Source organism: Tetrao urogallus (assembly GCF_951394365.1).
Source record: "Tetrao urogallus genome assembly, chromosome: 2".
Classification (NCBI taxonomy): domain Eukaryota; kingdom Metazoa; phylum Chordata; class Aves; order Galliformes; family Phasianidae; genus Tetrao; species Tetrao urogallus.
The window spans coordinates 79,288,183-79,406,727 of NC_136814.1; the positions used below are offsets into that span (position 1 = coordinate 79,288,183).

Here is a 118,545-nt window from a genome sequence, read left to right on the forward strand (position 1 = left end):
ACACAAATGCAAAAAAAAGAGGAAGTTTTAATAGGAATGACAGATTGTTTAGAAAATATTGCTCAGTGCAATTTAAATTGTTAGAAGTGTACTGACACAGCTCTCCCCAAGATCTGGTCATGGAAATGAATTTAGTTGAGAAATGAGGCAACTACATGGAATGAACAAATAATTAGAAGCATTTGGCCATCTTTCACAAGTAAAGTTCAAAAGTGAGTATGCACATCAGAGGCTTTTGGTAAAATATGCTTTTAACAGCTGGGAAAAAGATGGCAGAGAAAGGGGAGGAAAAATAGATGTAGAACACAGCTTTTGTGAGCTGAAACTAAGAGCAACACTTCTATGTCACTTCCCAACTCCTTTGAGGACAGGATTTTAGAACAGAATGTGTTACTCCAATCAAATTTTCAGGGAGAGATGGATATCTAGAATTTTTAAGCCAAACTGAAAATGGCAATTTTATAATTTCGTTTTGCTTTGCATCGCAATGTGTAAGAAATACATTTCATGTCTCTGTGAAGAACTGGTTCATCCTTTTCTAAGCTCAGAAGAGAACAAATTCTTGCAAGCGGGTGACAATGACAGACAGCACTGTGCATGGTTAGCCTCTGGGAACGCTGCCTGTCTTGCTCAGCAAGCAGTCATGTGAAAAAGAAAAGAATTGTGAGTCAAAGCAGAATGCGACGAGCTAGAATGTATGCATTCCAGAGGATAGGCCCCTTCAGACTGAAACAGCAAACGTCCTGAGAAAGTGATCCTGCCATCTTGATTTCTCTGCTGCCTACCTCAGCGTGGCACGTGCTCCTCGTTCCTTAGAGATGAAAGTTGAAAACATGAGCTCATTCAAAATGCAAAATTTCTCTTGTGATATCTCCTGTCCCCATCAGGGATGCTGCTGGATCTTCTCTGTTCAGCCAAAAGGCTGCTGAAAAGTAAGATACTGCTTTCAGCTGGAAGAGTATTACCTCCAGCTGTCTGTAACATCTCTTATTTTGCAATTCATCTGTCAAATGCTATTCTATCAACGTGTCATTTATTTGTGCTCTTACACGCATTTGGGGTAAATAAGCTTCATTTTCAACGTGTTATCTGGCAAAATTCAGTAATGTATCTAACCCCAAGGACAAAAGAAAATATGATACTAAATCTAATTCGCATGGATACAGATGAGTTATTTTGATGCAGTGCAGATCAAGCTTAAAAGCCATTATAGATTTCCCCTCAGAAATATACAAAATGTCATTCTTTGCTTATCAAAACCAGTGACTATCATGCAGCATCACCCTCTGCAAGAGTCACTCTCAGCCACCAAGATGACTGAAATCATATTTGAGAAGAAAACAAAGGCTGCCATTTATTTTATTCTCATGTCAGTCACTTGGACAATCAAGCAAACAGTATTTTGGATTAAAATGATAAGACAGCACTGCAAGTTTGAGCTCCCCATCAATATCACAGGTCAGTGTTTCATTATCGCAACCACGAGACGACCTGAAGCACCACAGGGATGGATGAGCTGGCATTTTAGTTCACGAGTAACAGACATCAGGTTTCACAAACGTGTGAGTTTGCTCAGCAATGCTGCTGTTCTTACACCAAACTGAGGCTGAGAAACTAAACATTCCAAATTGTAATTTACTCCAAGCATGCTGTAATTGTGAATCCTAGGCCCTTTAGCTATGGCTTCTTTTGCAGCACTAAAAAATGCTCCAAGCACTGAAAAAATGCTCACAAGTATGCTCTTCAAATTACAATGATATAGTCAGTATTTGTTATTCACACAGAAACACAGCATTGTCACACCAGGGAGGAGAAATCATAATTCTTCTCAATGATTTAGTATGTAAAATAGCTTCAGGTGTAGGACCAACTTAATTCTCTTTAGAAGGAACTAGAGATGATCTCAAAAGATTTGAGTTCTTTGCTTTCAACAGTAGTTAAATTATGTATTTTGAAATTCAAAATGCTTCTAAATGTCTTATGAGAATTTCTTCTACAGGTATTCAAAATAAGGAGGTCTGCATTATTCAAGACTGGAGTTCAGGTGGACAATGCATAACAAAAAATTGGAGGATTCCTAAAGATGCATCACTTTCTCTTTAACATCAGTACACATTAAACACATCGTGTCATTACAGAAAAACAGCCTGACCTTATTGCTCAACTGTGTGACCATGTCTAAAACTTGACTGGTAAGAAGTAACCTGTGATAAGGCGCATGCATTAAGCATACAGTATGTATATATCTTAATGCTATTTGTAAGAGCCTAGTGCTAGCAACAGCTTTTGCTCAGAAATGACATTTTTTGCAATACTGTATCATTACAATCAGCCTGGAAGAACAGACAAAACTTTAAAGCAGACCTACACTATTTTATTAACCTTTCTTACACACAGTAAAGCAAAGCAAGTGGCAAACGTGGAAATAAGAGCTGTCACTAGTAACGTTCTTACCTCTTACCAAAGGCTACATTAAAAGCATTTGGGAACATTTTCATCCTCTCCCTGTAACACACAGACCAGAAACCACACAGAAGTTGTAGTTATTTTTAAGAGCTTCCCTGAATTTAAGATTCTTATGTCTCTGTCACTTGAAGAATAATGTATACATATACACTTCACTAGTTAATTCCTGGTGATGCAATCCCATCACAACTGAGGTTGACAGGGACCTTTGGTTCACCCGGCCCAAACCCCACACAAGCAGGGACACCCAGAGCAGGGTGCCCAGGGCCACATCCAGTCGGCTTCCAAAGAGCTCAGGCCAACTGTCTAATCCTAGGACTTCAAACTTTCTGAATAGGTGAAGTGCTTGTAGTTTTCTTCATCCTTTAAGAGCATGTGATTCACATTCCCAGCTACCTGGGGAATAAGTTACAGTCACGCACAAACACACTTTAAACACAGTACACACCAATCATATCGAGAGGTTACTCTTAGTTTCTCTAGAAGAAATCTTGGCAGACGATGAGAGGCCATTAATTATTTAATAGGCTTAACAATTCATGCTCTATGAATCCATAATCCTGACTCAAACAGGAGATTACTTTACCTTGAACACCTTTTTCTTGAGTATATGCAAATATACGTGCCCTGCCAGTGTTGTATTACATTCAGGCACTGTTTGGCACCTGGCACAAATCTGAAGTTGTATTTACAGCTCAAAGTGAGCTTCTAAAAAGTTCATGGCTATAGTGGATGACAGCTCCTCATTCAGATGTGAAACCTGCATGTATTCAGGATAGTAGCTGATTTCAGATGTAAATCTTTCTAGCTTTCAGTACCACACAGTTACCACAACAAAGAATGAATTTTACCTTCTTATACGCCCTTGACAGTGTTTATAAATCCCAAATAACTGCACAAACAGGTCTCCTTGCAAAACCAACAGAACTGATGATTATGTACAAATGAAAGCAATGCACCAAGGAAACCATTTTAGGATTCTACAGCTGAAATTGTATTTCTACTTTCTGTTTCACTAGGAAATACTTCAAAACAAAACAAATCACTAAAAATGCCGTTTTACACAGTACCTTCAGTATAAAGCTCACTTTAAAAATACTTCTTACATTGCATGGGACATCACCCATGCCAGCAGTGTTAGCTTTTTACAATTGCTCACATAAGTTAAGATGCATTAAGAATGCTGAAGGCATTCTTTCCTTTTTTTTTTCATTACAAATGTATTTTTGTATGTGTTTAGCATATCTCTCCCCCTACCCATTATCATTAGCTTAAAAAATAAGTAATTTTAAGTTGTGTACTTTAATAATCATTATTCATGTATGTATTTATCACTCTTAACTATTAATTACCAAATATATTTGCTGGATGTAAGCCTTTTGTATTTCAATAAATTATAATAAAACCATCTCCTTGAAAATTTTGCTGGGATTGAACTGGTATTTAATCTCACACTAAGGTGCATCACATCATTTTAAATGTGATGTTAAATTGTACTTTAACTGTAGTTCCAACCATAGCATAAAGATACTGACACAAAGTTATGCCTAAAAACGTTCAAAGCCTGAATTACCTCAACTGTATTCAACTGAAAAATAATACTCTGATTTGGCCCTTGAAAGAGGCAAGTTTGAAGCCTTTCCTTCTTTTTTCTTCAACTCCAAAACTCTCGCAGCATATAAACTCAGCACATCCTAAATAGTTCCACTAGTCACTGTTAAGAAAATAAAGCAGATGCAAATGGTAAATACCATAGAAAACAATATTTGCACTGATTACAATAAAGCTCTTGTGGTAAAGCAACAAAGGTTTGAAAAACAATTGCAATACAAGGATACAGGATTTAGCACAGAAGTCTTTCCATCTTTCTCATATCTTAATTTACCCTTACTTACTCCACTTAAATTTTTTAAAATAAGAGACATGCAAGTGAGGTTTCAACGTGGAATGTATTTTATTTTTTAGATTTTCAGTACAGTATTAGGAGGTCATTTAAATACTTTAAAAATATTTTTGGGGAAAAAAAAAAAACAACAGGAAAAAAAAACCAAAAAACAACCAAACAAGGGCTTCAGTGACAAAAAGAAAACCAATCTCAACAGTGGGTAATAGGCAAGTATGTAATGACCTTATGATCCTTGAGTAGCACTCTCTAGACTGGTACTTAGTCAGGAATGTAGCCCAGTGATTCTCTTCCCCTCCTTATTTTCTGGAGTGTTTCATGAAGTTCTCAACTATAATGGGCAGCTGCACTGACAGGGATGAGGAAATGTTTATATAAATGAGACACACAGAACGTCATTTTCCTTCAAAAACAACTTTTTTTTCTATTCCCTAGAGCTGTAGATCAGAAGGGCATTAGATAACAGCACAGTCCCTAAGACCAGAGACTGGTGCCAAACCATCCAACAGTATCACAATCTGACACAGTAGATGAGACAACAGAGAAAAGCTGGAGAAGTAGATGAATATTTCTCATTTGAAAAAAAAAAAAATAAATGAGAACAACAACAAGAAAATTTTGTTGCACAAAAAGATTGACAAAAACTAAAATTGTGTTGTTTTGATACAGAATGAACAGAGGTGTGCTACTGTGCAAACTAGAATACCCTGATTTATGGAATGTATCTTCTTGAGCACACTGCTCAACCGATGCAGACATGGGGAACGTCTAAACTGAAAACATCCAGCCACCAGTTCCTCTTCCACTATTTTATAGTCCAATACCTAATATTTGTTTATCGTATAACTAACACAAATTCCCATACACTCAAGTCAGGAAAATGAAGTTTCCTTCCAATACCAGTCTGTAGGTAACTTGCTGTCAAGAAACAGCCTCAGTCAAGGAGATACTGGCATAATGAAAGGAACAGACTGGAAAAATCAAGTTAACGATCTTATTTAGAGTTCCCCACAGTTATGTTTACAGATACGTATATATACATACACACATACATACTTAAGCTTTTAAGTATATATATGTGTATACACACAAACACACACACACACACACACTTTAAGTACTGAGGTTCTTTGCTTAGTGTTCAGTCTTGTTAAGATCTGCTCTATATATATAATCTGAGCCTGAACGGGAATTTAAATCCGGACAGAAATAAACGTAAGACAAGGCTTCTCAGCCCTATCAATTCACTGATTTTCTTTTCCTTGTGTCAAATATAACGTCAAACCTTTTGCAGTTTTAAGTTTTTGGAGACTGGAAGTTCTGAAACCTTCATTCCAATTCAATAATGCTTCATAAGAAGTGCCTTGAAAGTCATGTAACGTTGTACAGATCTGCACACAACTTGCTAGTCAATTCTCCTATCATCTTCCAGCCAAAAATTACTGCTTCAGCTTAGAGGGCATTTTCAGTAAAACGAAAACACATTTGCCAGTTTGTAATCATGTGATCAAAAAGCAGAATGATTATGCAATGGAAGTTGAAGTTCCCTGATGTGGCCAATTCATACAGAGTTAATGTATTCCTCAAATACCTTCACATGTATTACAGTAAGGAGTGCATTTGTAATAATAATTAGACATAGGCAGGCAAGCATAATTTACAATCAGCGAGGACACACGCATCACGAGCTTTCTCTGTCTGTGCTACAAAAATGTATCTCTTGGAAGTCATTAATGACTTTTATCTATTTATGTAATTATACACTAAAGTTTATAAACATTTTTCAAAAGGTTTCAAACACAGTAAACTGAAAGGAAATTATTTTGTACTGTGAGCAAGCTGTCAATTTGTAGAGCAAGATTTCATTTTTGTATCAGGTTGAATAAGTAATGGGACAACAAGTTATTTATATTTCCAATTCTTAACAGTGAAATAATATATAGCTACGCCTACTTTGTTGAAATAATGGCCAGCCTGGTGAAATAATCACATCAGTAGACGGGATCCATCTTGAAACTGAATGAAATTACTAATTCCTATCTACCAAATCTCTCACTGCTTAATTAAGCAACTGTTACAAACTAGGACACTGACAAAGGAGATCAAGATAAAGATCAGTGTCTGAATGACTGCAATAGTCTAGTATACTAAAAATTGTAGCTAATTCGTCAGCATGTAGATGATGCATTATGTTACTGGCCAAACTTTTACAATATCTAGCCAAAGGTACAGACTTTGTGCATCTCATTACAATTAAAATAAACAGGTCTCAGTGTTCAGTTAAGTTACATTACCATCCAGAAGCTGACCAGATTTCCCTTATGCTATCCTTATCTGCCTCCAGATACAAGTCTTGGACAGTTTTGCATGCTATATTTAAATTATACTACATGGATAAGTTAGTTGTCCAAGAATGGACATATTTTCTGAACAGAAATTTGGTCCAAAAAATGAGATTTGTATTTAAAGGAAAAAAAAAAAAAAAAAAAAGAAACAGAAATATGTGGTATAAGGTGTAATAAGCAGTACATTCTCTGTGTACAACATTACTCAATATTGAAACACATGAATTCTCAGAATGCACAGAAAAAAATAGAGAATAACAGTAAGAAACAAAACAGAGAATACAGTAGGAATAGTAACAGAACAGTAACAGAAACAGTAGGAAGTTATGAGTCTCAAGTATAGAAGGATTTCCCATCACTTTCAGAAAAAGTTAGTAAAAACAGACACTAACCACTTTTCAAATCAGGACATAAAATATCTCAGATTATATAAAAGTACACTCCAACTTCTTCAGAACAGAAGTCAAAGCTAAGGCCCCACAATTCCAGTTATGAGATACAGCATATACTCTTTACTAGTCCACCACTTAAAGCCCACTATTTAGTATTTTGAAGAGGGAATTTTATAAAACAATGGTTGCAATGCTGTTCTTTGTACTATGTACCCAACTACTGACAGATCATTTAAAGGTGTTAAGTGTTGTAACAGAAACTGCTAAGAAAAATGCAGTGTATAAACATAATGCTACAACCTACACTGACTGAAAATTCTTCAGGGTCCTCATACCTAGTATAGCTGACTACACAAATTAAACATAATAGAGTACAAATTAACAAACCACATGATTAATAAAATCTGTTCACTTTATATTAAACATCTCTAATATGATTAACGAACATTACGTCCTCTGTTGCACAGAGGAGCTCTTCCCTTTGTATCACGGGCAAGGGTTCTCATCATGAATGCTACTGTGCAAAATGAACATTTATTTCAACAGGTTCTGCAGCATAGCTGTAGCATACGTAGGACGAGCTTGTCTGCTTTCAATTGCATTTTGCAGGTACTGAATACCTCCACAGCGCTCCCAAATTTCCTCAAACTGTCTCGGCAAAATTTCAGCACCTCGCTTTCGAGTTAAGCCAGTCTCTTCAAGATTAAGCTCACACATATCCATATCATCCTTACCTGAAAACGTAGAGGAAGGAAGAAAAATCTTTAGAAAATTTTTACATCATTCCAAGGTCGCATTAGCAAAATTCATATCTTCATTAATTAGATTCCCTCTGTCAAACTCTGGTTTGTTAATAGACTTCATAGCTTATAAGGGAACCAGTCTTCAGACAGATTTCTACTCACAGGACAGAAAAGCAATATCAGAATAAACTACTTTCAGATGCTGAAACTGACAAAATTGTGATTAAAAAAAAAAAAAAAACAAGCAAAGAGGAACAAAAGCAAGACGCTGAGAAAGATCAGCATCTCAATATACTCTCCTGACATCCACTACAGGATGAATTTGTTTTGCACATACACACAGTTTTGCAGTCAACTGTTGTTATAGTTTTGTTTTTAAACAAAGTAAAGTGACTTGGAACTTAAGACTTGATCGAATTGCCTGTACCCTTAATCTGTCAGCCTCCCATGCTAAACAAACTGGAAGTACAGATGGTACTGCCCACATGGAATCCAATGAAGTGATGAGTGCAGTTCACCAGCTGTATTTTGATCTTATTTTTTCATAGGTGATCCATTGAATGTGGTATTCATGACAGCACTGCTACTTTTAGATAAGGGCTTTGAAACTGAACAGACAAAAGCTGGTATAATTATAATTATATTAAAAATAATTAGTAGAAAACCAAAAGGAAGTTTGGTTGCTACTAAAGCATCACTTTGTAAAACTAAACAAATGGATTATGGCCTTCTCATCAGTTCTGAAGTCAAAGACAAGAACTCAAAACACTGAACTGTAAACCAACATTTTTTGCCCTTTGCATTATCCACCAGAAAAAGAAGATGCAAGAAAGCCAACAGTATCACGGGCTGCATTAAAAAAGCGTAACTGGAAACTTCAAGGAGGTGATTCTCCCTTGCTTCTATGCTCTTATAAGGCTCCACCTTGAGTACTGCATCCAGCACTGGGGCCCCACTGTAAGAAAGACATGGACCTTCTAGAGCAGGTCCAGAGGAAAGCTGTGAGGATGACCAGAGGGCTGAAGCACTTCTCCTATGAAGATAGGATGATACTTTGGGTTGATTCAGCCAGGAGAAGGCCGTGGGGAAACCTATAGCAGCCTTCCAGTACCTAAAGGGACCTACAGGAAAGGTGGAGAGAGACTCTTTGTCAGGGAATGTAGCAATAGGACAAGGGTTAATGGATTTAAACCAGAAGAGGGTAGATTTAGATTAGATATAAGGAAAAATATGTTCACTATGAGGGCACTGGAATAGGTTGCTTAAGAGAAGCCATGGATGCCCCATCCCTAGAGGAGTTGAAGGCCAGGTTGGATGCAGCCCTAAGAACTGGATGGTCTTTAAGGTCACTTCCAACAGTTCTACAATTAACCATCCATTGCCACATCTAGCTTTTATTTCAAATATTTAAGATTAAATTCCAAATCTTTCATAGCAGGCAACACAAACATTGTAAAAGCACCAGCTACCACCTAAATAATATTCCATGACATTTGGCCACCATCAACAGAAGTCACAGATCTTCAAATTCTGCCCAGACATGAACTGCTGATGAGGTTGCAACTAGGAAAACTTTCATCATCTGACTTTTTTCTAAAATAAGTTGTCAACTCTGAACCTTCCCAACTGAACTCTGCTTTTGATACCAACCAGCTACAAGGAGAATGGGTGCCTTGTCAGGATGAAGTTCCATCTGTCGAGCAATCCACGGCCCATCAAAATGTGCATACCACCAACCCTTCTTCTTGTTTTGGGGATCTTTATATTGGTCCATGGGACGGATGAAGGGAATGCGGAAGTAACGCTGTTGTCTATTTATTTCAATCTCCTGCTGCCTCATTGGTAGCTGAGCTGTTGGGTTCTGTTGAGCTATTACACAAAACAAAAGCAAAAAATAAGCAAGAATAATCAAACGAACATTAATGACTTGCTAAATTAGTTAGCAAAACAAAACAAAACAAAAATGGGAAAGTCTCTCCGAATACAAGTCTCATCAAACCTAAAGCCTTGCCATCTCATATAACGTGCATTCTTCCAACTACTCTGACTACAGCACTAGTGAAGAAAGGTTCATTTTAACTATTATACCTACATGTAAAACAATTGATCAGTGGCCTCAGGTAATTTTAGACAAAAGTAAATAAAATACCATATTCTGCTTTAAATTAGTATTGAAAGTATAAATTTCTATGTAAAATTTCTTACCAACGAGAAACATAAATCAGTAGCTGTTCCAGATCAGTCTATTTCTTTGTTAAATAAGGTCACTGTGCAAAACAGCATTTTCAGTTACAAGAACACAAAGCACCACTCAAAGACTTTTGACAAACAAGGGTGCGTAACACTGTTAGAAATCACTAATTTGTTAACAGAATTTGATAAATAACCACTTAATACGCTAAATAGTCCTCAAAAACAACTGCCTAGACTGCTGCATACTGAACTCCAGATGCTTTCTTTTTCAAAGGAACTGGTTATATCTGTCCATTAAAGTCGACTGACTGAACTTCTCCAGGGAACAGGTTCTTGATAAACATTTGTCATGTGTGTTTTTGGAGTCACACACGCTTATATTTCAGACTCAGGAGAAAAACTTTCTTTTGAACAAAAGCAAATACTCTACATTAATGTACCAATGGATCAACCTTCTTAATGTTATGTATACATGTATATGTATATACATGTATATGTATAAATCGGTTTTAAATAGTAGATGCTCTTATAAATAAGATCATTTCCTTCAATAACTGCTCCTGCAAAACATTATTCATCACTTCTAATAATGCATTTTTATATTTAAGTACAGGACTGACAGACTACAAGTGTACCTCAAAATTAATTATATTACTTTTGCTTGAATCTGAGTATTTCTAAATGCGAAGAGTGGAATTTTGAACAGAAATGAATAATTATGCCCCCAATTTTCTTGCCCATACTTACATAAACAAGAGTACAAAAATATATTTAATATATTTAATAGAATAATGCTATATTTATATATTAAAACTGAAAAAGCACGTGTTTTATATGGGGATAGAGGCTATAGTACATAGCAAACTGTCTGAACATCTAACAATATCATTTGAACATCATACTAAAGATCAGTGCTTTAGTATTGTCAAACACTTTTTGTAATGTAACAGTAGCTGCTAAGACTTATTTCTAACCCTTTGCATACTTAAATTCAAGAGGAAATCTAGAAGCTGGAAATGCTAAACAGCCAGTAAAGACTAACTTTCAGCACTATGGAAAGTAGTTCTTTACTCAAACAAAACCACCACCTGACAGTTAGTGTGCTAGGAAAACAGCTGTTATAATTAATTTGATTCCAGAGTTTTGCTACCAAAAAAAAAAAAAAATGCAGACAGTAAAAAATGCTATTTTAAAAAAAAATTCACTTATTTTGGAAAAAAAAATTGTTATCTCCTCAAGTAGCATACATCACTCTCCCTTCTTATCATAGTTGAAATGGGAAAGGATCTCATAAAATAAACAGCAAAGTACATTAGTAACTTATTACAATACCACATAATAACCAACAGTTGAATATAATTGCAAAATAGTTAAATAGCATTTTACTTGAACAATTAAATTCCACGTAGATGTGTAGCAAAACACTGGATTAAACAATGTTAGTACAGAGCTCTTGAGTGTTCCTAATCTTTAAAGTTAGCTTAAGTAACCACCTCCCCACTTACTTGAGTTGTTCAAAAATGGTGCAAAATCTGTAAACAAATATTACATGTTGAACAAAATGCCGTATGCTGACCTTTTTAAGTTACAGTTTCATTACCTTATTTTTCACCAATGATGATATTAGATAAACAGAAATTCTAACTAAAAAGGTATACGTTGAGCTATTTCTATTTATTTTCTGCTTACTGACATAAATAACGTCTCCTCTGCTCAAGTTTCATAGATACTTAATTGCTTCTAGTTTCATCAAGATTTAATTTAGAAATTGATTACTTTGCCACACTGTATGAATACATCAATGCAGACTGCAACAAATGCCCTCAGAATTAACACAGTACTTGTAATTTTTTGTATTTCTGTTACAAAAAATAAAAAATAAAAATAAAAAAAAATTAAAAACAAATTAATTCCCAGACTCATCCCAGGGATGAGATGTGATGAGAATATAAATATTCCAAACTTTATCTGCAGAAGTCCTAAGATTTTCTGCTCTTTAAAATTTCCCATTAACAACATAACAGAAGAATACTTACTACCCATTCTGTTCCAAACAAATTTCCCGAGTTGAAATTCAAAGCAACTTGCAACCTCATATACGTACTGGAAATGCCTTTTCATAATGTTTTATTCATTAGCTTTCATAAGCACTTACAGCAGTATTACTACAAGAACCCAGCCTTTGATATGGTCTTTTCCAGAAGTTCAGATCTCCCCTCCTCTCTCTCCAGGGAACCAAAGTTCTCTGAAAAGCCCAGACTCTCATGAAATACTCAAGTAATGCCTAACTTACAAAATGAATCAAAAGAAAGGAAATATTATTGTATAATGACTGAACTGGGAATAAAGAGTGTACCTGGGATCTACATTCCCCATGTTCCAAGACCAAGCTCTGTACCAGGGCTAATGGGACTCAAAAAACATCATCATCTCATCTGCTATTTCCTCTTCTACTCCCACTGAAGCCAAGATCAAAGGATGTGAAGAAAGACCTGGCTGAATTATTCTATCAATTTGTTGTATTTCTGTTCATCTCTTAGGTTCCTATTATAACAGATGATTGTTGGAAAAACAAAACCAAATCACTACTACCAAATTTAAATCACTCCAGAAACTGGACATCTAATTTTCAGATTTGGCAGTTACACACATGTTAAATGCTACACATTCTCATTGAATTTAAAAACCAGTCACTGACTTTCATTAGCACTTTGCTTTGGCAAATAAGCACGTATCTATGAAAAAAGCAAAACAACAGTGTAATATAAAAGCAGAAGCCATGCAATATTTGTCAACCTATAATCAAAAAATGCAGTATTTGTAGAATTCATGAAAGGAAAATGTAATTTTAAATATGTAAGGTTTAGAACAACTTAGATGAGGAAATAATTTGCTCCTTCTAAAAACTTCCCTAAGTGCCTATTCACATCTTAAGAAATGATAAAAGCATGAGAAACCACCACGGTGTTTTGTTTTGTCTGGATCCTAAGTGTAATAGTACCATTACATAGAACAAGATTCCCTTCTATCTTGTTTTTTTTTTTTCCTAGCCCCAGTAAACTACTCAGACTATTGGACTACTTATGACACACAGGACAGTGTTTAGAATCTCTAATCTACCCTTAAAGATAGTTCAGAATTATACCTAACAGTACTCTCACTGAAAGCAGTATTTTATCTACAAGGGTCAGAATTAGTGAAAACAATCTTCAAAACAAAGTCTCAAAAATCTCAAAATGCAAACTGGAGCTTCATAAATAGAAAATCTACCTTTAGTCTTGCACAGCACAGCAATGAACGTTTCACAAAAATGCCAGTAAATGCACTACCAAATCAAGAATTGTTTTTGATTTTTAACAAATGCGAGTTGTTATTGAGTACATATCTATTTTCATTTTCAGAAAGTATTCCATCTTCTGCAAAGTATTTGCCAGTTTCAAACTTTTCAAAATATTCACCCTAATTCAATATGACAATACTCCTGGAAAACATCTCCTTCAACATAACAAAAGAAAATTATCCTAGAAACATTTCCTCTGGAATGCTTTCTCAAAAATTATTATAAACACAAAATTATCTCTTCTCACCATAGTCTGTGACTGATTTGGGAGCACGCTGTTCTGTTTCTGCATTGCGTTTCTTGTTCTTGGATTTCCAAGCATGATATACCTTTAGCCTTCTGTGAAACTCTTCTCTGCAAGCCGCCAGTAGTTCAATATCTGTTTCAGAAGCAAGAAAGGAAGAGAGGAGTAAGAAAAAAATCAGAGGAATGATTCATGAAATGCTTTTCTGTATTGATTGGTACATCAATTTTTAGATTCGGCTATAGCATTACTGTATTATAATAGCAAGAAACTGAAATTTTGTGAGCTCTAACTATAAACGTAGCTGAAAGCTACATTTTCCACAACTAAGGATAATTTCTTAAAATACTTTCTTGGAGAGCTTTTAATTAATGATATGGTATTAAACATATAGACCATGTTCTTTACAGGAACAGGGACCTAATCTTATGGCCTAGGAAGTCCCTTGCAGTGCTACATATCTTTTTGTCTTTAGAGATATGGCAGTGCTCAAAGTAGCTGTTTTACTGTGAGATTTGTAGCAGTGAAATGCTGCTGTTGTGATTTTTCATTTACTGAATTTGCCTGTTGACATTATTGCAAAAAAGTAGTAGAGAGGCAAAAAAAAAAAAAAAAAATTAATTCTTGAAATTCATTTCTGAAATTGAAAAAAATATCTTTTTAGATTAGATGTAGATGTCTCTTCTGCTTTGACACCTGAACTCTTTGCCTACTTTATTAATGATATTTTAATTTTATTGAATTTCATGATACTAGAGACCGAACGATCACAAGAGTTCTTCATTAGTCATCTAAGAGGATCTGGACTGCATTCATTAAAGATAAATATACATTAGCACCACGTTACTTTACTTCACATGTTACATTACTGAACCTGCCATTCAGTTGAAACACATTATTGCAATTCTGCATATGTAAATACAGAGACACAAAATTTGGAGCTAACTTTGCGAGTTCAAATACAAATATAGAGGATGGATTTCTTTCTACATCTAGGGATTAATTCTCAGTCATCTTAAATCTCAGAAATTAACCAACACTTCCTATCAGAAGTAAGAAAAACTTTAAAATTTAATAAAGAAATAGCTCGTATCTGTTTCTATCTTCATAAAATCGGAGAAAAGCTAATTAATGTTACAATCATGGGCTTCACAAATTGTTGCACCTTTTCAAAAACAAAGAATAATTTGAATATTCAAGCCAAAAAGTATTTTAAACTGTGCTTTATATATTCTTTTTGCTAACAGAAAGAAAACATAAAAAAGAGTTGTTAGAACCCACAAATTCTAGATAAAGCCTAGTAAATATTCCCTTTTCTGAATAACATAAAAGAGAAATTATAAGAAATTATGATATATTTTATGGCCCAAACAGCTTAATATACATAAAATCAGTAAAAAGGGTAACAAAGCAATTTCTGTTTCCACAGTATAGAGAGCAGCAAGCCAAATCTCTTTACAGAAACAAAATATTTTGAAATTAACTTGACATTCACACCTACATACCTTCATGACCAAGTTTTTATCTTTATTATTGGATGTAACACCTTTCATACAACTACAATCTGACTTCTTTTTCTCTCAAATGAAAAAACCTACCACAAGATGTGTTGATGGTATCACGAAGCTCTGCATATTTCCATTTACTCAGATCATGCTTCTTAGCACCAGCAGCAGCTTTTGTAGCTTGAACTGCAGGACCTCTACAATAATGAAAAAAATAAATTAAAAAACATGCAAGCATGTTTAAGTATAAATGTATTTTTTAAGGGACAGGTAAGTATAGAATAGGAATTGCTACAACAGTACGAACAGATCCTATGAGCAACACTACTGCATTCTTGCAGTAGCAGGACTGATTCAGAAGGAAATTAAGAAATTACTTTCATGATGCTTGAAGTATTAAGAAAAAAGAGGAAGCATTTTTTATGTACAAAATCTTTCTGTAAGAATAATCTGGTCAGCTGCCCAGAAATCAAGAGAAATGGCCATAATATCTAGTGTTTATGTATAAGAAGACACACTCTATGCATCTGTATGTATGCACATCCCCGCTCATGTTCCTTGGTACTAGGTCAAGATGCAGAACACAGCAACTATCCAAGAACAGCAATAGCTAGACTGCAGAGGGGAAAAAAAAACAACATTATTTGCAGAGACACTGAAGAATAAAAACCCCTCTTTGAAGAAACGCTGACCAGTATTAAAAGGCCCAACCAGAAACTGTGTTTCAAAGGCAAATGGTATCTGTCGCGTCAGTACTGCACAAGGAAGTCAACAGCATGTGAGAAACCATTACTAAAATTTCCAACTTCTTAGCAGTATGAATAAACCATCCATTGAACGAACAAACGTTACATGCATAGAAAAATAAACCTGAAATAGCCCATACCATTTTATCTTAAAAATGAGATAGGTAAGGAGCGGAACGACACTCCTGTAGGAACAGCCCTGTGGATTATAACAATACAAACCAAGATGGAAACACTACAGCTCTCAGTGAAGATCAGAACACTTGTCTGCTGTTGAATTCCTTGGTGTTTAACGTGATTTTACCAACCTCTACCAATGCCCATGAATAATAATATTAGGCAATTCCCTTTCAGGCTCTCAGAATACTCATTCAGAGCACATTATTAAATATTTAATGGAGCAGCAAAACCCCTGATGCAACATTTTAAGTTACAAATCTATAAGAAACAGTGGAAGCTACATCTCTTTAGTAAAATTCTGTTGGTGACACAGTATCTTTGTGGAGCTATTTTATTATTATAGCATTTACAAACCAATGAATATTATTTCAAGTTTATTTCTCTGTAAAATCTAAAGGCCTCTCATGAGAAACCACATTGGTCATGTGCTATATATTTATGCTGTATTTTTCCTTTTTAGTGAAGAGGATGTAAATATATTGCCTATGGAAGTTTTCTCTGTACAGATACAGCAGTTCTGAAAAATAAATTGCATTTAAGTTTTATAGAATAAAACATCTGTTTAGCCATATGTTCTTCTTAATAGCAACTGAACCATCTCTTGAAACGTAATTAAAACTACAGAATCTTCGTGTTCATTGCAGCATCAGTTTAATTATGCCTGCTCACACTATTAATCTGAGTTAACACGCAGCTCCCAGTTTACACAAGAAGTTTGACTGAAAATCTACCTCGTCTTTTTATCAGTACAGAGATAAGGGGCAATAACACTTCCTCATTCTCAGCACCATTCATGATTAATATAAAAAAAATCATTAAGCAGACAATTCCTTTCAAAAATATGTGTTTTAATATTTTGTTATGGCCAGTAGGCCAAAACATTAAAGCATTGCTACTAAATGCCATTTCCGCTACCTGGCGTCTAACCTTGATGAACAAAGGATTTGACAAATCCTGAGGATTTTCCTTTTTTAGCAACACTACCCACCACTCTAAGTGTTTGCAACACAATTTAGAGCAGCAGAACGAGGCCGTAAGATCTCTGGTTAAAGCAGCAATCTTTAAGAATGCTAATCCAATTGAGTGGCTTAGCTTCCCCATTACAGTACTACCCTGCACTCTGCAGATCAATGTGGTTTTCTGCATGACTTTACATGTAACAGTCTGTCAGTAAGAGGAAAATCATGCTTGACAGTCACTCTTCACCGCTCAATCTGACATTACGTATCATAAACAGCATTTGTAGATTTCATCATAGAATCTCAAGTCAAAAGTTTTGAGTACGTGAATAGAAAAAAAAACAAAAAAACAAACAAACAAAAAAAACCCACCATTTACCCAAATAAGCATGCAGAAAGCACTGCAATTTTAATTCAACCATAACACAATGCCTCTGATTTGGTCAAAGTTTTGAGATTGTTTTGCATATTAAGGTTTGGCCATCATCACTGGAACTGCGTCCATACATGCAATACAATCTCTCCCTCTAAATTTGCAGTCTAACAATTAAATGCAGCACTGTTTACACCCATACACCCACAAGAAATTAATTTAGATGACAGCTGCTTTCACAGTTATCAACATTATGGCTACACATTGTGTAAACCACTAATCATAGTGGTTGGTGACCCTGCGCATGGCAGGAGGGCTGAAACTAGATGATCATTATGGTCCTTTTCAGCCCAGGCCATTCTATGATTCTATGTCTAGTCAATCTTATCTTCAGACTATGCATACACAGCATTCTGCTTTGGTTTACAACTCTAAATATTTTTATTTCTGATGTAAGACATCAGGCAAGTAATGTCAGAAGATATTGTTTTTATCCCCACAATCCATCAAACACTTAATTGCCCTCTAATACAGAGGTCATTAAAACCATTCTAACACTTGCAACTATTAGACTGTTGCAGTACAAATGTATTTAGATCTAAACCTACATCCTTCCTTTACTCCTGCATTGTACATAAACCCTTGTACTATCATCCGAGAAATCTCAGAAGATTTTGTTTACATGTCTTAGGAGAGTTTTAATATACTTTCAACAACACAATTTTCTCATCTGGTTTTATTTGAATTAAAATATAGGTGGAATATTTTCAATTAAATTAAATTATATTAACTTTAAGTAATTTAACAATTTGCAGAAATTCTTCTTGTGAAGATGCAGAGCCTAGTATTTTATTATTACCATAAGAGCAGCGATAAGAGAGCTGAATGAACCTTTCAAAATTATACAAAATACAAGGGTACTGAAACTTTTTTTAAGTTGTTATTTATATAATCAAGTAAATTAGCATCTAAAAATTACTGAAAGATCAGGATTGTTAATAAAAAAGGTGTTGATAAAGGAAACTTATCTGAAACAACTTGTTTACTTATCTGCGTAACACTTAAAAACATATTCATTATTTTTTAACACATTTCACATATGATTTCTTTCCATTAGGTGATTTATTCATTCAATATTTTCTTCTCACCTACCTAGACAACATTTCTGACATTTCTTTGGCCATTTGTTCCCTATAAAAAAATTGACATATAAGCATAAACCAAATATATTAAAATAAAAAAGCCTTATTAACTGTGATAGTCTTTGCCAACCAAGCCAAAGTTGATTCAAACACAGAAAATAAACAGTAATTTATTTTATAATATCCATTCTAATGCATTACACACACACGATTCTTTGTTAAAAGCAAATTAATCATATAAGGCTGTGAAAAAATGGCTGTATGTGGAAAAAAATTACAGTAATTATGATCTTTAAATAGATGTTAGGTTATTAACATGTTTATTAGACAATTAGGGGATATGTTGATTTAAAGTTTACAGATGCATTCTAATGAAGATTATTACAAGGTATTAGTAAACAGGAAGACTAGATCAATTTCCTTTGAATTAATTACTGTTACTTTTGTTCTATTAAAGTATTCAAATGGAGAAAAAGTGCCATACGCAGTCATTTGCAGCTTTGTTCCATTGGCTCTGCAAACAGAAGACACTTTTGTTAGCCTTAGTTATCTTTCTAAGAATCTGAAGCAGGAAGAGGTGGGCCATGGTAGTCACTCCCATAATTTATCATCTTCTTTTTTTCTTTAGCATTGTTTTATGTTTTATTGTTTTATTTTAAAAAAAAATTGCGAGACATACTACTTATACATTTTATGTCTGGATAAACACATTACAAGAAATAACAACAATCCTTATTTAGCCGGAAAGAAGACAGTTTCTTCATGCAAGCTGTGAAAAGCACTGCACCTACCTGCCACGGTGAAGATGCCCTCCCACACTTATAGAAAAGTGATAGCATTAGATATGCTACAAATCAACAATTATTTGGATTGTTGGGACAATTCACACAGAATAGATATATTCATATGGTCTTCTGTGAAGCAAACTTTTTTTGGTGCTTTGTGTTATGCGTGTTTCACTAAGTGACATAAATCAAAATGTACTGCACAGATGAAATCAGGTCCCTAATTGATTTTTATCCAAATGCCAAACACTTAACGTAAGCTTCATTTATGTGCAGCAAACCTCTTGTAGACATATTTGCAAACTGTGGATGAATAATAAAAATGGGTGGAGCTAGGAGAAGTCCAGCACACTCAGTAAAGAATAAAAAGCTGAGTCTGCTGTCCTAACAAACAACAATTCTTTAAGAGGAATCAGTCAGTATATTTCTAAAAGAAACTACTAATACTTTTGAACTTGTAAATATCTATGAAAAAAAGTACCGAGAAGAAAAAAAGAAGGAAGGCAGAGACTACCCATTTTCAACCATGCCAACACATAAGTGTCACAGGTCCTTTAAAAAATGAGGAAAGTGCAGATGTACCTTCCAACTTGTACACAGATGTCACCTACCTCTTATTAATTTTACACTATCAGTAGCACAACACCAAAGGAAATAATCCTTTCCTCATGCCAATGTGTAAAGCTGGAATGACTATTTTATTTTTTACTTAAAAAATAGTGCGAAGCCACTGCAGAGCCTGTACACTGCATGAGTTCAGTATGCAATAATACACTCTGCACCTCACTCTCCTGAGATTTAAAAGGAAAAGGAAATGCACAAACATAAAAGTCACCATGACTTCAATGTATCCTGTAGTAGTACGTCTAATCCAGAAGATGCCTGAACGCAAGCCTCTTAGACTCTAGTAAAATGTTAAGTGATATCAGTTAAAATAAGTCCTGAGGATTTAAGTTTAAATGATTAAACTGTACGTTTGACTCAAACCAATGAAGAGATTTGATTTCAGAAAGGCATGCCCACACAGATAAAAAGAAAATTCACACGGGTAGAAAAGTGTCTAGTACTTTTTTTTTTTTAATAGATTTATGTCTTATCTTGTTCAAGAAAGGATTTACACTGCTAAGTTAATTTGCTCAGACCATTCTGTACTTTCTCATCATTTCAAAGTCTCAGACCATTACACAGTAGAGAGAAAGCAGCAGTTTCAGGTATCAATATGATTAGTCTACCAGCCATTCCTGGATTTCACAAGACAAATGGCTAGCACCACCTGTAAGCAGCAGGAAATACTATGGCAGATGAGGCTTCACTGACCTCAAAAAATTACTGAATTCTCTGAGCCCTTCTTAACCAATCCCTCCCTTCTTCCACCTTTGAGAGAAATTTGCCAAGTTGTAACACTGTATGATTTCAGGTTTACTTTCATGGGCAAAGCATGAAAATATCCAGAATGCTGTCTGTGAATCATTTAATCTGGATATTCAATTGAGCTTATTAAAGTCATGTCTGAGACAATATGATAGCAGCTGTAAAAAATCTGAGGACAAAACCACAGTAATTTGAGCCAAGGTGTCTACAAATTAACATCACACAGGACAAAAAAGCCCTATCTAGGTATGACACATAGGCATACAACTATTAAAAGTACACATCTAAATGAAATTTGATTAGCAAAGAGAACAAATCTAGGAGCCTGAAATTTCTTACACAACTTTCTTTCAACTACAACAAACCAACAAAGGTGGTCACATCACTAAGCGAGTGACATGATCACGTTGGTAGGTTCTACATACAATTTGACCAATCAGTATCGTTTTTATTGAATCTCTGCACCAAATTCTCACATACATTTGCTGGCTACAAAGCTTCTTCAGAAGGCAAGAGATATCTTGCTTTGTAGGCAGTGTGGATTTGTACATATGGATTCCTATGACACACCCAAAAATTCAAACAGAAGACATTTAATTTTCAAATCCACCCAAATTACATATATGCAATCTGCTTTAAAAAAAACAACCAACCAAAAAAAGCATTTACCAGACAAGACACAGAAATAACTATTATTTCTGCCTTCAAAGAGGGCTTCTTGTTAAAATAAATTTAAAAAAAGAAAATGAAGCAAAATAAAACACACAGATTCATAATATACTATTGGAACTAAACGTACTAAAAAGAGTACATTATTACTACTTACCACTGAAGAAATTCCATTCCCTCCTTTAAATGGCTCATAAAAATCATAACTTAAAATGATTGCCATTCTTGCCAAAAGTCAAGAAATAAGAGAAAACTGCATTTCTATTCAGAAACACCTATTAAATTACTGATATAGCAGTAAGCAAAACAGAGAAGCTCTTTAACTAGTACAAAAATACATAAAATAAGCAAGAGCTTAGTATTCTCCAAAGGATGAGGCCAGTGAGAAGAAAAGAAATTTAAGTACTGAATTCCATACCTGCACAATCCTACATCAAGCTTTGTCTCTTCAGTGCTGAGTTCTGCCCCAGTTTGGGCAATTCTCATTGCAAGTTCACGATCACGACGTTCCTGTTCAAGAATTGCCTGGTGCTGGGTTTCCTCTTCTCGTTCTCTAGCTAGCTGAGCCTCAATTTCAGCCTGTATTATGAAAACATATAAAAACATCCATTGAATCTCATCAAATCAAAACACTACATAAGCAAATGAATAGCAAAAATACACCTAGCATATTCACAGCTTTAATAGATACTAAATTTAGTGAATTAATGGTGTTAACAGTATTGGTATTTTTGCTTGACTCAAGAAAAACAACAGCTACAGACTGCTATCCAGATTCTCATAAAATTTATCAAATCATTAATGTATTATCTATTCAGATTGAAGTGCCAAAAAACATTCTTTATTTAGAAAAACATTACAGCCTTAAAAAAATATATTTTATTACAAAATATACTTAAAATTTGCCTATAATCATTAAAACTCTTATGATACAGAGTCCCATATTTATTCTTCACATCACTAATACCATAATCCCTTGATATCCTGCACTTAACACTGTATGACACTGCAACAGGTACTGCTTTGCACATAGGTCTGGGAAAGACCTATTTTGAAAAGAGATGAACATTGGAATCCTCTGTGGACTTGGTCTGGGTTTGAATTTAAATGAACTGCCAAATTTCTACTTACTGAGGTGGAAAAATAATTCAAATATAACACCTCTGCAGAACAAAGCTGCAATTCCAGCTTACCATCTTTATTTAACAAAGGGTCTTGCACACATAATAAGAAAATGTGACCATTCAATTCCAAGTTCTAAACGTCACCTATGCCAACTGTTAGTTGTGCCCTCGTTGGTGTACGTTAGTTTTGCCTTTCTTGGCGTAAAGTCAACACAGGACACAAAGTCACTTCCCCCTCAGCATCACAAATTTGCACCAGAAAAGGAGTACAGCAACACCAGTAACTTTTCGCTATGAAAAAACATTATCTGATAGTAACTACCACAAGAAGGAAAGATAATGAATAATTAACTATGTAGAAGAAAGAAATGCCCTACTGGATAGTATGTCTGCTTAATATCCAAATGCAACATTAAGTGTAAATTACATTTTGTAAATATCCACAACTCAGAAACAGAAACACAAATAAAGACTGTGACCAAAGTGCTGGCAGACCAGACTTTTAAACTTTCTGCCAGGAGTCCTGCCTTTGCTTCCTGAGTGGACACATCCTTTATGTTTCAAGACTAGCTAAATAGCAGCTGATTCCCTTTTTTACATTTAACTTCTAAAAGCCAGATTTGCTTGCCTACTATTCCAGTACTGGTGACAGACACAGCCACACAGCAAAGACCCATTTTTCATCAGTTAGACTGTAGTGCTGGTGGTAGTTCCAGACACAGTGACTTCTAGTTTAAAAATAAAAAATAAAAAAATTACTTGGCATGCAACATCTGCAAAAATTCATAACTCTAAACTACAGTTCTGTAGTGTTATGTATTTTTAACTTAAAAGGAAAATAATTTTTAAAGTAATTTAAAAACAAGTACACCTCCAGTCCAGTATAGCTGAACTTGCATGCGGACTAGAACCAGGTGTTTTTTCTCAGGATGTTCTAATCATGATTTTCTCTTATGTTTACTATCAAAGCAAATGACTAGATAGTGAAAGCTTTAACTGCTTACAGAATTTCCCTCATAAAGATAAAATGATAAGAACCATTAGGACAAGTTTTGTAACATGCTATTAAGTCCAAATTCCTGTTTTTTGCTGTTATATTATCATGCAAGAACTCTGGGCAGTTTTGGGCACTACTTTTGAGTACTATAAAGTAAATAATCCCAGTCATTTCTATGCATAACATTTTCTTTGATTTTCATTTTATTAGCTGTTTTCACTGATTTGGGCAGACATCTTGTCTTACTCCAGAACAGCAACCAGAATATGTTACTAGTTTCAACTCTAGAATACTTAGAGCTGGCCTAACATATATGGTAAATGTTCACCTTTCTTCTCTTTTCCTCTACCACAAGCACATTGCAGCTAAGGCCTAGCTGAAAGGTTATTTCTCTACAATAAGCACATGCTTCCTCTCTTGAAATGTCCGCACTAGAAACTGAGCAGTATTAAGCTGCTTGAAGGCTTTCAATTAAAAAAAAAATCCATATTCTTTAAGGAATTATGATGATTACTCATATTCCAAGTCACAAGAATGTAGCATATGATGTACCACAATCAATAGCTGAATGCATATCACTACGCAGTACTACTGAGAACAGAAAACATATGAGTAACAAATGATAAACAAAATGAATTCAATTTTAGCAACAACCACCACAAGAGAGACCAAAGAGTGACCTAAATGGTAAGGTTAAAGAACATTGCTAACACCTCTTCTTCCTCAACTCAACACCTTCCCCTGATTGCCATGACCTTTCAAAGATAATCAAAAGTAGCTTTGAAGTGACATTGGTCTGCTCCTTCAGCACTCACAGGCACATCCTATCAGGTCTTTTAGACATACACGAGTCCAGCTTAAATGTTCCCTGAAGACTAGTCTTATAAGTAAAAGCTCCTTTTTTAAAATTTTTTTAAGCTTTATTTTATTCTCCTCATTATTACAATTGTAAGATGCCAAACAAATTTTTCTCATCTCTCATTATGCTCTCTATTCCCATTCAACCATGTCAGCACACACTATCAAAAGAATTTTAGTAATAGTAAATTTTTAAATATTATCCTTCTGACCCTCTCTTATGTCTCAGAGAAAATATACGTGCTTAATACAAACATTTCCCAAGCAGAAGCTTCTTTATGGGTCTCATTCACATACATATTCTTTCTTATCTGAAAACTGAATTTAGATTATGTATTTTTCCTCTTGTAGCTATAATTCCGTTACTGCACTACTTCTAGACAGATTATATTCGGTGTATCAAATGCAACACTGCTGTATAATTTTGAGACCTATTTATAAATAATGCCATTAGACTCAGAGGAAATTGTATGCAGTGAAAAAGATTTAAAAACAAAAGAAACAAAAACTAATCAACAAAACCACAGCTAAAACATTACCTGAATACGCTTTTCTTCCTCTTCCCTCTTTTTCCTTTCTTCCTCTTCCTGTTTTCTCTTTGCCTCAATCTCAGATTTCCTATTAGAAAAGAGGAAGAGGAAATAAAAACTTTTAGTAAGTTACTAAAAAAATGCAAGCAAACAAAGTAGTATCAAAGCATCCCCCATAAATTTAAATGACAATCCAAAGACTGCATCATAAAATCTTCTAAATACTTTATTCTGACTACACTTAACTTAAAAAATTGCTGGGAGAGGAAATGCTTTAACAATGAATAGCACATCACACACACAATTCAAGCAACTCTCTTTAAGTAATAATAAAAATAACCTGAGCTTTTCCTATTCTTATTCTAAAAGCAGCAACTTATTCAGTACTCACAGACGCCTTTCTTCTTCTTCCTTCCTTCTCCTTTGCTCTTCCTCTTCACGTCTCTTTCTTTCTTTTTCCATTTCCTCCTGGATGCGTCGTAACCTCTCTGCTTCTTCCTCTTGCTGTTTTTTCTTTTGCAGTGCACTCAGAAGCTGCTCTGAGCTTCTAACTAAAGCATCATATTCTTTCATTATTTGCTCCCTAGTCATCATTGTGGTCTGCAAAATGATAATAACAAGAGGCGATAATATTCCTTTGCATTTGTAATTCACTTTAAAAAAAATGTGTATTTAAATATTACATTTGAGAAATGAAAAGTTTTGAGTTACACATGTACAATACAACCATTCCCTCTTGTCCTATCACAATCCACCCTCGTAAACAGCTGTTCCACCTCTTGTTCATATGCTCCCTTCAAGTACTGGAAGGCCGCAATGAGGTCTCCCCAGAGCCTTCTCTTCTCCAAGCTAAACAAGCCCAGTTCCCTCAACCCTTCTCCATAGGAGAGGTGCTCCAACCCTCTGATCATTTTGTCTGTGAGTTTTGCTGGTAAGAGAATATAGAAGCAAATTCAACAAACTAAATTCCATTTACAACCAAGTCTGAAAGAACTCGTAACTGAAATATAAACCTCCTGATTCTGTGATGTTTTTAGGTTTCCCTCCTGATTAATAATAAAAGCAATACATAAATTACTAACAACACCCATCTCACAAGATCAACATAAATTCATACTTTAAATTTTCCAGTGGAGATTTTGAAACAGATAACTGTGATAAAATCCACAATTACTTCAGTAACATTCATAAATAATTTAAACAGGATTTAGTAGTTTTTACTGTCCCTGAAAAAAAGATATTTCTACATTTAAATGCCTTTCCTGTAAAAAATTGAATACTTTGACCTTTTAAATTAAGTTCTCAGAAGATTTCTATTTTCCTGATAAATATCATACCTTAATTTTGGTCATTGAAGCATCAATTGAATACTCCAGCTCCTTGATCTGCTTGCTTGTCTCTGCCTTCCCCTCTTTCAGAGCACTTACTACTTCATTAAACTTATCAAGTCTCTTTTTCAGCGTACGGACCTTTATCAGACCATCAATGCTGTGAAAGTAAGGCAGCTTATTTGAGATGTTTTCACAAGTCTGTATTTCTAAAACTACCACTACCATTCAACATTAAAGAGGTAAACAGGAAGAAAAGTTATGCTTTCAGATAGAGCACACCACCTTGAAATGCAACATTATTAACATGAACTAACTGAACAGCAAAGGAGTTAGATAGTTTTACTAACTATCACCATTAATTCCAATTATCAGTGACCAGGTCTGTAAGCATATGGGAAAATTGATTTTTTTTTTTATTGCAAGAATCAGTGGTTGGGTTTTTTGTTTTTGTTTGTTTATTTGTTCCATTGTTGGGTTTCTTCTTCGTTTTTCTTTTTTTTTTCTTTTTTTTCTTTTTTTTTTTTCTTTTTTTTTTTTTTTTTCCAAATAAGAAACCATTAGAATCATCACCATTTGAAAATTTTCAGTGGAGTTAAAAAATGTGAGTTGTGCCATTTACAGAGCTATAGGGATTAGTCAAGATAAAAACAGGACCGAATCTGGTCAGGGAATCCAGGATATTTTGCAGCTTCTTAAAGAAGCAATACTAAAGACACTAGATACAAGTTACCACTCTGCAGACACAGTCTTCTTAGAAGTCACTGAAATCAGAAATGCCAAGGACCAAAATGAAACATAATTTTCAAAGGATGTAGAAAAAATATTTTATAGGAAATCCACTAATAAAGAACAGAGAGCCAGATCTCTATCAAAGAGAAAAAGGTGTCAGCAATGCTTAATGACTACTTTTTTTTTTCCCCCATCAATACTCCATGCAATCAGATTACAGCTAATGAAATTGTTTGATTTAAAGCAGAGGCAGAATAGAACACAATTATTATGATAAACATATATATGTTTATGGATATATATATATATATATATATATATATGCACACCTATACCTATGGATATACATATATATATACCTATAAAGGAAGGTATTTATGAGTAAAGGGCAAAAATTCATGAGTTTAAATTGCAGTTAGAGAGACTTAACTAAGTACTCCCAATAATTACACTTCCATGAAAGGATTTTATGAACAGAACCAAACAAATATCTCTTACGAAATCCTCAGATTTACAGAATCATACAGCCATAATATGGCTTGAGTTGGAAGGGTCCTCTAAACACCATCTAGTTCCAACCCCCTGTAATAGACAATGACAGCACCCACCAGGTCAGGCTGCCCAGGGCCACATCCAACCTGGCCTTGAGTGCCTCCAGAGATGGGGCACCCATCTGCTTCTCTGGGCAGCTGTGACAGGGCCTCATTACAAAAAAAATGAAGTCTTTCTCATTCCTGATTTTGGCTATGAAGTCACTTAGGCTATTCATCCTTGACAAAGACAGGTAGAACAGAGCATCTCTCAGAGTCTTCCGTCATACTTGGCGTCATTCTAGGGCTTCAGATACAGTTAGTCATGTATAGTACACCTCTGTACTCGTTTCAGTTGGGACACTGTTAATTTTCTTCACAGTGTCTGGTACGATGCTGTGTTTTGGTATAGGGAAAAAAGCAATGTTGGTAACACACCAGTGTGTTAATTGTTGCTGAGCAGTGCTGAAGAAAGCCAAGGTCACTTCAGTTTTTCAGCTTTTGGTAATGTCCTGCTAGTGCGGGGAACTTGGAGGCATAAGGAGCTGAGAGGGGACAGAACCAGGACAGTTGATCTAATCCGGCCAAAAGGATATTCTATATCATATAACATCATGAAAAAATAAATGTTTAAAAATTGAGGGGAATTGGCTTGGAGGACAGCTGCTGCTCAAGAGCTGGCTGGACATTAATCAGCAGGCGGTGAGCAATTGCATTGTGCATTCTACTTCGTAAAAAAAATATGTGTGTGTGTGTATACATACATATTACATATATATATATATATATATATACACATATTTTTATATATGAACTGTTATTTTTCCCTTCTTCATTTTCTGTCTCAGTAAATAGTTTTTATCTCAACTCATGAATCCCTCTTTGTTGTTTTCCCCAATTCTCTCCTCCATTCCACTGGGATTGTGGAGTGGGCAAATGAATGTGTGGTGCTTAGCTACTTGCTGGGTTAAACCACAACAATCTCTTTTTTACATTCATAAAAAAGTATTAAAGTATCCGTTTTCTTCAACCCAGGAATATCCTCTTACCGTGGTTTGTGTTTTCTCTTGCAAAGCCACATACGAATAGTCTTTTGTATTTTGATGCAGGCACTAGCTCGGTATTTTATCTTATTTTTCACTGTAAACACACAAGAGATACTGAGTCTCAATGGTTTAAATAATTTAACACAACTCCTATATTCCTCATATACTTGTAGCTACAGTATGTAGACTACGTGTACTTTGAGAGCCAGGTCAAATACATAAAACACGGCAGACAACAAAATTCACAATCCTGAATGAGGAGCCCCATAAGGGCTCCCACAGTAATAATTCAGCATAAAAGGAAAAAAAATCCCCAAATAAAATCACTACCACCACCACTCTTTATTTCTCACTGCTTTAGTTCTACTCCTCACCAGAAGCTGAGCAGGCCAAGCACTTACAAACTATCTATCAATAGTGCTGGGCACTTACTTGCTTTATTGACAGTATTTGCACAAGAGGAGATGTTTGCTCCATTATGCATGTCAGTGCTTCCAAGCCTGCAGCTTTTGTCTAGAGGTAACCTTTATGCAGGTGCCTTCCAGGTTGTCAGCTGGGAGTACAGCTATTGCTCTTTCCAGCTGATATAGAAGTCTCTTCCTCCACAAGTCCTGTGACTGCTAGCTACTTCTGAGCCAGGTGTTTGCCCATACATTAGTGAGCACCCAAGCATATCAGATACCAGATATTAGAGGATGCAACCCACCACTACTTTTACAAACCTTTGCTTGAAGCCCTTATATGTCCCCAGCACGTAGAATACAAAATCTCATCAGCCTTGAAAGCAAATTAGTCAGACCTCAGTACAGAAGCACCTGCCATACATGCTCTTGGCCACATTTAATGGAGGTTATAATTGCTTTGCTGTATTTTCAACAAATACTTTAGTTCAACATAAAATACATACGTTTAATCACTGAGAGAGAACACCATTGAACTTTTTTCCAGCGACTGCAGATGAGCCAGTGATTCACTCTTTTAACTAGCTCTGCTAAGTGATCCGGATCAGACTTCATTATCTGATCAAACTCTGCAAACTAAATACAAAACCAGTTTTACAAATGAGGAAAACAGAGAGTGTTACATATTATTACTAAAGAGCACGTTGAGTTCAAACGGTAACATATTTTTAACATCACCATTATATTAGCTATCAATTAATTCAAGAGTGTGCATGTCTGGCATCTTTAACGACAACAGGAATAAGTACTGCTTTGTTTTTAATTCATATGCTAAACTGCATTTTGCATAATGTATTAATTAATCATCATTAAAAATATTTATTGCTTAATTTTTAAAAAATAATTTGTTTATCCACTTCCTGAATACTTACTCTGACCTTCCACATCTACAAGACACCTGTAACTCTGTAATGTGGGGAAAGCACTTCCCAGTTTTTAATTTTTGTATGAGTCCAACTAAAGTCAATCTTTTCTGAAAGTCCTGCTCTTCTACTTTTTAACATTTATCAGACAATAAGGGCATTCTTCTAGGACTACAATAGTTTTTCCTTTCTATTTACAATAGCTTTCTACTTCTTTCTCTGCACAGAAACAGCAATGCTCAGAATATCTCATCTACAATGATTTTAGTAGAAAATATTATTCATTTGCTCTGATTTCCTCTTTAAATATTCAACAAAATAATCTTAAGTGACTGGTACAGCATCTGGGCAACGTGTGGCATATAATCATTGCTTCAGGAATACAGCAGCATTAGCAACGATACTATGAAATCAACTTCTAGTAACATTAGTGCTGATTTTTTTGAACAGATTTATGAATAGTATTTATGAACAACCCTCGGCAAACTTATTTCAGTTGGTCAAGCTTTCAGCAGGGCACTGAATAACACCACCTCTAGAAGTTCCTCTCTTCCAATCCAAATTATTCTACAATTCATATCCAAGTAGTACAAGAGAAACCTTACCTTGCCAGGTCTAAAAAACACCTTGGTTAACCCAAATTTGTAATCAATTTCATTCAGTCCCAAAGCTTTAAATAGTGCCTGAAAAACAGCAAACAGGTTGATATCTTGCCTCCTTCAAGATAACACAACAGTATATTTTCAATCTTAAGTAATAGCAAAGAAGAATTAATTTCTCTCTTACCTTGCAAAAGAGTCTGGGATCCAGTCGCGCCAATTTTTCAGGTAAATATTTCTTGTACATATTATATAGCTCATGAAATGAAGCTCGTGAAGGGAAACCACCTTGCATCAAATCCAGAACAGACACCATTCCTAAATGCATAGAAACACGTGCACAAAAGTGAGCATCAGTAAAACTGAGAGACTGTTCAGAGACACAAACAAAAATTTCAGCTGGGACTCAATTTAGCCTCTGACATACAATCATTCACAAGAAGTTAACACTGAACATGTGAGTAGGGTCTGAACAACCTCTCCCTATCTGAGATGTAAGCAACATCCTGTCATAGAGAGCATTATTTTTTTCCTGGTCATTCTTCCTTTTTAGCAGACTTGGTATTTTATAATTCATTTTTTAAGAAAGAAAGAAATGACGCCCAACCAGGCTTTTATTTTTAGCACACAAATGATATTTTTGAGATGTGGTACAGATACAGCGTAAAATGCAAATGCTGTGCAAGAACATTTTGTGCTCTTGCATTACTAGTTATCAGCTGGTAAGATGCAGTTTTAATGATCCAAATCCTGTTACTACATTTTAGCTGTACCTACCTAGAGCATCAGTAAAGCATAGACACAAAGTGAAAAAAAGCTCCAAATCACTTCAAGCAGCACAGGCTATACCAGGTTTTGTCCACTGCTTCATAATTCTAGCAATGGAATTTACATGAACACATACATGGAAAAATGGACTTGTAAGGCTGTTGTAAAAAACTGCAATTGTTATGGTAGGAGAAGAGAGTTTTTTGGTTTTTTTTTCTGACAAGTGTTATTAACCTGAATAAATCCACTGATGAATACTGTACGTGGAATGCTAACTGCTGAAAAATTGTTAAGCTTTTGTGCTGGTAACACATGGGCTAGTCAAAATACCAGTTGCAGAACCTGGAAACATCTCAACTTCAGAAAGACAAAAAAAAAATTGAACTCAAGCCACTATATATACAAAAATACAGAAAAGAGGAAAAATAAATATTGAAAGTACTTTTGTGAAAAACCACCCTACGGAGAACAGCAATACCAGCACTTTTAATTCCTAAATAATCCTTGGGAAAGCTAATTAAAATCAATGGAAAAAACAGTTGATGGACACTGGAGTGACTTTCCTTACAAAGATCAGACGTTACAGCTGCTAAGATCAATTTCTTCTGGATGTTATTGACAAAAAAAGAACAAATTGCAGCACATCTAAATATCTGTTCATGTGGTTATAAACAAGCTCCTTCTAGAAATCAACTATAAAGCGAGGAAATAGAGATTTCATCTCACATATTTCAAATTTTGGTCAATCTATAATGTCCAAATTAATAAACAGAGGGAAATGCTACCTGAACACTGAAGCTGGGAGAGGATCTGTCCTCCTTCAAAATGGTGACTTGTCATCTTTAAATTAGGTTTGATGCAGCGAATAAAGCTAGATCCCTGTTATCAAAACAACAAGTTAGCAAAATCTAACATTTTGAAACCTGAAATAAGTTAGCCATTTAAGAATTACTGGGGGGTGGTGGAAAGGAAAGAAATGAAATAATGGTCTTCTAAAAAGAAACTCTGACATTCTTTTACTCTCACATATCTTTTTGACTGTCTAGCCTTAGTCTTAACGTAACAGACTTTTGAGCTTTCAGTTGACTGCTTTTCTTACCACTAGTACAATTCAGGATGTAGCAGCCCAGATTCTGCTGCACTTCTTATCTTCTCCACAGCAATATCACCTAAACACCTCAGTTTTCCAGAGATCACAAGCTACCACTCTGCTGACGCTGGAATCATGCCAGGTGAACCTGATCCTCCTTTCTCGAAACTTTCAGTTCTTACAATTTCTTTAGGCTCATGCCTTTGCTCTCCCTTTCTGCACATTGTTCCCATCTGCTCTTACAACTACAAGTACCACCTCCATAATTTTGACCACTGCTTTCTCTGATCATTCACAGTCATTCTCTCTTTAAGGAAGAGTGAAATAAGGCATTCTAGTTATAATTGCTTTAATGCAGTCTGGAGACAGAAAGTAATAATTTATTGTCTATCTTCTAAACAAAAATCTCTAAATATTTTGCAAATTATTCATCAATGATTAAATGATTCATCAATGGAGGGAAATGAAACTGAGAAAAATGGGGACTGCAGCTCAGGTAGTTTCAATGTTTTATTTATTTATTTTTTTACCTATGTTGTATAATTTCCATTCTACATCTTTTTTTTTTTTTTTTTTTTTTTTTTTTAAATGATTTTTGGGTCTTTTTGCTTTTTCAAGAAAGCAAATTATATTGATGAAATAATATTCCTCACCTCCAGAGCAGGATACTTTAAAGGTGCCATGTAAATGCAAACTATATTTATCACTGGACAGCTACTACCTTATTTACATGAGGCAATGGGTAATTTGTTTCAGAAATTATAGACCTACATCTCTGTATATACTTACAGTACTGTGAAGCTTCTCAAGAAGCAAATTTAACTGAGTCTGTAAAAGAAAACAGGTATTTCAATTGTCTTGCCATGACAACCACAGAAACATATGCACAAAATAGTGATATGGCATTACTGCATGCATGTGTATTGTTAGTAAACCAAACAGAACTGATAAATCAAACATTCACATTTTTTAACAGACAAAATCATGCAAGAGTGCATGAATGGTTCTGAAGAAACTGCTTGTGTTTAATTGAACAACACCTCCATGTGTCACCAGTTATTTACTGTAATATAATTGTCATAAATAAGTGCAAGTTTTTGTTGGAAAATAAAGGAAATAATGTCTGTGTAATAAAGTTATAAAGGAAATGAGACTGACAGCAATAATTAAAAAAAATAAAATTTGTGAAAGCCCAGATTTCATCTTTAACGAGTACTTGTAGTTAAATAACACAAAAAACAGATATGAAATATGCTCTGCTTTTTTCTTCTTTTTTTCGAAGGTATATTGGCTTGAGAATCTAAGTCAAAAGTTATTTCAACACATGAATCTGCATAATGTATTTTAATTCCAAACTTACACATTTTTAATTCTGTATTGATGACAACAATGTAGTCGTCAATAGTTTTAACTACATTTACTGAAGCTGTATTGTGATTAACAGGAGGCAAGAGTACAGGACCACCAGATACTCAGGATACCAAGGGGAACAATCACTATTAAATATAAATTAGTAGGGACTTAAGTATTCCAGAACTACATCAGAAAAATGGTTACACTTTCATTATATGGGTATGTCTATTCTACTACATATATGACTGTTGTATCAGCCTTTCTAGCTTACTAGCAAACGTTAAGTACATAGGCTGAAGTAAAACAAAATTCTAACCGTCCCAACAGATTCCTCATTTTCCATGCTGGCACAAAAAAAAGGAAAGGAACTGATTTTTGACTGATTTTTTTTTTTTTTTAAAACCTGATGTTTCAATTACCTTGAGTCCAGGAAATCACATTTGTCTTAGCAATATGCATCACCTACAGCTGTTAGTCTTCCTTCCCGTGGATAAGACTTTTTATGTTTCATGGATATAGTTAGAAAGACAAGGAGTTTCACAAGAGGTATGACAAACACCAATAACCTCCTGCTCAGTGCTCACATACTCTTCGTATCTACTCTGGATACAATCTTTATGTTTTCTTAAGTTGGAAATTCTTGATTTTGGAGAGTAACATTTTTTTTCATTAAGAAGTACGGTTCTGTTTGAAGAAAAATACCCCTTCCTTATAGTCCATGACTTCACAAGAAATAAGCCACAGCCTCTTTCAGGCAAATTTCACTGATGATCACATGAATAAGGTATATTGCTAAAACTGCTCTTTGAATTATCACAATTTAATCCATCATTGATGCATTAAGATAAAATCATCCCAAAGATTGTACATGTCTTATGAACTAATTCATTATCATTTCCTCAACTAGTTTCTGTGAATTAAAATTGATTAGTTATAAGGAAGGGATGTTCAAAGTACTTTGTAAAAAACAAGTCCCTGTATCAGCTAAAAATTGTTGTATTTAGAAGAATTCAAGACTCGCTGACATACTGACAGGCTATGAATTCTCGTTCTTACAAATATGCAATTTCTATTCAGATAACAGAATTTATTTTGGCAACACCTAACGTGAAATTATCAAGGCTATTAGTGTTCATCAATAGTAAATGTTGTGTCTGGGAAGGTAACAGTAAATGAATTACTGAAATTAACACATACATTCAAAATGCCATGGAAGTTGGAAACACGGAAAGAACTATAGATTGATGGGCCAGATCCAAAAAGGACTTTTAGTCACGTTCTATGTGCAGAACTGAACGAGAAAATCCAAAATGCAATCCAAGAATTTCCTTCACAATTGTTGCCCAACTTATAAAATGCCTCTGTTTTATTTCAGCCTTTCTTGGACAACTGTATCTTTCACATTTCCACATTTACTGCAAGTGGGATGCTAAATCCAAGAGGAACTGAAAACTGAGGTGGAAGAAAGTGGAAATTATCTCAAAGATCCCAGTTGCTTTAATTTTGAAAATGCAATTACAAAAAAAGCAATGAATTCAGCTTCACATCAAAAGATATGCGGTTGCAGGGCTTGCTTAGCAGGCGGCATATCTGCAGGTAATTCTGTTTTCCATTCTGTCTTCTGCTCATGCATTTTACATTAAATCAATTGCTGTAGTTTAATTCTTCTAATCGCAATGTAATAAGAAGGAGAAGGACATAATAAAAGCAAAATTCAAGAGAGCAGGATGCCCAATATTAAAGTTTTAAACCAAAATGACTACCTTATAAACCAGCTCTCTCTCTTATACTTACTGGCTCCACCAGAATTTTATTTTTGTCTATGTAACAGCCCATCTCCAGAAGGATCTCAGGAGAATTCCCTCTGCTAGACTGACCAATAACTTGGTGAAAGAGAAGAAATGTATTGAGATAAAACACTGAATACAGATCTGAAGCAGAATATGGTTGCTATACAAAAAGTACGTGCTAGTACCATATCCTTCCTTTTATTCCAGCTTCTGCATTCTTCAAGAACAGTTCTAAAAACTAAGCCACAGGATACAATTATATAAAAAGGAATTTATCTCACAGTCCCAACTCAGTACATAACCTTAACATGGAACAGAAATGCAGAAACACTTTTTTGCTATTGGCAAGACCCCACTCTACTTGTAGGTTTCTGGACTAAGATACCTGCTTTCACCAGGAGGACTCTAGGAATGTGGTTTGGGGTTTTAAGTGCCTTAAGTTAGGTAGCATACAAAAAATGTTGCAACACTTTATTTGAAGGCATGTAAATCCTTCATTGGATCTGGCCCAGATATGTTGAGAAGAGCCCTTGCTGAAATTGCAGCAGCTCTGTCAACAGTAAAACCATGAGATTGAAGAAGTTACCTGCGGCCCATGGTTGTGCCTGCTTTTCCTCTCTTAATTCCCCTATAGTTCTCTTTCTAGACATCCTGAGCTGGAATAGTCCAGCTAAAATAAAATGCTGAATGAGAAAAGGATGCAGAAAACATTTGGAGAAGACAAGGTATGAAGGTCAGCTTTACAATGAGCAGAAGAAAGGAGAAAATGAGGAGAAGCATCAGATTCAGGTATCGAGAAAGGAAACATTCAGCACAATGAACATATTTCTGTGAAAACCATGACTACCAATATTTTAAGAGGAAAAACAGTGGTTAGGTTAGGCACTGAATTTTGAAGATAATAAACTGCAGCCAATTCATCTTACACAATTAAGACAGGATGGAGGAACATCTTCTGCCACATTTACTAGTCCTGGAAGTCCACTGAATTCAAATTTAGACCAAGATCTATGTGGCTTTGCAAAGTCTTGACTTCTGAATTACTGCAAAAGCTCTGTAAGAACTATTGTAAAAGATATTTTTTGACAGAAACTTGAATGTACTGTTCTCTTATATTTCAGTAGGGGGAAAAAAAAAAAAAGAGTATTCAACAAATTTTTTGCTGTATGAATCCCAGGTAACCACTAGTTCTCCCATCCTTAGGTTCTACTTGTTTCAGATAATTTAGAAATGGCATGCATTACAAGAAAACAGATTATATGCTATATTATATTACCTTGAACTTGTTTCCCACACTGATGAAACTAAGTTTCCCAGCTTTTTGTTTGGGATCTTTGTTGTTATTAGTGTTGGATTCAAACAGCTGCCGAACAAACTTGTCCTTGGATTCACATATAAGAGATTCAAGTGACATATGCAAAGCATCATTATTTTTTTCCACAAATTGTGTCTGAAAAGAAAAGCCAAGAAATAACAGCAATTAGTCTAGCTGCCCCAATGATTGAAGGAAAATTAACAAAAAACAAAGCTTCATTCAAAAGTCAAGAAGAATACTTCAGGTAAGTATTTTCATGTTATTTCAAACTTTTCAACTGCATACACAAAGTAATGAAACAGACAGAAAAGGATATTACTGGAATCATGAAACAAATCATTATCCTAACCCCTTATTTTTTCACACATTACATTTCAGAATTCAGTATTGAATGTTTCAATGTTTTTGTATGATGATTAATCATAAAAACATACAACCATCCAGATGGCATCTGAGGATTACAACTTCAGACATTTCATATTCTTACATGAATAATTCTATTGCCAGAAGAAATGGAAAAGTATGACACGTGACTTTTAGCATAGAATAAACAGGCATTGAATACAAGGACAAGTAATGTACTGAAAAGTTACACTTCAGTCAAGCACTTCTACATTACATAGCACATTCCCCCCTCCAGATGCAAAATTCTGTTCACATAAGATTTGTAGTAGATCAAAGATTAACATATTTAATTTTCATACTGTTACCTATAGATTTATAAGTAGCTCCTATACAAAATATGTCAACACAAGTCCTTCATTTGAGAAATTAAAATGTATGTTAAACAAACTACTTGTGAATTTCCTTCTGATGAAAAGAATGTCACTGTCTTGTCTTGTCTTTTTTTAACCAATAAACACCACAGAGTATTAGAAATCATAACAGAAATAATTGACTTCTTTTTGCTTAAGTAAAATTACCGTCTCGTAGCATACTGCTCCTGCAAAATGCCGGATAATAAAGCCTTCATCATCTCTAATATTTCTGTGAACAGCCAGTTTAGACTTCCTAGGGATCTGGAATTAAGAATTTGAATTATAAAGAAGAACCAAATTACACCAGAAAGTAAGAAAAATTTATGGCTAAGACATCATCATGATTTTGCCAGGAGCACTAAATGTTGAAAGTGATGCTTCTTGCAGCACAGTTGTGAGGGCCACTATTATTTCTATTCAAACAAAAACATTTGAAAAAAACCTGCTTTCATTCTCATTCACACAGTCAGAGACCTCAAATTCAAAACAGAAGTGATCAGGATTGCTAAGAGCACCTAGTCAAGTTTCTTTTTGCCTTTCCCCAACAATTTCTGTTTCAATTATTTTGCAGCTGGTGACAAGTTGATGAACAGCCTTGTCATATGAATAAGATTAGACTGAAGCTTAAAATGCTTTTAAAAGGTATATACACATACTGACAAGAACTTTTCATTACATGGGAATCTAAGTAAACAAGCTAAAGAAGGAAATTTAAGAAAAGTAAAGGGTTGGCAATTTTCTTTGGCTCCCTTTGCTTGCATATTTTTCAGCATGGATTTCCCCCCCTTCTTTTTTCTTTTTTTTTTTTTTCTTTTTTTTTTTTTTTTTTTTTTTTGGCATTTCAACAGAAGTTATGTACAAAGTTGCAAAGATTTTCATAAACCTTCCACAGAGTGCTGTACATTAAAGAATTAACAACAACAAATTTCACCTTGTGTGTTACTCACTTTCATGACTGAAGCGTGATAGATATTTCTTGCAAATCAAACATTCTCTAGAGCAAGCAAGCAATTTTGGAAAGGAACAACAAAACAGCTAATCTGATATTAAAAAAATCTAAATTAAAATGTATTTTTGTTTCTTTGTCATGCATTACACACTAACAAATCTGAAATATAAGTGAAGAATATGGCTTTACTTCCTACAGGATATTAGAATTCCTAGAAGACTTAACAAGCCTTTTATGAACTTTTCAACAAACACAATAACCAAACTTGTACTTAACAAAAGCACACAGATCTGCATGCAGTGTGGTATGGAATTTCTAAGGAAAGATTTTCATTAAATTGAGTGTTACTATCAACCGTTTCAAGAACTGTTTTATTAAAACACGACAGCCAGCACAAATAACCTACAGAGAGTCTGAAATGATCCTTGTGTTTTTGGTGCACAACTGAAGTGAAATGCTGGTCACTCGGTTGAGGAAGACGATTTTCTTCATCCAAAATATCCAGCACACCTATTAATTTTGCTTCAATCAAATCTGTTAATAAAACAGTGTTCAAAATTGAATATCACATACCAGAACTGAACATTGCAAATGTAAAATGCTACTGATCTTCTTCTTTATAACTACACTGGAAAAGCTGTTAACACAAAAATTCACTAATTTAATTCTATAAATTGGATTTGTTGATTTAATCAAGATTCTATAGCAAGTTCTAGTTATATCACAAGAAAGACAGGGCAAAGAGATAAGGCAAGGATTGTTTGATTTTTACTACAGGTCTCAAGCTCAATATAATCCTCTAACTCCCACAGGGTGTGAAAATGTGGTATGAGCATAGGTCTTTATCAGGTAATTGCTTGTAACAGATAACTGCTACCACTGGCCTGGACCAATACCTTAAACAAAGTCATATTTTTACAGAAACCAGGTGTATTTTTCTCACTCACTTCAAAAGGCAGTAGAAAATCCTTTTCTCCTGATTATACAGTAACAATAAAGCATAAGTGGTGTGGTTTAATCTGGTCATACTTTTATTAATTTACCTAAGAATAACTCATACAATGAAGAAACATAAAATTTGTGGTAGGGTGACATGGAATAGTAAAAGAGGTCACAACACGATAACAACATTTTTAGGAACAGGCTTACACATGCATTACTAAATCACTAGAAGAGATATGGTTTGCATTCATGAAAGCCACATATTTCCTGTTGCTATGTTTTTATTCTCTCCTCCAGACATTTCTCTATTTCTTTTTCACAGGATGGCTAAGAGGGTTTGCTTGACAAGAGCTATGTTTAGTTAAGTCAGCAGTACCATCTGTACGGTCCTACCCTACGAAGTGAAAACTTCTCCAGCAGAGCTACAGAAACTTAAGGAAGCCAACATTTTGCAACAGATCTTGAATTCTGCCACTAAATCCTCTGCTCAGTCAGGACCAACTAGTTACCACAAACTGCTGTAAATGCAAAAGCAAGATGAAATTCTCTTCAAAATACACCACTTTGGAGAACATACAGGAAAAAAAGGTAATTTCAAGTGCCCCTGGCATTTCAGTCTGTGCAAACCTAAGAGCAACAGTAACATCCGCAGCCTGTTGCCTCTACTTCATTTTGCTTCTTTGCTGATTGGCTCACCAAAAAAAGAAAAAGAACAAAACAAAACAAAACAAGGGTTTTTTGGGTTTTGTTTTTTAATTCCTTGAACTTTTTCTCCCAGACACCCTCACATCCTTCTTTATTTTATATTTTAGGCATTATGAATAGCTTTATAAGAAAATGCCCAAGAAACTAACTTGTTACTACAGTTACTACAGTTACTGCACACTGTAGGACAACATAGATCCATTACCATATGGAAATGCAACACCAGAAGAAGTTAAAAGAAATTACCACATTTCAACAGTGATTAAGAGCATGAAAATGCTAACCTTACCTTGTAGCCTAAAGCTGTTAGCTACTGTTAGCTTCTTTTCAAGATGATGCTAATGAATAGCTTGATATTTCAAGAAATACATACCTATACAGTCCTGATTATCTACATAGCGTACTTCATTAACCCCCAGGCCTTCTTTTTGGTAAAGTTCTTGTTCCTTTATGAAGAAAAAAAAAAGGAATAACAGTAAAAGAGGAAACATCACACGTGACATTTTTTACCCACAAAAACAGAGCATTCATGAACATGCATTTTAGCATTTCCTTGTACAGCTTAATATATTTCAACTTCACATTCTTAATGAAAGTCCCACTAAATACAGGACACTGTTCAGTATTTGTGTGCCCAATTTTAATGAAGGTAAGAAAAAGAACTCTTCAATGAATATCATTTCTTTTTTAAGAAAAAGAAGAAAGGAAGATGTTGCACTTAAGAAGCCACATTCTGTCCTAGCACAACTGCGTATAACACAGTAAGAAGACCATTTGTTGATTGACTTAGTTTAATTTGAACAAAATGAGCAATCTTATGAAAAACAACATTAGTTTAAGTATCTTCTTACTGAGAGGAAAAAAAAACCTCCCTAAATATAACAATATAACATACCTCTTTCAGAATCCTTTCGTTAAAAAATTGCTGCAGTTTTTCATTACAATAGTTGATACAAAATTGCTCAAAACTGTTGTGTTCGAAGTATTCTGAAAAACATAAGTTAAAACACTGTGATAAAACAGCCTTCCAATAATTTATGTTAAGAGTAAATAAGAAAAGTTCCATAGTGCTAATATTTAAAGATGTATTCTGATATGCACGTGCTTCCTTCAGTAAAGGAAAGCTCTTACAGATCTTCAAGTTACAAGCAAGACAGAGCAAAGAATGCTGTGACAGATCATACAAACCCCTGTTACTTGTATCTGGCAGCACACCAAAGCAATGTGCCTTACAGTGGCACTGTACCAATACAACTGCATGCATCTATGTCTGGCACATGACAGCATGACTCAGAAGACCCAAAAACAAAGGTGTCTTTTTACACTGTTCTGAGATAAACTTAGCAAAGCTTCTGCACTGGAGAAAATAAGCCCTGGTCTGAATCTCAGTGATTCAAAGATGGCAAAAGCTTTACAGGAAGCATCAATGCCCACCACTGGCAGGAAGCAACATGAGAGTCCACAGAATGGCTTTGGTTGGAAGGGACTTTAAGATCACTTCCCACTAGACCAGGTTGCTCAAAGCCCATCCAACCGAAGTCCAACTCTGCTCATCTTCCAAGAACACATAATCTTAATTCAAAGGCTTCATTTGCCTGTCTGTCAGGAGGCAGTGATCTCAAAACTCAATGGAAACACAGCATGCTTGTTCAGCATTTTCCCTATTTTTTTCTGGGCAGCCAAAGTTCAGTTCCATTTCAAATTTTCAGTCTTTCCAAATGTAGTGTATATATAGACACCACAAGAATCAGAAAGCATTAAAAAGCTGCCCAGTTTAGCAGCACTTGTTACCATTTCCATCAGGAGAAGCTCTACGTTCTTGTATATCAGGAAATCAAGACTTTATCTACTCTCTCAATACCCTCTTAAGACCTTGTAAACCATCCCATACACAACCACCAAAAACAAAACCATCAGACTCTCCATTACAGATCTTATCATTGAATCTTTGGTGGCAATATTAGACCACCACAATATTCATTTGTGCTTAACTTACCAAAACCAGCTATATCTAGAACTCCAATGAAGAAAGAAGAAGTCTCGAATGGAAAACACTGGTTCACTCTGTTCACCACATGGTCAAAGAGATGACTATATACCGTTTTAGCCAAGGCATCACGAGCATTGTTTGCTTGTTCCACCTTCAAGGGTACCCTATAAAATAAAAATAGAGATATTATATTCCAGAATTTCTCACTTCAAATTACTCAAATCAGGCCTTGAACCTTTCCTGTCTTTTTAAGTTAGGAAGCAAAAAGTCTGAGCCTAAATCCAAGTATCAGGACACAATCTTGCCAGGTAAGACTAAGTATATTGTATGTAAAAAGAATGAATAATGTTTCATTATTCCAGTAGCAATAAAATACAGATGATTTCATTCTCATTCACAAAGTAATCCGAGACTATATTGTTAGTAGCCAGAGAAAGACATCTAAAATACATACATTGCCATCAACTATTTATTTAGGAGTTACCTAATTACAATGAATGCTTTTGTTCAGTTCTACTCTGAAATCTTTGACTCCATGTTTTCCAAAAGTCAGTAACTGAAATTATAGCACTGTAAATGAACTGATAACAAAACAAACATCCACACAGATCTCATGGCGAAATTTAGATCCAATTCCAATGTAAGGAGGATTCTCTTCCAACACCAGAAAAACAACTTCCATCTCTTGTTATAAATTCATTTTATATTTCGACTATTAATTACAAGTTTATACTGTAATTAAGTACTTAATGTTTTCTGGAGTTCTGAAAGAAACTCCTAAGTTCATAGTCAATGAAACGTGTGACTATGTACCATGGGAATATCAGGTAAATACATATTCTAGCTATACATATAATGTATATCTCACTAAGTCAATATGACAGAGACATGCATGTTTTTAAAAGGACATTTAACTGCCTTACTTCTTGCAGAAATATATCCTACAAGACTTTTTTTCTTTTAAATAGGTTTCCAAGTAACAGACAGGAGTACCAAAACTAAATGCAGTTACACTCAGGAAATAACAAACTACAACTTTACAAACAAGCAAGAATCTACATTTAAGAAATAACTCATCTTAACTATTCAGTCAACGGTTCAAGGTTTGAGGCTTGAGATGTGATACCCACAGAACTGCTCTGTCGCCCTCTCCAGGCAGCATTCTTTACACAAGAATATAGAGAAGTAAATCAGAGAAGGAAAACACTATATAGCTTACCCCCATTGCAACATTTCCTTTACTTCCCAGGATTCATGAGCACTAACTCATAATCACTGTATTTTTGAAAGATGACACATCTGATGCAGAAACGTGGGACTGACGGAGATCACTTTCTTTTGTGACTGATAAGACAGGGAACCAGATACTCTGTTCACTAAGGACACCTGAAGCTAGATTACATTAGATAGTAATTAGCTTTAACACACAATCTTGTCTTCCACTAAGGATCTCCTGACTTATCTTAGGGTAACAAGTAGTGACAGAAATCTTACCCTATAAATAGAAGGAAGATACCTTTACATTCCATTCTGATACATTTAAGAGATCAGAATACTAATTCCCACGTGTCAGCAGCCACCTATTGCATAATACATACAACAGACTAAAAGCATTCACACTTCCAATTCTTTTAAAAATTTTTTCAAGTGTGTTAAACAACAAATAGTTGTTAGACTCTTAGAGCACGTGCTTAATAAAATGGCCCTATTCTTCAAAAATATCACGCTCTACCATCTTCAAGTACAATTCCAAAGACTGTACAAAAGCTATCTGAAATTATCATAGTATGCAGCAGAAACTTAAGGGGAAAAAAATGTAACCCTGTAATGTTTTTTTTTGCACAGTTGGAGAATGACTGAACCAAAAAATAATGCTGGAGTTTCACTGAATCTGTAAATACAGAAGAGCACTATAACATAACTGATGCTCAGAATGAATGACTTTCCTCTCGTGAACTTTCCTTCCTTGAGTCTCTCCTTTCCTCTGGTCTGCTCACTGGCAAAGCAGTCTCTTTTCTCCTATTTCTTGTCTGAACAAAAAAAGATGCATTTCCCTTCTTCCATTTCTCCTTCTCCCTCCTCCTCTACAGCTACTTGCAAAGAACATGGAAGGAATTATTCCAATTTTCTAGTCATCTGCAAAGTCTGTAAGAAAAAAACCTTGTTCAACCCTTGTTCAAACTGATTTACTTTATGAGGTTTCCAGAGATTCACAGAGTCTGAGGCCTAGGGGAAAGCTCTCTCATGGGCTAGATTTATTCTGTGGACAATTCCATGCAGCCTTCAAAGATTTTTCAGTATTTAATATGATTCAATTTACTTATCCAGACCAAATGATCTGCAATTAAATACACGTAATTTGACCACAGTAGTCAACAGCTGGGGAGAGAGAGTAGATGAAGCAATACCCAGGAGCCACTGCCATCCAATCAGATTACCGCTTCACAAACAGAATGAAATAAACCCTACCTAATAAAAAGTTTACTTAATTAAAAAATATTTAAGTACTATCACTACAGATGCACTGCGGTAGAAAATGTCCTACTCCAAAAGGGGTATAAAGACTTGAAACAATGTCAGTAAAACATTCCATACTGCAAATAATGCACTTTGTGATGATGGAGCTCTGCTAGAAAGCCTCCATGGAAAGGGTGAAGCTGAAGAACAGAGCAGCACACTGCATTTACAGCCAATGAGGTGCACTGGACTTTGAATACAAACACGTTATTTCTCTCTGTCAACATGCTTTATATGGATGGCAAAGATAACAGCCAACAAGGTGATTAGTATGCTTTTTGGGGGAGACTAAAAAGGACACAAACCTACTGCAGCTGTCAAAACTCCCTGGCAGGCCACTGCACAGTAGTATTTAATAAAATCCACGGAGACAGCATTTAGCATCACTCTCCTACTGTTCCTTGCTGGCTCCATTGTGCCCAGCAGAACAAAGCCTTTGTTATGCTCCAAGCTCAGCGATTTCAGCTGAGCCATTTATTCATTGTGACCTACAAGGACTCACATGATCTGCTCTCACACAAAAAGTCCCTAAGAAAGCAAGCAAGCAATGAGAAGCTCTTTGGGTGGCTGAACAAAATAAAACAATGCACTTGTCAACTTTCTAATACTGATAGCAATCAAATTGTTTCTAAATCACACTGCCATAGCAAAACCTGGTGGCTACTTAGTAAATATACGCAACAGTCCACTCTACTCTCCTTGAACACACAGTAAGTCATATGTGAAGAAGATACTATTGTGCATTTATTAGCATATACTTGCTTTCAGCTCCACAAGTTCAGAAAAGGCTAGAGACAGAGGCTTAGTGCATTCATCTTTTGAGATTGTTGAGGGAGACCTCTGAATCTTTCTTTGCCTTCCACAAAACAAAACACTGGGGAAAACTAAGATCTGCTAGCACAAAAACACAGCTACTTGTGCTTGCAGGCTTTTGAAACAGTATACTGCTAACTGTGCCTCAGGCTTATCAGAATAAATACAGTGAACAGAAAATCTTTACAGTCATAAATTCAAGGTGAATTGGAAGTGGTAGCAAAAACTATATATACGTATCAGAGTAAGTCAGAGTTATGTATAAGCACTTCAGATACAACCGGATAGTAAAAACATCAGTTTGACATGCCTTGATAAGAAACCTTGCTTGACGGTCACTTGAGAAGTGGTGAAAGAGAAGCAATATTTGTGATCCACTTTATTTTAGCGCTCGATACATCCCACCATTCTCAAAATTAAAAATAAAAGGCACAGTTTACCTATTTGCTATGTGTACAAAAGCCAAAAGCAATCAATTGTCAGAGACTGAGTCAATAGCTCACAAAAAGCACTTCCAATGAGGTGCCAACAGAATCCAACATGGATGCGTTTTGTTCAAATCCCTCTGCTTACAACTTCCACTAAACCAGAATGCCAAATTATGAGTATTTTCAAAAAAACATTCTGTTAATACTGAACTAAGGAAGAAAGCAGGAAATAAGATTAGAAAGAAAAATATTTTTTACCAACAGAAGACACGGTCTTAAATTCCACAAGACAGGTTTTGCTGAAGAAAAACATGTATACATGTAGTATACTCAAGAAAAATGAAAAATACAAATGTAAGATGGGGAATAACCAGATGAGCAGTGACTAAAAGAAATTTCAATAGTGGATCACAAGATGAATCAAGGAAAAAAGGTTAAAAATCTCATTCAATCATGCATTCACGAGTGACATCCATTGTGTATGATATATAATTATCTGCTATAACTTTATCAGAAATACTGACAAAGGTTCTGCTGTATTAATATATCAAAGACTGCTGTCAATGCAGGACTTGCATCTTTCTGGATGCTCAGGTTTATGAAAAGATAAAGATTTCTAAGGTTTCCATATCAGCTGGTAAGAAGACAAGATGATAGTGATGAGGTTCTCAAATTAATAATAATTGAGGGAGAAGAAAAAAAAGAAAAAACAACAAACAATCACTTTCCAGAATTGCACTACTGAAAGCATTATGAAGAAATCCAGATGTTGAGCTTCCACAATCCTTGCTTATTAATTGTCCCTGTACTACAACTTTTTCAGTGGTAACCTCTATTAGGTTTTACCTCTTGCATGTTCTTTCTTTCCAAGTGTAGAAATGAGAGATCACCAAGAACTACTTTTTTGCTCCACCTAGAAATAAACCTCAAAGATCAGTTATTTCATGAAAACATGTTATCAGGACAGCCAGCATCCATGCTGAACTGAAAATCCTTGACACTCCACAAGAGAGGTGGGCCACCAGGGACTAGGAGGTGATGGTTCCTCTCTACTCAGCCCTCTTGAGTCCTCATCCAGAGAACTGCATCCAGATCTGGGGCCCTTAATACAGGAAAGATGTGGAGTTGTTGGAGAGGATCCAGAGAAGGGCCGCTAAGATGATGAGAGGGCTGAGGCCTCTCCTAATAAGACATGCTGAAGGAGTGGGTTTTTTCAGCCTGGAGAAGACAAGGCTGCGAAGAGACCTCACTGCAGCCTTACAGTATTTAAAAGGGTTTTATAAAAATGAGAGGAATCAACTTTTTACAAGGGTAGACAGTGATAGGACAAGGGGGAATGGTTTTAAGCTCAAGGAGGGAAGGTTTAAATCGGATGTCTGGGTGATGTTCTTTACAGACAGAGTGGTGAGGTGCTGGAACAGGCTGCCCAGAGAGGTTGTGGATGCTCCATCCCTGGAGGTGTTCAAGGTGAGGTTGGATGGAACCCTGGGCAATCTGATCTAATACCAGATCTGGAGGTTGGTGGTCCTGCAGTGGCTGGAAGGCTGGAACTTTATGATCCTTTGAGTCCCTTCCAACCCAAGCCATTCTATGATTCTGTGATTCTACAAGGCACATTAACACAATAAATATGGCTTTCATAGATTAAACCTTCTGGTATGGCATGCATGAGGCTGTATTTCTGACTCAGTGAAAGCAAAGCAATCCGATTGTCCCCCTGAATCAATACAAAGCTCCTGTGCACTCTTCTGATGAGTGAATGTTAATTAGTTTCTTAATTAAAACATCAATGCATCCAGCTAAACATAGGGCAGCTTTCAATTTGCTCAAAACTGCTTAGCCCAGATTCAGGTTGACAGCTCTCTTCAACTGCAGAAAAAAAAAAAATGCAGCGCGTTCTGAGATGACACAGTCATAAAACCAAACGCAGAAGCACGCAATGCAGTTGCTCACAGCATCCATCCTAAACAGCCGCAGCGAGCTGCAGCTCGGTTCGCAGCTTGCAGCGCATTGCTTTCAGCCCCCCAGAGGCTCACGCGGGGCCCCAGCTGCCCGCCCGGCACTCACTTGATGACCGTTCCTTTGGCGCCCCCTGCCGTGGTGAGCATGACGCGCGTGGTCAGGCTGACGCGCAGGTCCTCCTCGTCCAGCCCCAGCAGCGCCGCGCAGCACTCCAGCGCCGGCTGGCTCCGCGCCTTCAGCGTGCAGCCCCCTGGCGGCAACCACCACAACTGTTAGCCAACCGCCTCTCACCTCACCTTTCTTGCTTCTTTCTTTCCTATTTTTTTCTCTTTTTTTTGATGGGGAAGGCTATTGAGGGCGTCGAGATGTTAAAATACATGGCGTCACAAGCAAGATTTTGCCACTCTGCAAGTATTTCTGTGCATCAGATTCTGTATTTTTAGAATTTTGTTCTAAACGTGCACTGTTCAGAATGAAAGAACTATCCCAAAATATTTACTTAAAGAACATTGCTCACACACGTAAGGTGAGAGAGGAACACAGTAGGAATTTGCAACAAACATTTTTAAATATAAGAATTTACTCCAGAAAATGTGAGCTTGAATTTCCACATGCAGAGAAAATAATTATTCTTGTGCCCTCCTTCCCTCTGACTTTCCGCGCCTTCCCTTCTCCTTCTTCGTTGGTTCCTGAAACTGCTTCTCCATTCACATTCTCATCTCTTTCACTCTGTCCCACCTTGCCTTATCCTTGTCAATCCCAAACTCCAATCTCACAGAAGGCCCACGTATGGAAGCCGGTGTACTAAAGAGCCCATGAGGCCACTGTCCTTCTCTACCCCCACATCCTCTCATCTTTACAAAGATGGCAAGATCATAAATAGAAACTGGGGAGGTTCTGATAAGACAGCCTCACTATGACAATCATGAAACAGTGGGAACAGGTTTCCTACAGCAGTTGTAGAACTTTCTCCTTAGAGGTTTTCACATCCCCATGAACAATCCTATGCTATGCAGTTTCAATTCCATGCTGGCCTCGATTTGACCAGCAAATGTTGGACAACAGACAATCTGTCATCCCTTCCCATCTGAAGGTTTCTGCAATTCTGTGGTGATTCTGCATTTGGATCAGGAGCCCCTGAATCTGCAAGGCTAAAATTTGTTTAACACACCTTTTCAAATGTTCTTTGCCATACCTTTACCAAAAACTTTGGACAAGCACAGTGATACATGGAGTAGGACTAAAAGGAACCAATCATGCTTTATCTTGCATTAGAAGATAAATACCTCTATGTTTTTGTTTATTTGTATTTTTAAACTATAGCCATCTTTGTAATAAGTCTAGGTCAGGAGTTTGTTCAAATCTTTAGAAAACTGTGAACAACAGTTCTCAAGTTACAAAAGCCAATTTCAGTAGTATGGCAAGAATGCCCATTCCCAAAATAGAATTTTCCCCTTCCTCAGCCTTCTTGTGCAGTTTGCTAGTAAGTACCACCAACACTCATAGCAACTTGTCTTCTGAGTTAACATCTTAAAATGATTAAGTTTACATTTACCAAAATTTTATTTCAACTTTTGCTTCATCTCTCAAAAAATATTGACCTAGCATTTTAGAAGCCAAACAATCTAACAACTTTCACTGAAGATGGAACAGTTAAAGGTTTTTCATGACATCAGCAAGAAGTTGAATTTATGTTATATATTATTATTAAAATTAAATAACAGTTTTGAGATACAAAATATCTCTTCTTCATACCAAACTTTGCACAAACAATTCTTTGAACGATTTCAGTGAGAGCATTTGAAGTCTAGCTATAAAACTTGACTTCAAAACGGGATGATTTAAGGCTGAATTACCCTTTAATAGAAGACAGCATTCTAAAGCAGTAATTCACACAAAAAGGAATCATCTATAATCAAGAGGTATTTTCACTACTTTTTACAGAAAACAGTTTGCGTTTCTTCTAACCTGAAGTGCTCCCAGCTTCCTCAAAATCAATATTTCCAAGGTGAAGGACACCAGCCACTACTCGAAAAAGGTCAAGTTTTTCTGCATCATCCAGTCCAATCTTCTTCATTGCTGTGCACATTCTGTTAAAGTCTCCATGGTCATCTAAGAGTGGATCCTTCAAGGAACCTGCCTTAAGATACTATAAAGCAACAAGATGGAACAACAAAAAAAAAAAAATCAGCATGAGATTTTAAAATATATGTAAACAATTATTTCCAGGCAAGAATAAACCATAACAAAAAGCATTAAAAAGCATGCAAAACCCAAACTAAATACAGATTAGAGCTCTTCATACACTACGTGATTTGGAAGAACCCTAATTTGTTTTCATTTTTTGATACTTCAGAGCATGAGCCTTAAAACTTTACTCTGTCTTCAGAAAGCAAATTCTGGAGAGTTTAATAAGGAAGGACAGGAAAATAGAGGATGGTCATTGGTGGAAAGGGAAATGTTTGACTAAAGGAGCTTTAAAAATATTTCTAAAAGTACCTAAACAGATTCATTAGAGAAATATATTGTTAATGTTTGCTGGTGAAAGAGAAACAGTGAAGTTGTTAGAAGTATCCTAGTGGCTAAAAGAATAGCAGACAGATTTTAAAATGTCAATTTCACATTATGCTGACAGTATTTCCTATTTTAAATACATCAGAACTAATTTTAATAATTGTTTTAAATAGTAGTGAAACATCCACATGCAATCAAGAAGCTAACTGAACATGCATTAGCTCATTTGAGTTTTCACAATTACTTGAAAATGTTTTCAACTAAAAAGAATTAATAATTTAAGTAGAAGCTTTGTTAATGCCAAATAAGCTAACAATTACGTCAAAAGAAAACACCACATGCATCTGAAAAATTCACTTCACACAACATTTAGACACATTGATAAAATTAATCTACATGTTTTAATTATGTAAAATGATCACCTCATCTTCCTGATAAGGAAAACACAAAAATAATTTAAGTATTAATCAACTATTTCAGCTATTTTTATTAAAATAAACAATATTTTTCATTAAATGACAGCAAGTATCAATACCTGATTTCAAAAACTAACTAAACAATACAATGTATTTCCTGTTTAAGTGGCTAGATTAAGTTTTTATATAACTGAAATTTGAACCTATATTGCTTCTTCAAATTGACATCACTGTAATATACAGGCATTATAGCATCACGTTCCACTATTTAATAGCCATTTTCAGAATTACTCTACAAGGTTGTTATAGTTTTAAACAAACATTTCTTCCAAATTAAGTACTTTAGAGACATATTTCATGACAGAACACTAAATTGTACATCTCATCTGGAACTGGAGCTGCACAAGTCCATCTTTGAGTAACAATGGTCGCTGAATGGTATTATTTTATGCCTCTGTAAATTGTCAGCTTCACAACAAATCTTCATTTAAGGCAAATTAGGCAAACTGCGGCAAAATCTCCCAACCACCTCTTAGACTACACACTTGAAAAGGTAAACATCTACCAGCTTTGTGCCCCACACTATTATCAAATCAATACTTCTGTATCTCACTCTCCATTATCCCTGATTACAGAAAATAGCCTGCATTGAAGAAAAAGAAATTGGCATTACGTGCACAACACTGCAACATATAAACACTAGAAACCCAGAAGCGGACTTCACAATGTCAACTTAAGCAAGGGAAGCATCTGTACTGCCTTTTTCACAGTTACACACAAGCTATGCTATGTACAAGCTGAAATCAAAGTTCTCAAAGGTAAAAGAGGCTGTATGATCACGTGGGGAGAGAAACTCTTGAGTCAGCTTCTACATGTAACTTCCTCTGCTACTGAATCACAAGTATGGGTATCTTTAAGCAAACTGTTATCTTCCAGCTATACAAATAAAAATTTATTATTTTAGTTATGAACAGATGAAAAGTTCATTAGAGTAAAATTATAACAGAGCATTTAAAGTACATCCAATTCACATATATGATTAAATGAGATTAATTTCTTTAAGTGTCCTCAGGCAAACAAGCTCAAAAGGATTGCTTGATTTTTAAAAATGTAAAAGGAGATGATAACACCTTCTTTCCTCCTGCTCCAAGTTCCACCCTCTCCTCCACGAAATGCCTCTTTTGCTATGTAACAGTCCACAGCAAGGGACAACAAATAAAGGCAGTGTACTAGGAAGGGGTATATACTTAAAAATCCAGACAGTAAAAATGGCTTCAGAAGACAAATACAATTTCTGAACCATTCCTAACAGTATCCAGATTTTGAAAGAAAATGAGAAAAAATCATGGTTCACTTTTTTTGTTTTCTATGGAAGACATGGTGTATCATTAACTGTTCTATCATTGTAAGAATGAGAAGCAAACGATTTTATGTAGTGTTCCATTTACAATTTTAAGATGCACATTCACATATGCTTTTAGGACTAAATTCCAAAAAACTTTAACAGTACCCATTTAGACCTATAAAGATGTGTAAAATGAACGTTTCATTCCACATTGTAAAACTGTGACAATTTTAAACTCTATCTAAATTAATTAACATAAACTCACTGAAGATACAAACATACCTCAGGACTCTTGCGATTTTGCAAAATCTGCTTGTCTGTTTCTTTGGTAGCAAAGTACCTTGTGCAGCCTCGATTTAGATACTGTGACAGTAAAAAAGAAGAAATGCATACTTAAACATACTTAAAGGAGTGAGGAAAACATGCTATTATTTATGGCTTGTTTTGCATAGTTTGTTTCTATCATATAGCAACAATGCTACAGCTATTCAAAAATGTTTTCAAGGAATGAACTCTATTTATTATACATACAAAATTAGAGAAGTGCAACAGTAACAAATTATTACTCTAATGCAATGGAGAGTGGTATAACATAAAAGACAACCAAAAATCAGGAACCAAGAAAATACATTTCCTGGCCTGTTTGTAATATCTAATTTTACCTCACCAAAAATCATATGCAACATCAGATAAGATTCATAATAATCTTTGTTTTCAGCCACATAGAAGTTTTACATAGTACAGTGAGGCGGTGAGAGAGGAAAGTTCAAAGAAGCTGTGATAGTATCTATAGCATACTTTTATGGTCATTGTTTCTCACCAGAGATATATTTCTATAGTTAGTCAGAGACATGGCATAATAAAAACCACAAATAGTGTTAATCCAGTATAAGCCTAGATCAGAATCTGGCTTCTGACATCCATCTCACATTGTACAGTAAAGGGAACAGGCATTCAGATGATTGGCACTTCCAGAAAAATGGAATCATCAGCTTTTTCCTTCTGATTGGTTCAATTGAAAATATGAACTCTGTCCAAAATCTTGGCAGGAGCTCTTTGTCTTAGGGAATTAAACTGATTTTCTTGGTCTGCCCACAAACAAATAAGTTTTCAACTGCGTGAACCCAGATAATTTTATGTTTTGATTAAAACTTATATACAGAAATCTAAAAAACAGCAAAAAAAACCTGAATGACAAATTTGATATTTAAAAAAAATTGACAAGAAACTGTTTGAAGTTAGCTTGCTGTTGAAATATTGGAACATTCTCTACATCAGCAAAGAAGAATGCAAAGCATGCTGTATTTTAAATACAATATATCCTTGTATTCAGTATTAGTAAAGAGATCCTAGAAAATGAGGGTGGAATGTAAAGAAAGGTCATGCTCAACAGACTGAAAAAATGAACCAGCATGGCATCCAATAATTACCTGTACTGGAGATATTTAATCACAAGATAGCAGCTTTCATTTGAAAGCTAAAAATTCATGTACATTTAAATCTGAGATAAATTATATTTTTAAGGCATGAAAACACATTTTCTGAGAATATAACATGTAAATATCATTTAGATTTATTTTTCTTAAAAAAAATAAAAATAAAAAAAACTGCCCACACCTCTGAAGTTTAACGCTCCACTATAACTTCAGTGACCCAAACATAATGCAACCTGAATTCTCTTTTAGCTATCAGGATCTGAAAAAAAAAATCAGCTTCTCATATTCACCAGCTATGCTCCCAGTGCAGATTTACTGCACAGCTTTACTTTCAAAGCCACGTTGTGCTGACAAAGCCACCTTGACCAACAACATTCAGCACCTAATGACTTTGAATCTCTGAAAACTTCTGCAAGGAAACCCAGAATATGAGCAAGAAGGATGGCATGCTTTTGTGCACATGCATTCAGTGAAGGGGCAGGTAAGAACAAAGACAATAACCTACTATTCTTTACTGTTCTTTGCCTAGTAAATTCAGGGGAAAGATGATCTAATGGAGAAGCATCCCCCATGAGCAATGCTGAAATCCAGTTAAATAGTTCAGGCTGGTAAGCCCAATGCAATTGTCTTGGATCATATCCCCAGAGCAAGCAAGCACTAGCACCAGGACAGCCAAATGATAGGAGATGACAACAGATCACTTAAGTCAAGGGGAAGCATGGTAGGTGAAGAAACAAAAGAGAACTGAATCATCCTTTGTCTTTTAATACTGCTTCACTTCTATGTAAAGTGGGAATCACCTTAGATTTGAGTTGGCCTTATTTTCAGGTTAATACAGTTAAGAGAAAGCAGGCATTGAGTAAAACATGCGTGTGTCGTAGGACCCTCACTGGTCCTAATTCAGACTTCAACTTGATAATCTACAAGCCACATGCAAAATAAAGCCAATGTAAAAGTATGTCTTTCAGGATGGCATTTTCTAAGCAATCTATTTAAGAATATAATCTCCTTATCTCCTTGAAGTTGCTTTTTCTTTTTTTTTTTTTTTGCCAAGCCTCCAAAAGATTAACATTAATATCCAAACATTAATCAAACACCAAATGCTGGTTAGTGTAATATCATTATCTATGAATAGAAGTTCGATAGATGATGTTTCCTCAGTAAATTGAAAAAGACAGATGTGCAGTCAGCAAAAAATGCAGTGAAAAAGTAACTCAGGCATTATTATTCAGTCACATTTTATGGCAAATATCTGGAAAAGTAAATAAGTGAAGAACATAGAAAAAATAATTCATACAAAAGTAATAGAGATTTAGGAAGAAATTTTACCTTTAATATTCTTTTCCTAAAAGCCTATAAAGTGTTATTTCATGAATACATAGTACAATATGACTAATAATTTTGAAGTATATTATAATATATTTACATTAATTTGCATACAAAGATGTGTAAATACTGAGAAAGTGATCACAAATTTCCTTTTGACTAAACGTAATCAACTTCAGAAGGTGAAAAAGAAATGTTGTATTTGTTAATATCTAACATGCAGAGCAGACCTTTCTCATGTAGCAAGGAGCACAGGACTCATATACTAACTTCTAGAGAGGTAACAAATATTCCCAAGAGAAATGAGAGTACCTGTCACAAATTTAGTAGAAGTCCAAAAAATAATATTCAAGTCTGATAAGACAGGTGTCACTGTAAGCTCTTTAGAGAGGAAACAAGCACAGTGAGTGCCTTCTGTACAGGCATCCATGTTGTTCAGTACTATACTGCACCAGCCTGATTTTAAGCAGGTTATAAGTGCGACCTTGATATCTACAATATCATGTAGTCTCATAAGCAGAGCTTTTGATTAAAACATTCCCAAGAGAGGGCACGTAGCATATCAGATACAGAATTAAAAATCTATTAACTACAAGAAATATGTATTAATGAAGAAGAGACTACTCACAGAATCACAGAATTGTAGGGGTTGGAAGGGACCTCTAGAGATCATCGAGTCCAACCCCCCTGCCAAAGCAGGTTCCCTACAGCAGGTCGCACAGGTAGGCGTCCAGGCGAGACTTGAACATCTCCAGAGAAGGAGACTCCACAGCCCCCCTGGGCAGCCTGTTCCAGTGCTCCGTCACCTCACTGTAAAGAAGCACTTGCGCACATTCGTGCAAAATACTTAAAAATATTCATTTAATAAGCTGCCAAAGGTTTTTGCATTAAAACATTTTAAAAAAATAGAATACAGAATATTGTATGTAACAATTGTACAATAAAGTTCTGGCTTTTAGGAATTAAGATTGTCTAATACAAAATGGAATATATGGAACTATCTTAGATCTCATTTACATAACTACTATTTGGTTCAAAAGTATCAGGAACTTTGCATCCTTAAGGCTTCTGGCTTCGTACTGAATTTTACAAAATACAGACGACACCAGGTAAAGTAACAGATAAGCACAATTCAACAACCTTTATTTAAAAAATCAAGTCATAGAAACAACAACAAAAAAAAACTATCAATGTAGTAGCATAATGCTTTGTTAGCAGTACTCCTCACCCCACTTAAGCCAATAAGTGGGTCAATTAATTTTTGTCCTTCCAATTCTACATGCTCTCCAGGTTTGAGTTACACAGACCTTACAAGCCCTATGCAGCAATTTGCTCTGGGTACTTTAGAAATGCTCAGTTCTGTTTCAGTGACATTCCAAGTCAAGCATACCCCAAGAAACAACACAAAGGTGAAGACAAGTGGCAGAACTCGAGCAAACTGATGCCTAACAGCATGATTTGCTTTGCCGATATTTTTCTTTTCAACACAAGGCAATAAAGCACATGATGATATTTGTATATATTACAGTCTATGTGTGATTGTCAAAAGGAAACAAACTAATATCTTTGTAAATCAATAACAAAATTGCAAGAATGAGTCACTGAAGTCTTCACCTTAGAAATAAAATCAGTGATAGCAGTCTAAAGTGAGGAAAGGCTTAGAAGTTCCCCGAAAGGGAAGACAACAGCTTGCTTTAATGGGAAACAAATGGGGGGGAGAAATCAAGAAAACAATGAGAAACAACTATATAGTTGCACTGGTTGCACACCAGGACAACATTATTAGTTCATCAAGAAAAGAAAAAAAACAGACTGCAATTATCAAAGAGTAAAACACTGAAAATCAAATGAGAATTTAAAAATAAAGGAAGTAGGGTTGGAATCACACAAATAGAATACAGCAGCAAAAATGTTTGACTGGGAAGAAGGAAAAGAAAGCAAAGGAAATCGCATAATTTGTCAATTGCTTTTGAAAATAATTCAGTGACATCTGCAGGAAGAGAAGCAAGAAGTAAGAAGGAAAGCTGGAACAAAAAATTAAACTGAGGTTGTAAAACTATTTAGTAAAAGATGGGAGGAAAACTATGCCAAAATGTAATGGTAGAACAGAAAACCAGCCTGCTTGTGGGATTTCTGATGGAAATGTAACATACAATCTGGGTTAGTCAGGCAAAACCACATGATCTCAGGAAAGGGAAAAAATGTCAAAAATAAAGCATGGGGAGAAGAAGCGAGGACAGTAAACAAATTAAAAGAACGGCCACAGTGGTTTGAATTAAAAGGTCAATGCATACTATCCAATATCTCATCTTCAACCATAACCTGTATTTCACCCAAAGATTTTACTATTCCTTTCTGAGCTGACAAAACAGCACACAATTTACAAACATGGCAACATAACACACCATTTCACTCTACTTTCCTAGTATTTCTTGAAATTCTACTCTTGCCATTTCTCTGACACCGAATATTAAGCTAACATTTTTAAAGAAGTACATAGAATTATTCCTTCCTGTTATTTTAAGTTCATTTTCATGTAGGTACTGTTAACAACACTATATTCAGCACTGACTGTATTTGTATTTTATTTTCCTGTTCTACAGCTGAGTGACTGAACCAGTAAATGTTGAAAAACAGCAAAAACCCAGAAAAAAATAAGTAGTCCTCGGGAAAGAATAAATTAGCAGATGAAAAACATAAGGAAAAGCATGCTTAATAACGAGAAGTAATCCTGGGCAGAAGAGGTGAGCACGAACTTCAGGTTAAATGGAGATAAAAGTGCAAGTTTTCAGCCTAACGGATAAGCGAGTCTTATCATACAACCTGGGGTGACCAAGAATGACAGATAGTTTGAGGAGAGAAACAGGGAAACTGGGGTAATGCTAATGACAAATCTAGACATTAGAGAAAGAGAAACAGGACACAACAACGTAGTAAAGACAAGGGATATGAAAGTACATAGATTTCAACAGAGAAGTACAATAACTTTATCACCATGACTTGATCCTTGGTATGAAGTGTGAGGTAATAATTTGAAGGACACAATCTCAGGACAGAAATATCAGGCCTTCCTTAATGCATGGTTGGAAGAGGAAGAAATAAAAGCAGTCTTTATAAGGATCCCACAGAACAGCTGGGTCACAATCAAAAAATTTGCACTTTCCACCTCAAGAAAAGCCAACAGCAAAATTATGAGCAACTGGGTATGCAGTGGTACCTTACTGGAAAAAGCAGATTCCTCAGTTTTAAAACACAGAGGAAAACTACAGGAAGCTTTCCAATAAGAACAAAATGGCTAACAGTCCTACGCCCAGATCAAACAGATTTTCATTTTCTGAATTTTGTAGCAGAAAAAAGTTTATCAAAGATAATAAACAGATAATTTAATAACATTTAAAAGAGACGTCCATGTATGGCAGCAACGTAAAGCTTTACAACTAGTGACTCCAATACTTACCCTGAAGCTGTCAGGAGAGCTTAGATACAGTTTTTCTCTAATGTCTTCTGGAGCACCGGCACAAAGCCTGTAAAAGATATGATAATTCCTCTCTTCTTTGCCTTGCACACAGATCCGAGATTTCTCCAGAAGATAATGTGATACAAATCCACCAACCACCGAGTTCTAGGAAGAAGAAATATTTTTCTAATTATTTGAATTTTTATTTAATATTTATTTTTAGATTATTTGTGTGAGAGTTTTTCAATTTACAATTGTCTGCTCAAGTCTATTTCAACTGACACTGCCCCAGAGCTTAAAATATATATTTTAACTAATGGGTATCAAGCTTAAGATGAGAAAGTTTCCTCTACCATAACTTCTCCTCAGTGCAAGCACTGTGCCATGTACATTTCTCTTACCAGAAGGCTCTACTTCATAACGACAAGCAGAAATCCTACATGCATATGCTTAAGCTATTCTAGCTAAAATACATTCGAAGAAATATCTTCATAGGCTACACAGCGAGTAGTACTTCTGACCAAAAAAAAATAAATCAATCAATCAATTTTAAGACTTTTTTCACATACATAACATTAATGTGAAGTCTTAAAATTTTATACAAATACATAACAATCAGAAATTCATATAAAATATTAAAGCATTAAAATAAATTTATAACAGCTGATATATATATACACAATTCACACCTGTTTGTGAATTAAAGGAATGCATAAATGCTTAAGAGCAATTAAGTTATTCTGCAGTTTGCCTCTTCCCTTTATGTGATGTTTGGATGGAAGCAATTTTCCCATTGATTTGACACACAGTTTTCCAGCAGTGACACAGTGCTGTGGCTTTCCTTTCATGGTGATAAATATAAATCAAATAGGAAAAGCAAGGACAGTGAGTATTTGGTGTAAGATAAGTCTATTTAACCTACTTCCAATCTAGCATTTCCATTCTATAGCAAAAATCGGTCGCTATTATCTGTATCAAAACTCCAGTACCTTCTCATTGAAGTGAATTTCCACGAATTTCCCAAAACGACTGCTATTGTTGTTACGAATAGTCTTTGCATTTCCAAAGGCTTCCAATAACGGATTTGCTGATTATAAAAAATTATAAAAAATATTTAAAGAAGTGTTAAAACATGATTGATGAAGTACCAGTAGGAAAGGGAAAAATAAATTCATACTAATTATTCAGTTAACTTATTGAGAATAAGGTGTGAAAATTAAAGGAAAAATATTACCTATTATAAATAACTCATTTTGCAAATTGTACTGGATATACAGTGGTGGAATTTACAATGAAGTGTTTAAATGTCATATAACACTGCAAAACAATTGAATTAATACTGTAAGAAATTCACAGACGATCACCAAAAATGATTCAGTGGTGTTCTTCTAACAGCAAGCAGATAAATAAATGATACACAAACTATAAGATACAATACACAATTTGACATTTCCCAATGAGTTGTTGGTCATAAAATCTAAACTGCCCATTTATCCCATCGACAAAAATGTCACTGAAATGTCATGCACATATTAGATTGATTAGGAAAAAAAAAAAATTATTAGAAAAGCTGTTTTCAAAACCACCTTAAAAGTGCCCTTTCAGATAAGCTGGATTAAACGAATGAGAGATTTTTTATTTTTTTTTTTACTGGCTGCAGTTTTCAAGCATCTTAAAGACAAATCCATACAGAAAGAGCTGCTGCAATCTAATGCTTGCTTTATATTATTCAAGTCATGCATGGTTTAAGCAGTTTGAAAATGCTTAGTAGTTTTGAAACACAAGGCTACTGACTGTACTTTGATAATTCTGAAGATAAAAGAAAATCAGTTTACTGAATTGCACTAACAACAAACCAAAGAAAATATCTGCGGGACGCTACAGGCTTGGGGCGGTGTGGCTGGAGGACTGTGTAGAGGAAACGGACCTGGGGGTATTGATTGATGCTCGGCTGAACATGAGCCGACAGTGTGCTCAGGTGGCCAAGAAGGCCAATGGCATCCTGGCTTGCATCAAAAACAGTGTTGCAAGCAGGAGCAGAGAGGTGATTGTTCCCCTATACTCAGCACTAGTGAGGCCGCACCTCGAGTACTGTGTCCAGTTTTGGGCCCCTCACCCCAAGAAAGATATTGAGGCCCTGGAACGTGTTCAAAGGAGGGCAACAAAGCTGGTGAGGGGTCTGGAACACAGGCCATATGAGGAGAGGCTGAAGGAGCTGGGAATGTTCAGCCTGGAGAAGAGGAGGCTCAGGGGAGACCTCATTGCTCTCTATAACTTCCTGAAGGGAGGTTGTAGTGAGCTGGGGGTCGGCCTCTTCTCTCGTGTCATTAGTGATAGGACGAGAGGGAATGGTTTCAAGCTACGGCAGGGGAGATTCAGGCTGGACATGAGGAAGTATTACTTTTCAGAAAGGGTGGTCAGGCACTGGAATGGACTGCCCAGGGAGGTGGTGGAGTCACCGACCCTGGGGGTGTTCAAGGAAAGGCTGGATGTTGTGTTGAGGGACATGGTTTAGTGGGAGCTATTGGGAATAGGTGAACGGTTGGACTGGATGATCTCTTAGGTCTTTTCCAACCTTGGTGATTCTATGATTCTATGATTCTATGATATTTGAAGGCTTTTAACTAAAAAAACATGCATTGGAAATTACGTGAGCAGAAACTCAGGCCTAAAACTGACATCCATCTACAAATCTATTCCTACAATTGAACTGTGAAGGAATAACTACAGTGGTCAGATAAATTAGGGATGATAATACATTATTTGGTAGGACACCAGCATTAACTTCTTTGGTTTGGGGTTTTTGCTTTGTTTTTAAAGCACAACTTTAAACATATGCAAGAAAATCCACGTCTCACTTTCACAACCGTCTCACTAAGAGGCCCTAGTAACTGTTCAGGTATCCAGATACTTTACCTATTAACTGATGTGAAGAATGGTTTATGAATTTAAAAAATTTGCAGGAGTTCTTTCAGTAGGATTAAGGTTCCTCTATTAATACAGATGCTTTAAGAGCACTCATTAAAACTGTGCTTCACAAAATTTAAAATTCATGCATCAGATGCTGATTAGAAACAACAAAAACACTAAACAAATCACTTCTCAAAATACCTGTAAGTACCAATTAATTATCCAACTCTTGGGCTACTTTCTAGGTTCCTTCAGCACACAATGAATTTCACTAAGGACTGGTTTAAATAAACCTACAGCAATAACAGACTAAAGACTGTAGTACATGTCTTGAATGATCCAGTGACTCAAACTATGTAAACGGAAATACATGAAGTTTAAGAAAAAGACACTAACAGTAATGAAATTCTGGAATAAATCTTCAAGAAAATATAGAAGACTGAAGCTTTTTCAGAGTGGTTGGTTTTTGAGATGCGTCTTTCTTCTCAAAGTTATTTCCAGGTTAATCAGGAATTCCACACAACACTGAAAAGGGCCAACCAAATAACCATAAAGAAAAAAAGTCTCTTTTGACCTTGTTTGGGAGTCTATTATAAAGACAGACACAATGAAGAAGAAAGTGTTAATCCAAATGATATGCCTTACAGCAAAAAGCACGAACAACTCTGAACTATATGATAAACCTCCCTCCTTTGAGAATTTCATGGTGAGAAGAAGGCATTACATCTTGCTAATACTAACAGGTATTAATGAGAATGCAATCTTAGCCTTGTGGATTAATAAAAGATAAAATCCAGCATTGGCTACACAACAACTCAAACTCCACATCAAGGACTGTGTGACCTTATATTAAATAAAAGTGAAGCAAATAAAAAATAAAAAACCTTTTTTAAGAACTTAAGATCAAAGTAAACTACCTAAATTACTCCACAGGAAGTCTGATAGTATTTTCATCCTAGCTGTTATTTTACTGACACTTCAAATTCAAAAAGAATTTTAAAAAATATTATAATTGAACCTTAAATGAAATTAGGCAAAATTCAGTACCTTCTACAATTCTGTCATCAATATCTTGGCCAGTACCGTAGGACTCGGTCAAATATCTGTAAAGCAAGATAAATACAAGTAAATTACTGAATTTTCCCATGTGTTTCCTAAATTAAACACAAGTTCCATGCATACAGCTTCAGCATTCACAGTCATCAACGTTAATAAAATGCTGAAGTGTAGATGGTGATATAGGAAATTGCAATGCATAAGTAACATAAGAGTCAATTTAGCAATTGAAGAAAGAATTGAAAACAAATCCAAAACTTTCTCTTAAGTTGCACCTCTTTTTCCGCCCCCCCACTCCCAGCTCTCACATACAGGGCATACCTCCTGGAAATTTACAACTAAATCTGGGACACATTTTAAGCTGTTCTTGAAATAGAACCTTCCAAAAAAGTTCAGGAACATTAACAGAGCTATATTACTACCTTTTGCCTCCTGATGAGTACACAAGGAAGAAGCCTTCCTGTTTTAAGAACTCATTAATAACATTTTGCACACATGTTATGTGGGGGCAGTTGGCAGAGAGATGCAGCAGTGTTGACATTTGCCTGCCACGTAATCAGAACTTCCTCTGTCGAGAAGCAGAAGAATAACATCCTTTGAGGATATTCCTCAGGGGATGTTCTCCCAGTACGTGCTGTGTTTTGTGGGTTTTTTAAGCAGGACCAAAGTTGTGAGCCATATTCTGTCAGGACCTTGCTGCAACTCGTACAGCTCTCCAGTAAAGGTTGCAAAGGGGCAGAGAACAGTGTGATGGACAGAATCAGAATCACAGAATTGTAGGGGTTGGAAGGGACCTCCAGAGATCATCGAGTCCAACCCCCCTGCCAAAGCAGGTAACAAACAAAGCAGGTAACAAACAAAGCAGGCTGACAGATGGCCAGCCACGATGATTCTTCCTGGGATATAGAAGATAATACCACTACCACGTATATGATGCCAGGGAAAAGGCAATTAAAGATTTACACAGGGAAATAAGGGAAGGAGAGGACAGAATGAATTCAAACTGCCTGCACTGTGCTTTCCTAGTCAGGTCACTTGTATTCTAGTTGAATTTAATGGAGCATTACTCTCCAGTTATAGTGTTCCAGAATGATATAAATCAGTTAAAGTATGACTCAAATATGGTCAAGATTATTTAAAACATGTAAGAGGAAAGCTGATCAGCAATATGACCTCCACATAGTTTAATGTGCTTGATTCAGTATCTTGCATACATGAACATCAATAAACAAATAAATGAATCCCATTATTCAGTATTTATTCAGTAAAGTAGGGTAGAAATATATTACAATTGCAATTGTCTCAGCAATTAAGAGTTAAAAACTATGGATTATCAAGCAAACTGAAGAAACAACGACAGGGAAAACAGATAATTGCACACATATGGCAGAAACGAGCGTGTCTCGCAAGACACAGTTAAAAAGCCTAGTTTCCATTTTACCAACGACAATACCAGACACACAATACCAAAACAACTGCATCATAGACCATAATAACTGCATAATAAACCATATATGATGCCACTACAAGTGAGTTAAGGCTTCTGTAAACGTACAGCCATTGCCATATGATCCATATGCTATCATGTCAGCATTTAACTCTATGAATCTCATGAACTAAAGTGTATGTAGAAGCATACACATAACCTTCTGAATCAAGACTTATTGCTGTGCTACTGAGTGCTCTCAGTATTATAACTGAGATTATAACTTTGATTATAACTTTGATTATAACTATATAATTAGCTCTGTCTGTACTTCAAACAAACACATCAAAACAAGAGATTCACTGAATTACTTTGTTTCAAAATTACAAACCTCAAAACAAATTTAGTGTTTTCTGTCTTGCCAGCTCCGGATTCTCCAGAAACTATGATGGACTGACTCATCTTGAGTACTTTCATATCACGGTATGCTTTATCAGCTTAAATGAAAGAATACATGAAACATGACAAATTATGCTTGCAACTCTCCTGAAAAATCAAATAAAAAACTAGCCACAATATAAACATGCAAACTCAGCATTTTCAAAAAAATCTTTACAATTGAATGTACTACATTTTATTGAAGTTTCTCTTTGAATTACATGATAGCTGTCCACCCACCAACACCAACACGTGATAGCTTGGAGTCTTTGACAGCAAAAATTTACCAAACTCAGGTAGGACAAAGTAAAACAAAAAACACCCACCTGGTATTGAGCATTTTCAGTTAAATGTGTTCACAAAACAGCTGAAAATCAATTTTACTTTAACATATTTTTCAATGCACAGTGTGACAAATCTTTCCTTAAACACAGTTACATTCAAAGTAATTTGTAATCAGGTTTATACCAATAATAATACTTAAATGTGCTTTCTGCCTATAAAATAATCATATAAAAAGAAGCAATGCATGTGATTTGGCAATGTAGTGAAAGACAAATGCAATCACTGTATTTTGCCAGTTTTGTGTACGTCATTCTTCATTTTTTAAAATGTGATTATTTTTATGATTGTAAATTATATTAAAACTGCTCAGACGTAAAACACTGGAGGAACAGAACAATCATAAATAGTTGCCCAAAATCTTCAAACTGTATATCAAAGTGGTGAAAATTTGCAATGTTAGCCACCATGTTTTATTTGTAGTAACTCACAGTAATTGAATCAAAGGTGCAATTTATATACATCTACAATTTAATGCTTGCTTTGTAAAAGACAAAATCAGACTCAGTACATACCAATAGCAAAGACATGTGGTGGCAGTGTCCCAAGTGATCTACCCTGGTACTTTTTAATAGCCTCCGAAGAATAGAACTTAGGTATATCAAAATATGGATTCACTGCAATAAGAATGTTGGCTACATATGTCTGTGAAGAAAAGAATTAAGAGCAAATTATTAGCTAGTATCCAACCAAAGTAGTTAACAGCAATTTTCTATTATTATTGAAGTGTAAAGTTGAACTACAACAATTAGATTTGCAATTTTCTCCAGCTAATGCAGATCAAAGAAGAGATATGCTTTCAGAGTTCTTCAAATCATCTTTCCAGGACTTCTGTGAAAAAGCACTTCTCAGGAGAATTTCCTAACCACTGAGCTGTGGAGCATGTCCCGAATTTGACCTCTGTCTCTCTCCTTTTAAATGATTTCCTACTGTATGTGTTTCTAGATCAGGGATAAGGCATCACTACTTCCTCTTCTAAAGCAAAAAAGTAAGCTCTTGGCTAGCATATTGCAGTCTCCTCCAATGAGGACAATAATTTTTCAATATCAAATGGAAGCAACTCAGCAGGAAGGACTGACAGAATAGTGCCTGGGAAATTGCTCAAGCCAGGCAATAAAAGCATTGAGCTGAGAGAAATCAGCTACGGCCGCTTCCGAAGTGAGAAATGCAGAATACAAATGCTTTGCAATTGACAAAGAATTTGGGGGAGGGGGAAGGCTGCTTTTTACTTTTCCATCTGAAAAATCTTTCATACTTTCATTTTAATGATCAGATCACATACAAATATGGCCTGATGTCTGAAGCACAGAAAAAAGCAGATTGGTGGGAAAAGGTATAAAGAATATCAGATAAACCCTCAGACTGAATAACTTATTCGGTTTATTGTTAATGAGTATATCCCAAGACTAAAAATCTCCAGACTGAATTTTAGGCGCTGTCATGAAATGCTGATAGAAGGCTGGATCACACATAACACAACATTTTTTTTCAGACGCTTCTATTTTCATCATTATTTCAATGATATAAGACAGAAGCACAGAGCTCTTCAAGAGCTGCAAGTATTAAAATTCATTTTCTTTTCAGTGACAATGCAAATACTGTCAATCGGAACTAAACAAAAAAAAATACAATAAATTCCAACTGTATCAAAAAGTTACAATGAAATGGTAATTAAGATAATTTGATATTTTTTCCAGAAAAATGTATGTACATGGGGCAACACATTAGTAGCACTTGTTCAAAGGGAAGAAAAAATTTATGAACCGAAATACTATCCTCCCTTATGATAAGATCAGTTTTAGAGTTTATTTCATTGTTTTTTTGTGTCTGTTTCATTATTATTTCTCCAGTACAACATTCAAATCACCATTTTAATTCATTTATCTTAAAGCTGGTGCTTTATCTTGAACCTATAAAAAATGTATAGCTCTGTAAAGTTAACTGCAACAAAGGAAAACAACTATACATTCTTTATGCCTATATAAGAGGATATCACTCTTAATCAATTCATTTTAGATCAGCAGACTAACAAAAAGGTTGATTTTTCTTTCTGAAACACTGACACTTAGAAATTGCGTAGACAATTTGCATTATCACAGACCAGCTTTCTATTAGAAAAAAAATAAGAAAGAAAATTCTTATCTTTCTTCTGTTTCACAGCTGTCAGTGTCAGGGCAGATGGCAGGGACAAAATGTAATTCAGTCAGAATTCATTAAGGACAATTAGGCAATCTGATAGCAATATAAAAGATTAAGATGGACATCTGAGCTAGGAGGTGTTAGAGACAGCACCTGTTTGCTTCGTTCAAAAATAATGAAGAAAGAACCATCTTTGTTAATAGCTAAGGCAATGGTGAAGTAAGTTCCCTACAGGAATTGACATCTGCGATACAACACTGTGCTACAGCTGCAACTGAGCTGTCAGGTTGAGAAAAATCTATTGCTCTGCCTGGTAAATTTAGCTAGCGTCAATCTGATACAGGTCTTAAGCAAGGTAGCAAAAAATGCCTGAAACCTCCTAAATTTATAATGGTACAATTTCTTTTAATGTTCTGTGATTGGAGGAAAATATTAATTTTTTTGTGGATTCAGTTTTTTTGAAAGGATACTTATCATTAGACTGGTTGACATGACAGGTAATACTTACGTAAATTCGGTCCTTACTGTATCGAACTTTGATATTGTGAAGGAGAGTGGCTTCATTTAAATACATAAGGGAACCTAAAAGTAAAAGAGTCATACAGCATTAAGAGAACAGGACTATCTTTGTGTACAGCCAAGCAACAAATCTTAGGATTAAGGATTTTACTTCCTCTTTCTTTGACTACAGTTTAATTCTATCATTCCTATCTCTATACTTTGTTGAGGCAGATCCTCTAACTCAATCAATATACACTTTAAAAATTGTAGACCTACTCTTCATTGTACAGCCTAAGTTAAAGAAAGTTGCTGAACCAAGAATTAGACTACAGGAGCCTCAACAGAGATCCTTCAAGTGTAAATTGTCCACTCCAAAGTCCCTTATAACATCCTCACACACAAACACTGTGCTTTTCCCTCCATGCTATTCTACAAGCACGGAAACCAGTGGCTATCAAAATCCATCGCACCAACTCTTTTATTCCTTCCACATCCTCTCTGATCTCTGCAACAGCATCCACAGGGCCACACCATGATGCTTTGAGTAAATGCTGGCCTCCTGGAGATTTTCAGCTCTTCAATTTTTCCAATGTATTTTATAGAGACATAAAACATCATTGCAACATCAAGCACCAGTGCAACCTTTCACATCTCTAGGCCTCCTCACGGAAACTGCTGGAGGGGGACAATATTACCACAACAAAACCTACCTATTTTTTTCCTTTATATGTTAATATAGAATAACTGCAAATTCCACGAGCCCATCACAAAAAGGCAATGCAAGGCAGAGAGCAGGCACATGCGCAGTTTCAACACGCTGGAAAAGCTAGGCCTTGTTTTCAGCTATGAAACTCTGGAATGTGTTTGGCAATCCAAAATTACAGAGAGCACTACTTAAAACACAGCCTCAAATATGTTTTCAAATATGTCTGGTCATCTTTTTCTATTTGCCTAAAATTTAAGTGCAGAACACCATTTTGTCTTGTAACAATTGATTGGCTACCATACTTAGTATCCCTTAAAGCATTAGTGGCAAGTGAAAAGTTGTATACATTTGACTACTGTTTATAGAATAAGCAATGAGTGATAACTGCAATCCCCTACTTCACATGAGGCCCATACGTGCATTATCAGTAGGCAGTGACCAATAAAGCATAGAGAGAGTGTCATTTCTGAACTTAAGCCAAGTGGAACCAATGCCCCTAGGGCCTAAAGGGCCATGGCAGAGAAAAACAAATAGCAGAACCATAGAATTGCTCAGGTTGGAAAAGACCTTAAATTCTAGCTTATTTCTGTGGATATGCAAGACAGACTGCAAATTCGCATTGCTTGTAGTCCATCTCCTCAGACACCTTGCCCAGAAAGGAAGCATGAAGCTCAGCAAGCAGCTCTTAACTTCTCCCTCAACGTTCCTTCTACTGACTCAGAAGATAGTGGCAGTAGAGCAGGGAGTGACTGTACCTCCCATTATGTACACCAAAACCAGTTCTAAGCAAAGGTCACTTCAGCAGTGGTTTGCAGCCTCCCTCTGGCTTGTGTAGCTCCACTGAATAACAGTGCTTCCTTCCCTAACTAAAACATAGCTTTACTTCAGATGACTGGAGGCATTCACATTTCTCAAAGGACCTTGCAGCTTCTGGGTTGTTTAGAAGAAACCATCTTCCTCTGAAAAATCTCTTGTACGTACAAATCTGCTATGTCAGAGGTTCCTAGACCACAAATTGCATGGCTGCCTTAGCAGACCTATTTATGCAGTCACCTCTTTGAATGAGGTTGTCCCAGGTGAAAGAGACATTACAGAAGGAAATGAACTAGAAACTTCTGCTTTCTCCAATAAAAGTTGAAATCTCCTTCTCCCTGTGGGTGTTGGTGAGGGGGGGTTGTAAATTTTGAACGTTGTTGCTTATGTTTAATCATTTTAATTCTCAATACTGAGTTAAGAAAATGCTGTATAGTAATTGTCTTTGTACACTTAAAATTCAAAAGAAACAACCTTCTCCCTTGAATGCATCTTCAGATGAACCTCATGTGGTTTGCATTATATTTTAAAGGAAATAGTTAGGCATCCCAAAAAATTTGGTAATTATCCAAACAACACGGAACCCCAGATTTCAACATTCTCTTAGTCCCCACTATTCTCTTAGCAAAAGGATCCCAGTCCTCATTAAAGGCACTGTACCTGCAGATTCACCATGTAATGGGAGCTTGTCTCCAAGAGAAACACTGTCACCTCATTGCAAGATGTACAAAATAAAGCTTATGTCAGCAATTTCAAAAATGCACATTCTTTAGAATAAACTCCATAAAAACAGCAGCCACATCCAGAAACAAAGACAGCAACCAGAGAGAGAATTACTGTTATTCATATTGCTCGTTCCTAAATATAAGCAGCATATGTGCACAGTCACATATTTATTTACATAAACTTCAGAGAAGTGAAGTCAGGCACTTAATGTCAGGAAATGCCAATGTCAAATCCATACATGCTGGCTCTCCTGTGCATGCAATAAACCGGGCTTTACATGGAAGATTATGTTTTATCCTGTAATTACTAGGCTCTATGCCTGCTGGACACTTTTTAAAAATAATTCTTATCTGACATCCTGCCCTCCCCATTCCTTCCTTTTATGGCTTTTTTTTTTTTTTTTTGTCATAAAAAAATAGATGTTTCACATGTGGTGATAGCCCCCTAAAATTGAGTAAGCTTGAGGTTGTTGGGGAGTGGAAGAGGGGTGTTAATCACAAGAAAATGTAAATTATTTTAATCTGTACCATTTGCAATATTAACATTTGAGGAAGAGCTAGGTTTACAAAAAGGTTCTCTCTCGCAGCCAACATATTAGAGATATGGAAGGCTAAGGGTGGGGGAAAAAGTAAAAATACTTCAGCAGATTACTCCTGGAAGGGATTTAATCACTAAGGATAGGTTCCAATGGTAAGTGTATTATTAACTAGTTCTTCAGGATTTTTCAAAACTATTATAAGGAGAGACAGAAAGCACGTGGCAGTTTGTCAGGCTTCCCACGATTTATATTTAACATGCTCTTCTTAAAGATCAACAACACTCAGCACAAATCACAGAATGGCTTCGGTTAGAAGGACCTTAAAGATCATCCAATTCCAAACCCTGTACTGCGGGCACAGTTGGCAACCATTAGATCAGTTTGCCCAGGGCCACATCCAACCTGGTCTTGACTGCCTCGAGAGATGGAATATCCACAACTTATCCACAATCTTCTCTAAGAGAGAAAAGGGCTAAACTTAGGATTTATATATGCTGGAGGTAAACCTCAACTGCTGAGCAAAAGGTAGAAATACATTGGAAGTCTGAAAACAGTATATGATGCAGAAAGGGTTGCTGAGCAAAATATTTTTAAGTTTTATATTTTGTTTAGTAAACCACAGAAGAGATTTTCTTTAATAGGACTGTTTTAACTTAATTGAATAGTACTTTGTTAAAATCTCAAATTATATCTATTATCTCATTCCAATTTTCAGTTCCCTGACTAGAACACTCAGATACCAGGACATCTCAGTAGCATCACTGTGACAGATGAATACATTAAATGCATTTCCCTAACAATAATCACAGAAGACAGATACCAACTTTGAAAAGTTCCTATCCACATTACATTCACAAAAATACCAAAAAAAATGGAAGCAAAGCTGTCAGTTTGGTTCCACCTGTAAAAACACTGCATCTGCTAAGTCCAGTCAAAAGCCTCAAGTCTCCTTTTGTTGTTACTTACTACAGAGCAGTTACAACAGCTGTACTTCCTGCCATGGGATATAAATACTATTTCACAACAGAAACTGAGGATCTTAAATCATCAAAACAAATTTGAAACTCCCACTTTTTATTTATTTTAAATGAACAACAGAAACTACTTTTCCCCACCATTTATGAAGTTACAGTTCTTTGGCCAACCAGTAATCCTCATCAGAAATACTCAAAAGAATTCCATTCATCAGAACTTCAAGACAGGATAGTTTCCATGAATAGATTTGTTCACAAAAAGCAACAGTTCTATAAAAGCTGATGTTTTATCATTCATCTTTCTTGGCACTCTCTTTTCTCACCCTAGATTTGGGTACTCAATTTGTTTCTATCCAACAAACCACAAAATATTTAACAAAATAAAAGGCCTGCAATATCAACACAATTTCTATTGTGCAAGTTCACTTCAAAAGTCCTTCTCCAACATCACTCCTTGACCGGATTCAGTATAGCCCATTTACATTTCCAGTAGCCCCAAAGGGCCTGGATTCCTATCTCCAAATTCTGAAAAATTATCTTGACATTTTCAGCTACTCTTGCTTCCACAGGAATGCTACCTGAGGAATGAATGGGTTACGTGCAGGAAAATGCAGTAAAATACAGAGGCTGATAAAGTAACTAATTCTTAGGCTTTGCTTTAAAAGATACAGTTAAACACAAAATACTCATTGCAGTTGATCAAGATGCTGCATATATCTGAAGTCAGTCAAGTAATAATTGCACCTGAGAATAACGCATGTAACTATGGGTTTCCTCTAAAGTGCGTGGATGAAAATTTAGAAAAAAAAATGCAATAGATTATATTTTAAATGGGCCTACTTTCAGTTTAAAGGGTTCGTAAAGTTTATACACAATATAAAGGAAATACTGCAAGCAAACAAAATTCTCACACATTTTTACTTTTTTTTTTTTTCCCCAAACGCAAAATTTATTTTTAAATTTGTAACTTACAATTATCTTCCACATCTTTTTTGCTGTCCTCTTCAGCAGGAAACACTTGATTGATAGCAGCCTGGAAAGTCTGTTAGACGAAGAATATTACCAATGTCAAAATACCTTCAAAATAAGGACTTCAAAGATGTCTTATCTCATGTTGCAAGTAAACATACCACCACTGAAGTTTCTAGCTTTATAACAGCTTTGGAAATCATACTGACCTACTAGGTGTAGACAACAGCTGCATCATTTGCATTATTGAACTACACTAGAAAAATTGCTGTAATATAAATTCTTACCACAAAAATATTTGATCCTTTTTGAAAATTGCACACAGTCGTTGGCACACAAGAGACAATGCCAAAAATAAGGATGAGAAAACTAACAATACTGCAAAGGGAAGAGAATTCTAAAGAACGAACAACTCCCTCAGCTTTGCAATGAAGGAAAAAGAAGAAAAATGAAATTATTAGTTCAGTGGAAGTAGTGCTGTTATTTTCACATTTTGTTTTAAAACATTCTCACTTAAAACATAAATTTTCAGTAAACAATATTCTCTATATCCCCAATTCCCATAACTCAGGATTGTAACCATTTTCTTCAGCAAATCGATATTCAAGTTGAACAAGACTTTTCTTCAGCCCCTATACTCCAAAAGTATAAAACCAGACAGTTCTCAAATGTTCATGTCCAAGTGAAAAAATTCATATTAAAAACAACTTTGTTTCTCCTTTATTCTCCAGAAATGATAATTCACATTGTTGTAAAAACAAAGGAAAAACATCCCAGAATGCACATATTACAGCATCTGCATAAAACTGCAGGACAGTGTAAGAGGTAGGAATTCAATTATACTTCTTGTATTAATAGCTTGCTTGAGCCACCTAGGAATGAACAAAAACCCTGTTGTACCAATTAAACACAACAGCCGCCATGCTGCTACAGGCCTCTTCCCTGTGGAAATGCAGATAAGAGGTCTAGTTTACTCTCTACTATTTTAAAGGACAACCAACCAGATCAAAAAGCGTGATCCTAATAAATGAGAAATTTGCTTGTTTAACTTTGTATCCAGCAAGACAGTACCGTGAGAAGCATCTCACATGGAAGTTTAGGAAAAATCCAGCAATTAGCTCATCTTTGCTTCATTACAAAAGATACAATAATTGTGATCTTGTAACTTAGACCATCACAAACATCTGCACATTCCAGCTCTCTCTGAAGAGGCACAGATTAATAACATCACTGAGCAAAAGTCATTTCTGCCAGCAGAAAAATATCTGCTCTGCAATATCCCTTCCCTACAAAGTTATTGTGCTGTATGCAAATTATAGTCATAATAATTTATATTTTGCCATTTCCTTATTTGGATTGAAAAAAAAAATGCATAAAACGCTTCTGTAAGGGAAAGGAAGCTGCATCATGACTTTGGAACACTTGGATGCCTATCAGAACACCTTCCTTCAGAGCATGGTGAAGCTGTGGCGGATCTGAATGTCACTCATCTCAGCAGTTTGGTTCTAGCAGAGCAGAGAGCTCTTCCCCCCCTCTCAAAGCACTGCAGTTAGAATATATTACCATCATTTTTTCTGCAAGTTTGCTGACAATAAAGGTGTACCTCACTGGGTATAGATCTATTTGAACACAACAATTTCCCACATACCCAGTTCACAGAATCACAGAATTGTAGGGGTTGGAAGGGACCTCTAGAGATCATCCAGTCGAACCCCCCTGCCAAAGCAGGTTCCCTAGACCAGGTTGCACAAGTAGGAGTCCAGGTAGGGCTTGAACATCTCCAGAGAAGGAGACTCCACAATCTCTCATTCATTTCATCCATTTTGAATGAAATACCAGAAAAGATTAAGAAAGCTTGACTGGCTTCACAAAAATCTAACTTCACTTGTTCTTGTCTGAGGATGTTTAACCACTACTAAGGACAGTTATTTATTTTTTTTTAAAGGAGAAAACATGATATCCAGCTATTCTGTAACACTTCACAAATCTTTGATACTCCAACATTTGACAGATCTCAACCCAGTTACACCACATATATCTCAGAAGAAGGAAGAGCTTTTTCAATCTCAGCTTTCTGATCAAAGATAAATCTCAATTAGAAATTAACGAGAATTCATACTGACTGCCCTCCTTCATTGCTTCACAAAATGGGAATTTTGAAATACTTGCTAGAAATTGCATCATTAGATATGCTGCAGAGACAGCTTGTGACAAACCAGATGCCCTTCCCCAAGCCCTTCCTGTCTTATCTAATTTAGTACAATATAGCATCTAAATATTTAATGAATGTCAAAACTAATAAGCAATATAAAGACAATTGTTCTCCTGCTGGATTTTTTTTTAGTTCAGAATAGTTTAAACTATGTGAACCAAGAATTTTATTCCTGTCATGATTGCTCCAATGCTTTACGTTCAAGGTGATTACTTCTTGTGTAGATAAGTACATTATTTAAAGATGTAAAGCTCTAAATATTGCTAAATGCCATTAAAATCTGACCTATTAAACAGAAAAATAGGTAAGCTATCATACAACTATCATTTAAAAATATATACATTCATTGTTGTTCTGTATTTTGAAATAAATTAGCTTTTAGAGGAAAATGTTTCAGGTCAAAGACAATTTAAAACATAGTTTAGGACAAACTTTCTAAAAATTGAGAGGATATTATTCTTATGAAGTGGTCTCAGAAGGCAAAGCAGATGATTTGTGGGTTTTTGTGTAGGCTTTTTTTTTCCTTTTTGTAATGAGGCAGCCCTTGAAATCCAATGGCAATCTTAACAATTTTTCCAGAAACTAGATGAGTGAAAAAAGATATCTTTCCGTTCAAGCAGGATCTTCTTTCTGCCATGTAATCCAATACATGTAACCATGTCTCCCTTTATACCTTCCAGATACAGACAGGGAGACATCCCTGCTCTCAGCTGCATTTCACAGAACAACTTAAAGCAACACCATTCATATGGTGGATAAGAGTCTGCTTTATTTGCTCACGCAAGCTGCACTCACTGCTAAAATAATGCCTTTGCTTGAAAACACTGAACTTTGGACATTCTGATCCTTACTTTCAGAGCACATTTATTCATTTATACTTAACCTGGTAAAATGCCTTTCTGGTTATTCAGAGCACACTAGGATATGGGCCCCACAAAGCCTTGCAGAACCCTTCAGAGACTTTCTCAAAAGACATCAGGTGGCTCTCGGGTGAACCCAACAGGGATGTAAGCTGGGGTCTGCAGCAATAGGTGCCTCCCCAGCAATGCCAGAAACTCATTACTACAGTTCCATGTGGGTCCTAGAAAGGCCTCTCAAGGTGCCAGCCCCTCTGAGGCATCTCTCTAATCACTTAATTCAGATTTGCTACCTCTAGGAAAATATTAAATTCCTTGTTTGGCCATTACACTCAGATCTGCCTTTGCCCTGTTACAGCACCAAGCAATACAACAGAAGCTATTTTCAACAGATCCTAAGGTCAGGATTTCTGATAAGTTTGAAAGTACATTCTGAGTACAAAATGTGTAAATGCAGCATCAGCCAAGTGTAACAACAGGCCGTCTTTCCATTGCCTCCCTCCTGGCACCCCAACATGGGACAGCAGGCAGGAGGCAGGCTCCCAGTTGGATGGGAACTCACTCATTCACAAACCACTCTCTAGATTCCCTCTTTTCTTTCCAGTTTTTTCAGCCCTGAAAGCCCACGATCTAGCTTTGGAGAGCACCTCCCATCACATAGCTCATGCACCCTCTCTTCAGATAACAAGCTCTCAACCATGTGCATTACTCTTACACAACACAGTCTTGGTTATTCAGATCCCCATCTCTCTTTAGACGCCTTGGCAGGGATAAGTAAATACTGTTGCTAGCTCTACATGAGCTGTAGTATCTAGAAATGCTATTGCTGGTTCATAAGTAAATGAGCATGTTTGTCAGCTACCTCCACCAGTCTGGGCTGGGCTTCACAACACAAAGCAGTCTGTGGCCACACATGCCCTAGGTCCTCCTTCCTGCTGCTGCTTGCTGCCATCCTGGAAATTTTCCACTTCTCGGCTGCTCAGGCGGATCCCCTCTCTGACCTAGTTTGCTGTGTTACACAGCTCCACTGACATGGCTGAGGGTGCCACTGCAACGCCATGGCTTGCTGCAGGCAGGGGAGGGAGATAAGGCTTTAGGACAGCAGGAAAATGCTGCCTCATAGCATTTATTGCAGTTATTAATTTAATTAACCATTAATGGTATAAAAGGCAACAATCAAGAAAAGCATACATGCATGTTTCCATTTCAGTCAGTTATCCTGAGTGAGGTACCAGCTTCTCCAGAGAATACGTATGACATGTTAATGACCCAGATTAAAAAATAATAATAAGTTACACTGCCCGGGTATGTTTACATGATCGGGTTACTCATCTCCTCCCTGTAATTATCACAGGCAGTTCTGGAGCTGCTGGATCACTCCTTACTGAAGAGCACTTTTGAGCTGTCATTTTGAGTAAACAAAGCTGATAAGCGTGGGTACAAATGCTGACTGCATTTGTGCATTGGCCCCAATGCACAAAAGCAGTGTCTTCTCCAAAAGACAAAAGCAGTCAGAAACATTTCACTATAAAAGGAAATTGATGTCACTTTGGAAAGACTGAGAAGGTAATCAAGATAATGCTTTGCTCCACCACTGTGAATATAAGCGTGGTACTCAGAACTATAGGACTATAATCTCCACTGAATTTAAATGCCTAATTGTGAAATGTTTGGTCCCTTACATGAATGAACACACATTGTTCATTGTGAACCATGAAGGTAAAATGTCTCTATTTTAGAATCCATTTTAAGAAAATAATAATAATAATAATAATAAAGAAGGAAAAAAGGAAGGAGGCAAAAGGGCGCTCCCAAGGCAGCACACATGTTAGAAATAAACAGAGATTCAAGACTCTCTTTATCAACTGTTTTTGTTTTCAATGTGTGAACTTTCGCTCACATCAGAACCTTCTGGGGATATAAACAGAAACAGGGCTAGGGGTCAACATCATTTAAATCAGTAAAAGCCTACTTAATCACAGCTTTGGAATATTTAATATGCTCTTATCTGAATAATTTTGCTTTTTCCCAGACCGAAGAATGCACCAAACATACAGACCTTATCTCACACACAGATATCCGATGTTACACTTTTTACTTCTGAGGAAAGAAAAATCTACTTCCTGTAAAATATATATATACATTTTTAAAGAAAATCCAAAAACATTCCTCTCAAAGGAAGAACTGCTGCATAACTTTTTGATCTATGACAAAGCCCTCTCTATTACTGAAGATGTGAGAAAAAAAGTTACCAGAAACATTGCCTTTCCATACCTGCAGTTACAAAACAGACCAAATTGTTAGAAACAGCATGCATCACATACTGAAAGACCAAATTACAACTTCTAAAACAACGTATAACCTTATTTCAGCTAGTAAAAACAGGGATGCTGGCCATCTGAATTAGGATAATTAATAGTAACAAGGCACATCCTGTAAAAACTGTCATTTAATTACAGTGTACTGAATCTGAAAGATGTCATGATAAATGATGCAGCTTGAACACATTAATTAGGACTTCATTTTAGAAATTATATTTCTTTTGCCTTTAATTTAAAGTAGCAATTCCATAAGACCTTTGATTGACATTATGTTACACTTCACAGCACTCAAGGTAAGAGGATTCATCACTCAATCTTTAGCAATGTAACAGAAAATTGCCTAGTCTAAGACAGAGCTTAGCACACTCCTGCAGGATTCTCTCTATATGTATCTACCAGAAAAGTGAGAAGTTAATCTCAACAACACATTCCCAACCAGTTTCAAATTTAGAATCATCAAGTACACAGTACTGAATCAAAATAACCATGGGGATTCAGTCTCCCCATCCTTCTTAAGCACATACACATGTTCAGGTAATTGACAGAAAGCATGCACTTGTGGGATATTTCACTTGCCCTGCAAGATAAAGCAGAATGAAGTTCCTTAGCCAGCAGAACAGAAAACCTTTTCCCCACTCATTCAGGCTGCATGTAATGGTGGATGTTGGAAAAGATTTGGCCCACAGGTTAAGACATATATGTATACCTAAGGTTTTTCTCTGTTCTTTCACTTATCAGACACTTACCTTGCCTTTCTGATTCAAAGGTTCAATAGTTAAGTAGTCAGTACCAATGTCCACAATCATGCCCATCTGAAACCCATCAGTTGGGTGTGGAGCCCAAACGGGCTTCCCGTCCTCCATTGTGGGAACTATCCAGTATTTCCTGTAACAAAAGAAAAAAAGTTGTATACAAATCTAGGTAGATATCAGGATTTAGTACACAGACATTAGTTTACAATATTTATTTCTGTTACCCAGCATGGAAGCAGCCAGACAACAGAATGGAGCAAGCCTGTCAAGACACATTCTTCCAGGCCTTTTCCATCCTGTGATACTTTACTCATAGAGGACTCACTTAAGCTTGTGTAAGATGATTCAAGGACTGAAGAATTTTCTGGGTGGTCCACAGCCTACTACTAACTGCAGCTACTACTAACAAGTTATAAACAAAAAAGGAAGCTCAGCTCAGTGAAGTATGAAGTACTGGACAGATTCAAAGCTAAGTCTATACTATAAGTAACTTTATAGATATGTATACACACAGACACAAATGTAATGAATCATACAACTAAGAGAGGCTTGTCTTTACCTGACTTGGGGTGCAAATACCTTAATTTCTGTCAAGGGCACACGTCCAGGTACGAGCTGAGCAGCAATGCAGTCCTTTCTCATTTGAGACAAATGAACTTCTAGCACAGCTGGGCATACGGCTCTTAAATAACCCTTTTATGTATTTCTTACAAATATATTGATTCTTCATACTACTCACTTGAGATACTAACATCCAACACAGCAACACCAAAACTCTCCCTGTTAAGGAACTTTGACCTTCTTTTCTATAAAAATACGGTGTGAAAATAGTTTTAGATTATGTGGAATCTACAATACACAAGCGAAATAGATATTAAGGCCAAGACATTCAAACCTCAGGCTCCTCAAGTTATGCAGCTAAATAAGTTCCCAGTTAAAAGAAGTATTTGATTGCATGCAAATCTCATTGAACTAACCAGGAAAGCTGCCAGCATTGGCACAATCTGAATGGCTAATGGTGCCATTTTAAATATGCTGAATGAGTTCTTTTTTTTTGAAACCTACTTTAGAGTCCTTACCCTAATGAGAATAGGGATTCCTCACAGCTTGAAAGGCTCACTCCTCCTGGCTTTCTCTAATTTCTCCTCCAAAACTGATTCACTTACCAAAGTGACATGCTTTAGGGATCCCAAAACTTGTAAAAACATTTCCCACATCACTAAGGTGGAACTTGCCCCTCCCAGCAAGAATCAAATGAGCCCGCAAGCCAGAAAGAGAACACTGGCAGCAAAGTCATATGCTAGGAAACAAGTCCCATGTTCATCTTTTCCTCACATCTGAACGAAAAAGGAGCTTCAAAACATCTCACATTGGGTGCAGATCCCCTGATCACAAGCAGTGGCAAGGAGAAAGGTCATTGTCCCTCCAAGGAAGTTTTACAACCACAAGCCAGAAAGGACATTCTCATCTCACTGAGAATGTGTCAGGACATGCTTCACATGACCTGCTTTTTGCTGCCTCCAAGGAATTTAAAAAGGTCTGAAGAGACAGCAAAGCCTTGCTGAGATTGCTTTGGGAATGCTGCTGGTCTTAACATCTTCATTGTCAATGCATAAGGCAACCTGTCATTACCTTCAAGGTTAAATAACAGAAGATTTAAAGTAATTCTAAAGCAAAGACTTTGGAATGCAAAGTCAATTTTTTTTTTTTTTAAATCAAGTAATGTTCATAAGAGACTTTGAAAAACATGGTTGTAGCATACTTCATTTAAAGTAAATATCTCTTTTATGTTTAAATATACTCAGCTAATCAGTTAATTTTTCCCCCTAGCATGCGGTTCTGGATGTGTAAAGGTAATGAGGATTTTAACACATGAAAGTTTATAGCATATTCCAATCGCACAGCTCATGCTATTTAAAATAATTTATGTAACACAGGAAGCCTTACAGTTTATTTTCCCCTGTGGTTGGAGCGCTTTAACTTCTCTTAACTGCTTACAAAGTTTATGTGCTACAACACTGAGCATCGCATTCACTTCTATTACTTCCAGCCTCTTGCCACATGCCATGAACTCTGCATACCAGGACCATCGTTAGCATGTTGCCAGCAACATGGGATACATCCTGTAAAACAACATCTGCAAACACTCACAGTTGGCTGCTGGCCATATTCTCTTTACTGTAGGATACTGTAAATCAGACCCAAGCTACATCACTGCTCTGTGGGTTATTTCTTCCAGCCAGATCTGACCTCTGATCACTGCCACAATGGGTGCAGCTGCTAAACATCTGAGTTTATTTCTGGATATAACCAGGCCTTCATTTCTTCACAAGCCTATCATCTTCTTTTAAAATCCTACTTCAACTGGCACTTCAGCCATAGGTCACACACCACTAAAAACAAGGCTCTCCTCTGCATTCAGTGTATGGCCAACTCTCCAGATGTAACAACCTTGCAAAAGGAAAAAAACTCAACAGTACTGCCAAAATTTCTGCTTCAACATGAATCCAGTCCTTCTAGTTGGCATCTGGAGGCTTCTGCTTTGTTCACCTACAGAGACTTCTGCATTCTTCCACAGTCTGAAGTCTATTTTATGCTTTATTAACGAATTATGACATGGTAATGTCGTGAACTAAAAAATCCTCTTGAACGACAGAGCAATGAGTGAATTCAGCCACCAGAATGCAAAATGCGCATTTGAGAAAAACTAATTGAGGTTTTGCAAGCATGTAAGAATCCACTGATTGCATCAAAATTAAATGTAGTAGTTATTCATGAGATAGCTAATTACTTTTAAGAAATACAGTCTTCTGCCTGAGAATCATCACAAAACCAGTGACTGTAACATTCTGCACTCAGCACTGCTGAGTATCTCTATTAGCTGGAACTCTGACAGGCTTCTGGCAGCACAACAAGATCAGCTGCTGAAACCTATCAGGCTGTACCTGCTCTACTATCTACCTTCCCATCTGATGCAGATGCCCCTGCCCTTGGGACTGATGCATGAAGTCTGTTCTGGAACCAGCTCTTGCACAGCCAGTTTCCAGCTCAGCATTCTGAGATAAGCTGAAACACAGAAGTACAAGTTCAACTACCTGAGACAAGTTTTTTAGGAAAAGGCAACAGCATTTTATTGAAAGAAAAATGAAAATGAAAGAAAATGCTTTATTGATTAAAACACACAGATCAGAGAATGCAAACTAATAGCAGCATTTCTGCTAATCACAGCAGGTTGAACACCTTAGAAAGCAGACCCAGTTCTTACATTTCACTGCCTAGTGCTTGCAGTTTCTCACAAGCAAGTGCCTTCACTTAATTTTCTCTGACACACTTTTGTAGCTGTACTTGCATTGAATTTACCATTCGCATAAGAAATACCTACTCTGCTGTTGTCTTTATTACTCAAAACATTTTTTAAAAGAAAAGCCAATACTTTAAAGCAGAATAGAAATATAGTTTTATTTTATCTGTAGTAAATGGGACAATTCACAGAAAAATCCTGGATCTCAGCAAAGAAAGCACAAAATTCTCTGCATCACTGGAGCATTCACAGATCTCTTCCCACTATCTTATCAGAAATAATTATAAAGTAGTTCTGAAATCAGAAGGTGAAATAGCAAGTGAACCCGAAATATATCCTGGAAGAACAAATGCTATGGAGTAGAAGAGGTGGTGTGGTACAGCCTGTACTACGCCATCTCACTCTCCTGTTTCTGAATTTCTGCTCTAGTCAGGTCAGCACAGCTCCATTCCTTGCTTTGCTTCCTTCCTATCCACCTTGAGAAACACCGGTCTTTGTTACAAGAGGTCCTGAGTAAGAACCAGAGCTTCACAAAAACACACATCCATTTCATCTACAAATATTTAAATGGCTGCTGCACAAAGAAAAGTTCTTAAGAGCAGCAAGATTTACAAACTAATAAGAAATTTCCTTCACAGGAACACAATATTTTTCATGTTTACCATTATTCAGAAAATATAGTATTACTTGCACTGTGCTGCATACAAGAAACAATTCGCATTTAAAAAAAAAAAGTATTTGTACAATGTTCTTTCAAATGTGCCACATCTAATCAATTTCCATTTTTGTATCTACATGCAACTTTCACAGAGCTAAAATGCAAGCCATTAAATCAAGATGAAATAATTAAGAACTATCATAAAAAACTATCATAGAAAGCATATCTAGCATATGCTTTAACTGAACTGATTTCAAAGGTCTAAATGCTGTTTAGCCATTATTTACTAAGTGACAAGAACCTCTGCACAATTAAGAAAGAAAAAAAAAAGAATAAAGACCTATACAGCACAAGAAAATCAACCAAATAACATCTCAATTTTACAAAGCCTACCCAAAGGTGTGGGGATGAGAAGCCCAGTGGAAAACCTCTTATTCTGAAGAAAGAATTGGCTTACTGGAGAAAGCTTCATTGCAGGTTCTGCCAACTGGGTTTGCTGGCTTTTTTGGAAATGCACTCCTCACCAGACAATGTCAGCACCAAAGAGCTTTGTGGCAATCAATATACAAAAAGAAGAATGAATTCAGTATGACACTAAGTTTATAAAACTCCAAGCTTGTGGTCTTTTGACTATGGTATTGAGAAACTAAGATTGATTCACATGAGGATAAACATTTGCTGATTTCCTCTGTGATTCTTGTATTTCTGTCAGCTTTTCAAGCTATCCATCTGTCCATCTAAGAATACTGCTCCTACTTCAGTTTTTACTAACAACATACATTGGCTTCTATCTCAAATCTCATTAATTAAAATAAACCAAAGTGGAACTGCCTGATAGATCAAAAAAAAAAAAAAAAAAAGTACATAGAATCTACAGGAGTATTCAGTCAATTCAGTGAGTAGTCAACTCACAGCAAGTAATAGCAACAAATAGAAGTAACAAAATCCAAAACATAATGTCAAATTTAAGTAACACTAAAAACGCAGTCAAAAATAAAGCTGAAGTCAAAATTAAAGGAAGAACTCTGGACACCACTTCAGAAGCCTTCCTAAACGGTGGGGGTAAACAGTGAAACTGAACTAGAAACCAAGGCAGCAAAACAAGCTGAAGATGGGCAGCTCAAACCACACTCCTGAAGGCTGCAAAAATCAGCCTGGGTTAAACAAGGAGAAGGGCACAGAGCGGCAGTGGGGAGACACTGGGAAGTTCAAGACAGGTTTCATCATTCAGATGAAGATCTCAAAGTAAAATCAAGCCATATCACAACAAAGTAGAAGGATCATGAGAGCAGAGAGGCACACACTTGCAGGTCTACCAGTAGCAGCTAGTGAATCTAAGCATGAACTCAGCAGTTTGTGTTGCTCTGGCTGAGGCACAATGCTGCTGGATTGCTAGGCCTGAACTCACCAGTACACCCAGCCAGTATGCAAGGGCAGGAAACATCAACCTCTCCAACCAGCACTGGAACAGCTTATGCCCTCCCACAAAACCTCTTTCCAAGAGTACATGCAAGAAAGAAATTATTATTTTTTCAAGAAAGAGGTTCTCTCTTGGCTGAGGAAGTTTAGATTCCCTTCCAGTTGGGTCACTTCCCAACCTCCCGCACCCAGCAATCCCCATCTCCCCAGTGGTTCAGTGACTACCTGCACTCCTTACCCATTACGCTCTGATGTTAGGCTATAGCTCATTTTCAGGTGACCCAGTGCAAGAAACTCACTTGTTCAGTCTCCTTTGAGAGCACATGCCCATCAGTTTTTACCTCAGCTTTAACCAAGCTGATCCAGAAAGAGGCTGAGCTAGATTGAATCCCAGTAATTCACACGAAGATAAGCCCAACAAATTCAATTCACAAGGAAGTCATAGGCATATTTCCAGACACAGATTTAAAAACAAACAAACAAACAAACAACAACAAGCAACAACTTTTGATTGCTTTTGAATTTTTAGTAATTTGCCAATTGTTCTTATGTTTTTGGTTGTTTGGGTTTTTTTTTCAGAAAAATACTGGAAGTAGATACACTACAACAACCAGGGATACTACTATGTGTTTCATCCTTCTAGATGAGTCATCCTCAGACCTTGAACTTCAAGTAACTCTACAATTTCAACAGAGAAAGTCAAGGCTGAAATGTAACCTTAGTCCATGTTGTACTAATAGCAATGTTGTTCTCCTTGGGTGCACTGGAGAACAATTTAGAAACCCCTCCAGGGCTGTGGGGAGTAGGTGACCTGTCACACACCAGCACACAGCTCTCACTCTTCACTGCACCCACTTGTCTTGTCAAGCTTTGAACTCCAGGTCTCCAAGCCTCTCTCTGTAGTGGAATAATGCGAAACACAATAAATAAGTAAATTGGAAGAAAAGAAAAACGGCAACCCAAACTGTTTTATCAGTCTGATAAATGCTTATACATATGCTTATGTATGTAAATAACAACCAAACAAGACATCTAATTGCATTATAATGTGGGTTGTTCTTTACTTTTTATCTTTTTAAGTCCAGCAGTAGGAGAACATTACCACTACCTTCAGGTATATACCAGAGTGAAAAATGGAAACACAGAGACAGTTTTAACCTTCTTTTTCATTTCTCCATATCAGCTTGTACATCCTATGAAAAGCATGGGCGTAACTTATAGGTGCTGTAGAGAGACAGGCTCAGAGATGTCACTGATAAAATATTTGGGAATATGAGACTAAAGGCATTCTCTTAATATAAATGAGCGTAAAAGCAATCTAAGACAGTCTTACCAAGGCCAAAGCTACCCAGAGAAAGTAAAACAGAACAAAACAGAACATTTTGTCAGTAAGTCCATCAGGTCTGGGGAGCATATCAGTATAACGGGCCATTTACAATGAGGCAAGAACATGAAACAGTAATTTCAGTGAAAGACAGTTTACTATTTATCTAGCTCAATTTTAAAAAAAATATATGGAATGTATGTTTGAAGAATAAAATCCATCTGAAATAACTTTTAATTCTTGTACTGATCTAGATGAGCTAGAAAAGCTTTTCAAAGAAGCCACAGTGCAATAAGGACTTAGGCATCTGAGCAGCAACAGATCACACAAAATCTGCTGTTGGTACCAACAGGAATTTGGCAACACTAAGAACTGCAGACCAGAACAATTTCCACATTCTGACCACATCCTGACCATAGCTAAACTTTGATTTTTGGCAATATATTCATTTTCTTCAAGGGCTTCCCTAAACCTTGACAGAGTGCCGTGCAGATTATGGTCCCCAAACCACAGCTAATCTTGGATCAGGTTTTGCCACAGAGCAATACAAATGTACTCCTCCTAGCCAGACCATTTATCTTACTGTGGGCTCAGAGTCTCTGGGCCTTGCAGCAGATGGCCAATGCAGCTCCACTGTTCGCTGATTTTACAGAGAGCAAACACTAAGAAATCTAGCTCTTATTCAGAAAATGGTTAGACAGGCTGATGTAGAAGTCCAAGAGTATTGTATTGATTTTAAAATCTCAAATCAGAACACTACTTCCAATCACTTAACAGCAACACCACAAAAAACAATGCCTCCCTGCTCAGAAGATTCTGTTCAAGTCAACACTGATCAAAAACTACCAAGCAGCATTATCACAGAAATCGAGATCAGTTTTCTGTTTCAGTGTTACAAAATTCATAAAAGGGACCAGGTTTGGTCAAACTCATCTTTTAGAAGGAACCTGTGGTAGCAATAAGGCTATGGCTGCAGGCACTACAGTACAAGCACTGCCTCTTCAGAGTCAGAAGAGTTATCCCTAAGGCTGGGTATTGTACTGAAGCAACCAAAGGCACACATGATCACAGCACATCTGATGTTAAAGTAATCTGAAAATAACGCATGCAGAATCATGACTAGCAGGGTCGGCCCTTGAGCATAATTACAGATTCCCTTACAGAAGCTTATGCAGAAGGCAAACCACTGTGGTCACATGCTCTGAACACCCTATTTGTTTTGGCAGAAAAGCCGAAAGTAGAGTCAAGGAAAGCTTTCTGTCAGGTTGTAAATGCAGCCACAAAATGTGATTCAGGTGTTTTTAAATTCAAAACTTCCCAAGCAATTACAGCAGAAAAAAAAATTTCAAGAATAGTCACTATAAATGCCACCAATGCCACTTCCCAATCTGAGTTTGTAGCTCCAAGATTAGATATAGCATTGATCTATGACACCCGTGCTCTTTGAAAAAGATTTTTTTTGTAATCTGAAATGTGGGCTAACCTTGAAAGACTGGGAAACTCCTCTAAGAAATGAGACATAAAGTCACCACGTCCTGTCCCCACATAGTCTTCATTCAGACTAACTGGAGTAGTGTCAATTCATATGCCTAAAACACATCCATCCCGTGATAGCCTGATGGCTAGATACATCGAAGAAGGACAGCAAATCTAAATTCCGAATGAAACTGAGCGTCTGCTAAATAAAAGGTGCTGTAATATTAATGACCACTTTTCCTTTTCTTCCTTCAGTTACATGAGTAGGCATAGTCTTCATTTTGCTTCCCTTCCTTTAAGGAATACTGATGGGCTAGCATCCATCCTACATGCATTTTGAGGTGTTAACTAACTTTACTCTCTACCAAATAGCTTTACCAGATCCAGTCTGGTCTCCTAGAGAAAACGTGAACAAAGAGCTGGGGAATATCAGGTGACCTGCTAAGGAGCATCCTCTGCTTTATTTTCACCCCAAAAGAAACCAATTGGTGTGCCTGGAGCCAGAATGCAGTGAACGTAGGCAAGCAAGAGGCTCAACTTGTGAGCAAGCGCCTGAGATAACTAGCGCACACATCTCTAATCAGCCTTCATCCAGATGCTAATAGTTCCTGGTACGGGAAAGGAGAGAAATTGTAGACCGTTGCTCTACAGTAATCAGGGCAGGGTTAGGGCTTCTTTTTTCTTTTGCCCTTCATTTATTTGCATTTTATCTTCAACTTGATCGTAATTTTAATCTAATCTTTATGTCTGAATACAGTGCATTAGTGTTCATACAACACATAGCTACCAATCACATCACATTACTTCATCAGCAAGAAAGGGAAGATAGCTTACACTTACAAAGGAAAAAAAATATTCAAGAAGCCAAGTCATTCTTCTTTTCCCCCTCCCTAAGGAAGCACTGTTCCTTCTGCAATACATTTTGCCTTAGACTCACAAAGTTCAGGACTTCAAATGCATGTTTATGTTAAAAAATTGAGCTCAAGCATCAGCCACAGTGAGACTCCCCTACAGATCTTATACAGAGATCATGATCTTGCCCTGTAAAAACAACACATGATTAAAGTTACCTTCAGTTCTCTCTCAGTTGCCAAGAGGATCCAGCTGGGCTTTAGGCCATGAGCAGCCACCAGGCAGCTCTCACAAGCCCAGCTCATCAGCACTGTGCTGCCCTGATCCCGCAGCCCCAGCTGCAGGGGGAAACCACGTGCTGGGACAGTGTCCTGTAGCCCAAAAAGGTGTCAAAATACTTGGACAACAGGCCTCAAGGTAAAATGGCCTACCTGCTCCTGCTCACTCCCCACAGATGATGACATGAACTGCAAACCTGGCAGCAGCAGGATCTGAAGTGCAGGGAAGCTCTGTTCCTTCATGTCCAGACATAACATTGTTCAGTTTTTCTGAACAAAGCTGCTGCTTATTCAACCCGCACAGAGCTTTAATCCTCATGTTTTGTCTAACACCGGGCCACAGATTCCTCTGCTTGTGGAATGGATGAGACATAAAATGGGGCCCAACATGCCAAAGCACAGCCAGTGCAGTCGTGCAGTTTGATTCAAGCGTCAAAATTTCCAATCATGTCCTTCAGCCACATCAATTTACATAAGCTTTTCTTTCAGGTATGGGCAACACATAATAAAATGTAAATCCAAATTGTTTCCAAAACACATTAGAAGACATAATTTTAAAAACATTATTAAAAATAACTATCCTTGAAAACCATGTACGAGGCTTACCATGGAAACTTTCAATTTCCACATACAAGATCATACAAGCAAAATGTTACTCTTCTCCACAAGCTATAGACACCTACACAAAAGTATATTCTAAACGCTCCCCAAAAAACGCTCTTCTCCTCCCCTTGGGAAGATTCAGCCTCCTTACTCGCTACCTAATGCTTACTCCCCATTAAGTGGGAAAACACAAAGACGTAACAATTTGTGACTTAGGAAAGAGCATCAAAGAACAGGTGAGGTAATTTGAAAGCTCATTGCCCTAGGGACAAAAGTCACTTTTCCCAATTCCCTTTCTCCCCACCTGGCCAGCACCAACCCCAGAGCTCCTGCAACACTAACCAGTGTATCCAGTGCACCAGGACAGCATTAAAAAAAACAATTTCCAAAGGGGATGGCTTCATGCATTTTAATAATTCCTCCCAGATCAAAATGAGGATGAATGAACTTCCATTGCCAGCACAAACAAAGTAGCAAATATAACACCAAGAAAGCAAAAATCAGAGCAGAAACTCCTCCAGGCAACAAGTTTTTACATTGGATCTCCACAGTCTTGAAAATCCACCACATGTGAAAGGTGTGAAGGACACAGGTGTAGAGAATGAATACAGACCAAGTATCACTTTTTCAAGACAGAAAACTAAGTCCTCTCGTACTTCAAGATTCAAGCAGACTTCATCATTTTTAACATTCTGTACTTCCTTAGTCATGACAATTTCCTTCACTAAAACCAAAATATTTAAATGCAGAAACACAAAGAAAACGTGACACAAATAACATATTTTTTTAATGACTCAAGTTAAAAACTCAAACCTCCCTAAACCTAATGGTTTTTCCACTGCTTTGAAGATTTTGTTCAACATTTCACAAAAGGCGTTGCATTTTCTACCTCCCCCAGCTGATGATATCTGCAGCATGTTGCAAAATTCAGCAAATATGTGCAAGCGCGGCCTGAATTACCTGGGCCTCACCTTGACTTCAGATGTTCACAGCTGATCCAGAGAATTATGAATTTTAGTTTCAGAGAATAAAGGCACATTTTTAAATATTTCAAAGAGAAAAACATGCAACAATTTTTTCCTTCTTTCCGTGCTTTTGCAACACGAACATAATAGAAACTCCACTTGTGAAGCTTTCTCAACTGATTATTGGCACTTTTCTGAATTATCTGAGGTCAAGGATAGTTGAAACTGTCTTCTCCAAATACAAAAGTAGGGTACTTAATGCGGATCACAGAAAGATTTGATCAATGTGACCTCTGGGATTTAAATAACACACTTCTAGACCAGTTGTTTTTAACTACTGGTTCAAAAGTCCCCAAAAGAGAGATCAAGAGAAGTAGTATTCCAAAGAACATACAGATGTGAAGTTTCTGACGGAATCCAGCCACCCAATAGAAACATCAGGGGAGTATGAAAACCAGGAGGACTAAGTTGTTCTTATAGAGTGAAGAGAAAAACTTAGCAGCTGACTTCACATGTTCAAATAATGTCCACACATACGAAATGAAGTTGAGAAAACTGAAAGGCAATCAAATAGAACTGCCTATACTTGTGAGAAGGACCAGGCGTAGGTGGAGCACTAATGCACCAAGCAGCAATTCCCACTTAGCGCTTTCATTTCATTAACATTCTTGAAGAAATTTCTAATTTTCTCATCACCGCTCCCAAGAAACAGGCACAACTTCATTTAATCCAACTTGCTGTACATCATTTGGATTCACATAGGTGTCACAAGAGGAAAAAACAGACATAATTAGATCAATTCAGATCAGTTGCTATAAAATCCATGGGTTTTGTCATTTGGCACATTTAAACCTATTATCCAGTTAATCAATTAGAGAAGAGGATAACGTGAAATAATTCTTAAGCGCACTTCAATGAAACTTAAATCGTCTTACACTTTTTTGTTTAATTCAAACACCTTCTGTGATCAAGAAGAGCACCCTTAAAGCCTTCCTCCAAGTCTAGCCCCATCTATTAACCGATGAGTTTCAAAATCCTTCCCGTTTAAAACTTTATTTTTATTAATTTCTAAGTTTTAAGGCACATCCCCTTGATTCTTCCAAGGCCAAGGCAAAGGCAGTGTATTTTCTTCCTGCACATTTTCACAACTTTCTTATACTTCTCCAATTCCAGTAAAATAGAAATTCCATGAAGTTTTAAACAAACCTGTTGCCTGACAAAATAGGATAAAGATCACATAATCACATATTAAATATATACACTACATGGAAAGCAGAAAAATCTGAAACCACTGGAAATATAATCACTGGAAACCACACACAGACCAGAAATAGACAATATTTTAAATACAATGGCAATGAATCATTTGGAAAATTCTCTTCTAGAATTACTTCCAACACAGATCCTGAAGTAGAACTGGTTCTTTCCTTCTTCCTAGGTCAACATGTTTCAGCCAGTGACTCACAAGACTTCACACCCAGTCTGCAAAGCAGCTGCCTTTTTTATTTTAAACATAAATGTGGCCAAATGATATGTGCTATGTCCTTTTAACAGTATCACTCGAAAGAATTTCAGTCTCAACATTTGCAGATATTGCAAGTACTCAGAAACACTAACAGTGGCAATCAAAACATGAAGGAGACTGTCAGAAATGTCACGCATAACCTTCTGGTGACAGAAGCATTCAATCAATGCATTTGTAATTACAAGCAAGACCCTCACTGCTGACTGCCCACAGTTCAACATGAAACAGTTACTGATGTGTTTTTCCCTGCCGAAGAATGAAAAACACAATTCTAAAGAACACAGACATAGAAGTGGCTGTACAGTAACTGAAGACCATATGATCTTTTGCAACTTATTTCAATGAACTCACAAAAAAACAACCTGACCACTTCCTTGCTTTCTGCAGCATCCTCTTCAGCTTTATGGACTTTTCAGTTCAGGAAAGACGTGGAGCTCCTGGACTGGGTCCAGACGAGAACCACTGAGATGATCAGAGGGCTGAAGCACCTCTCCTATGAAGAAGGTTGAAGGAACTGGGCTTGTTTAGCTTGGAGAAAAGAAGACTCCAGGGAGACCTCGTTGTGGCCTTCCAGTACTTGAAGGGAGAATAAAAACAGAAGGGGGAATGGCTATTTGCAAGGGTGGATAGTGACAGGACAAGGGGAATGGTTTTAAACTGAGACAGGGAAGGTTCAGGCTAGATATTAGGAGGAAGTTTTTCACCCAGAGGGTGGTGACGCACTGGAACAGGTTGCCCAAGGAGGTTGTGGATGCCCCATCCCTGGAGGCATTCAAGGCCAGGCTGGATGTGGCTCTGGGCAGCCTGGTCTGGTGGTTGGTGACCCTGCACACAGCAGGGGGATTGAAACTAGGTGATCATTGTGGTTCTTTTCAACCCAGGCCATTCTGTGATTCTGCAATTCTATAACTTCTGTCTTACAACATTCCAACTGAAGCACACTGATGCACACTACCTGGGACTCCGATGTGGTGGTCTTAAGTCAATAAAACTTCTTTGTATATTCATGCAAAATTCAAATTCCACAGGAGCTTAAATTGGAGCCACCAGGAAATTCTACAGAGAAGGCAAACACGATTGATTCAAACTCTTTCTTGAGAACAGAAGTATTTCAAATCTCCTTTCACAATGGATATTTCTTCACACTATTACAGGATCTAAGCATGCTTGTGGAGAGGAGGGGAAGCACCAAGCCCCTCATAGATTTCCTGAAATCACTGGAGCTGTTTCCTCTTTGGAGGAAAATTATTCATCAAAGTAGAGCTTTTGTTTTTGAGTTTTTCAAGGGAACCGGTAAACTAAAGCTTTTACATACAGCTTCTTACAGCACCATGTATTTAGAAGTCTTCTAAGATCATCTTAGAAAATATTGAAAACATAACGTGAAAGAAAAAAATCACATACAGAATAGAAATGTAGTACCACAAAGAACTCTGACAGTTAAATGAAGTCAGACACTTCCTGAGGAACTCAAAAAGCTCAAATCCATTGTTTGGTATTGAGATATACAATACAGCGAAAACACAATGTTCAGGCAGATTCCAGACACCACTGCAAAAAGCTTAGAGCATCTTGAGGCAAGACCTCAAGAATAATTGAGTTCAAAAAAAGTGAAGGTAACAGGACAAATCAGACCAATCAACGAAACCCAAAACTCACTGAATTAAAAAAAAAAAAACAAACCAACCAGGTAACAACAAACACAACAGCCACACATCCCATAGACCCATTTTGGAAAGTGTATTGTCAAATAACAAATGAATCAGCATCCCCATCACACCATGTTACTGGAGACTCCACCTCTCTTTACGAAGAGACTCATTTGGACTCATGTTCCACCCTTCACAATAGCATACCTGTATTCAATTACATGGACATCCATGCTTCCTTTTGCTGACTGAAGGACAGACCCAAGGTCTGAAGAATTATCTTATCGTTTCTACTAAAAAATAGAGAATTTTTGAAGGACACACTAGATTGTAATTTGAAATACTATATTTAAGCCTGGAGCGTATTTTTACCAAAATAGCCTACAAAGAATAAAAGCAGCTGATATCTCTTTCTTATTAGACAGAAATAAAATTAATAATATTAATCATCAACCTGCCTTTGTACTTCAGTATAGGTGCTCTGTTAAAAGGAAAATCCCATCTTTCAGAGTTTCTGCTTCAATTAGGTAACTTAGAAACAGAATTCATTTAGCTGTAACTGCTTACATTGACAAACTTAAAAGTAAATAAATAAATACACAAATTAAGGCTTCTGACACAATTGCCATTTCTTGGAAACAACAAAGAAAACAAGAAATTAATCAAATCCCTTTTCTCAAACACTCGCACAATCTGAAAGTCTTTTCCTATTCTCCGTTCACAGACAAGAATGAGAATGGTGACTCATGCTGGCTAACCTCTCAGTCCCATGACCTGTGAAAGATAGAAACCTGATTCTGCTAGAAGAAAAATACCACTGCCTCTGGTCTGTTAACAGATAACATTATTATTATTATACAGAAGTGCAGAGTTAGCAAAATTCCCTATGTTCAAATTAAAACTGAGAAGCGAAAGTTTATTTCAAAGGCTATGTAAAAATAAGCTTTTTTTTTTCCCATTTCCATTCTGTAAAACTCATTCAACTTTTACTAGATGCTTTAACAATTAATTTCTTCACACATCCAGCATGCTGTGTGACACAGTGATCTTCTGATATGGAAGTTTTTGACAGCATTCCTGAAATGCATACAGCGCCCTGTCATAAGAGCATAGGAAGCTACAGTAAGCCAGGCGTGGCTTCAAGAAGGAATACTGAGCCACCCAGGAAATGCTGTAATAACTATGAAAGCCTCCCTGTAGCTTACTGCTGTAGCGATCTCAAACCAAGTTTTTACTGAACAACATAATGGCAGGGAAGCATGGGGCAGAGGTTTCACCTGATCTGTTTCACCTGATCTGTTCCTTGGAACAAGAATACAGTAAAAGACAGACCTTCATCACTGTGAATGATTTTAGTCTTCCTTTCCACACATCTCCCTTTCCCTCTAAGGTATTCCACCTCACAGCCTCTGAATGATTCTTGCCATCTAAAAGGGGAGCAAATCACATTTACAGTTAAAATGTTAGCTATAATCAGGTCAACCAACATGGAAATAGCTGTATCGCTGGTGATATCTAAGAGAAAACATGACAGCAGAATGGCCACATCCTAGAAAATGGAGTGACATTATTCCAGGCAAGAAATTCTCCCTGAAGTGCTCTAGATTGCACTTCGCTTTGGAGAGCTTCTGGCACTCCCCTTCTAAAACGTTCTCTAAAAGTGCCTTCTCCCTTAAACATTAAGCTGCAGTTGAAATTAGCTTCAAAAGCACATCTTTAGCTCAATATAACAGTACTTTCACTCTCAGTTTCTTCCATTTTTTCCTAAACAGGAAAATACTGCTGCTTTAGTCTAGGAATTCATGAGCATTTCATGCATCAAAAGGCATAGGGATTTTTTTGCTAGGACACTCTTGGCACAGTGAAAATGTGCTACTGTTGACCAAGAACAACATCAGTGCAATATCATCCAGTGCAAGGACCCCAGAGGAGTCCCCAGAAGAGCAGCAATCCTCAATAACGTGCAACAACAGAAAATACTCCATCCTATGGATTTAGACACAGGCGAGAACTTTTCATTGCTGGTCTTGCAAAGCTGAGCCCAGCCCATATGAGCTAAGCCTTCTGGGACAGGAGCATTGCACACAGTAAATGTCACCTCCACATCACTCCCTCAATCTCAGAATGATTGCAAGGGAAACTGCAGGTTGATAGCTTCCAAGTAATTACAGTCATTGCCAATTCAGTGCTTACTAGCAATTCCACATTGGTCATCCTCAACACGGAAGGCAGAGTAGAGAAAGACATGGATTTTGATTAAAAGAAACTCTCTTTCCAATTCTTAAATTCCTCTTCCACCAGCTGTCCTGCACTGTCTCTCCATTACTCTTCTCATTAGTCATAAAGTCTGGTTGCCAAGGAAATCAAAAATCAGCATCTCTTTCATTCCTTGAAAACTGTAATGCTGCAGCCAGTTTTACATGCCGTACTGTACAAACTCCATTTGAAATCTATCCTGATTTATGCAGTCCATGATGAGCAGGGAGATTGTGAAGCTGCATTCACATTTGTAGGACTGATGCCATGTAAATGCTTTTCATTTCCAGGAAGCTGTGAAAAACAAAAGGCAGGACAGGATATCCTGGAACTAGAAAGGTAAAAGCAAAAAAAGAAAAAACAGAAAAATGTCCTGGGAATAGCCTTTACACAGAGCTTCTTTAAGGACATCAGCTGATCCTAAAAGCAGAAGTATTCTATTCACAGGGAGTCACTTGGTGAAGCCACACACAAATACCTGCACCTGACATACCACAGATCAAGATCACACCTTTGTTGCAGCCTGTAAAGATCCAGGTAGGTAATGGCTAAAATAACGCAGCCCAATCCAGATGACATGCTAGTAACATATCCTGGAGTGTTCGCCATGTTTTATGTTCCAGTGAACTCCAAATAAATGCTATCACATGCATCTGGGTCAAAATTTGACTGCCATTACACCCGGCAGTGCAGAGATGTGGTATCAGCTATCACAGACCCAACTATGACTCACTGCAGTCTGGAGCCTCGCACCAAGTCATTCCCATTCCAGTTGGGTGGGTGCCCTTTGGGGAGACACCAGGTACCTCCCCCTCAGCTGGAGAAGGATCATTAAAAACCCGTCCATAGTCTTCTTCCATTCTCTCTTCCTGTAAGTATTGAACGATAAGTGAAAACCACAACAGAACACAGTGAAACTGAAGGCTGTGTTTTCTAAACTGCCCAGTTCCTAAGTTCAGCACCTCAAAAAAGCAGGAACCCTTACAGGAGATTAAAAAAACCCCAACACCTCTATTTATCACATGGATGTGCTTACCTCAGTGTCAGACCTGACACTACTAGTTAGACTTCTGTGGGTATGCCTGCCTAGGATAAGTTTTTCGTGACAAAAATAGGGCATGAATTTAAAAATGAAGCATCCATACAACCCTGGTGCACAGCTGTATCTTGTCAGCTGTAATTTCACCATAAAATTCATGCAGTGCTTGAAGTGACAGGTCCTTATAAGAGGGCTCCTCCCTCACCTGTCTCCCAGAAACTTTTTTTGGCTATTGTAAGATGGCTGATAGAAAAGCGACTGCTCAAGAGAGGATGTTAAATTCGAGGAAAACATGAGCCAATTAGTTCTCAGAGACTACATCTCACCATGTCACAACTCATCCTCATCTTCAGGCGTCACTCCAAAACATCTACCTGTTAAAACAACATTTTGCCTCAATGTCATTCTTCAAGCATTCCCTTCTGAAACTTCCAGGCTCATTCTGACCTGCTCAGCTCACAGGCCTCTCCTGCCTTGGCATCTTCCCTCAGTTCCCAAATGCTTGCCCAGAAGCAGCTTGTCTCAAAATTCTCCTCTTCCAGCTAGTTGCCTTCTCTCTTGCTCCTGCCTAGAACTAACCCAGCACAGTCACTGAGCAAACATGCCAACAACATAAAGTATCCTTTGTTCACTTTTGTCCCTCCCACAGGGATTCATGAAGAAACCAAGATTAATACAGAAAACAACCAATCTCTAATAGCCGTTTTTGTGTGAAATTAAACAGATTTCCACAGCCATTTGATGCACTCAAAGTATATACTTACTAGTCATGTGAGCTACCAATTTCTGACTGAAAAACATAAAAATCAGGGAACAATAGAACTGCATTCTTTTAGGGCGTAAATACGTTCTCCTTTTACACAGCTCCGTAACTGATCCACGACTGTAACTGAAGGGTTTGCAACAGAAGCTGCAAATGGCATTCAAAAAAAAGTCTAGGAATCAGTTCAGTCTCTTCAAACCACTGATTAAATGATGACAACATGAACAGACACAACTCCTTAACAAATACATAAAGAAGCCGACTTCCCACACTAGTAAAAAAAAAAAGAAATTGGTTCCAAAGAAATTCAATACAGTATTTTAAAAATAAGTACATGCATGAAGAAAAAAAAAAAAAAAAAAAAAAGGGAAAAGCAGTAAGGATTTTAATTGAAAGAATATATGGTCAAAATATTTTCTATATTTTTCATCACTGCTTTGTTGGTGAACATATCCACATGTAATCAGCACGCAGCACAGAAACCTCCAACTCATCAGATGCCATTTTGTTTCAAGACTGTATTTATTTACCATAGGAAAAGAATGCTACAGTCTGAAGAGCATCTATTTAGATGACTGCACTGCAAAAGCCATGTTCTGCGGGTGTTGACCGTAAGACATGACTTGTACAGCGTGACAGCACACCAAGAAACATCACGTTTAAGATTTCTCTCCCTAAGTTAGTAGCATTATTTATTTTTCTTTGAAAAGATGCAGAAATTCATAGTAAAACATACAACAGCAGGTAAAATTTCGGATTACAATCAGAAGCTGATGGGAAACATATTTGAAAAAGCATCCTTAACCCAAGCGAAGGTTAGAATTTCTGCTTGTATAAATGACCAAGAAAATACTGAGATGTTGTGGGTGTTTGAAAAGTAGTGTAACAAGTCAGCAAACAGCTGAAGAAAAAAAATTATTGTCATTTCTGACACTTGATTCACACTTCAACTACAATGAACCAAACACTTGCTCAAAGTCCATATAATCTGAGCTTGTGTGCCTGACAGTGACTGTTTTCCACGGCTTGTGAAGACACAGGACAGCTCTAATTGGACTGCTCTTTAAAGACCAACATCACTACATCACCTCTGGAACTTCTTCTATATACTCACATTCAAATACTTTGTTCCTAACATTTCTGTTTCAGTACAGCTATGATAAATGAGCCCGTTTCTATTCTGTCTTCTGGGAGCTGAGAAATTTAAAACAACCTTCGTGCCATGACCACAAGAAGATCAGTTATTGATATTTGTAAAAACATTAAAGCCTCGATGAAACAGCTTCTTTGCAACTAAGAGCAAATAAGGACAATAAAGCAATGGCGCAACACGCACGTGTATGCCCACAAATGAATACACAGCTGGTAGGTCTATTTTTAGGAAAAAATTAAAAGAGGAGGAGAAAATGGGCCCGGCAGATTGCTCATCAAAAGGGAAGGCAGTGAGTAAGAGCTGGAGAAACAGCATCACTCTGCAGCACCCACACAAGTAATGCTCCTTGTGCCACAATGCAGAATGCCATGCATAGCCTGAACACCTGCTGAAGACGAGCTGTGTAAACACAGGGAAATGATCAGAAATGATCCAAGTGATCAGAAAACACTGTAAAAATAACCACTTACAAATTAGGCAAAGGTTTATCTCCTCAGTTTCTATACCTTTGTAAGGTACAAAGGTGAGAAAAGAAAGGAAAAATAAATCATTGTAGATGTGTCATAGAGTCATTTCAGTTGGAAGGGAACCTTAAAGGTCCAACTAGCCCAACACCCCTGCAATGAACAGGGACACCAACAACTACATTGGGTTGCTCAGACCCCTATCCAGACTGGCTTTGAACATTCCCACAGATGGAGCTTCTACCACCACCCTGGGCAACCTGTTCCAGTGCCTCATCACCCTTATCATAAAAGACTACTTTCTTATATCCAGTCTAAATATCCGCTCTTTAATTGTGAAACCATTTCCCCTTAGTCCCTGCTGAAGAGTCTGTCCTCTTCTTTCTTATAGCACCCCTTTAAGTACTGAAAGGCTGCCATTAGGTTCTCCCCAGTGCCTTCTCCAGGCTGAACAGCCCCAGCTCTCAGCCTGTCCTTGCAGGGAGATGCTCCATCCTCTGGATCACTTTGTGGTCCTCCTCTAGACACACTTTAAAGATTCTTATTTTCATACAGTAATAAAAGACTACACTATTTTAGGGCCCAGTAGAGTCCATGATTGTTAGAATCTTTTGCAGTCCTACTGTTCCAGCTCTGAGAATCCATACGCATGCTCCTTACTTCTGCACTTCTCTCTGCTAGTGAAATCAACAAAGGGTTACATAGGTTTAGAGGATAGCAAAATGCTGTGGTTTCTTGAGGTGGGGTAAACTAAAGCAGTAATCTCTCAACCTCTACCCTGCATTTCTGATACTGTGTTGCTCCCACTGCCCCCGTCTCCAGGCTCCAGCACTCATTGTGTCCCCTGCAGCAGGGAGATGTACAAAGGACTTTCTGTTACCTCCTTCAGTCTGCAAAGACAGGTGCAGGAGCAGCCAAGCTGCTGGGGGAACCACAAGCAATTACATCCGTCCAGCTATGCACGGCATTACAGCCCTAGAGAATCATTGGAATTGAAGCCATTAAAATATTTGTTAGCCTTTTCACTCCCCTAATGCTTTGATCTTTCTCCTGGAAAATGCAGTGTGTAAGCTCTGGTGTCTGCAACAGAGGAGGTCAATGCATATGTGAAGCCCTGACCTTGCAGACCAGCTACAGAACGTTCCCTTTGCAGAACACTTCACTGTCTCTTCCAGGGCAGACCCACAGGCAGACGCCCACTGAGGAAATGGAAGATGCAGCAAAACGGCCCCTCTTCATCTCCAAACATTTTCTAAAAGATTCTCATCGCCACCACCTCTCCTGGAGAGTGGCTGCAATGCAGTGCACTGGAATAAATTTGGAAACATTTCAGACGGGAGCTCAAAGAACCGTGTGACCCCATACAGTCGCCCAGCCATGGCCCTGCCTGGCCTGGTGCCCAAGCAGGCCGCAGCCCTTCCACAACCGATTCCATAATAACGCGGTCATTCCAACATCACCTCTCAGTCAGCTCTCTGTGCAATTAGGAACAAACCTGGCGTGACCAAAGCTTTGCCAAGTGATAATGAAAATTCCCAGAAAAATCCATGAGAACAGCTCCGATTTAGCTCAGGAAGCTGCTGCTGTCACTCCAGCCACCCATCCAGCTGACGTGACAGAGATGTTGGGTGGTCAAGCGCTGAATTGTCACATTCTCTACTTCTGCCTTTTCCCCTCCAAATTTCAAATCAGTCTGCTAAGCCACGCTAATTATAAAGAAGCCAATTCTTTCAAGATACTGAAAGTTTACCCACTATGAAAATATATTTAATGAAAATATAACTAACTTCTCTTGCAAAAATCAATTCAGTAAACTCACTGCATGAATTGCAACGTTGCTCCAAAAAGCAAATAGAAGTTTTGTTTTATTTGATGTTAAAAGGCTTTTTGTAGGATTACTTATGAATTCAGGATATACTCAGATCTCAAGGTGATGACTGAGAATTTTCCCGCTGTGGTTCTTAAGAGCAGACTGGACCCTGACACTCGAACATACTGCCCTGGCAATCCTCCTGGCCACTCAGATACCAAACCACACGAACCCATGGTTCCATAACGTGTTATAGCAGTAGCTGTGATGTGGCCTGCACAGCTTGAGCATGCCTACAGGAGCTGAGATCTACACAGGAACTGCAGGACAAGCACAGCCTGGCAGCAACTTGCTCCCACTACACTCATTCACTGGGAAAAATTCAGTGTTCTTCAGGGGCTCCCAAACTGTCTTCCATATCCACGGGTAACAGCAGGTTTCCATTTTGACCTGTGACACACACAGCAGTGGCAGTGCCAGCCTGAACTAGCTCCACTGTGGCCTGCCCCATTTTTGCATGCTATTCAGCAACAGGGAAGTTGACACTTCATCTACAGAGATCAACTCAAAACATTTATTTATTTCATGTGTTATTTGCAGTGTTGGTGCCAATCAGAAATACATCTTTTAAGTCTCAGTTCCCATTATTTACTGCAAACATAACACATCCATTCCAAACAAATCTAAACATACAGTATGCTATGTTAAAATGTTACATCACAAGTCTATTTTTATTTGCCCATGCATAGTTCAAAAAGCAGATTCAGAATGAGGGTACCAAAATAAATGCAATCTATTTTACAATTGATAATTATTAAAAACAAACAAACAAAAAAAAAAAAAAAAACAACCACCAAATTTGACACTAACAATTGTTTAAAAGCATGTCAGAACAGAAGACACTGGAACATTTGGACACAGACTACGAAGTGACATACAGTGTATACTACAGTTGATGACAAATACTTTAGTTATTATCCCTCTGACTTTCCCAGTTTAAATCACAGTGTGGTTGCAGAACTACATTTCCTGCAGGATTACAGGCTGCACTACTAAGCCGGAGCATTTTGGTGTTGAACGCATGTTGCAATAACCTGCCTCAACACCAGCAACTTTAAAACAAAATGCATTCAGCTGCAACAACAAACAAATCACCAGAAACAACTGAAATAATCTACTTTTGTATTACACAATTTGGATTTCTCTTGAGCATTGAAATGACTTTTTCTTGATAAGCCCAGGACAGAACCCAAGAAGAACCTGAAGAATTCATCAAGCTCAAAGTTCCGCACAAGAAGTCAAAGAGTGTCCCTCATACAGGCTCCGTCCTTCTTCCAGGAACTTTCTCAAAAAGCAGATTCCACAACCTCCGCTCACTCCAAGGTTTTCCCGAAGCACAGCCACTGTTACCAACTAAATCAAATCCTTGGTACAAACTGGCTTCATCTTTTGTTGATAATTACCATCAGAAGAACAAAGACTCAGCACATTTAAGACGGTATTGTTTTGTCTCCTGGTCTCAACTTCCTTCTGCTTGAACAGAACTTGCTTGCCTTTTGTATTTGCAGATCAAGGGCTACATCTGGCCTTTACAGATCATGCTTTGCAAACCCTCTGCAAGCCTTGATGACCGTTTCCAGATCATAGCTCACATTTATCTTTCCTAAAGGGCAGCAAATGAAACTATGCACATTATTCTATTAGCTTAGACTTCACACCAAAGGTTAAAAGATAAACTCTCACATTACTGCATCCTACTTCTTACTACAATCCCCTGCAAAGTGCAGACTCATCCCCACAGCACTGCTGCCAATCTATTTGATGGGAACTCTTTTCTCTGAACACAGCATTTTGTACTTGATCACAGCCATGAAATTTATCAGAAACCCCTGTTCTCCAAAAGACAGCATCAAAAACAAGGCTCGGAAAGCCTCCTCTACCTCCTCCAAATTCTGTGCTAACCCAGAGCACAAGGATGACATCAGATCCGCAGGTGCCAGAACCGCCCTATGGTACTGCTTGAGCTACTGTTCCCATTTGACGATGACAACACAACTCCTCGAGAGCAGTCACCATACTTAGTATATTCAGACACAGTCCCTTAGTTTCAGCTGGTACCAAGTTCTTCATATGAGCAAATAATTTCCTCAGAATCACCTGTTTTGGGTCAAAGAGCAGATCGGCTGCTCCTGGTGTGCTGCCTGTAGTACTGCATGCAGCTCTACATGCCTAGAACGCATACAAAAGTTTGGTAAACATATGACAGTGCTCTGCCTGCATCCCATCCCAGCTCCACCCGCGGCCAACCCTGAGCCACAGCAGCTCTACAGGATGGGCCTCTGAGGAGTTTTCCTCCATGAATTCATCCGGTTGCTTTTTTCGTCCCTGTGAGCTTTTAGTATCCACATGCTTCAGAAAGGATTTTCAAAGCTTAAGTAGCTACACGTTGGGTAAGTAAAAAACACCCTTTTGTTTGCTTTGAACCTGCCAGCTTAATCTCATGCTTTGGCATTTTGTACTGAAAGTACAAAAAAATTATTCCCTTCTCACTTCGGCCACATCACTCACATCATCATACATTGTATTTCCTCTGTCAAACCCTGTAACATCTCAGGGTTTTCTTCAGATTGGCATTATTAAACACCAAGAGAGTGTGAAGGTTAGAGGGTTTTGTTTACAAGACTGCCTTTTCACGGGGAGCCAGGAGTTGACCTTCCTTATGGGACCGTTGTGGTTACTGTGTCCAAACACCGATAGCGCACGGAAGACTGCAGGACCATTATGGTTACTGTGCCCATCAAATACCAGAAGGTAGTCATCCTGGATCCCAAAAGATACAGAGCTCAGGGCAGGTTACACACTGACACCCACCCAGCTAGAAATACAGGGCAGGGGAAATGAGCTCAATTTGCAGTTTCTGCAAGCTACTACTTCTTCTTACTTCATGAAGTTAGTAAGCTGCTTCTTACTAACTAGTAACCACTTTTTACTTCATGAAGTTAGTAAGCCTTGCAGCAAACTTCTTTACCCCTACGTTCACTTGCTGGTTTTATAGCTTCAGAGAGACGCAACTGTCTTTCCACAAAATAATTTATGAACTTACACATATTAAAAGCACATCCACTAAAAATATAAGCTAACTCTTAACTTCTACTTCTGAAACCTTTCCTATGTTGCTTTTACTAACTTGTGCTCCAACAATTCTGATATTTACCATCCCACCCCAGCAATAAACTGTTTCATTTTTATTCCTTGCAGTTATTTTATAAAATGTATACTTCAAATCTAACTTGCACATTACCACAGCTTTATGGCCTTTGAGCAAGCATCATATGACATTTGCTTATGGTTATAGATTTGCACAAGGAAAAAATTTTTTTTAATCATTTAAGCGCTTCTGTTGTCCTTCAGCCTTTTCCCAGCATTTTTCTTTGTCTTGAAAACACAGCAGAAGAAAGGGTGCAGGTTAATGCTAACTCAGGAGTCATCCCTGCCCCTGGTTAATATGCCACGCTTGGAATAAAGGAAGGTTGAACGCAATGGCCAACCTTTGTCCCCCAGCACCTGCTTGCCCAGTCCATAGGCCACACTGAGCCTGCAGTGCCAGCAAGCTATGGGATGACTCCGTGGCTTGTTTTCTTCCAGTAATAATGTAGGACACCAAGGCTGGAGACATGACATGCTACTTCTCTCCACTTCTGCAGAAAAGGGCTGACAAGCAGCAATGTTTAAATGAAATAATAAGTAACAACCATGCATTCTTGCAATCTGTAAGCTTTTAATTCAGGTATTTCAATTTTATGGGTCACTGGTAGCATCAGGATTTACTAGTCAGGAATGTGATCACCCAGTATCAGGCAAGCATCAGCAGTACCTACAATAACACTGTGAACCATCTTCAAGCAACAGCAAATGAAGAGGAAGACACTTTTAGTTCTTCCTATTTAGCATCAAACACAAATTGCAGAAATCATAGCTGGGTTTCTGGCAGCTTATCATACTCATAGGTGCACTGCTTTCCCACAGGCAGCCTGCCACAGCACTTCGGCAGAAGCCCTCCAAGAGGAACTGCAGCTCAGACCATGCCCAGTTTTGTCCGGACAAGGCTGCAAAGAGTTTGTTTCCTTTACGGGGACAATCCTACAAGCACACAAGTGTTTTTGAAAGGATAAAACTCAGCGTCAGCTGGCACGTATGGCATTTCACAGAGAGAAAAAAAATAAGGGGAGAAGAGAGGGAAAGTTCAATGACTTTTCAGTGAAGGAAGTAAGGAGAAAGCACTTTAACCCCAGCAACACCTGATAAGGAAGGTCTGAGATGAATTCCTCCTACGGAGAGCGCTCAGGAAGGCGCCCGTCAGGCTCCGGCTCCGTACGGCCGTGCCGCGGTGCCGCCCGAGCCGCCGCCCGCCGCGTGCTGCCAGGAGCTGCCGGTACCTCCGCACATCTCCCGGCCCCGCGTTCCCCGGGACAGGCCGTGCCCGGCTCCCGCCGCCGCACCGCGGCCTCGCCCGGCCGCTCCCGGCTCCGCCGAGTCCCACAGCCGCAACTCCCGCTCCGCGCGTCGACCGCCTTTGCTGCCGGAAAGCCGCGTACAACCCCGCGCACACCCCCACCCCAAGCCCCGCCGCGGGGAGCTGCCGGCACCTGCCTCGGGGCCGCCCGGAACGCTCCGGCAAGGGGAGGCCCCGCCGCCGCCGCCCCCCGCCGCCGGGCAGGGGGAGCCCGGCCTGCGGCACGGCCGCGGCGTTACCTGCTAACGCGGCCGCCGCTCCACGTCCCGCTGCCACCGCCGCGCCGCTCTGCGCCGCCCCCCGCAGCCCGACCCGGCCACCCGCCCGCACGTCAGCGCCACAGGGGCCGGCCGGGGGCGGGAGCTCGGCGGCGGTGGAGGAGGAGGAGGAGGAGGAGGAGGAGGTGGATAGGAAGCCGTGCCCAGCTGCCGGCCTTCTCCGCGGCCACGGTGGCCTACGAGGCGCTAGGACACCGAGGCCCGGGCCGCCCCGCTCCCCTCGGCCGCTCACCTGCGCGGAGCCGCCTCACCTGCGGACGCCACCGAGCCCTCACGGCTGGAGGCGGCGCTGCGGGGCGGGAGGGCTGCGCCGGGAGCTCCTGGGCCTGCCCCACCTGCTGCTGTGCGATGGGGATTCCCGTTGTTTTGCTAGGAGTGATGTTTCGTGCTGTTTTGTCTGTCTTTTTTGCGGAGTCCTCACGGACCTGTTGGAGTGTGGCCAGAGGAGGGCCAGAATGATCCAAGGGATGGAGCACCTCTCCTACGAGGATAGGCTGAAAGATGGGGCTGTGCAGCCTAGAGAAGGCTCCGGGGAGACCTGAGAATGGCCTTTCAGAATCTTAAAGGGGGGCTATGAGAAAGAAGGGGATAGACTCTTTAGCAGGGTCTGTTGTGACAGGACGAGAGGAAATGGTTTCAAACTTAAAGAGGAAAAATTTGGATTGGATATAAGGAAGAAGTCTTTCATGATAAGGGTGGTGAAGCATTTGAACAGGTTGCTCAGAGAGGTGGGGGAAGCTCTATCCCTCAAGATCCCTCAAGGTCAGTCTGGACAGGGCTCTGTGCAACCAGATGTAGCTGTACATGTCCCTGTTCGTTGCAGGGGAGCTGGACTAGATGGCTCCTAAGGGTCCCTTTCAGCTGAAACAATTCTGTGATTCTATGTTTCTTTAACTGTATTGGTTAAAAAAAAGAAAAATAAATAAATAAATAAAAGTTGGGTTTAGGTTAATTAACCCTATAAAGCAGGGCAGAAGATAGACTCTGGTTTCTATCCTGCTGTGGAAAACCTTGAAAACTGGAAATCATTTAGAAGCCACTCTGTTCCTTCCACAGGAGCTCCCCTTGTGTGCACCCCGCTGTGCTCACTGCCACCACGGCTATTTTTTGGGAACCCACAGATACACTTCACCTCACAACATGGAGGGGCCAGGGCCACAGCTGTGCAGCATACATGCCGAGTGTCCCCCAATGTCTGCATCCTTTAAGTGGGACCAATTTTCACCTTATCCTGACTGGTGCTGAGTGCCCAAGCTACCCTCAAAGGCAAGGGACACTCAAAACACCTCATATTTTATCTAATGAGCCCTGCAGGTGTCAACAAACATGCTTCAATCTGCAAACGTGCCTTTCTTGCCATCCGTGTTACCTGGTTAGGCTCGTGTCCTGGATCACATCATAAACGAGACCGTTTGTCTTGTCACCCCCACTCCACTGTTTATGTTTACAAGACTATCTGCTGCAGAGAGCTGGGCAGCACTGCATCATACCTGTGACTCATGCAGCCCAGGACACGTATAGCCACCCCTTCTTAAGCACCCACACGTGAGCTCTGTGTCATCTCCCCCACCCTGGTTTTTATGGGCAGGCCTGGCACCACCCGCTTGTTGGCCAGCTGGCCATAAACACTTCTCTCTGTGCAGTGTTTCACAAGGGCACAGTTGTCCTGACTTCACGTCGTCCCCCCGCAGACCCTGAAAGCCTTGTGAATTTTGCTGATGGAGCGAACCCAACCCACTTTTTTTCCTCAAAGCCCCTCCTGGTTTCCTTCATCTTGCAGTCCAAGCTACATTTCTTCAGCAAGGTACACTTAGCACCTTTGTGAATGTTTGGAAATGTCCAGGAAGGAACTGAGCACAGCCAGCAGCTAGTGAACAGTTTAAACAAAGTATTTTCTTCCAGTCCTGTCTTCCCCTGTAGACAGGACAGTCATAACTGTGTCTTGGCCTCTGTCATGGGCAAGAAGAAACCCTGGGTGGTTTCATAGAGTCATAAAATGGTTTGGTTTGGAAGGGACCACGAAGCCCACCTTGTGCCAATCCCCTACCATGAGCAGGGCTGCCTCCCACCAGTTCAGCTGCCCAGGGCCCATCCAACTTGCCAGGGGTTGGAGGGGATGAGGCACCCACAGCTTTCTGGGCAGCTGTCTGGCGCCTCACGGCCCTCCTAGGGAAGACCAGCAGGGATGTGCATGTGAAAGTGGCACCAGGGGACTCAGCATGCAAGTAATCCTGCAGCTCAGGCAAAGCACTGGTGGGCGTAAATCCCATGTCCAGATTAATATTCCTGCCACTGACAGAATATGTCGCGAGCTTGCTGGAGATTTTAAACACACCTGCAAGTGGCAAGTTAAATTTGACAGTGGTGTACTTATCTGACATGACTTAAGAATGTTCAACAATTTTGACAAATTATTTTATATGTTCTCAAAAATGGGAGTTTACCCATGTAAACCCATGTACATTACCTTTTAGGCCAGCTCTTTCAGCCTCACTTTTATCTGTGGAAGATAGATAACTATCGTCTGGAAAGGGGGGTATGGCTGGGAAATTAAATGAAAATATAAATTCGCTGACTGGATAAAAAAAATAATGCCGTTCTGTTATCAAAACAGGATACGATGTCAGGAAATGTCCAACCAAATATTGTTGGTGCCAACAAGCCTGTGATTGTTTGTGACCTGGAAGCGCTGCAGCCAGGGGCTGTCCCACGGCCTGGTGCCCCTCCCTGATGAGGAGGAGGCATTGCTGCTCTCCCTTTCTTCTCCCTGGGAAACCCAAAAATATCCCAGAACACAGCAGCATCTGTTCTGTAATTCTCCTGGGAAAAGAGAGGAAGATTCACACACCAGTGAAATGTGAGCTCAGGAACTCGACCTCAGTAAAGGGAAAAGAAGATGAAAGAGAAAGTGGGTACAATGTATTTCAGTGTTCCTATGTTGTCTGCATGAGGAGGAAAGCAGGAAGCATTTCAGATGTCCTCCATAGGAAAGTTATATTGAAACGACAAGCTGAGGTTTTTTGGAGCTGCAGGAATAATATGGCTGGCTCGGCAAAACACTTTTTGCTCAAGAGCTCTTTCAGCCTATGGATATTGATAAGGGGCAGATGCAGCTGGGTGTCTGTGAGGGCGCCCCTTGTGCCTGTACCATGAAGGCGTTCCTCCTGTGCCTCAGTACGTCACATGGGGACCCACAGTGCAGGTCCGTTCAGAGGTCTTAGCACACAGGTGATGTTCTCAGCTAGAGCTCTCCTTCTGCAGCAGGATCACACAGTGCCTGTCAGCTACAGGGACTGTGGTGATGGACAGGAAACCTGTTAACAGCATCTCCAGCAAGTTTGCAGCTGGCACCAAGCTGAGGGGTGTGGTTTATAGGCTGGAGGGAAAGGATGGCAGCCAGAGGGACATAGCGAGGCTTGAGGAGTGGGCCAGTGCTAACCTCATGGAGTTCAACAAGGCTGAGTGCAGATTGCCAAGAAAAGGCACTGGAGCTTTTTAAGAGAACTGTTGAAGTGCACGTGTCTCCTTGCTGTAGTCCTGCTGCAAAGAACTGACAATGTTCTAGATGTCTGTGGTGTCTTAGTTCACCCAGATATTATAACTATTTACATTTGAATTGGGGTTATTACAGATTGAACACTTTCTGTTGCTGCATTAAAACAAAGAAAATTATGGTAATTTTATGGGCCACTGTCTTTTGTCAGACTTGATGAATGGTGAAGTATTTGAAAGGACAAGCAGGTTAAAGGATCCCATCTAACTTCTTAGAAAACCCTGGGAGGATATTATGTACGCTTGCTTTTCAAAGAATACCACATAGTGTCCAGGCTAGTTGAATTTCTAAGAAAGTGAATTCTTATTTATAATTAAGTTGATCAAGATTTACACCAGCTAAAGACAAGAGGGTAAAGGATCCCACTGGTGGGGCTGGCAATCTCCCTACAAAGGTAGTTACCCTCAAGTTGTTGATACTGTGTGTTAAGTTTCTCCCTCCACACTTTATTATGGAAGATTAAACGCAAAAATCAAGTTTGACATCGACTACTGCCCTTTGCAGTAGGTGTCTCTTCAGACAAAAAGCTTGTGCATAAATTGTGCTGTAATTAGCTGGGTTTTGTTGTGGGTCATATGTAGCTTCAACTGTTAAACACGTTGCACCTAGTGAATAAAATTCTGCCTGTAGAAATGTCTATGGGCATTGACTTAAGCCAACAACTTAATGAGGCCAGGAGTTCATTTACTTTACATTGCTTTGTTGACATCACTAAATATATATAAATGTTATGTTATTACAGCGTGTCTGTGTAATGTGGTCATGCTGTCAGAGTCAGCTGTTGGCATTTCCTGCCTGTCTATATCTCTGTTTAATGCCATGATAATCCCTAGAATCATTTTATAATTTTGCAATTAATTTCTGAAGGAAAAAAACCTAAAAATATGGAAGTTATCACCTCACTGGTTTCCAGTGTATTTTGGATTTACCCACACGGAGTTTCCAAACGTAGCTGCCAACTTAGTCCTGCTGGCAAAATTTATCTGCAATTTATCCAGATAAAGAATAGCTTGCTCAGATATTTGCAAAAGAACACTTCTAACTTGATCAGGGTTTAGCAGCTGATGTCCAGAGACACAGTTCAAGAAAGAACTTTTTCTGGGATTTATATTACCAGTTCCAAGAGGACTCTCCTTTCAAAATCAAACTCTGGTTTCTTTCCCAGGAAGTTTTCTTTAGATAAAAGGCATCCAACCCCGTATCATGCAAATTACTTATTGGAAATCAGTGTGTAAGCCCTGTTTCATCCACTCACTTTCACTTAGCATTATAGGTGTATACATAAATCTCTTAATTTTGACAGCTGTGCAAAGATATCTTTTTTTTTTTTTTTTCCTCTTTCTTCCCCATAGACTTTGCATGAACAACCCTTGTGACTATAGCTAAGTATTTCAATAGTCTGACTTTTCCACAGGCCTTTTTTATTCCAGCCACTCCATTCTGGTTGCAAATAAATCAGATATTAGAGCTTAAGGCAACAGCTTCTATTTGAAATCTTCTTGCTTCATTTCAGTTCATAATAGGTTCTTCTGTCACATTATTAGAAAATGCGTTATTTAAAGACAGTTGATTGTTTTGCATTTTCACTCCTTGCAATGTACAACCGGTTGTACTTGTTCCCAACTGAGAGTTGGGAATAAGTCTTCCAAACCAGCCCAATTTTTCTGTTTCCTCACCTTAAAGGGTAATCAAATTAGGCAAAGAGATTGTTCTCCATTTTGAGTAGCTTGAAGCAAAGGAACACAGGATAGGCTTGCATAAAATAATAGCATGGTACTACATGAGAGGGATCCCTAACTTGTCAAGTCACAGAATCACACAAAATCACAGAACCATAGGAGTTGGAGGGGACCACTGGAGATCATCCCGTCTAACCTTCTGCTAAAGAAGTTTTCCAACAGTAGGTAGCACAGGAAAGATGGGTTTTGAACATCCCTGGAGGAGGAGGCTCCACCACCTCTCTGGGCTGCTTGTTCCTGATGTCCATTGCTTTTCATTTTACTTGCATGAGCAGATTAATTCTATAAACCCAGATTGTGAGGTCAAGAAAATAAAATTGCAGTACCCCAGAGTAGTTAAAAGATATTCTTGGAGTCTTCCCAGTATTTCAGGATTGCAGTCCTGATGCAACACATCCATGTCTCAAGGGGAAGTATTTGCTTTTGTTTTGACAAAATCTCCCCAAGCCAAGAGACCAGAGGCCTGTTCCCCTGGCTATAAAAGTAGCTTGGGATACCCTATCTCAGATATTCCTTCTGGAGATATGGAAGTATCCATAAAGTAGGAATAAGAACACAGTAAAAGTCACACGGTAGTAATTATTATAAATGTTTTCCAATTTTATCTTTTTATTAGTATTGTTTTTTTCCCCATCTACATTGTGATCACTCATAAGGATTCACTTTTCAGTGGTGAACAGCTGTGGTCAATGAAATAACTGCAGGGCATGCTACCAAAATATGCATCTTATGTGAAAAACAGAAGTAGCCTGTGGTAAATAGGCAACATACAGTTATCAGGCACTGGGCTCTTCTACTTTCATTGGAGCAGAAGCTACCTGCCTGGAGTTAAATGAACTTTAGTATGGGTAAGGTAGGTCAGTGCTGAAGGCTTCTACAATCCTTAGCGAAACAGAGGGTGTTTTTTTTGTTGCTGTTGGTTTTTAGTGAGCTATGTGAGGATAGTAACTAATTTTTAAACCTTTCTGTAAAGGCCACAACTTATCCAGCAACTTTCCAACTGATTGTATCCTGTTAAACATGACATGAGGATTTTTATTCCATTCTGTTTCTAATATTTAATTTTAGACAGCTTCAGCTTTTAAGCCAGTCTTGGGAAAGGAAATCTGATGAGGAATGAGTGATCCCAACGAAATTCTGACACTCCTTGGGCTGGGAACAGAGCGGAGGAGAGCTGACAGGAATGCGGTTCACAGAGGGTCCAGAAGTGAGGGCACAAGGATCCCCCACAGTTTCCCTTGAAGCGAGATTAGAAGTTATAGACTCAGTTACAAGACAGTGAGGGGAATATGCTACTAGCCTGAAAAGGAAGATCACAAAATGAGAACTGGCTGAGGTGTGGGGCCTGGAGGCGGGTGATTAGTGGCACAAAGCCTGGCTGGAGGCTGGTAAGGAGCAGAGTGCACTACTGGGTGCAGTCCTGTTGAACATCTTCATTAAAGTGTGTATGTCCAGTGCAGGTACTAGAAAGGGGGTTGTTGTTTCTTCAGAAGCAGCAAAATCACATGGATTCAGAGTCTGTAACCACTGCCATAAGCCTGGCTTTGTCCTCTTTGCACCCTCCCTTCAGCTGTTTCTGTACACTGATATAGGTATTTATATAGAAAGACTGAGACTCTGAGTCTCCTCTGGGCTGAGCAATCCCAGCTCTCTCAGCCTCTCCTTATAGCAAAGATGCTCCAGTTCCTTCATCATCCTGGTGGCCCTTTACTGAATTATTTCCAGCCTGTTTATATCTCTCTTGTACTGGCAAGCCCAGAACTGGACTCAGCGCTCCAGGTGCAGCCTCAGCTGTGCTGAGAGGAGTGAAGGAGTCATCACCCTCCACCTGCTGCCAATACTTTGCCTAATGCAGCCCAGGATGCTATTAGCTTTCTTTGCAGCAAGGGCCCATTACTCTCTCATGTTCCACTTGATGTCTAGCAGTACCCCCAGGTCCTCTTCTACCAGGCTGCTTTCCAGCTGGGTGGAACCCAGCACGTGCTGTTGCCTGGGGTTATTCCTCTCCACATGCAGGACTCAGCACTTGCTCTCATTGGACATCCTCAAGTTCCTGTCAGCCCATTTCTCCAGCCTCTCCAGGTCCCCTTGGACAGCAGCACGACTCTCAGGCATATCAGCAATCCTCCCAGTTTAGTAGAGTAGCACCTGCATGTTTGCTGATGGAACGCTGCTCCATCAGCTGTATCTTTAATGAAGATGTTCAATGGGACTGCACCCAGTAGTGACCCTGCTGCACTCTGCTCCTTGCTGGCCTCCAGCCAGGCTTTGTGCCACTGATCACCTGCCTCCAGGCCCCACCCCTCAGCCACTTCTCAATCTGGCTGCTGTCATGGATGAGCATGCTTGTGACCATGTCACAAGTATTTTCCAAGTCATCAGCTATGTTCCTGTTTTCAGGTGCCCAACCTGAGATGCTTCATGGGAGTATTTGCAAACATAATGCAAGTTACTGACAGCTCCACAAAAATACTGTAGGAAGCACTCACCTGTGTGAGATCAGAGCAAAAACTGGAAAGAGGAGTTGAGCACTCAGCTGACACTGAACCGCAGTGCCCGATTTTCATCTTGGTGATAATGACATTAGGAGTTGTGGTTGAGGTAAAGGCTGAACTTCATTTGGAGCAAGTAACCTACATTACTTGTTTACTTTGTGTGATAAAATGAATGTCAAACTAGATTTAATTTTAGATTCAGTGGTTTTAGGATTAACGAATCCTAATTTATCTTATGTTCCTATCTCCTAATTGGCCTGAAAAACATGTCTAAATAAAGTCACTTGAATCAGATGTCTTTATGAAAAGGTACATCCTTTGAGTCAGAGAACCAACTTAACTTGCTTTAGAATCATAGAATCACCAAGGTTGGAAAAGACCTAAGAGATCACCCAGTCCAACCGTTCACCTATTCCCAATAGCTCCCACTAAACCATGTCCCTCAACACAACATCCAGCCTTTCCTTGAACACCCCCAGGCTCGGTGACTCCACCACCTCCCTGGGCAGTCCATTCCAGTGCCTGACCACCCTTTCTGAAAAGTAATACTTCCTCATGTCCAGCCTGAATCTCCCCTGCCGTAGCTTGAAACCATTCCCTCTGGTCCTATCACTAATGACACGAGAGAAGAGGCCGACCCCCAGCTCGCTACAACCTCCCTTCAGGAAGTTATAGAGAGCAATGAGGTCTCCCCTGAGCCTCCTCTTCTCCAGGCTGAACATTCCCAGCTCCTTCAGCCTCTCCTCATATGGCCTGTGTTCCAGACCCCTCACCAGCTTTGTTGCCCTCCTTTGAACACGTTCCAGGGCCTCAATATCTTTCTTGGGGTGAGGAGCCCAAAACTGGACACAGTACTCGAGGTGCGGCCTCACCAGAGCTGAGTACAGGAAAAAGGGATACAAGTCAGATATTGAAATTGAGCTGTCTCCATTGCGTCCAAATTCCTCAACAGTCTGAGAACAATCAGAATAACGGGCAGCAGCACGAAAAACTCAAAATGACTGCACAGTAAGGTGCAGAGTAACCTTTAAAACTGTGAAGAACTAATAAACTAATGCAAAGAACACTGCCTTTCCAAAAGAAAAGCCTGGCTTTCCTCAGGGGCTACTGGGGGAAAAAGAAATGAAAAAACAGATCACTTTCTGATTAAACCCCGTCATCACACACTGCCTGTACAAACACATGCAACAAATTAATTCAGACCTTTGTGAAAAACACGTGCTCAATTCTGGAACCTGAACATCATCTGCAGCTAAAGAAGCCAACACAAATTTTGCTTGAAGTCCAGAAATTTCAGTGGCCTTGTAGAATGGGATTGAGCTGAAGAACTTCTCACGGCCTTTTATTGCCCTTTTGTAACACTGACAGATATTATTACAGTATTGTTTACAAATCAGCTCAGCTTTTAGAACCAAATAACATTTAAATAAGAAACATACTGCATTTGCTTGCATTCCTAGCACAAATCAGGTTCCATTTAGTTTCATTTTCTGCTAGAAACACAGCATGGTTCTAATGGTATTTCTTATGGGGCTGGCTTATCTCAATTTTCTGTACTGCAGAACCCACGCTCCACCTGGTGTACTGCTGTTGTACACTATGAAATAAATTTCCAGGAGCTAAGTGATAAAACATGAAGTTCTCCAGAACTAAATTAAGTATCCTACTCTCTTTTGGCCTTTTTCATAAACTGCAAATTCATCCTACAGCTTTAAAATCCAACTAATTCCCAAGAGCTCCTATGATGAACACTGTGGTTTTCACCCAATATATACTGATGTTTCTATCCAGGCTACCACTACACCACTCCCATACATGCAGTTAATATGAGTTAGGAAGGACAAACTCTGATGCTAAGAGTCTGACCAGAATATGAGTTAGGAAGGACAAACTCTGATGCTCAGACTCTGACTTAAAGCTATTTGAGGAGAGTGGGGATTATAGGTTTGTCTGCGAACTGCTGCTGCAAGTCACCATCAGAACATTGAGTAATATGTAGTTACATTTAGTACATATATTTCATTGATGTCAGTATAGGTGCAAAAGTAAGCCAAATTTCTGAACTCAGAGATATGGTTAGAGAGATGGTGATGTATGAGTATTTGATAAATTTCACAAAGTTAGGCTGCTGGGGAAGTCTAACATCCTTTAAGCCCTGGGTTAAAGGTCAGATTCTAAGTGTAGAATGGCTCAGTAGCCTGTAAACACAACACGACCACGTGTCCAATGGAGGGCAGCTTTCTCTGAAGCGGTCTTCTCACAGATCACATGGGAACAGATGCACAGCTGCACTAGTAGGGCTCCCCTCAACCACGCAGGTGTTTGGTCAACTTACAACAAAAGAGAACCTGGCCCAGTTGTTCAAATTTGCAAATGTCATCTAAGTCTGTGGTGTAGCATCAAATGGTGACGTATAAAAATGTGGATTTGTTATTCCATTAGGAGAAACCATTTACTTGGAAAAGGATATGCAGTTGTTGTTTTTTTTTTTGTTCTTCATGATATACATAAATCTTATTTTTAAAATAGAAATGGTATTTTTTCTTCCCACTCCTGAATTATTTTTCACTCTATACTGATTCTGGTTTATGCTGGTATCTTGGTATGCACTGTTTTGGGGGTCATACCCCAAAGAACTGAGAATTTAATTACAGAACCCAATAAAATAAGGAGCGATGTAGAAAGAAATACATAAGCAAAGTAAGCTCCTTTATTTACCATGTAATCATGGTAAATCTCATATTTACCAGAATTTGGATACATCTTAATCCACAGAACCTTCTGTTCATGTGTGTTCATATAGAACATAGTTCACATATACTTTAAGTATCATGTATCACAAGAAGTGCTGTCTACTTCCCTCTGGGGAGCATCAGCTGAGAGCACAAACAGGGAAAAAAAGGATCTAGGAAAGAAACAGCTTCGCTGCTTGAATGTAGGTTATGGCTGGCAACTTGTCACAGAAGCGCATCCTGAAGGTACGGTGTACATTACCAAGTTTCCCTTTGTAACCACAGGGCTGCATGAATCCACATGCAAATTTGTCACAAGCGAAGCAAAATCTCGCCTGTCAGAAAACTACAACAAAGCACAACAGAGAAAGCAGTCCTTGTACATATTACCATCCTTGTCACCAGACTGGATCCTACAGAACAGACACTTTTATCGCATCGTTCTTTGAGCACAGATAGCTGAGATAGGCACAAATGATTTAGTTTTAAGACAAGGTGGCAAAAGGGAAATAAAATGGCTGTTACCTCATTGTTACTGTTGCAAAGTTATAATTCCTAACATCAGTTCCCCGGCAACTGCCAGAAATAGACAGGAAGAGTCAAAAGACTTCGGGAGGCTGAGATCCTCTGTGAATTCAAGCACACAGCACAGAGCTTTTGTAGTGAGCATGTGGAGCTGAAGGATAACAATGCAAAGCTTTAACCAGTGACTGGAAATGCTTTCATTTAAAAAAGTCCAAGAAATAAAATATAGTGAATCTGCAAAGTGTGGAAGCTGCTGCTGTTTGCTCATCAGAGAGGTTCACTCAAGTTTCCAGAGGAGCTACGTTAACAGGATTCAAATTGAAAGGCTCCTTGTTCTCCTGTTCTACTTTGTAAGTTTACCACACAGAAACAAATCAAATGTATACATGCACACACATATATATATATAAATCACATGGCTTCCTCATCATGGTAAAATTTCTTGATTTTTCAACTCTTTCTTTGATGAGCATTTTAGAAAACATGTTCTTCCAAGACAGGAGTGAGCGCACCCACAGCAATGAACTGAGCAGTCCCTGTTGGAGCCTCTGCTCTTCAGATGGCGTGCTCAGTTCTTTCAGCAAGGAAAAACAATGTCTCGAGGGACTGCTGAGACAGCTCTTCTACTTCTGCAGCTAACCTGCAAGCGTGCACCAGAAGCACATCCATTTTTCATGCTAAGTAATCTAAAACTTTTAAAGGAACTCTTAACTGTTATTCTATCCAACGTGAAAAACAATACAAAGAGATACATTTAATTAGGCAGGAAGCTGATACCCTGTGCTGCAGAACACAGCTGTACTATAAGGACACACAACTTTCCTCAAAGTATATTTGTTGTCATAAAAACATTTAGACCCCTCCCTGCTCATCTCTGAATAGCTCTGATTTGGGAAAGTCAATGGTGATGCTCCTCATTAGATTGCAGAACAGTGTCGTAGCTAATTCCTACGGAATGAACAAATGCCTACAGAAAGCACACATAGCGGTGAACTATCTAAATCAAGTCAGCAACATTTAAAAAAAACTCATTCTTAATTCTTTTTTTTTTTCTATTAACATCACATTTTATTAAAAAAATAAGTTTCCTATATTTAACATGTATATTAGCTTGCTATATACGACTGAAGATCTTCAGACCTTTAACATTGTAAGATAAATCAAACACCTTCTTCACAGCTCTGAAAATTGGGAGGGAGTAAGATTAGGACAACAGGAAAGAGGAAGGAAAAGGAGGAAGCACCAGGCCATTCCTAGCAAGAGAACCAAATAGTTCCACAACAAATTATGAACCTGCATCACAAATGTCAGAATAAGGCAAACTATTATACTGACCAAACGTGGATATACTCCATACCATGAGAACATGTAACGGGGGGGAAATCTTAACTGAGAATACGTTGCACTTGCAATTGTCTCTATATTTCCAGGAAATTACTTTCCTCTCTGCAAGCCATCACTGATTCATGTGTATTTGTAAAGAACTATTCCAATACATTAGTTGCACTGAAAGCATACAAGACACCGCAGGGAAACAATCTAAAGTTATTTTAGTACTTATTTTCTTTATTTTGTTTTTACGGCAAGAATAGTAGACTAATTCCATGGCAGAAATAACTCCTACACGTGTCCCTTACACATTTAATTTGTAAACCAGAAAACTGCCCCCACATAATACGACCAAGAAACCCATGTAGGAGTCATCTGTAAGAGACATGCGGTGCTTACATATGCACGGGGACCAGAGTCTGCGTAAGAAGAGACGAAGGAATGAACAAGTCCTCCCCAGATCCCGTGAGTCACCTGTGCAAAAAGTTAACAGCCCACAGCTGCATTGCTCTATGTGCAATCACTGCCTCAGTGAGTGAACTGTTTCAGAAATGCCCTGGCAGGAATGTCATTAGCAGCCATGTTTTCAGGGTTCAGGGAGAATGGAAAGTCACACAGAAACCTCAAGTTTCTGAGGCTTCAAGTACACTTGATCTCGCGTGTAAAAACTGGTCTTGGGTTACACAGTTCAGCTAAGGAAGTCTCTGCTGCATCTGTTGAGGAGAAGGGAATTACAAATTACACTTCCAGTAGAAGAACCAGAAGAGAAATCCTGTGTCCAAGGCAGGATAGAAGGCCCCTCTCTACCTGTGAGAGACTCTGTCCCAGAAAGGGACGGCTTCCAGCTTGCTTCAGAGACATCTAAACTAGCAGCAGACTGGATATACATCTCTTTGTAGAATCCACTTCTTATTTTACTCATCTGAATACCAAAGCCTTTTTAACAAGGATAAAAGGCTGTTTGCACTGTAAGCAACAATGGCATTTTAAACTATTTTAAAATCAAAATGCACTGGAAATATCCAAACAAATCCCAGCATTAGTCTGATGCTACCTAAAGCCAAGAACAAACAAGCAAGCAATGAACACTGGTATTTTTTTTTTTTTTTTTTTTTTAGTGGATATTACAAAAAATAGTAATCATACACTTTTTTTTTTTTTTTAAATGTTCATTACTTAGATAAAGCACATATGAATGTAACATTCAGAATTGTAACATAGAAAATGTAATGTGGGCAATCTGCTATTCCAAGTACACTTACCAAAATACAACTTTATAATGAAGAAAGTCTCAAAATACACCTGTACAACAATTGGGATCCACAAAATATGATTTAATAGTATCACTCAAGATCACTTCATCGAAACCACTTTTATAATACTGTTTGAATAGTAATCTCTGGTCAAAGAGCAATCTCCCCCTTCCCTTAGCCCGTCCCACTAAAGCAAGTGAGGAATTTTAATTGCAACGTGTATCTTTTAAAATCCCAAATCTGAAGCAGTCCTATTAACTATTACACTGCCTACACTTAGATACTGCGAGGATGGGAATCACCCTCTCTGAGGCCATGGTACACTGAGACACTTACCCATATTACTGTTTGTAGCGCAAGCAGAATAACCTTGTAAAGGGCAACTAAATAGGGTCAAAATATGAATTACCTTTCTACCAAATTATTCGTTACATGTTACGTAAGCCTGTAACATTACAGCTTTACTGAAAAAGAAAAAGTTAACCATTTTATCCTATAAATATTTTCTTTATTTGCTTTATGTTTAGAAGTTGCTATTTAAGTTCTATTAACAGAAATACATAACAAAAGCTCCCTAACAAGTGGAAAAGTAATTACAAATGCTGAAAAAGGTTG

General features: G+C 37.9%; 1 protein-coding gene across 5 annotated transcripts; it reads right to left on the minus strand.

Moving 5' to 3' along the window:
* Window positions 1-7,640: 7,640 nt before the first annotated feature.
* On the minus strand, window positions 7,641-80,983 carry MYO6 (myosin VI; the record flags this gene model as incomplete). 5 transcript variants are annotated; one of them, XM_079550455.1, is made up of 36 exons in its annotated part: window positions 7,641-7,840; window positions 9,500-9,718; window positions 11,548-11,574; window positions 13,630-13,761; window positions 15,225-15,328; window positions 18,542-18,580; window positions 19,016-19,045; window positions 21,775-21,935; window positions 24,875-24,953; window positions 25,257-25,465; window positions 26,203-26,353; window positions 28,505-28,595; window positions 29,409-29,538; window positions 30,431-30,508; window positions 30,612-30,742; window positions 31,978-32,071; window positions 33,072-33,110; window positions 36,702-36,875; window positions 37,664-37,759; window positions 38,854-38,981; window positions 40,468-40,540; window positions 40,990-41,081; window positions 42,091-42,248; window positions 47,910-48,054; window positions 49,773-49,953; window positions 50,741-50,749; window positions 52,362-52,442; window positions 58,299-58,463; window positions 59,288-59,385; window positions 62,256-62,311; window positions 64,082-64,187; window positions 64,986-65,115; window positions 67,118-67,191; window positions 71,840-71,909; window positions 77,973-78,111; window positions 80,940-80,983. In XM_079550455.1, the coding sequence occupies 36 exons, from the start codon at window positions 80,981-80,983 to the stop codon at window positions 7,641-7,643; spliced, it is 3,933 nt and encodes a 1,310-aa protein (XP_079406581.1). The 5 variants fall into 5 exon arrangements, with proteins under 5 accessions (XP_079406581.1, XP_079406582.1, XP_079406583.1 ...); XM_079550456.1 differs by lacking the exons at window positions 50,741-50,749; window positions 80,940-80,983 and having other exon boundaries at window positions 77,973-78,089; XM_079550457.1 differs by lacking the exons at window positions 11,548-11,574; window positions 50,741-50,749; window positions 80,940-80,983 and having other exon boundaries at window positions 77,973-78,089.
* Between the last annotated feature and the right edge of the window lie 37,562 nt (window positions 80,984-118,545).